General features: G+C 38.8%; 7 protein-coding genes and 2 long non-coding RNA genes across 15 annotated transcripts; 6 read left to right on the top strand and 3 right to left on the bottom strand.

Moving 5' to 3' along the window:
- Positions 1-17,399: 17,399 nt before the first annotated feature.
- On the bottom strand, positions 17,400-23,101 carry LOC133739458 (subtilisin-like protease SBT3.5). Of its 5 annotated transcripts, none has more exons than XM_062167235.1 (12): positions 22,687-23,101; positions 22,483-22,574; positions 21,902-21,999; positions 21,632-21,787; positions 21,434-21,545; positions 20,519-20,712; positions 20,169-20,398; positions 19,768-19,865; positions 19,431-19,673; positions 18,726-18,840; positions 18,432-18,639; positions 17,400-18,099 (listed from the first exon to the last, which is right to left on the bottom strand). In XM_062167235.1, exons 1-12 carry the CDS (start codon positions 22,855-22,857, stop codon positions 17,531-17,533), a joined length of 2,286 nt encoding a protein of 761 aa, XP_062023219.1. In that variant the 5' UTR covers positions 22,858-23,101; the 3' UTR covers positions 17,400-17,530. The 5 variants fall into 5 exon arrangements, with proteins under 5 accessions (XP_062023219.1, XP_062023220.1, XP_062023218.1 ...); XM_062167236.1 differs by having other exon boundaries at positions 20,169-20,389; XM_062167234.1 differs by having other exon boundaries at positions 20,169-20,712.
- A 14,434-nt stretch (positions 23,102-37,535) lies between these two features.
- On the top strand, positions 37,536-38,513 carry LOC133737381 (E3 ubiquitin-protein ligase RSL1-like). The gene has a single exon (XM_062164948.1). It carries the CDS (start codon positions 37,536-37,538, stop codon positions 38,511-38,513), a length of 978 nt encoding a protein of 325 aa, XP_062020932.1.
- A 1,468-nt stretch (positions 38,514-39,981) lies between these two features.
- LOC133737380 (E3 ubiquitin-protein ligase RSL1-like) lies at positions 39,982-41,043 on the top strand. The gene has a single exon (XM_062164947.1). It carries the CDS (start codon positions 39,982-39,984, stop codon positions 41,041-41,043), a length of 1,062 nt encoding a protein of 353 aa, XP_062020931.1.
- Positions 41,044-49,849: 8,806 nt separating this feature from the next.
- On the top strand, positions 49,850-51,113 carry LOC133741264 (uncharacterized). The gene is made up of 4 exons (XR_009861765.1): positions 49,850-50,069; positions 50,154-50,246; positions 50,772-50,862; positions 50,975-51,113. It is a non-coding gene; the product is annotated as an uncharacterized LOC133741264 (long non-coding RNA).
- Positions 51,114-64,943: 13,830 nt separating this feature from the next.
- LOC133741186 (cytochrome c oxidase assembly protein COX15-like) lies at positions 64,944-68,451 on the top strand. The gene is made up of 7 exons (XM_062169122.1): positions 64,944-65,171; positions 65,825-66,123; positions 66,467-66,692; positions 66,773-67,018; positions 67,156-67,266; positions 67,744-67,875; positions 68,038-68,451. The coding sequence occupies exons 1-7, from the start codon at positions 65,013-65,015 to the stop codon at positions 68,206-68,208; spliced, it is 1,344 nt and encodes a 447-aa protein (XP_062025106.1). The 5' UTR covers positions 64,944-65,012; the 3' UTR covers positions 68,209-68,451.
- Positions 68,452-71,018: 2,567 nt separating this feature from the next.
- Positions 71,019-71,589, bottom strand: LOC133737379 (uncharacterized). The gene is made up of 2 exons (XM_062164946.1): positions 71,527-71,589; positions 71,019-71,453 (listed from the first exon to the last, which is right to left on the bottom strand). Exons 1-2 carry the CDS (start codon positions 71,587-71,589, stop codon positions 71,019-71,021), a joined length of 498 nt encoding a protein of 165 aa, XP_062020930.1.
- Positions 71,590-72,278: 689 nt separating this feature from the next.
- LOC133736518 (transcriptional activator DEMETER-like) lies at positions 72,279-97,841 on the bottom strand. Of its 2 annotated transcripts, none has more exons than XM_062164035.1 (20): positions 97,170-97,841; positions 80,799-81,645; positions 78,259-80,193; positions 77,815-78,177; positions 77,353-77,443; positions 75,829-77,254; positions 75,644-75,723; positions 75,448-75,532; positions 75,264-75,355; positions 75,120-75,188; positions 74,950-74,986; positions 74,788-74,870; positions 74,222-74,665; positions 73,907-73,943; positions 73,759-73,816; positions 73,378-73,517; positions 73,228-73,293; positions 72,975-73,089; positions 72,844-72,882; positions 72,279-72,646 (listed from the first exon to the last, which is right to left on the bottom strand). In XM_062164035.1, exons 2-20 carry the CDS (start codon positions 81,511-81,513, stop codon positions 72,537-72,539), a joined length of 5,985 nt encoding a protein of 1,994 aa, XP_062020019.1. In that variant the 5' UTR covers positions 81,514-81,645; positions 97,170-97,841; the 3' UTR covers positions 72,279-72,536. The 2 variants fall into 2 exon arrangements, with proteins under 2 accessions (XP_062020019.1, XP_062020018.1); XM_062164034.1 differs by lacking the exon at positions 97,170-97,841 and adding an exon at positions 82,279-82,434.
- Positions 97,842-101,411: 3,570 nt separating this feature from the next.
- LOC133740840 (uncharacterized) lies at positions 101,412-103,249 on the top strand. Of its 2 annotated transcripts, XR_009861460.1 has the most exons (5): positions 101,412-101,822; positions 102,021-102,102; positions 102,409-102,538; positions 102,642-102,713; positions 102,899-103,249. It is a non-coding gene; the product is annotated as an uncharacterized LOC133740840 (long non-coding RNA). The 2 variants fall into 2 exon arrangements; XR_009861459.1 differs by lacking the exon at positions 102,899-103,249 and having other exon boundaries at positions 102,642-102,889.
- A 114-nt stretch (positions 103,250-103,363) lies between these two features.
- Positions 103,364-104,703, top strand: LOC133737378 (very-long-chain aldehyde decarbonylase CER1-like). Its single transcript, XM_062164945.1, has 5 exons — positions 103,364-103,372; positions 103,607-103,807; positions 103,905-104,000; positions 104,238-104,411; positions 104,527-104,703. The coding sequence occupies exons 1-5, from the start codon at positions 103,364-103,366 to the stop codon at positions 104,701-104,703; spliced, it is 657 nt and encodes a 218-aa protein (XP_062020929.1).
- Positions 104,704-144,179: the final 39,476 nt, after the last annotated feature.

Genomic DNA, 144,179 nt, shown 5'->3' with positions numbered 1-144,179 from the left:
TGGGGAGATAAGAACACATATGTTCAACAGGAACGAGATGAATTGTCGTGGTCTGTCCCCACTATGTCTCATCTCGATCCCCGTACCGCACAATCCGAACTTGAAGTGCGAAGAATAATCGAGCTCCAGAACGTAGCAGACACTCTGCCTGATGCGTTTTCTGATGTTGCCAAAGTGACGAGATCACACATACCTGCTGCAAACGTGCCTGCAAGGATCGATGTCCCAAATACTGGACATCACGCCACTCTTGTGACAACAAGAGATGGCGCCATTGCCCAACATGGCAATGACGTGGCATCTATGGCCGCAGGTCCCGCAAGAAAGCACGGTAGACCGATTGGTTGGAAGGATACTCGCCCTAGAAAGAAAGTGAATGAGGCACAAACAAATCCTTTGATCATCGATACTCAAAATCCGTCCCATGAGAATGTTCCGGATTATGGTTATGTCCAAGAGATATCATTGGGGGACGCCTCAATGTCAGAACCTATCCTTGAGAACATAGAGATCTCTGTTAATTACACTAGTGTACATGGGACGTGGGAAAGAAACTCCATCATCATTGATGATGTATTCGCGTATTCATTGGCGCGTGAGATTATTGAGACTGATGACATCGAACCACGCTCCGTTGATGAATGCCAACGTAGAGCTGATTGGCCAAAATGGAAAGATGCGATCCAGGCAGAACTTGATTCTCTAGCGAAAAGAAAGGTATTCAGACTAGTTGTGTCAATACCGCCCAACACCAAACCAGTTGGTCACAAATGGGTATTCGTTAGAAAGCGTAATGAGAAAAACGAGATTGTAAGGTACAAAGCTCGCATTGTGGCGCAAGGTTTCTCACAACGCTCTGGAATCGACTACGAGGAGACCTATTCTCCCGTAATGGAAGTCATAACGTTCCGCTACCTTGTCAGTTTGGTAGTTTCCGAAAAACTGAACATGTAGCTTATGGATGTGGTTACTGCGTATCTATATGGGGATCTAGATACAGAGATATACATGAAGATTCCAGACGGAATTCAGTTACCCAAATCAAGTGGCTCTAAACCACGGAGCGCGTTTACGATTAGATTGAAACGCTCACTATATGGATTGAAACAATCCGGACGGATGTGGTATAACCGTCTAAGTGACTACTTGATTGGAAATGGATATGTCAACAATGAACTATGCCCATGTGTGTTCATAAAAAGGACAAGTTCCGGATTTGCAATAGTAGCGGTTTATGTCGATGACATGAACATAATTGGCACCCTTAAAGAGTTAAGGGAAACCGCTGAACACTTGAAATCCGAGTTTGAGATGAAAGATCTTGGGAAAACACGGTTTAGAACTTGAGCACCGTAGAGATGGTATCCTGATTCATCAATCAGCTTTTACCCAAAAGATGCTTAGGCGTTTCAACACTGACAAGATTAAGCCTTCAAGCACCCCAATGGTCGTCCGTAGTCTTGATCCAAGGAAGGATCAATTTTGTCCAAAAGATGACGATGAAGAAGTGCTAGAGGCAGAAGTGCCCTACCTAAGTGCAATAGGCGCATTATTGTACTTAGCACAATGCACAAGACCGGATATCTCATTCGCTGTGAACTTGCTAGCTAGATATAGCTCTGCGCCTACACGACGCCATTGGACTGGTGTTAAAGATATCTTTCGATACCTAAGTAGTACGATCGATATGGGCTTGTTCTATCCTTACAGAGAGAAGATGGATTCAGACCCATCAAGTGCCAGGGACGCCACAGATGGTGGACTGCGTTCCCTCTCGCCATCCCAAAACGATATAAGTGTTTTGGAAGGTTTTGCTGATGCTGGGTACCTCTCTGACCCACACAAAGGTCGCTCCCAAACTGGTTATGTTTTCACCATGGGAAAGACCGCAATATCTTGGAGGTCTACAAAGCAGACCTTAGTCGCTACCTCTTCGAATCATGCAGAGATTATTGCTCTTCATGAAGCAGTTCGTGAATGTATATGGCTTCGATCCATAGTTACGCATGTTCGAAGCAATTGTGGTTTGAAGTCTACCACAGATGAGCCAACAAGCATTTATGAGGATAATGCTGCTTGCATTGAACAAATGAAGCAAGGCTACATCAAAGGTGACAACACCAAGCACATATCGCCTAAATTATTCTACAATCAACAACAACAGAAGCTCCTCAAGATCAAAGTGAACCAGGTTCGATCTGAGGACAATGTGGCAGACTTGTTTACTAATTAAGTCATTGCCCAAATCCACGTTCGAGAAACATGTGGCAAGAATTGGCTTGCGGAAACTATCTGAACTCCCATGATCGTAGTCATCAGGGGGAGGCACAGACATCAGGGGGAGATGTCTACATGTTTGTCTCGAAGCGTGAAGGGTGTGTTGTGCTCTTTTTCCCCTTCGACCGAGGTAATTTTTGTCCCACTGGGTTTTTGTTACTCGGCAAGGTTTTTAACGAGGCAACGAGAGAAGCACCGCGTTTGGGCAACACAAGGGGGAGTGTTCAAGTAAACCCTAATTTGTGTTTGGCCCAAACTCTAGGTTACTTGACCTAGTGGTAATAGGGTTAAATTAGAAGGATCTAGATTCCTATTCAATGTACGATTACTTTCCTTGTATGTTTGAGATTCTATGCATTGTAATCCTCTATATAAAGAGGCCCCTATTATCAATGAGAATACACAGCGAATTTCTCTCAATTTCAGTTTCTCTACAACAATGATGACATTTTTTAAGTACTTGAATGTATACAAGGAATACAATATTAATATAAAACTAAGGTAAACCAAATATCATAAATAAATATTTTTGTTTGAAATTATAAAAAATATAGTATAAATATAAAATCTGAGGATAATTTATGACATTCTGAGGTTAGCATGATGGTTTATTTTGTGACTTGTATGTAAGAGGTTGTGGATTCGAGTTATGGCTGGTTATTTGTTGGTAATCTTTAGGATTAAATTCGTGGTGGGTCGTGCTTGTCTGGCCTGGAGACGTTGGGCCACGGCGCCTCGACATGACACATTGGCTGCTCACCGGATGGCTTAGTGGATACTAGGATCGGAATCTGGGATCTGGGTGCGACTTAGATCTAGATATGGTTTTTAGATAGGGCATGGGATCTGGGCCGAAGCTAGATTGGAGCCTGGGGCCTCTTTGGGCTTCGTTTTCTTTCATTTAATATTACTTTTTGTTACTTAGACAAGGTCAATGACGGAAGGTTACCCGCTACTTATCGCATTTTGATGTGAGGAGGTATGGTGCACCATATCACTGGTACCTTTTTTAGTTTTTTTAAACAAGGACGGTGACAGAAGGTTACCCGCTACTCGACGCATATCTCTGTGTGGAGGGATGGTGCACCATATTGTCGGTACCTTTTTACATAGCCCGGGTTCTGTCTGGTGTTTCATCAAATGCTTAATTGCATCTCTTTTTGTTGGTTTTCATTTTTTTTTTGTATTTCTCAATTCGATGTAGTTTGTACATCATCGGTTGTAATATTTTTATTTAATAAAGACATATCAGTTTCCTTAAAAAAAAAAAAAAGTATATGAATATATATTAATTGATCACAAAGTTATAGTAAGTGTAAATTAACAAAGAAATAACTGAAATATAAATAAAGAATATTTTCTAGTTTGAAGTAATTGTTGGCCCAAGATTTGTGGCCTTAATCGAACATGGCATTCCATGTCAAACACGTACACATCATTTACTATCTGCCATCTCGTATCAATCTTAGCCACGTCAGTTTTTGTAAAAGATCATCTTTACAATCCTAAATCCAATAGTTTCAAATCATCTTGATATTTTCTTCCTCTTCTTTATTTTCTTAATTAGTTTATCAGTTTGATCCACCCATTAGAAACAATCATCTCGCTTGTGGCTTTTATTATTTTCTAAGATATTGTTCATAGAAAAGGAAAAAAAATCATATACAATCCAAAGTACAGTCATCATGGAATTAATGTACCTGTTTGTTTCTCAAATTTTTTTTTTTTTTGAAAGGTTGTTTCTCAATTTTTTTAAGGCAAAAGAAAGTGGTATTTTATTTGAAGAGTTAAAAATTTATGAAGAGCATAGTTCTAATTGAGTGAACTAATCGATCAGAAGGTATGTATTGGTAAGTAAGTGTTAATTGGATTTTCGTACATAACATCCTTTAGCCTAAACATCATGCCATATATGTACAGTAGTATAGATGGACTCGTGCACAAAACAGAGAGATTTTTGAAGATTTTGTTAGGGGGTTTAAACCTTCACCGCAACCATTCTTTTACTAATATGGATGATATTCACATGGGTTTTGTCATGTATTACTCCATAAGTCACTCTCAAGTCAAATTTATATTATAGTCTTTTGACATGGAGAAGTTTGACTTTACTCGAGTTGAGTTTGCTCACCTTTCTTTCTCCTATGTGCCATTCTTGTGTTGGAGTTGGATGCACAGTCTTTGCTATTGTTTTGCTACGATATTATCTAGATTGAGCAGAGGAAGACCTTTTAATAAGAAAAGTGAGGACATTTTCCCACTTCTTTAGTTTAGTTATTTGCAGGATGGACCATAATGGTTATCCAAGGTACTAATATCTGACTTTTTCTGTGGCTCACTTTTTGAGAAAACTTCCTTCATGAAAGTTGTAGAGCATGTTAAACCGAGCTTCTTAAAAAATGACACGCTAAAATCGGAGTTCGTATGAAAGAGTTACAATTTGAAAAACGAAAGTTACTATTTCGGGAACTTACTATAAATAGCAAGTTATTAAGCAAACCTTTCCATTTTGGACGTAAATCCTATCAGAAGTTCTCTCTCTTTGACCTGATCGCTGATCCGACCCGAACCCGGAGACTCGACGCATTTTGATGTGTGGAGGTATGGTGCACCAAATCATTGGTACCTATTTTAGTTTCTTAAACAAGGTCGGTGGCGAAAGGTTACCCACTAATCAACGCATATCTCTGCGTGGAGGGATGGTGCACCATATTGTCGGTACCTTTTTACATAGCTCGGGTTCTGTCTGGCGCTTCATCAAATGCTTAATTGCATTCCCTTTTGTTGCTTTTCATATTGTTTTTGGTATTTCTCACTTCGACATAGTTTCTACATCTATCTGTTATAATATTTTTATTTAATAAAGATTTTTTTTTGAATAAAAATTGATATCGTTAAAATCAATAGCCGACAAACTGCCAATGGCTAGAGTTTAGCTACACTTAGAAAAAGATAGCCGGCAAGAAAATCCGGAAACCCTAATCTAAGCAAAGCAAACTCATTACAAGTCGATAATTAGCTCGCTATATTAGCGAACTTATAAACAAAGAAACTTCATGTCTTCTAGCAAAATCATTCACTAGCCTCCCATTAGTCAATCATGCAATTGTGGTACCGACAGAAAACCACTTTCTAGCCAACAAATTGGAGCACCTCCTTATCCATAAGTCGCTTGAAGTACACCAATCACATCCAAGATAATTACCAACTCTTGAAAAAATCATGATCCAAATGGATTGGCACTTCAAGACCATAGTTGGCCCTAACAAGTGCCCAAGTAGGTCTAAAGTTCTTTGGCCGGCCCTGCCCAATTCGCTAAGTAACAAGTGAGGGTGGCAAAGCACCCTTCTTGATAGCCCATAAACGAGGCCCAGCTAGCCTAAATTTAGAATTAGACCCAGGATCCCAGGCCCAATTCCAAGCCCAGGAAACCGCTCTGAGCAACACCACCGCCATTACATGTTCTGGCGGACGTCTTCTCCAAAAGGCCATATCTATGCGGCCTCCATCTTGTATCCACTCAAACCGGTCCACCACTGCAACACGCAACAGATCAGACTGGCAACAACTTATCAGTCCGGGTCTGCAAGTATCCTGACCTGCCTTACCCCTCTGTATGTCGGAAAGAAACTCTCCCTCCCCTTCGACGATAATGCTTGCTCCGACGCCGGTTCAACCAACAAAGCACCGCTGTCAATTTGTTCGCCGCACTGATCTCCTACATGACGTCGATCACCAAGCCACAGATCACACTCGGTCTCGACAAGGTTTCTTGCTGGTACTAACACGCTCGGAAACACTTTGCCGCGGTGCTTTGCTAAGAAACCCTAGAAACGGGCTCTGCTTGAGGATGGGATAAGCAGCTCTATTTTACGGGGTATGTATGATGTTTTATTTAATAAAGACTTGTCAATTTGCTTCAAAAAAAAAGTATATGAATATTGTTTAAGTAAATCCAGAATATGTGTCTGGTCCAAACTCTAGGTTACTTGACCTAGTTGTAATAGGGTTTTGAATTAGAGATATTCTCGGAGATATTAATAGATATCCGATTAATTGTACGATTATCTTTCCTTGTACAACTCTGATTCTATGTCTTGTAATCCTCTATATAAAGAGGCCCCTATTATCAATGAAAGCACGACTCAATTCTCTCCCAATTCAGTTTTTCCTTAAACACGTTATCAGCACGAAGCTTTAACCCTGAAACAAATAGCCAAACCCTGATTCAAGAAGCTAAAACCTTAAATCCGAATACAAAACCTTGAGCCCTTATCTGCCTCCGCCACACAACTTGAAGCCCTCGACCCCAGGAATCCAGAACCGACGGCAGAACCGCTAGAACCAGCGGCAGAATCGACAGAACCGGCCGGAAACCTACTGAACCGGCCACCGGAAGCTCCATACAACCCGCAACAAATATTTCACCGGTTCACCATCTTCCGGACATCCAATTGCTACCAAATTTTTCCAACAGTAGTGCCTCATTCCCAGAATCAAGGAACCGAAATCCTCTTTCCCGGAACTGGCCGTTTATTCCCTGAACTGGCCAAAAGTACAGGTTGCATCTTGAACCGGCAGAGAGAAGAAAAAAGAAAAAAAAAAAAAGGGAGAAGGAAGAAGCAGGCAGCCCAGCCCAGAAGAAGAAAGAAAGAAGCCCAGAAACAGGCCCACTGACGCAGCCCAGAAGCAAGCCCATCATTAGATTCTGCCACGTCAGCATCCATATAATCATATTCTGCCACGTCAGCACAAGGACCCACTACCACGTCAGCACCGGACCCCAGTGCCACATCAGCAGCGGACCCCAGCACCACGTCAGCACCGGTCAACTTTCAGGCGACTTTTCCGGTCAAATTTTCCGGCAACCTATTTCGAGGTAATTTTTACTAAAAGTTCCCGTTTTTGAGTTTTTATTTCAATTTCTCTTCTTTTTCTCTGGGACTTGCAAACTCCCTTCTTCTACCTCCCTTTCTTCATCATAGGGGAGACCAAATTAAGCCGAACTGTGGGGGTTCGTGCTCACTCCAAGCTTGGAGCTTGTAGAGTTCTCCAAACTTAGAGTTTGTTGAGATAAAACAATCGACCACAAACATCATTGTTTCGATCTAATCCAACCCCTCTTGGAATCGAATTTCTTGGAAGCGACTACGCTCAGAAATTCTTAATTTCTTGGAATCGATTACGCTAAGAAATTTTATATGTTTTCGTGGTAGCTTTTCCGCTCCGAAACTAACCCTTTTTCTTGTTCTCTTTCAGGATGAGTAACCTGAACAAATTGGACTTTGCTCCATTGGGAACAACTGGCTCTGGATATCACAGGTGGGTTCGTGATATCTGCCAGCATCTTAAGGCCGATGGAATCTTGGATACGATTCTCGAGCCTAGTCAGGACTTGCTAACTGTTGAGCAAACTCAAGCTTTGGAAGCAAATAGAGCAGCTTTAGAGGCAAATAAGGCGAAATCCATCATCCTAATGACTCGTCATATGGATGATTCGCTCCAGTACGAGTGTATGAATGAAGAAGACCCTAGAAGGCTGTGGGTCTCACTCGAAGAAAGATTTGGCAACGTCCGTGACTCCCTGCTTCCTGACCTAAAAGTGAGATGGTATAGCCTCCGCTTCTGTGATTTCAAGTCAGTTCTTGACTACAACTCGGAAGCACTTCGCATTAAATCCTTAATGGAATTCTGTGGTAAAGAGATCACAAATGCGATGTTGATTGAGAATACTTTCTCTACCTTCCCCGTCTCTGCATTGATGGTTGCTATGAATATCGCTGAAAAGCATGACAACATCCTTGTGAAGAACTATAATTCGAGATCCGTAGAAACAGAACTTATTTCGGAATCCAATTATAGTCGCGCGCCTAAGAGAGGGCGCCAAGAGCGAAACCCTAATCTTAGGGATGCTTCTGGACGTTCTGGTCCATATAATCGCTCTACTTGGGAAGGTAACCGCCAAAATAGGTGAACACGGAACCGAAGAGGTCAACGTGGAAAGAGAGAGGGAGGCAACGCCTCTGGCCATGTTGGTGGCGCCACCAACACTAAGAGCCATCTAAATGACGCTTTCAAAGCGCCTCAATCAATGGAGTCTGAGCACAGAGATGTATGTTCTCGATGTGGAGTATCCGGTCATTGGGCACACATTTGTAGAGCTCGTGAAGAAATTGTCACCGCCTACGAAGCATATTGTGAAGCAAGAGAAGCTCACTATGTGGAACAAGAAGATGATCTAGAGTGAAGGGTTGAAGACTACAAATCTAGCTGGGATCAATAGATCGCCAATTCTGTTTAAGTCTTTATTTTTCCAAGAGATGTAATAGGCAATTGCCATATACTTTGTAGTAAATGCCATTGGTTTAGTTTTTCTTCACATAGGCTCATCCAAAATAAGTATGATGTCTAGGAAGGTTTTGAGATAAGTGGTACTTAAGCGAGCTTTAATTTGCTCCACCGACATCTCTCTACTCACCTGGTCATATTTATTTTGGAGTTACCGAAAGAAGTAAAACAACTACCTTTGTTTTGCATTAGCTAGCATTTGGATTAGATTCTCCTAATGGTTAAGAGACAATGATGTACTCTGTTGGCTCATGAATAAAATTTCGAGTTCTTTTCATTATGACTCCATTTTGATTCTGAGCATATTACTTTGTGACTACGATGGCTGGGCCATCAGTATTAATTCAAGGACATGGAATAGCCCAAGTTCCCTCTGCCAAATGGCACCTTGATTATTGTCACAAAAACTCTCTACGCTCCTAGGGCAAATCGCACCTATGAATAGCCAACGGATTCCATGCGAAAATACTTGTAAAGAACGGAAATGAGTTCCTTTGCAATACCTCTAACGATTGCGAACAAAGGCACAATCTCTCTAGTGGACTCTATGTCACTATTCGAGCTATTAAATCCAATAAAGTCATGAGAGAAGATCTCTTGGATTTAGACACATATTGGCTTTGTCACAACAGGATAGGTCATCTTGGTCATGATATGATGATTGACTTGATACACATTTACGCAAGCGTACGTATCATTGTCAAAATAGGGAAGTATTAAGCCCAAGATTATCGTACCACGGGGATTAGTGGCTAACCCATAATCCTTGGATAGTCGGAACTAAAGTCACTAAGCAAATAAAAGCAAAAAAAAAAAAAAAAATACAAATGCTAATCTAAGGCACCAAGCCCTAGCAATGCTCGGCTTTGGTTTTCACCAAAGCCTAATCAAAACTAAGAGCCTAGTGGTGGCTATTTACAATGAGGTAGAAATTGTTATTCAAAATTATGATTGTAATTTTCTAGTAACTAAATTGCAAGAATTTAAATGAAAGCTTTAGCTAACAACTAAATTAAATAAAGAAAAGAAAAGTAAGAAATGGAAATTAGGTCACTAGGGTATCCTCCTAGCCAAATTCAATGCACAAATATATTCCGACAATGGTCAAACAATGTATAATGGCATCAAGAACCGTACCCAAGGCTTTTCAAGGCTCATGGGTCAATAGATTCCTTAAAGGGTATTCCTACTCCGGATCAATGGTCGTAGAAACTCAATTGGGACAATCTAGAGCCTTGTTAGGGCCTCTAGTTGCACCAAAAGGCGAAGAGTCCTAGAATCAAGGTTCCCAAGCTAGCCAATACGACAATCGAAAATGGTATTGTAACTAACCATGTTCTAAACAAGTGTCCTAGCCATAAATTAGAGAAGTGATTAGGTCCCCTAATTCGTTCTAGACATGCTCATCTACACATTCAAGAGTTAATCAAGCTCCTAATCATGCATCTAAGCCAAATATAATAGATTAGAACATATGCCAAACACGAAATTAAAAACCATTAAATCAAAACATATTTATTTCAATAAATCCATGCTAGGGATCAAACCCTAGTTTCCCAAAGAACTACTCACTATCCATATTTATGAACATCAAAATTACAAAATTCAAATAGCAAAGAGTAGAGAAGTGTAGGAGAAAACAAGGATAGTCACAAATAGCTATGAAGCTAGCATGACTAGCCTTGAATTACAACCCCACAAAATACCCAAATCTTGAATCTTGTATAAATTGAGCTCCTTGATAGATCCTTGAAGCTTTGTGTGAGTAGTTCTTCAAATCTCAAAAGAAAATTATCAAGAAAAGAGGAAAAATGGAGGGGAAGGAGGGAGAGAGAGCAGCCCAAAGGGCTGCCTCTGTTTTGGTACAGAGGTGCGGCTACTGTGAAGAGGATGATCATAATCGGATGAATAGGGTTGGTGCAATATATACATATATGGGGTCGTGGTTACTGCTCTGGAGAGAGAGAGAGAGACACTTCATATGTTGTGCTTGTGGTCGAGAGGAAAAGAGGGAATTGAAGTCAGCGTGGAGAAATTCTGGTCAAGCTAGGTTAATTGGATTATGTGCCACGTGTCAAGCTTGGATTGGTGGCTACCAATTAAACCACTCTGCACGTGCATGGTTTTATTAATTAACCAATAGTTAGGTTAATTAATTTAGGCAATTAAATTAATAACCAATAGTTAGGTTAATTAATTTAGGCAATTAAACCAATTAAGCCACTTGATTAATAAACCAAGCTCCCTTTCCTTCCATATTTGATTGACCATGGTTGACCAATGCTCCACTATTTTGTTCTTTTGTCGGAATACTCCAATTTGCTTCATTTTCTCGTCATTTCCCCTCGATTTCTGCAACTCCGCTTATTACCTACAAAATAAATAAAAGTGGATTAATTACATATTAATTGACTTAAGGATTAGCTTAATTATAATATTTTAGATATAATTACACGTATAAAAATACGTGTGATCAATGATCCGTCTACTAAAGACTTCACATGGACATCCTTTCTTTCGAGCGAAACGAAGCATGAATCAAAAGTTGATTCCTAGACTAAGTGTGACCGCCGCCGCTACCTCCGAAACCACCGCAGTCCACCACCAGCCTAGGGCTAGCACAGTCCCTATCCATGACGCCATGGATGGCGTCCATCATGGTGATGACGCCCCAGGTGATGCTGCAATCACCAACTTTGCTTCCAATAGCATTTCAGACGCTCAGGCCCAACCACAATCCTCATTGGTTGCTTCTAAGGCCTATCGCTCAATTTACAAAGCCCGTTCCTTAGGGAAATTAGGACTGAGACCGTCCTATGAAAAGGAAATGAACATACTCATTCTGTTCTTACATAGAATCCGTGGGGATTCTGTGGACTAGTTCAACCAACTTGCGGACGTTTAAATATCTCATGATGTTGGTTGACACGCAATCACGCTAGTCACGTGTTGTGCCATTGTCCACTTGTAATGCTGCTTATGCTACACTCCTAGCAAATATCATATGACAACGGGCTTACTCCCCGAATCATCCTATTCAGTCAATTTGATTTGACTATGCTAAGAGTTTAAATCGAAGACTTTCGATGGTTATTGCATTGAGACTGATGTTGGACATCATATTCCCATGAGCACACCCAAATGGTCTCGCGGAAATGACTACAATGGTAGTCCGGACATTGGTAATGCTCACCAATCTCCTAATATCCGCTTGGGGTGATGCAATATCACATGCAACTATGCTAATTCGTCTACGACCCACCGCCACTCAATCTACCTCTGCGTTACAGCTAGTGACTGGGTACAAGTATTGAACTTATGCATATTTAAGTGTGCCATTTATGTGCCAATTGTGTCGCCACAGCGCACTATGATGGGTCCTTACAGATTAATGGGCAACTACGTTGGATTTGAAATTTCAACAGTCGTCTGCCACTTAATGCCCTTGCTAAGCGATCTCCTTACCGCTAGATTTGCAGATGTTACTTTGATGAGGCAATCTTCCCATCGTTAGGGGGAGATAAGAACACGAATGTTCAGCAGAAACGACAGGAATTGTCGTGGCCTATCCCCACTATGTCTCATCTCAATCCCCGTTAAAGTGACGAGATCACTTAAATATGCTGCAAACATGCCTGCAAGGATGGACGTCCCTACGAGAGGACGTAGCGCCACCCTACACTGAGGTAGGCATAGCGCCGACGCCAAAGAGAGTGGCACTCTGGCGTTATAGGCCATGGCCCCAGCTAGGATGTGTGGGAGGCCCGTGGGTTCGAAGGATACTTTGGCACATTCCAATCCTTTGATCATCAAGACTCAAAATCCGTCTCATGAGAATCTTCCTGATTATGGTTATTGTTGGGGGACGTCTCAACATCAAAACCAATTCCTGAGAATATAGAGCTCTATGAAGATTACACTAGTGTACATGAGACGTGGGATAGAAACTCCATCATAATTTGATGATGTAGTTGCGCATTTCGTCGTGCATGAGTTTGTTAAGTCCGATGATATCGAACCATGCTCCGTTGATATTTGAATGTCAACGTAGAGAAATTTGGCCTAAATGGAAAGATGCGATCCAGGTTAAGTTGGATTCTCTAACGAAGATGAAGGTTTTTGAGCCAGTGATGCCAAAACCTCCTAACATAAAATCTATTGACTAATGGGTATTCATTAGAAAGCATGATGAGAAAAAGAGATGGCAATCTCGCCTTATGGCGCAAGACTTTTCACAAAACGCTCTGGAATCGACTACGATGAGACATATTCTCTCGTAATGGATGTCATTGCACTCCACTACCCTGTCAGTTTGGTAGTTTCCGAATAACTGAACATGCAGCTTATAAATGTGGTCACTACGTATCTCTATAGGGATCTAGATACGAAATATACATGAAGGTTCATGGTGAACTTCATTTACCTAAGTCATGTGGCTCTAGACCACGGAGCGCGTTTACAATAAGGTTGAAATGCTCACTAAAGTGACTACTTGATTGGGAAGGGATATGCCCACGTGTTTCCCTAACAAGTTTCAAATTCTATCGCGGTTTATGTTGGACATGATCTTCATTGGAAGCCCTTAAAGAGTTAAGGGAAACCGCTGAACACTTGAAATCCAAGTTTGAGATGAAGGATTTTGGGAGAACACGATTATGTCTCGGTTTGGAACTTAAGCATCGTGTCGATAGATGCTTAGGCATTTTGACAAGGTGAAGCCTTCAAGCACCCTTATGATCGTCCGTTGTCTTGATCCTGAACGCCCAAAGGATGATGACGAAGATGTGCTAGAGGCAGAAGTGCCTTACTTAAGTACAATAGGCGCATTATTGTACTTAGCTCAATGCACAAGACCGAACATCTCATTTACAATGAACTTGTTAGCTAGATATAGCTCTGCGCCAACGCGACGCCATTAGATTGGTGTAAAAAATATCTTTTAGTACTTGAGATGTACGATTGATATGGGCTTGTTCTATCCCTACAAAGAGATGATGGATTCAGAACCATTACACACCAAGAACGGTGCCAACACTGGCCTACGTCCACTATCCCCATCCCAAAACGATAAGCGTTTTGAAAGGTTTTGCTGATGTTGAGTATCTCTCTGACCCACACAAAGGTCATTCCCAAAGTGGTTAAGTGTTCACCATGGGTAAAAGACCATGATATCTTGGAGGTCTATAAAACAGACCCTAGTCGCTATACCTTCGAACAATGCAGAGATCATTGCTCTTCATGAAGTGGTTCGTGAATGTATATGGATTGGATCCATAGTTACGCATGTTCGAACAATTGTGGTTTGAAGGCTACATCAAAAGCGACAATACCAAGCATAATCAGCAACAACAGACTCTCCTTAAGATCAAAGTGAACTAGGTTCGATCTGAGGACAGTATGGTAGACTTGCTCACTAAGTCATTGCCTAAATTCCACTTTCGAGAAACATGTTGGTAGCATCGTTTGCGGAAGTTATGCGAACTCCCATGACCATTGTCATCAGGAGGAGATGCAGACATCAGGGGGAGATGTCTACATGTATGGTCTCGAATGTGAAGGGTGTGTTGTGCTCTTTTTCCCCTTCGACCGAGGTTATTTTTGTCCCACTGAGTTTTTGTTACTCGGAAAGGTTTTTAATGAGGCAACGAGAGGAGCACCACGTTTGGGCGACACATGGGGGAGTGTTTAAGTAAATCTAGAATATGTGTCTGGCCCAAACTCTAGGTTACTTGACCTAGTTGTAATAGAGTTCTGAATTAGAGATATTCTCGGAGTTATTCATAGATATTCGATTAATTGTACGATTATCTTTCCTTGTACAACTTTGATGTGGGGGCGCGTGAAGCCACGCGCCGCTGTTGCTGGTGGTGGTGAGGAGGCTTAGTCAGCCCCTCAAAATCCATTATTTTAATTTTAGAGTTATGCTTTAGGCTTTAATTCATTGGCCTTTGTTATGTGTAATGTGAGTTATTGAATACTAGATTAGTATAGCCCAATCTCCAGCATATCCGACCATAGCAGCTTCACTATCAATTGCTCTCTCTCTCTCTCTCTCTCTCGGGAAAGAAAAGAGAAGAACTCGGGAAGCTGCGGCGGCATTGAGATTGGCGCGGCGGCAAGTGGAGTCGAGCCGGGAAAGAGGTAGGTGAATTGGGTTTGGTTGATTTTGATAATGCATGTGGGATTTGGGGTTGGAATTTTGTGGGGTGTTTGATGGGTTTATGCACGTGCTCTGTTTTGGGTTTATTCAGGAGATGAAAATGGTTTGCAGAAGAGAGAGAGGGAGTTGCAGAAGAGAAGAGAGAGAGGGAGGTTTTTTTCTTTTCTTTTTTTTTTGGTTTTTTTTGTCTTGAAATGACCATTTTAGCCCTCAACGTTCGGATTAACGTCCAATTTGGACGGAGCATCAAAGATTGGGCACGGAAGACAAAAATTGGAAAGTTTAGGAGGTAAAAAAGTAAAATTGAGAGTCGCGGGGGGGGGGGGGGGTGAAATGATGACACCCCCAAACCTCAGGGGGGTAAACTGAAATTAATCCATATTTAATTGAGTATGGAATCACCGTCTCTTTTGTCCCTTTTTAACACTTTCGCGCTCACTTTCTAGCTTTTAATTTGTTGTTTATTGATTAACAACGTTAGTGACATTTATGCAATTTGTGAAAGTTTTGCAATGTCATTTTACTGAATTGTTGTAGACGACAATGGCCCATTAGGAAACAATGCCATCATTTGCATATTGTAGACAATCAGTATCTATGTCAATAGCTTTTTATTACTGGTCAAGTAGCTTTGTGCATGTGTCATAGTAGCTTTCTGTACATATGTCAGTAGCTTTTAGATTGCTTGTTTAATATTATCTAGTTGATAAATAGTGTCAAGTTTGCGGTGCAGCGGCACGCTGCTATTTTTTGTTTGCATTTCAAATACTGATGTTTTGTTGTATTTTTGTTCTTGCAGAATTATTCCCCTTTTCATTTGCAGTAGTAGATTACGAAAATAATGTGAATTTGGATAGTGAAGCCTCCATTGACCAAGAGATCATCCGATCAACCAAGAAATGTTGAAATGAAGTCTGGTGTTGAAGGTGGCAAAGTAATGCCTATGGTTAGTGTAGTATGGTAGAGCTTGACAACAAGAAACTTCAACTAAGGTCATCTGAAAAATTGACAGTCGCTTTATACAACCATTGTAATAGATTTTCACAACTATGGTAGTGGCTTTTTACAATTGTGGAAGTAGCTTTTTACATAGTTATATCATTGTTGAACCCTGCATACTTTTTGCTTCATTGAATATGATTTTTTTTTCTCGATTACAGTAGCATTTTTCTTTCTGTTGTATACTTTACATTTTCATAGGTTTGTTAGTCTCTGAGAATAGTTTTCTCAATCTCTATGAGTACTTTTTGTTCTGCGTGGTAGTACTTTTTGTTCTGCTTGGTTATAGTTTTTGGTGTTGATGAGAGTAACTTTTGGTGATGGTGAGAGTAGATTTTGTTATTAGTGAGAGTAGTTTTATGGTGTTGGTGACAGTAGCGTTTGTTGCTGGTGGAAGTAGCTTTTAGTGTTGGTGACAGTAACTTTTGGTTTTGGTTTTGGTTTTGAGAACTTGTTGGTGACAGAAACTTTTGTTGCTGGTGAGAGTAGCTTTTTGTGACATCGCTGGAGGTTGCCGGAAATCTCACCAGAGTAGTTTTTGTTGCTAGTGACAGTAGTTTTTAGTTTTGAGAAGCGTAGCTTTTGTTGCTGGTGAGAGTAGTTTTTCGTGACTTCACTGGAGTTTGCCGGAAATTTCACCAGAGTACCTTTCGTTGCTAGTGACAGTAGCTTTTGGTGTTAGTGACAGTAGCTTTTATGGTCGCCGGAAACCTCATCAGAGTTCGCCGGTAGAGACCTTGCCGGAGTTGGCCGGGTGTCGCCCGGAGACCCGCTGGAGGTCGGCTGGAGACCTTGTCAGCGACGAGAGAGATAATGATTGTTGGCTTTTTACTCTAGTGGTATTTATGTAAATATGTTGGTTTTTATATCCAAAATTTAACACCTAGTGGTCTTATGAGGGAAAAAAATAGGAGGTGGCCCTATGACTACAAAAAATTTCAAAAATGGCCTTATATGTAATTGACCCTTAATGAAACTGCAGAATACATGGGGGGGGGGGGGGGGGGGCATGGTGTCTAAACCCCATATTACAATAAACAATAAGAGAACATCCTGAGATAATAACAAGAGTCTCAACTAAAACAATGTATTCTGGCAAGCACCAACTAGTGAATAGTGCTCTACTGGCTACTCTATTCGCTTTACCATACCAGAAATATAACTCTATTACGAAGAAGTATCATTGCCAATAACATAGTTTTCCTACTGTGTTGCCACCGGATACTTAGTTTCATCCTGCCACTAGGCGGCAGCGACCATTTGACCAAGCAAGGAACTTCCCACCTACCTGATTTTATTTTTTCTGTTGGAGACGGATATGTGACTATCTATATGTAGTTAGAATTATACTCTAAATTAGATATTTATTAATGGCTGAAATTAAAGAAAATTTATTAATTTTGTTCTGAATAAATGTAATATATAATACGAAATTGTATTGATGTATATAATTCGTTACACAGACATATAGGTCTTCAAAAGTACTTGCATCTCCGTCAACATCTCGTGACGGGTGAGGAGTTGGTTAATACGGCCTCGGGGTGCACCTCTACGGGTTTCCCTAAGAGTGTGATATATATATTTTTTTCCAACAACATTATAGTAGTACTAAAAGGATGGAAAGAATTCTGAACTGATTCAACGTTATCGAAAGTTCGAAACTAAAAATTTGACCATAGATAGGTAAGAGGACAACTAGTACCACTTTGTCCAAATTAGATGTCTAAAAGTAGTGGCAAATCATCCTCATGTCTCTGCATAAAAATCATCAAGGACAGTTCTCACTGTTAGAGGTATCCTCACTACATGAAAACCATCTTCCCAGTACAGATTTCCAAAAGAAAATCTTCCTGCAACTTTTAGCAGGGGACGAAAAACAACCTTGAACTCCAGCTTCTTTGCAGTAGAGTTGAACAACAAAGCCGATGGCTTAACTTTAACAGACACAGCGGCAGGTGTTTGAACACGAGCAATGTAGATAGAATTAACTGGACCAACATTTGTGACTGTTCTTGATACTGTCATCCTTTCCTTGAGCTCATGAATGGTGATGGAAGGCAGATTGAGATTAACTTGGACATTGGTCGATTTATGGCATGTGATGCTAGCTCCTGCGATTGCGCTGATGGCTGAATTGTTATACCCCATGGAGCAAAGAAAACGGATGTAATCTGAGGTTTCTATATCATAAATGAGCCCGGGGGCTATGGCTTTGTTAGGATTGACATGTCCACCACCATAGTCGAATGGATCAGCTTTCTTCTGAGGAGCGCCCTCAGCCTCGATACTTTGACCATATTGATCTTCTAAAGAGGCTGTGAAGAGAAGGACAATCAGTTTTCCAAAGATGTGTTTGAATAAGGTGATTATAGAAAAATGAATGTGCATCATAACTAGCATTCTAATCAAGATTAGGCTAAATTTGTTAACAACTTTTAAATACGAGATTCGTAGAAAATTCAAATCTTGAGATAACATTTAAAATGGAATTCAAAACAGCATCCTTCTTTTGTCTTCTAGCTCAAGTCTTGATGGATATCATTTATATTTTATCAAGCAATTTAAACTTACAATGAAAACTAACATGGAATCAATCTTCCAAATGAGCCGGAAGAAGTTTATTAAATGCCATGAATTTATTTTTCACCTGTTGTAATAAGGGCAGACTTTATTGCTGCAGGGCTCCATGTTGGGTGGATGACTTTAAGAAGAGCCACTATACCAGATATATGTGGACAAGCCATGGAAGTTCCTGATTCAATTTTAAAGATGACTGGAGATGGTTGATGTTGTAATAGTGAATAAGCAGGGGACCAAGAGGACAATATATTCACACCAGGAGCAGCAATATCGGGCTGCACCACACATTATTTGAATATGTTAATCCTATATTAAAACTGTAAAACAAAATCATTGAAAAGCTTATATATAAATTCAGTACCTTCAGTACCGAAGGAGAGACAGAATTGGGTCCTCGAGCAGAGAAGAATGCTACTTCTGGGGATATTTGCTGTCCCAATAGTGTTTTTGTAGGGTTTAACTTGACTATTGGATTTCTGTCGCATAGTCATACCGTTAGAGATTTTGTCTCAGTTCTTCTCAAAATAAGTAACAACTTTTAAAATACAGTTGTTAGGATTTTGTTGCAAAGCGGATGATATGAAGAAGGCATCTAATAATACACATGGTGCTTGACAATCGAGTTAACAATGTAAGAAATATAATATCACCAAAGACATTCCATAATTGCAACTATTGTCTCCCTTATAGCTTTATGCTATAGAAAGAAAATTCAACATATGGAGAGTAAAAATGAGTCCATGGATAAATTAATTGGTTAAGGAATCATTGTCAATATCAATATGATATATCTCAGATTTGATTATCTAGATACTTACAAGTTCACCATGTTTAAATGGTCAAAGAGCAAAGCACAACTATGGTTTTCACAGCATCTTATAGTGAGGAGAGCATGCAGACTAAAACAATCAGGGAAATGCTAAAATCAAATACAAAATGGGGAATGAAAATACATCCAGAACAGATGACATTGTCAAGGAGTGCCAGGAATTAAAGCAAGAAAACCACGATGCACTCCAAGAAGTGCAAATTATGCGTGGAGAGAATTTATGCATACTGGAATTACCTGGTTGCTCCAATATATGTGAGAATATATGTGCCGATTGCAAAGTCAATTTGAACACACGGTAGACTACCTGAGGACAAAGAAACATCCTTGCTGGGAAACTGAGCAAAAATGAGACCGGCACCCCCGGCACTCATTACAGTTTTCTGTGCAGCAGTGGATGACCTCTGTGATCGAGATTGGAAACAAAGAACAAACTTTCCATTTGCTAAAGTACCATTTAGAGTTCCCGACTCACAGCTCCTGTTAAAATGCAGATGATTGAAATGTGCAGTCTCTATCGGGGAGTAGGAGACTAAAATCCATTCTCAAATAAGTACAGATAAAGGTATCATACCCAGCACTGTCTTCATCTGCATCAACAGATGCAATGTCTTGTCCATACACAAGAGGGTAGAACTTGTTCACATCCATCCCTGTATACAAACCCTGACCCTGTATGAGAAAATAAATTTCATTTCTAGGTCCATCTACTTTTAGATATAAAGTGATAATAATGAGGACATAATATCAAGATGGAAACTCAGAATCAAGATTACATATTGAGGACATAATATTAATGGCTCAATTTAAAACCCGGATCAAGATAATAAATAATTCAATACATTATTGATCAAAAACTTTGGAAACATGACTCTGTTTGGTAGATGCTTTTGTTCTAGTTCATGCTACATGTTTGTTTGATGTCAATACCAACCAAAAATTTTCCATGGCTGAATGAAATAAGCATAGAATTACCACTACAGTTTGATTGTTTCCCAGGGAGATTGCAGTAGGAAAAGCCCTGTCGATAGTGCTTGCTGCAACAGTGAATATCCAAGGAGCAGAATTTATGATCGTTTGAGAGTATGGGCCAGAGTTTCCAGCAGAACATACAACTGAGATTCCTTTGGCCACAGCATGAAAAGAACCAATGGACACAACATCCTCAACATAAGATGCAAGTGGAGGCGGAGAACCTAGAGATACTGAAAGCACGTCAACACCATCAAAAATTGCGTCATCAAATGCAGCAAGAAGGTCTGCTGAGCTGCAGCCACCAGTAGCCCAACAAACTTTGTAAATAGCTAACCAAGATGATGGAGCACCTCCTCTTGCCAATCCTGAAGCAAGTCCCATAAAGCTTGCATTTTCTATAAAACCACCGGCTGCAGTGGATGATGTATGAGTACCATGTCCTGAAGCATCTCGGGGAGATAGAAATTCAAACCCATCACTTGTATCTATCTTTCCAAATTCAGCTTCATATCCTTTATTATACCAGCGTGCACCAATTATCTTCCTGCCACATGTATCACATCAAACTAGATACTAAACCATCCCATTATGTAACCTTGCAAGGATAACCTTGATTTCATTAATTATTTTCCCTTAGGAACTTCACGTGTTAATCAAACTCTGTTCAAGTTAGCTATCTGTACATGGTTCTAATTCATGCATGAGCATGGTATTTGAGACTATCAACGCCATAAAATGTTTGTGATATTACAACTATTAAGTGTTAACCATAGAACTATTGTTAAACAACTTATATATGGTAGTTATAGTCGAGCAGTAACATAATAAAAAAATAAAAAATATAAAAAATCATGTTGACTACTGAAAGATTCTTGGATTTCTCGATAATGAAAGGAGATTCTTAACAAAGTCTGAAAAAGAGAGTAAAATCTGTCAAATTTTAATAAAAATATTCTTATCCTGATATGCTGATGCCACATAGAAAAAGCTATAGGGACAATTTAGAATTTTAAAAACTAGACTACTGCTAAAGGAGTTTCTGCTGTTGATTGTGACCATTTCCACTGCAAAGTATGCTTATAAATTGTTCAAAACTATCAAGTGATCCAGTGGAATTTGTTACATAAGGTCATAAGCTACTCCTTTCTGAAATTGGTAGGGAGCAATAAAACAGTAGGCACACAACAAATCTCGACTAAACTTATCAAATGAGAAAATGATGAACCACAGAAGAATAAATAAACCAGAAATTAAAAATGACCAACCTGTTGCAATGGGAGTGATTGAACTTTTCTCCTTCTTGACATATGCCTCTCCAACGAGATGGAATGTCTCCCATACCCTCATCTCTAAAGCTTTGAGACTCGGGCCAAATTCCTGAGAAATAAAAAAAAAAAACTTCAGCAAAAATTATACTTAATCGCAAAACTTTACAAGCATGTCAAGAATTTATAAAAGCTGACCAGTGTCCATGACTCCAATAATAGACCCAATGCCTGATTGACTCCTCGAAAGAACTCCAGTTCTAAAGTGAGAGTCTACTTGCAGAAAGTTCCAACTTCTAGTTGTATGCAAATCAAGAAACCTGTGAGGAATGACACGAACAACACCGGGTACATCTGCATAAAATAAGAGGAAGGTGTATATTACTACATGTACTTGTAGCATAGAACCAGTCCCCCTGACTCAAAAGCACAAAAAACACAGTTTACAGGTCACCAACATTGTAACACCTGCAATATGGTTGGCTTGAGATGGAGTTAGAACTGCAGCGAACCCCGAAAATCCATGCTTGTAGGTGTACAGAATTGATTCCCTTGCAGCTTCTTTGCTGTCAATTTCCAATCACAAGCTATTACTTTCTTACTGTTTCTGGAATCTTGTCCAGTTATTCTGTCAAATACGGTTTCTCCATATGATCTTTCATGTACAAGTAGTTGAGTGCATACAAAATGCAGTGTATTATTGTCAGTTTTGATATTGCACAAAAAATTGACCATGCCTAAACAATAAGCATGCCCACACAACAGAATACATGCCTTTTTTTTTTTTCCTCAGTACTAGTTAAAAAATACCAGCAGCATGGACAATGTGAAATGTAAAGAACAATGCTCTGAAAGTTCATACAGCTCATGAGAGTTGTTTGAAAATGCAAACCTCTTCATATATATAAAGCAGAGTCTTCCCTGAGTTCAATACTTACATGCAGAACACTTGGCAGTTTTCACATATTCATGTCTCACAACATTAACATTTCTTCTTTTAATGTAATATACATTATAAACTCAAAAATAGGAGGTTAGAGCTAATTAACCTTCCAAATACATATGACAGAATCTCATGGTGAGACTCAGATACCAGCTCAGGGTTTCCATACTTTCTTTCTCCCATATAAACAATGTAAACCTGGCATAACAAGTCACCAAAAGCCAATGAAAATAAAAGTATATATATATAAAATAGTAAATTTGACCATTCAAAAAGAAACAACATAATCAAATAGTAAGAGTAGACTTACATTTGTGGAAGCAAAAGAAAGAAGGAACCCATAACTCTGCAGAGCAAGAAGAAGCAAAAGGGTGACAACAATCCCTGGAGGAGGAGCCATATGAGTGAGTGAGAGTGTGTCCTTCAGTCGGCCTGAAATTGAAGACAAATACATGCACACACAGCTATCTCTGGGGTTCATTAAATTTTTGGATTGAAGGGTTGCTCTGTGTTGTTGTTGACTTGACTAGACTTGGTGGTGGGACTCAGGTCTGCTCCACTACTAGTTGGACTGGCAAGGCAGTGCAATATATATAGTGGTGGAGATCAAGGTTTGCAAGAATTGGCCTTTTCAGATGAGGGAGAGAATGTGAGAGGTCTGTGGGAAACCATGGAAAGCAGGGTGACTGAACTTTCCACATTGGGATTTGCGACCCAAAAACCTTACTGGGTCTACTTCGTGTGGTCACTTCATCAACCAGTCAACCACTATCAATTGGTGCATGGGTGGCTTGCAGAAAACGCCATTACTATTCCACCAAATCTTATTATTGGATGACATGTCGTTTTGTGTCAAAATAGCAGCTTAGATTTTACCCAAAGAATAAAGCCGCTCTTAAACCCCGAGTTTCCTACGTCAGAGTTACAGAGCGGAATGGTAGCCTGCTTCTTGGTTTTTGAACTAGGTTGGCCTACTCTCTTTGTGCTCTATCTACTCTTTTATTTTGATTCATTGTAAGAATTTTGAATATAAATATGCATATGCATGTAAACTCTAGGTTTAGGAATATCTTGAAAATCAGCTAGCAACAATAACATAATTGGGAAATTCGTCCAAACAGTGTCTGAACTTTTCCAGACTATTAATTTTCATACCTATACTTTGAAAAATTTCATAATGGTACCTGAAGTTTTGGCCCCGACCCAATTTTCGTACCTAGCAACAGTAAAGTCGTCAATGGCGTTAAATTTTGAGGGGTAATTCTGGAACTTCAGGTATTCTTGACAAAAAAAAAAAAAAAAAGAGCTGGCTATGGCTCGAACTGTGCAGCCTAACTCGTGATTTGCAATTGCCATGTCTTTCTTTCTTCTTCTTCTTCTTCTTCTTCGAATTGCTGCTGCATCGAACCAAGGACAAAGCGCTCTCTCTCTCCACTTCGTGCCTCGCGCCACCGGTGAACCCAAACCGGGCCACAACCCTCTCCAGATGCGCCCGCCCACAGAGGTGTCTCTGAACCCCCGAATTTGATTCAACCCTTTCTACGATTTCGATTTCGATTCTGATTTGGTTTTGCAGGAGTTGGCAAATCATGCCTTCTTCTTCAGTTCACCGGAGGCTGAGCTGGGTGAATCGCCAAACAGACGGGAGATCTTCTCGGAAACTTTGTCTTTAAATGTGGACATTTTGATGGATTGAATGAATCTCAGGCCATTATTATTATTTTTTTCTGGGTATTTTGGTTTTGGGAAAAGATTCTTGCTTTCGGTTTGAGCTTTTGGAATTACAAATGGGTACGCGGCAAGTTTCTGAGCGCCGGCCTCGATGAGAAAGATCTTCGATCTGGGGCGGCTGGAGAGACAGCCTCGACGAGAATAATCTCCGATTTTCTGGTCGGCTGGAGCGCTGGCCTCGACGAGCGCCGCTTCGACTCTGCCGCCAGAATCGCCGCCGACGACTCCTCCTCCGACGCCGAAGCAACATTCAATTCCATAGGCACGCCTTCGTCTCCCTCAAGCCCTTCAATTCCAGGCAGAAAATCCAAGTAGTCCAAGAACCCTACTTTGTGAAATGGGCATCATCAGTTCACTTTTCTTTGTTGATCTGATTTGGGATTTCCGTCCATTTCAGTGGGTTTGGTTCACTAGTGTTTGTTCAGACTGCAGGACCAGAAGCTGGGACGAATTGGTGAAGCCCAGAAGGTGTTCGATCAAATGCCTGAGAGAGATGGTTTTGCGTGGACTACAATGATTTCTTCTCATACTCGTGTAGCCGTGTAGGGAATATGATTTCGGCGAGGACATTGTTTGATGAGATGATAGAAAGGTGTACAGCTACTTGGAATACTATGATCGATGGCTATGTGAGACTTGGTAATGTGGAGTCTGCAGATTTGTTGTTTAATCAAATGCCCATCAGAGATTTGATCTCGTGGAATCAATTGTTATTCTCAGAACAAGATATTTGGAGAAGCATTAGCAGTGTTTGATGATACAAGGTGGGTTGAGAGAATTCATGGCTGAGATTTTGAGGATGGGGAGACTGTAGGATAAGAATTTGGTCCAAATGCGAGGGTGGTGTGGAGAAGGAAACCAGAAGAGAGAACAAAGCGTGAAGTTAGAAAGATAGGAGGATGAATACTGAAGTTCCAGATTTACCCCTCAAAATTTAACGCCGTTGACGACTTTACTGTTGCTAGGTACGAAAATTGGGTCGGGGCCAAAACTTCAGGTACCATTATGAAATTTTTCAAAGTATCGGTATGAAAATTAATAGTGTGGAAAAGTTCAGACACTGTTTGGACGAATTTCCCTAACATAATTTTACAAAGTCAGACAAGCGTCAAGCTCAATAGAGTTTTCTTTCCCCGCTAATTCTGCCAAGCCAATTTCCTTAACTGTGGTCTAGCAGGATAGTAGACAGTGATGATGGAAATTTTGTTAATCAATACAAGTGTTGGGTCTATGTTTCCTTAGTCTCCTGGGTTAGGATATTTCAAATGGATGGTTGATCAATGCATGACAGCATTGAGTGTGTGTCTATATATATATAGATTCTATCCAGAACGAAGCTTCACTTTGAAATTAAAGTGCGCATTTAGAGTTTAGAGTCACTTTTCGGTCGCATATCCACATCTCGATCGTTTAGTTTTGTAGGTACTACTGTATAGATCATCTCTGTAAATATTTAGCCAAATTGATGATCATTAAGGTATCTAACTCGCTTAAACCAACCTGAACCGTACTAGCTTTAAGGCAGTTATCAATGCCTTAACGATCATTAATTTGGCTGAAAATTTGCAGAGATGATCTATATATTAGTACCTAAAAACTGAACGGTCCAGATGTGGATATGCGACCAAAAAGTGACCATAAACTCTAAATGCGCACTTTAATTTCAAAGTGAAACTTCGCTCTGGATAAGATCTGTATATATATATATAACTAGCTAGGGTAGTACATTTGTTTACACAATTTTGAATGACCAAATGATTATGGATTTAGTTGATTTTTTGTAAACACAATTCTTGAATAGGAATTTAAAGGATCAACGGTTGAAATCATTGAATTATGTCATATACTAGTGTAAAATAATAAAAATCCTTAAATTCTTAAAATAAAGATGTCCTTTCTAGAATGTGCCTCTATATATACTTATACACACACACACATTATTTATTACAATTAACAGCAAACGAACATAGCTGATATGCCATACGCTATAGTGTGGCTAATTAGACAGTATTGCTTTTGATTTTGTTTGAGTTATGGAAGCGAGTGAATTTGGTGGCATGGTTAAGTATTCTTCAGAGTTTTTCCAACATTCTAACAACTGCTTTCATGGAAGGGCGATTCACTGGGTACCAATGGATGCACCAAAGTGCAACAATCACTAGTTTCTTAGCTATTTGAGCCTCTTCATCGGTGTTTACTTTATAATCCAGCTTTTCTTCTTGAATTAGACGATTATATATCCACTTAGGAAAACAATATTCCCCACTGTTGCTAGATGAAAGAATAGTCTCCTTTCTCAATCCAATCATTTTAAGCACTAGCATCCCAAAACTATATACATCTGATTTGTAAGATATAGTTCCAAAGTTCCTTGAAAAGATTTAGCCAGACCAAAATCCGAGCTCTTAGGATTGAATCTAACAAGAAATTATGAGGTTTTATGTTGAAGTGAAGGATTCTCTGGTGTCACCCTTGATGAAGATATTCAATTCTTTTTGCTATACCAGTAATGATATGATGAAGTCTTTCCCAACCCAATGAAGGGTTTTCATTAGATTATGTTGATAATATAAACTTGTCTAGTAGCTGGGTTTTCGTAGCTGGGTTTTCATAAATAAGAGCACGCTTGCATCCCTCAGCAGAAAACAAAAACCGATGGAGGCGGACCACAATAGCATGGTGAATTCTACCAATTGTTCCCACTTCGTTGACAAAATCTACTACATTTCGTTTGAAATTTTTGAGAACTTTTATGGCGAGTAGAATTCCACTAAGAAGCTTTCCACTAAAAACACTTCCAAGACCTCATCCACCTAACTTCTTGAGCCCGTTTGTCATATTTCTTTACATCTTTTTTTAATCAAAGGAAATGACGCAGACGGAATGATCGGATTGATAAACTAGGTTTACCAGCAATAAACCTAAGCAAAGATTCTGGAGTCCACCAGAGATAAAAGAGAATAATCTCAAATTTATTGATAAAAGATAATAGATGCGTTCTGCAGCCTTAAGGCGGCTTATTTATAAGAAAATAAACCCTAGGGCGACTAACAATGAAACCCTAAAGCCCATGGGTAAAAACAAAAACAACCCGAAAATAACTAGGAAAACCAAAACACCGGAAAATAGAAAAATGCAATTTTGAGGCCCTAAACGACCCCGAAAGCCCGAAAAAGGTCACAGGTCGTGGCAAAGCGACGAGTTTGATTTCTGGCGCGATTCCCTTTCCGGAAAGGTAAGGTGCGTCCCAAACGGACTCCGTGGAGCTGTTTCGCGTCTACTAGTCACTTTTCGTTTTCCTCCTTTAGCACGATCCAATTGTTCTTCAAATTGGGCAGCCATCTGTTCTGCATCAGTCTCCTCCACCTCCGAAGAACTCGACCCCGAGTTCTCTTCAGGATAAAGAGCCTCATCTTCACGAAACTCATGCAGATCAGCAACATTGAAAGTGTGAGAAATGCCCATCGAATCGGGAAGTGCAACAACATAAGCATTATCATTGATCTTCTTCACCACTTTAAAAGGACCATATTTTCTGGGTTTCAGCTTGTTATAGGTACCAACAGGAAACCTCTCCTTCCTCAGGAACACCATCACGTCATCACCTTCTTGGAACACTTTGACTCTGCGATGTTTATCAGCTGCAGCTTTATACTTAGCATTAGTTGCTTCCAGTTTGGCCTTAACTTCGTCTCGAACAGCCTGCACATCTCTAGCCATGCCCTCAGCAGCAACACTAACACCAGGAACCTTAGGAAGCTTCACCAGATCAACCACATGTCGAGGAACAGCAGTATAAACTAAGGAGAATGGTGACTTCCCTGTTGCACTATGCACAGCACTGTTATAAGCAAACTCCACCTGTGGCAAAGCATAATCCCACTGTTTGGGTCGATCTCCACAAACACTTCGTACCATGTTACCCAAAGTTCTGTTAGTAACCTCTGTCTGTCCATCAGTTTGAGGATGAGCTGTGCTGCTACGGTTCAAAGCTGTACCAAACATCCTCCATAAGGTAATCCAAAAGTGGCTAAGGAACTTTGTGTCTCTATCAGAAGTAATGGACTTGGGTACTCCATGCAAACGAACCACCTCCCTGAAGAACAGTTTGGCTATATTGGACGCATCAGCAGTCTTCTTACAAGCTATAAAGTGCGCCATCTTAGAGAACCTGTCAACCACCACAAACACAGAATCCACACCTCTCTGGGTACGGGGTAATCCTAGCACAAAATCCATAGCAAGATCCTGCAAAATATCATCAAGAACAGGTAAAGGAAGATAAAGTCCTGTGTTTTGGGACTGACCCTTAGAAACCTGGCAGGTGTAGCACTTCCTCACGATAGTTCCTGCATCCTTTTTCAACTGTGGCCAGAAATACCTCTCCTCAAGGCTAGCAATAGTTTTGTCTCGGCCCAAGTGTCCACTCAAACCCCCTCCATGCAGATCTCTAATCAGTTTCTCTCTCAACGAAGAACTAGGGATACATAGCCGATTGCCTTTGAATAAATATCCTTCATTCGCATAAAAATCTGCAACTGCATTATTGCTACTGCACTTGGTCCAGATCTCCTTAAAATCAGTATCTTCCTCATACAACTCTTTCAAGAGCTCAAACCCCACAATCTCCTGGGCTAAAGTGACCAGCAAGGAAGCCCTCCTACTCAAAGCATCTGCCACCCTATTAAGAGTACCAGATTTATGTTGAATCACAAAAGGGAATTTCTGCAGAAAACTCACCCACCTCGCATGCATCTTATTCACAGTTTTCTGACTGTTAAGGTACTTCAAGGCTTGATGATCCGTGAACAGTACAAATTCTCTCTGAATTAGGTAGTGTTCCCATTGTCTCAATGCTCGGAACACTGCATAAAATTCTTGATCATAAGTACTCCACTTCTGACGAGCTTCACTCAGCTTTTCACTAAAGAATGCTACTGGTTTCTTCTCTTGTGACAACACAGCACCTACCCCCACGCCACTAGCATCACATTCAACCTCAAATACCTTGTCAAAATTAGGAAGAGCAAGAACTGGTGCAGTACAAAGTTTCTCCTTGATTAGGGCAAAACTCTTCTCTTGTTCCTCTCCCTATTGGAATTTGCCTTTCTTCAAACACTCAGTAATAGGGGCAGTAATGGTACTGAAATTCTTCACAAACCTCCTGTAGAAAGTAGCTAAACCATGAAAGCTCCGCACCTCAGAAACTGTTTTTGGAGCTGGCCATTCTCTTATTGCTCGCACCTTCTCTTCATCAACCTGAATGCCTTCTTCTCCAACCACAAATCCCAAAAATAACAGTTTGTTGGCACAGAAAGTACACTTCTTCAAGTTAATGTACAGTTTATTTTCCTGTAAAGCTCCCAAAACCTGTCTCAAATGTACCAGATGTTCTTCTTTGGTCCTGCTATAGATTAATATATCATCAAAATAGACCACAACAAAGGAACCCATAAAAGGACGAAGAACGTGGTTCATAAGCCTCATAAAAGTGCTGGGTGCATTAGACAACCCGAATGGCATAACCAGCCACTCGAACAAGCCATCCTTGCTCTTAAAAGCTGTCTTCCACTCATCTCCTGGCTTGATTCGAATCTGGTGGTAACCGCTTCGAAGATCTATCTTGGTAAACACTTTGGAACCCTCCAGTTCATCCAGCATGTCTTCCAAACGAGGGATGGGAAACCTGTACTTCACAGTTATCTTATTTATGGCCCTGCTATCAACACACATCTGCCATTGATTGCCCTTCTTAGGAACAAGGAGGACTGGAACTGCACAAGGACTCATACTTTCACGGATGAACCCCTTTTTCAACAAGTCTTCAATCTGCTCCCTCAAAATCTCATTCTCCTTGGGACTCATTCGGTAATGTGGCAGATTTGGCAAACTAGCTCCAGGGACCAAATCAATCTGATGTTGAATGTCCCTCATAGGTGGTAGTTCGTTGGGCAACTCATCTGAAATCAACTCTTTAAACTCTCCCAACATATTCTGCACGTCCCGAGGGATCACCACATCTTCCTTTTCTGCCGCCAACAACCCCTTTATCACCACTGGGCAGAAAACTTCAAATTCTTTAAAAGCCTCCTCCATCTCAAATTCACTGCTAGACAAGGTCAGGAAACTCTCCCCTTTCTTTCCACCAGACTTCTCAAATTGACACACAGTAGCCATAGCAATTTTATGACTATTCCACATAAACATCATCACATTATCATTGCCTTTATAAATCACATCCACATCATATTGCCATGGTCGTCCAAATAAAATATGACAAGCATCCATATCAATAATATCACACAGAACTTCATCTTTATAATGCTTACCAATGGATACCGATACCTTGCAGGAATCGGTAACTCGAACTTGTGGACCTTTCTTGACCCAACCAAGGGAATAAGGTGCTTCATGAGGCTGCGTAGGTAACTGCAAGTATTCCACCAGCTTCTTGGCTACAAAGTTTTCACAGCTCCCATTATCCACAATCAAATTGCACACTTTATTATTAATGGAACAAAATGACCTGAAAATATTGCGTCGCTGCCCATCTTCTTTAGGACATATTAAGACCCGCTGCAACACAATATTAACCTTTTCAGGAGACTCCTCCTCAGCAAACTCAGCCCCATCATAATCGTCACCTCTTCCTCCTTCTTCTTCTTCATCTTCGTCACATTCACCTATAAGAGCAGTTTGTCTCCTCTCAGGACACACATTTGATCTATGCCCAGGCTTGTTGCATCGATAACAGACATCTGTTGTAGGTCTAGCATAAGGATTATTAAACCTCTGGTTCGGGGCCCTGTTTTGAACACCACTAGAACTGTTAGAACTGCCAGCCCCTTTAAAAGGAGGATTGGAAGCCCTAAAAGTGTTTTCTGTTTTCTGCAGTGTGGTTTTACCCTTGTCAGTTGAGGAGTTAACCAAATCTGCGCTCCTTTGGTAGTTATATATCTGGAAAGAAGAAGCTCGTGAAGGTTTCTCTAACAACTCTGCCTTCAATGCTAGGTTTGAAGCTTCGGCCATAGTATGAACAGTTTGTAACCCAATTTTATCCTGAATAGAAGGCTTCAGCCCACTGATATAGCGAGCCACCTTCTGGCCTTCAGATTCTCCTAGTTCGTTACGCTCTGAGTAGCGTAAGAACTCAGCTGTGTAGTCAGCCACTGTCCTAGTTCCCTGGACACATTCGATATACAACCTGTATAGAATCTGCTCATAATCATCTGGCAAGAATCTCTCCATCATTAACTGCTTCATTCTTCGCCACGTTCTAACACCCTGCTTCCTCTGCTTGTGTCGAGTGCTCTGCAACTTATCCCACCATACTGCAGCAGTACTCTTCAATCTCCAGGCAACATGCTTAACCTGCTTGTGTTCAGGCACTTCCATAATCTTAAAGAATCTGTCCACCTGAAGCTGCCAATCCAGATAATCTTCTACACCCAAGTTGCCCGAAAAGAATGGAATTTCGGCCTTGACTTTGTAATCCTGGTCAGCTTGTCCTTGTTGTTCATATTGCAAAATTTCTTCTTCAGGCTCGGATTCTGAAGTATTAACAACAATCTCACCACGTGGAGCCCTAACTCGCTGGCCTCCTTCCCCGCCTCTATTCTGATTATTGTTGTTGTTGTTGTTGTTGTTCCTCTCACCCAACAATCCACGAATTTCTCCGATCTGATTATTCAAGGAATTGATGGCAGCGGTAAACGCTGTGTAAGAGCTTCAATATCTGATTTCGTAACTTCACCCATTGCTACTAAGGCAAATAAAAGAGACAGGGAAGACCTGCTCTGATACCACCTGACGCAGACGGAATGATCGGATTGATAAACTAGGTTTACCAGCAATAAACCTAAGCAAAGATTCTGGAGTCCACCAGAGATAAAAGAGAATAATCTCAAATTTATTGATAAAAGATAATAGATGCGTTCTGCAGCCTTAAGGCGGCTTATTTATAAGAAAATAAACCCTAGGGCGACTAACAATGAAACCCTAAAGCCCATGGGTAAAAACAAAAACAACCCGAAAATAACTAGGAAAACCAAAACACCGGAAAATAGAAAAATGCAGTTTTGAGGCCCCAAACGACCCCGAAAGCCCGAAAAAGGTCACAGGTCGTAGCAAAGCGACGAGTTTGATTTCTGGCGCGATTCCCTTTCCGGAAAGGTAAAGTGCGTCCCAAACGGACTCCGTGGAGCTGTTTCGCGTCTACTAGTCACTTTTCATTTTCCTCCTTTAGCACGATCCAATTGTTCTTCAAATTGGGCAGCCATCTGTTCTGCATCAGGAAATAAATAAACTCATACGGAAGGGCACGTTACAAGTAATATGAAAAATATAAACAAGAACCACTAATGGACCTACTCATAACATAACGTCATACCAACATGCCTCAATCAATACTCCTAAGTCTGTATGAACGGACAATATAGGAGATATGCACTCTCCAATGCACCACGAGGTGAGAAAATTAGTTATATGAGACTCCAAACGACAAAGTGCCAAAGGACGTCGGAATACCAACCGGGTCATGGCTCTAAACCCGTGAAGGATATATATGTGCTCGACTCAACCCCACCTTCTGCTAAGTGAATACACGTGATAGACTTATAATTTCAGCTGAATTCTAATATCACTGGTCAACGGTGTCATGTCATTTCAGCATAACAAAATGGGGAAGGGCCAACTTAATTTACAAAAAAAAAAAAAATGCAAACTCCCAGGCCCAAACCTAAATTGGCCCATATCGAAAATGATTCCAGTCACAGGCCTAAAATTTAGCCCAAATCTAAAACCAATTTTGGACCAGACCCAAGCCTACTCCCGTCTTTGTTGCAGCCAACTCGTCGTCCCAAACCTCTGTCGCTTCAGACAAGCCACACCCCGATCGAATCACGTTCACAAATGTCGAAGACGCAAACCCGACGTGTGGCCTCTCTACTTCAGACTTCACAACACCCATGGGACGATTCGTTGGCCAGAATAGAGATATGATCGAATGGATCTTCGATCTGTCTTGTACACCTTTCTTAACTCTAAAATGACCGTCCATAACTTGAGGGCACACCAAAAAGAATGATTTGATGAAGAGACTGCAAAAATGGGTACAATTGGTGTAGTTAAAAAGCAAACGAAAAAAATATAGTGAATGTCTTAATGAAGAGGTGAACGTACGTACTCGCTTCAATGCTTGCAGCAATTGTCGCTCCTGACATTATTTTTGTCGGCAACTTTAGTTCTTTCTCTCTCTCAAGTAGAAGTTGAACCGTAAATTTAACCTCTAGCACTTTCACCCCATCCTGTAACTCCTTCACTTCATCCTTAAATTCCTTGAAATAAACACTATAATGACGAAGAAAAACAATGATTATTAGGTGAGGATGATGGAGATAATTTGATGGATAAGTAACAACCTTTTTGTTTCATCATGTTGCTGCAGTTGAGCTACATCTTGAGGTTGAGCTTCAACATTAGTGATGTTGGAGACAACGACAATATCTTGTTCCTGATGGTATGTGAAGGTAATGTGTGAATAAGATAAATATTAAACTATATTGAGATGTAAAAGTGTACACACTCACCCTTGAGAAAACATGAAGTTCTGTTATATTTAAGTTTGGAGCATCGTTCACTACCAGTAGACCAAACCTTTAGAAAAAGAAAAAACCAAAATTAGTCAATATATATCGTACTTGCAAACTCAATATGTTAATTGTATAACATACCTTCCATCTGCTCTTATTTTTGCCTTTGCTTCATCATATAACTTCTTTTGTTCCTTATAAATATCTTTAGCAGAAATTTTCGAAATTCTACCATACGTCATATTTTTCAACAAATTATCTCCATGCAAGGGAAAGCTATAGCAACAACGTAAAACCCACCATTAATTAACACCATTAAGTGTATGTACAAATCTTAACCTAAACAAACCACATGTAGCAAAAAAAAATGGCCACATATAGCACCTCTTTGCTATCTCGAGCATTTTATCTGGCCTAAAACTACACGCTCTTGAGAAATCAAGGTACATGACCTTTTGCTTCTCCTTTGCTCCATCTTCCTTTGGGAGCTGCACACAACCAAAACAAATGGAATACGTACAATTGTAAAAGAATATGAATATGAGAGTAATATACCGAAGGTTATGCGGTACACACGTCTATTGCACTAAAAACAAATTTCTAGAGATTACTGTCTCAACCTAAACTCAAGGGCCATAATTGGTGGATATTGAAATAATATATCTCTTTGACTTCTAAAGAATCACAATTAATTGGCTGTTTTTTCTTCATTTGAACTCCCTAAACCGAAATGGAAATAAGCTAGCTTCTTGGCCAAAAAAAATATAGACATAGGGCAGCTAGCTTAGGAAGAAAGAAACCATAGGGAGGGAATATACCAAACCTAGACTAGCTAGAATGCATCATAAGAATCATGAACTAAGTCACTTACTTGGCTAATGACACAGAATCGGTGACACAGATCTGTCCTTGTCCTGGCCGACTTCTCATGGCCAGATATAAGGGTCACAGATTTTTTCTTGATTCCTCCTGCCATAAGGTAATAACAATAATTACAACACTAACTAATAGTTTCAAAACTAAATAGCTCTGATATATCAAATAGATCTGTATACGTTGATTGATTCAAAATGAGCTTTCAATGGTCAATTAAAAATTCTCGAGCATATTTTCAAATAGTTAAGGATGCATCCCGAAACCATAGTCTTAACAGCTTAATTAGTAAGATCATGAGAAAGCAATAGCATCTCATTGTAGGATTATATATACACCATTTCAAGATGAAAGCATAAGCATTCTTAAGATATCGAATGTTGTTCTTACAGCTTATCAATAGATCTAAGTATGCAAACTTGTGTTCTCAGAATGCTCAATCTATCATGCACTTCAGGCTGATATGATTGATATCAATGCAAATTAATCAATCTATTGTTTTTACAATCTTAATTAATAGACGAGCATATTGTCTCTCCCTAGCCTCCTAGGTGACAAAAGTGTCCTGCAACTAATTGAAATAGTTTCATGTAATACATGATCACACAAGTTTATGTTTAATTTTTACTAGTGTCACTTTATTTCTGAGACAGGAGATCGATGGACATGTTTAACTTACCACCTAGCTGAGCATCAACCCTTTCCAAGTAAGTTTTAATTCTTCCTGCAGCCATGGCTCTATCAGCAAAATAACAGAAGAAGAATAATTTGATTACGAAACCCAAGAAACCAAACACAACGAATAGTCATTAACAATATATTGAAACTCTAATCTATTGTTGATACAGTAAAATTACCTAATGCCGAGTTCACATCAGAAGGCCTAGTTTGAATTAAATAGGGAACTCTGTGGACATGGGTTTTGGAGTCCTTAAGGGATCCGAATTCAGATGTTGCTGGGAGAACAACTGATAACCTAGCTACGTACAACTAGAAGATCATGGATTCTAACTTACTCTATTCTAAGTCATCGATTCTATCACATTCTAAGAGTACTCGGGTGTAATGTAGATATGAGGTGTGAGCGATCTTTACTCACTAGTAAAACCCTAAGGGCCTAAACACCAAACTGAACGTAGCCCTAATTCGAACTACTGTAAACTCGTGTTGTATGTGTTATCAATGACAATCTTATCTCTCATCAACATTGGGAGTTTTTCCCATAGGAAGTATTGATTACCAAAGCCAACAGTTTCAGGTTTAGCTAGGCATCTAAGACGCGCCTTCTCAATTTCACCACTCTCTCTCTCTCTCTCTCTCTCTCTCTCTCTGTCTCTCTCTCTCTCTCTCTGTATATATATAGTGCCTTATCAATGAAGTCTTCTATTGCTGGTCAATGACTCAATCAGTCATAATTGTCTACTAGCTAGTTGAGGGCTTGAGAGATTACCACGACCGGCGTGAGAAAGGCTCGTCGGATGGACGTAGTAACTATGGAATCTAGTCAAAATATATATACACCATCAATAACAAAATTAACAATCCTTGGTGCTTTTTGATATTTCTCTTAACACACCCCCTCATTTACGGGTCTCTCTCAATCATGAGAAGCTAACAGGTAGAATTCTAAGTCAACTTATTGCGCGCAATATACTTTCATAAACTTCCTTGATCTGGGATACTTCATAAGTTTGAATACAGTACATTATTTAGGCAAAGAGGTTAATTCACTTCTATGTTTCCTCTAATATATAAATCCAGTCTTCATATCAGAAAGTCGTAACTTCATCATAATTTCAATATGTCTTGGGATGATGACTGAGATGCCTGCTTCACATTCTAGGAATTCTATGTTATCTTAGCTTGTATAATGGAAGTACCATTGTTGGCTCAATTAAAGTGTATTTAAAGATAACATTATCAACATATTTTGTAAATTGGTCTTGTTGGTCATCTCGATTTCTATATGAACTCACAAAAAGGAATAGGCTGAAATTAATTCTCTCTTTATTGCTATTTTCTTTGTATTTTCTGATGCCGAGGGAGAAAATATGGGTCTACCTGCTTCTTTTGGAGATCTCCATGACATTTGATACCCTTTTCACTTGAGAAATGGTTCTGCTGGTTGTCTCAATCATCCAGCTGAACTTCCATGAGAACAGAATCGTGCCATTTTTAATCTTTACAGTGGTACATATTATGTCAGTGGAATCAATTTTGAAAACCATACAATTCAGCTTGTTGATCCTGATCTGCTAAGGGATGCTTGCCCCCCTAGGAATTCTACCTTTTGAAAAGGAGTAACTTTAGCGATGGAGGATCATTCAGCTGGCACAACGTCAGTGATTTTGTAACCTGCTTAAATTGCTTTATACCAGATGAGTTTCCCAGCCATGTCAAAATCAAATGCGTTACTACCTCATCTAGGAATTCCTATTCATATATTCGGTTGGGAGATAGTGTAGAGAACCTTCAACTCTCTTGTAATGTGACCACAATATGTCCTAAGATGCTGGAACAAGCTGGAAATCTTTCCTTCTCTTCCATTCACCATCAGTTGAAAAGGGGGCCTGGTTTTGAGCTTTCGTGGGGGCTATTTCTCTGCCAAAAGCATTGTCGTGCATGGGGTGGTTTTTGTTATGAAACTGATGTTTGATGTAACACCTTTTCCAAGATGGACAAACATTTGTTAAATTGTTAATTCATAGATCGAGTTGGATATATTAGAGCTCTGCGCATGAATAGAAAGGAGTTATCAACCAAAACAAAATAGAAAGGAATCAGAATCCTCTGCTAGGAAGGACTTGAAGTCTCACAAGTCTTGTCTGATCCATCTTTTAATATATCTATGCATTGGTTTAATTTGGCCAAGTTGCAGCATTCTTACTTGGTCAATAGTTGATTGTTGGTCTAGTTATAGCACAAGAGTACCCTAGCTACCCTGGGCAAGCAATCCATCATGACAATGAGTATCCATGATAAGAAGGTGAAAACTAGAGAAGCAGCACTAAAGAGAATGAAGAAACTTGGAGACCAAGTGGTTAAGATCTGCATGTCCATCGTGGCCAAACTCCAAGTACACAATAAGAACAAACCAAGGGGATCTTCCAATAAGACGATGGAGGATCAGAACAAACATGATGATGCCAAGACCAGCAGTACTAGTTCACTGAACAACAGTAAAAATACTAATACAACTAGTACCTTTATATTTAAATGCCTGTTCTGTAATGAGGAAACTCCTCTACTAAACGCATTCCATATAAAGGGTTGCAACCATTTTTTTTGTCCCCCATGCATTGTCAAATTCGTGGTGTCCAAGCTCCAAGATGACATCACGTCCATTATGTGCCCGGTATCATATTGCAGTACTGGAGTGTTAGACCTCGAGTACTGCCGAAGAATCCTCCCGAAGGATGTAACTGATCGATGGGAAAAAGCCTTGTCCGAATATAATAATAATAATGTGACTGCGGGGCTGCCATCTGATGACAAGTACTTGAACTGTCCCTTCAAGGCTTGCGCGGCACGGTTGAACTTCGCTGAAGTACGGGATTATCTGTACATGATGACAAAGAGAAGGCTTCTACCTTCTGGATTTTGGAGCGGGTTTAACACCAAGAACAAGTATATGTGTCCTAGTTGCAACAGAGAATTTTGTATCAAGTGTAGGGTTCCTTACCATTCCGAATTCAATTGTTTTTTGTATCAGAAACTTAAGGTCAATGGAGGCGGTGAAGAAGGGATGGTGATGTACCTTGCAGGGATGAAACAATGGAAGCGGTGTCCATGCTGCAACTACTATGTGATAAAAGAGGACAGCAGCTGCAGCATTAACTACGTCACATGCTGGTGTGGACATACTTTCTGTTACTATTGTCTATTACCATCAGGTAGTCATCACCATGATAAAAGCAAATGTAAACCCATCTTCCCGGCTTAGATATTGACCTGCATTTTGGATTTTTGGCTATAAGGATCAGTATTTTCAGTTGAAAGTTGTCATATATTTAATCCCCCTAGCTAGTAATGATATCCTCAATTTGTCTTACCAAGCATATATGTTAGTAGTTTTTCGAAATAAATAAGATTTCGGGTCTGCCTAATTTAGACGTGCAGATGAAGCACTAATTAATACATCATATACCACTTGATGCGCATATAATTAATTTGGTCGAAGTTGCTGGCTGGGATAGTTAAGCATATGATTAATCCAGAATTGATACAAAATCCCAATTAATGAGGATTGTGAACCTGCTGGCTGCTGCGAAGTGATGAGTTACCATGATGAAATGATAATGTTCAAACAGGATTGGTCAGTAGTGAAATAACTAAGAGGAAAGGCAAAAACATTGTGTAGACTGAGATGCAAACTGATGCTGATATTTGAACAAAAGAAAACAAAAGAAAAAATGATGATCAATAGGAAGAATAGGATTGATTCGTTGGGACTTGTGATGGTAGTCCATTATATATGGAAAAGCTAATTGTATGAATGCACATTGATCTAAAAACCAAAAGTACAACTACTTGCTACCACAGTCGATATTGATATCATCATTTTAGTGCAAACAGAAACCAATTCACAGAACAAAAGTTCATGAAAACAAATCAATGTTGTGTAATGAATTCCCTGGTTGTTTTGTCCCGAAGATTCAGGGGTCTGAACATCGATAAATATGTTAATGTCAATGTGAACCACCATCAAGTCACAGCATCTTGACCTTCATTTTCCACGGTGACATTAACAATTTTAAAGCCTTGGGTATGCACATTGACATCAATATTCCCAGGTACACAACTCTCCCCCTAGCCCCTATCAAAAACAATTCACATAATGTATGAAAAACAACACATAAAGCTGCTTTACCTTACTCTTCACAGGTTACATCATTTGGTTTGGCTTTAGGAGAAGTTCACAGAAGAAAAAGGGAAAAACAAAAACAAAAGATGCTGGAACAATATGTCCTAACATGCTGGAACAAGCTGGAAACCTTTCCTTCTCTTCCATCCACCATCAGTTGAAAAGAGGTTTCGAGCTTTCGTGGGGGCTATTTCTCTGCTAAAAGCATTGTCGTGCATGGGATGGTTTTTGTTATGGAACTGATGTTTGAAGTAACACCTTTTCCAAGATGGACAAACATTTGTTAAATTGTTAATTCATAGATCGAGTTGGATTAGAGCGCATGAATAGAAAGGAGTTATTAACCAAAACAAAATAGAAAGGAATTAGAATATTCCTCTGCTGGGAAGGACTTGAAGTCTCACAAGTCTTCTCTGATCCATCTTATGCTAGATCTATGCATTGGTCTAATTTGGCCAAGTTGCAGCATTCTTACTTGGTCAATAATTGATTGTTGGTCTAGTTATAGCACAAGAGTACCCTAGCTACCCTAGGCAAGAAATCCATCATGACGGTGAGTATCCAGGATAAGAAGGTGAAAAGAAGAGAAGCAGCACTAAAGAGAATGAAGAATCTTGGAGACCAAGTGGTTAAGTTCTGCATGTCCATCGCGGCCAAACTCCAAGGACACAGTAAGAACAAACCAAGGGGATCGTCCAATCAAACAATGGATGATCAGAACAAACCAAGGGGATCGTCCAATCAGACAATGGAGGACAAACCAAGGGGATCTTCCAATAAGACGATGGAGGATCAGAACAAACATGATGATGCCAAGACCAGCAATACTAGTTCACTGAACAATAAAAATACTAGTGCAACTAGTACCTTCATATTTAAATGCCAGTTCTGCCATGAGGAAACTCCTCTACTAAACGCATTCCATATAAAGGGTTGCAACCATTTTTATTGTCCCCCATGCATTGTCAAATTCGTGGTGTCCAAGCTCCATGATGACATCACGTCCATTATGTGCCCGGTATCATACTGCAGTACTGGAGTGTTAGACCTCGAGTACTGCCGGAGAATCCTCCCGAAGGATGTTACTGATCGATGGGAAAAAGCCTTGTCCGAAAATAATAATAATGTTAATAATGTGACTACCGGGCTGCCATCTGACAAGTACTTGAACTGTCCCTTCAAGGCTTGCGCGGCATGGTTGAACTTCGCTGAAGTACGGGATTATCTGCACATGATGAAGAAGGGAAGGCTACTACCTTCTGGATTTCGGAGCGGGTTTAGCATCGAGAACAAGTATTTGTGTCCTAGTTGCAACAGAGAGTTTTGTATCAAGTGTAGGGTTCCTTACCATTCCGAATTCAATTGTTTCTTGTATCAGAAACTGAAGGTCAATGGGGGCGGTGAAGAAGGGATGGTGATGTACCTTGCAGGGATGAAACAATGGAAGCGGTGTCCATGCTGCAACTACTATGTGATAAAAGAGGACAGCAGCTGCAGCATCAACTACGTCACATGCTGGTGTGGATATACTTTCTGTTACTATTGTCTATTACCATCAGGTAGTCATCAGCATGATAAAGGCAAATGTAAACCCATTTTCCCGGCTTAGATATTGACCTGCATTTTGGATTTTTGGCTATGAGGATCAGTATTTGACTATTTTCACTGAAAGTTGTCATATATTTATTGCCTCTAGTAATGATCCTCAATTTGTGTGCGAAACTTTTTTACCAAGCATATATGTTAGTAGTTTTTCGAAATAAATAAGATTTCGGGTCTGCCTAATTTAGAAATGCAAATGAAGCACTAATACATCATATACCACTTTATGCGCATATAATTTGAACGAAGTTGATGGCTGGGATATTTAAGCATATGATTAATCCAGAATTGATACAAAATCCCAATTAATATTGTGAACCTGCTGGTTGCTGCGAAGTTGATGAGTTACCATGATGAAATGATGATGTTCAAACAAGATTGGACAGTAGTGAAATAACTAAGAGGAAAGGCAAAAACATTGTGTAGACTGTAGACTGAGATGAAAACTGATGCTGATGTTTGAACAAAAGAAAAAATGTTAATGAATAGGAAGAACAGGATTGATTCATTGGAACTTGTGATGGTAGCCATCATATATGGAAAAGCTAATTCACAGATCATTGACCTTATGAATGCACATTGATCTAAAAACCAACTATCACAGTCAGTATTGATAGCATCATTTTAGTGCAAACAGAAACCAATTCACAAAACAAAAGTTCATGAAAACAAATCAGTGTTGTGTAATGAATTCCCTGGTTGTTTTGGCCCCGAAGATTCAGGGGTCTGAACATCAATAATTATGTTAATGTCAGTGCGAACCACCATCAGGTCACAGCGTATTGACCTTCATTTTCCACGGTGACATTAACAATTTTGAAGCCTTGAGTATGCACATTGACATCAATATTCCCAGCTACACAACTCTCCCCCTATTAAAAACAATTTACATAATTTATGAAAAACTATACTGTCTACACATAAAGCTGCCTACCCTTCACAGGTTACATCGTCATTCGGTTTGGCTTTAGGAGATGGAGTTCACAGCAGAAAAAGGGGAGGGGAGGGGACAAAAGAACCTAACAGAAAACTATAGCCTAGGAAACAGAAAACACCTTTCAGAAACCAGAACAACAAGCTACAGAAAAACTTGTGAATCAAAGAGTGCTATTTAATAACATCAGCAGCAAAATCTTGGCACAGTCCAAGTCCAAAACTATGAGATTCTAGTGATTCTAAGACTGGCGTTGCAGTTCTGCGTTGGTTCCCATATGTTAGAATATGCTTTTCTCTGTGCACTTTTATTAAGTTAAGCAAACAAACTTAATATAAGCAGAGTCGACTAATTGAGTTGATTACGGCAGAATTGGGGATTCCCATTATTATACTAGTTTCCTTCTATAAGAAGCCATTTAGTTTTCCAACACTGTTTATTGATGACCTTTTGGTCTTAAATAAGTACAAGATTAAAATGCATGAATGACTCTTCAAACATCTAGAATTTCAAAGTTCCTAATTCTATGTCTAGAACCTAGAATGCTTCTCAGGCTGCAGAATCTGGAACTTTGGGGCGAACTTCAAGAAACCTAGATCAGTTTCTAAGATACCTTCAAGAGACTAAATAAACTCACCAGTTATTTGACTTAGTAAAAATTTCCAGCCTAACATAGAGCCAGGTAGAACCTCATATATGTAACATGAAGCTCACTTTACCCCAAAAAATTTAACGTCAACATTTGCCAGGAATTGTATAGCATGCTGATAATAGGATTAATTCTAAAGTTCTTAGTTCCACAGATAATCAATTGTAGAGCTTCTTATTAGTGGATTGCATACAATTGTAGAGCTTCCGTACATGCACTACTCGCATTCACATAAGTAATATATAATATCAAATGGGTCTCGAGTTAACAGAAACTTAAGCTAACTAAACTCAAAAACCCAAAATTCTAATCACCCTGACACAGAATCATGAGTTCCAAGTTTCAAAATTCATGAACAAGTGCCATCACAGACAGCAGCAAAGTTCTGATGATTGATTTATTCCTTGGAGTGGGAGTTTAATAGTAATAGTAAACCAAGAACATTTTCACACGAACAATCCGTTAAGACATTTATTGTTAGTTCTCTACTCGAATCATATTTTGAAAGTCAGTCAAGCCCAGTAACACACCAGCATCCCGAAACAGAAACACAGGAACACTGAAGCCTTTGACCTCAATTCCTTAACTAGGCACGGGATTGCTAAAAATGAGGCATGAGTCTCTTGCTTCAATTATCAGAAAATTCTCTTGACTAGTAGGTTTATATGTCTGCACAGTGGTAAAAGTATATCTGTACTTTTGACAGATTAGTGCGAACCTTGCAAAAACAGTCGCGACGTGTCTACACTCTCCTCTCATTGGACATGCATTGCAATTTGGTTTGCCTTTTTTTTTTTTTTTTTTTTTGTGCAGAAAACCTGCATACAGATCAATTACAACATGTGAGACAATATATACTAAATAATTACAGGTCCTGTTTGGAACAAATGCAACGGCATTCATACCTTTCCAAATGTAATCATCTGGTAGAGTAACTCATACCTGTAGCACAAAAGTAAATCAATTAGTGAAAGCATACGTAAATGAAAAAAAAAATAGCAAATCAATATGAATTCTGGAAGTATCAGTAGTGTTTTCAAATTGAATGAATAGCTTCAGGGAGCTATGAGATTCCAGGATTAGTTGATCAAGTTTGCATAATCTTGGCCAGAGATACTATTAAATTGGCTCCTGCATTGGGTACCTACAGAAGAATATAGTTAGCATTTGCAAATACCGGAAAACCTGAACATTCACTTTATGCAATACTATTTCTTACAGTTCTAGGAGGTGTAACTGAAGTGACTCAGGAAGTGGTTAGAGGGGGACTCATCCCAGTTGTACTGCTGTTCTTCCCACATTTGTATCAACCTTTATGTACAAAATTAGAAATAAAAAATCATTGACTGTAAGATGTTCTACACCTCATTCAAAATCAGTAATTAGACCTGTAAACGTTACCAGGAAAGGAAGATCAATGGTGAAGTGTCAAAAGGTGAACACATTCCACACTTTCAAGCCCAAAACCTCGAATACTTAACCCCTGCAAAGGAATCGTTTGGAAAAATATATGAAATCTATGCCTTTCAGATTAAGGGGCAGTAGGAATATCTTAGAATAAAATGAATTATATGCAATGGCTTGGCTTGGCTGGCTTAATTTGCTTTATCAGGGGGCACATTTCTTAACCATTCCAAATTGATGCTTCCATGGTCTTTAACCATTAGATTTAGGAACTCCTGCAAACATTTTGCAGCCATTAGCATAAATGATGTCTTAACCTATCCACTGGCTCACGATGGTCTAAAAAAGAATGAGGTTGATAAACTAAACAATAAAAGAAGGGAAAACCTGAATTCGCTCTGCTAGCATGATGTTCATCCCTCACTCCCTGATAGTGTTAGAAATCTCTTTGACAGTAGCACTTAAGTGCTTCATAGTCAAGCGAGTCCATTACATCTTTGTTTCTTTCATTTTTCCTACCATCATCCAGCACCTGCTTCCTTAAATTATCCCACTCAACTGCATTCCTTTTCTCACTTCAGCCTTTCCCTTCCTTCCTTTGAAAATATTAGTAATTTTCTCATTCTGTCTCATCTATGGGAAGATTTCTCCTTTGTATTTGAACAAAGCAATCCATTGTTCTCTGTAGAGATACTGTCTCCAGCATTTGAAGATTTCTTTTTCGCTGTAGAGATACTGTCTCCGGCATTTGAAGAATTCTTTTTCAGCTGATTGAAATTTGAGACATGCAGCATGCTATCATTCTTCTTTCCTGGAAGTGGTTTACTGTGTTTTACAGGCTCTTTGAATGAATTTTTCTCTGCTTGGAAGTTCTGGTTTCACATGTTGATAACATTCATATATAGCTGTATCTTAGCTGAGAATAATTTTGTTCCTCAGTTGAAACAACAAATACACCGATAGTTTTCCTGCTTATCATTACCTTCTGAGATGCATTGCTCAGTTGTTGCCCAGGCTACTGCATGTGGTCTATCTTGTCCATAGATTGTATTTTCCTCTCCTACCAAATGTGCAAACTTTCTCATTTCTCGGTGATAACTAGTTTTCTAGTTGATCGAACAAACGATATATGATTTCCCTTGAACAGCATATTTACAACAATAACCAAGTCAAAGAAGTCCAGAACATATGAAAGCAGATGAATCAGGCATGCTTTCTCAATCATAATATTTCAATTTAACTAGCAGCAACACAATGTTGGAGCATGGTGATAACAATGTTAGAGTATGGTGAAAACAGATACAGACTAACTTGATGGGACCAAGTGAATGTGGTGGTCATGCTTTTTCACAACTTTCAGTAGATGAAACAATATTACTACCAAGGAAAATTAAAATATTCAAATGTAATCATGAATTAATGAGACAGGAAAAATGAATCTAGTTTCAGTGACTGTGATATGGGAGGATTGGAAACAACACCAGATCATGGCTAGAGAAACCTATTGTCAACACTCATTCAAGTGGTACTTGAAATGTAAAAGTTTTGATATTAAATTCATTTACAGAAGATACCAGAACTCCAGAAGTGATACAACCTAAATCATGTAAATTAAATTTGTTCTCACAAAATAAGAGCTCTGCAAATATTGATTATCAGTATATAAAAGAAGTCAAGACCAGCCTCTGTGTGAACTACCATAGCCCTAGCTTATTTGATAAGTTGTAGTAATAATAAAATACAACTCAATAATGTCGACTTTGTTGGAAGGAAAAATACATAAATTAGACAAAATAGATAAAATACATTGGTTCGAAGTTACCAAATAACACAATACAAAAAACAGAAGTTCAACATACAATTGAAGTGATCAAATAACACAGAAGTTCAACATACATCGATTTGAAGTTACCAAACAACAAAATACTTCACAAGACTACATCAAACTCTATCTTCATCAAACTTCACCCCCTAACCTCATATTTTTTATATTCTTTCTCTTATCCTTAGCCATGAGCTTAATGATATGAGAAACATGAAAAAGAAGGGCAGAAAAGACCAATCTCGGAGGCTTTCCTGGATGAGCAATGCATGCCACATAGAAGGCCACTTGGTTTACTTCAACAATTAGTCCCACAGTGGCAGGGAAGAATGGCCACATAAACCATTTACGCTCTCTTGATGCCCACTTCTGCTTGATCTCCCATCCCCAAAACAAGGCTCCGAAGGTAGCTACAACAAGCCCAGCAATGCTCAAACTCCTACTCTCTGGCCATTTAAACTCCTTCAATTGCTCTAGGATAAAGGCAGTTGCACACAAAAACATATGAATGAAGGCTGTTATCATCCCATTTTGCCCAATGGTTTTCTTCTTGTACACCTTTCTTAAATCTGTTGCAAGATTCCATAACTCAAGAGCACACCAAAATGGTTCACGTGAGGAGGAAACTGCAAAAATGGTCTAAGATTAGTACAACTAGAAAATCACTCTGATGGTCAAGATTAGTAGAACTAGAAAATCACACTGATGGTCAAGATTAGTACAACTAGAAAATCACACTGAAGGTTAAATCATAGTAAAGGATAAAAATAAATCAGAGTAAAGGATGGACATACTTCTTTCAATAGTTGTGGCAATTATCGCTCCTGTCATTCCTTTTGTTGGGAATTTTAATTCCACATCACTATTAAGGAGGAAGTGAGTCATTTCAAATTCCACATCTTGTACTTCATCCTTGGACACTTTGATGTAAACACTATAATGACAAGAAAGACAATTTTCAGTAGGATCAGGAGGTGAGAATGATGGAGAAAAAATTTGATGAGTATTGTAAAAACCTTTTCATGTCATCATGTTGCCCTGCAGCTTCAACATCATGAGGTGGACCATCATTGTTGTTAACAATGATAACAATCTTTTCTTTCTAAAAGAGAATATGTGAAGGTAAATATTTGAATGTAAATATTCGATTTAATGATGAGGTCTAAAAGTGTTCAATTCATACCATTGCAAGAGCATGAAGTGCTGCTGGAGTAAAGTTTGGAGCATCAGTTGGAAAATCATTCAATATTAGTAGACCAAACCTTTAGAAAAACAAGAGAAAATAAAACCAAAATCAGTCAATAATTTGCAAGGTTGTTAACTTAAGATATTGTGTAACTTACCTTCCATCATTGCTTATTTTTGCAATTGCTTCAGCATATAACTTGTTCTGTTCATTGGAAATTTCTCCACGAGAAATTCTACTATACGTCACATTCTTCAATACATTGTCTCCATGCAAGGGAAAGCTATAGCAACAACAACAAAAACATCATTAAGTATATATGAAAATCTTAACCTAAACAAACCAAAAATCAGAAACAAAGTTAGCCACATATAGCACCTCTTTGCTGTAACAAGCATTTTGTCTGGCCTAAGACTACATGCTCTTGAGAAATCAAGGTACATGACTTTCTCTTTCGCTCCATCTTCCTCTGGGAGCTGCAACACAGCCAAAAAAATGGAAATACAATTGTAAAAGACTGAATATGAGATGTATATATAGTGAAGATTATGCAGTACACATGTCTATTGCAGTACAAACAAATTTCCAAGAGATTACTATGTCAACCTAAAATCAAGGGGAATGAATGGAAACACAATCACATTCATTGACTTCTAACGGATCACACTTAATTGGCTGATTTTCTTCATTTAAACTCTTTCTATGCTAAGCATGCAGATAAGCACTGGAAACAATGGTCTAAAATTTTTCAATTTTTCCTTTTTTTATTATATATTTTTGGTTTATACATAATTAGCTCTAAGAGAAATCATATAAATAAAGACATATTAAATAATAATCACAATTACATATAAGAAGGTAAATTAATTTTCCTTATTTTGAATATTACTAAAGACACGCAAGAAGTCCTGGACAGATAAGGAAAGCTAGCTTCTTGGCCAAAGGAAAGCTAGGTTAGGAACAAAGAAACCAGAAACACAACCAGGGAGGGAACAGACCAACCCTAAATGGTTATCTTGACATCTTAATATAAGAACCATGGACCGAGTCACTTACTTGGCTAATAACACAGAATCGGTGACACAGATCTGTCCTTGTCCTTGCCAACTTCTCATGGCCAGATATAAGGGTTACATCGTTTTTCTTGATTCCCCCTGCCATAAGGTAACAAAACTAATTACAACACAAGCTAATAGTTCTAAAACTAAATAGCTCTAATATATCAAAGAAGATCGGTATAATTTGACTGATTCAAAATGAACTTTCAATGGTCATATATATGGTGATTCTGGAGCAGAGCATATTTATTATTTAGGCTGTAATTATTTTCAAATAGTTAAAGATGCATTCTGAAACCATATTCTTAATTAACAGCGCAAAAGCCTACTTAAGATAACTACATTCTTGTTACTGTTGAATAAAATCTATGGCACTAAGTATGCATATTTGTGTTCTCAGAATGCTCATTATATCATGCACTTCAGGCTGACATGGTTGATATCAATACAAACTAATATATCAATCTGTTGTTTTTACAATCTTAATAGATGAGCATATTGTCTCTCCCTAGCCTCCTAGGTGACCAAGAGTTCTGTAACTTATTGGAATAGTTTCATGTATTGCATGATCACACAAGTATATATGTTTAATTCTTACTAGTGTCGCTTTATTTCTGAGACAGGAGATGGACATGTTTAACTTACCACCAAGCCGAGTATCAACCATTTCCAAGTAAGTCTTAATTTTTCCTGCAGCCATGGCTTTATCTGCAAAATAACAGAAGACGAATAATCTGATGACCGAACTCAATAAACCAAAGACAATAAACCGATAAAGAATAGGCATCAACAATCTAAGAAAACTCTAAACTATATATTCACAAGTTTATGTTTGAAGTTTTTCATTGTCACCACCTAAAATTCCTTCAGTTTCTACAAATAACCGGTATGCTCCCCGAAAAAGAAAACAGGGGGAAGTTGAGAACTTGAAATGCAGCCATACAGAAATGATACAACCAGAGTTTGGAAGCTAGCAAGGCATACACACCAACCCCTAACACCTTTATAGACATTATCAATAAAACACAAAGTTCATGCATTTCACTTTTCATGTATCCATGAGACCAGTGTATTCAAATCGCTCAAGTGAACTTTCTTATCCATACTTTTTGCAATCTTGTATCGCTAGAACAATAGTTTCTATGAAATGCTGATTTGAACTGCTGAGTTGTTGCATGTGTTGAAGCAAAGTGAATTTCACACTGAACATGTTGGTAACAGAGTAACAGTCGATTATATTCATACATGAGCATATCATGTCCCCCCTAGTCTGGCCTCCTGGGTGACTTAAGTGTGCTTCAAAATAGATTCAGAAATCTTGCCTTTTGGGCAGAAGGGAATTCTCTTATGTTGGGCTACCATATTTGATTTCAGGCATTAGGCTTTACATCTTACATGTGCTAGACTGCTGACGTAGGTGTTACTTTTTAAAAAAAATAGGCCTCACAGATCTTAAGAAACTCAAATCTCACTACAAGAAAAGTAGTCTACCACAACATCACAATAACAACATGCTCTAAATGTTCGTTGTTACTTACAGCATTCGACAACGAGCAAATAATGTGCGTTGTAGTAAACCATTTAACACCACACGCGTCATTTGCACGTTGTTAATTTGGTTATCAACAACCTACTTTGCGTGTTGTTATCTGCAAGTTGTCAATTAAGTTATCAACAAGCAGGTGTGCACGTTGTTGAAAATTTCAGAATGAAAACGCTGTCAAAACTTTGAGAGAAAAAAAAAAATTGGTGAGGGGAGCTGTTCGTTTTTTTCTAAATTTTAGGAGAAATTTGAAATTTGGTTGACCTAGCTTTTACAAAGCCACTAAACGCCCTAGTCGAAGCCAAAAGCTCGTCTCCCGCCACCAAAAGCTCTCGCCTCAGTCGACGGTGACCTTCATAATGTTCGACGGAGTCGGAGCCACCTAGTCGTTTCAGACTTCAAGCAGTCCTTCCCTCCCGCCATCAACTCGTCTCCAGGTACCAATCGCTCTTCATTCTCAGTTTTCAATTTCAAATTCTCTCAAAAGCTCAGATCTCTCTCTCTCTCTCTCTCACTCGCAGCGTCTCTCAGCTCAGCTCGGCTTCTCTGTCTTTGGTTCCCAAGAAGATCAGCTCCCTTCGATTCCTGCAATGCTTCTCCGATTCTGATTACAGGTACTTTTTTTGACTTATTGTTCGTTCATGGCAGTGTTTGGTTCGAAAATTTTCGGAAATTCCACATAGCCATATACTCAATTGAATGGGCAATTGAGTATATGGCTATATGGAATTGAATGGGCAATTGAGTATATGGCTATGTGGAATTGAATGGGCTTCTCTTATTGTATCTGCAATTGATTAAGAAAGTTTAGTTAGCTGCAATCTATGACTAGTTTTCTGCATTTTGAGAAAATAGGTAGAGTAGAATAGCATGGAATTTTGACATTTATAGTTCTGCAAATTGTTTAGTTTCGAAAATATATGAGGCAAATTGGAATAGGCTAAGTTTAGTGTGAGAATTTGCCGCATAATGTTGGGCTTGGAGCGACCAGGCAAGTAGATTTTTCAATTTCTTAGCCTAAAATTTCAGAACATACTGCATCATCATGCTACTATTTAGCCAAAATCTGCATCATCTTGTTGGGCTTGGACAATGTGGTTAGTCAAATGTGCTTTATATTTAATAATTTCAGTATACAGGGATCCTGAACTGGTGAAAAGAATTGGTGCTGCAACTGCTCTTGAAGTCCGAGCTACGGGCATTCCTTATGCATTTGCTCCATGCATTGCGGTGAATAATACACTCCTATACATTTTAAGTTTCTTCTTTATATGGCTAAAGATGTCATATGGTTGCTTTATAGTTTTCTTATTTGTTGCTTCACTTGTAACTTCAAATTTAGGTATGTAGAGATCCACGATGGGGTCGCTGTTATGAAAGCTACAGCGAGGATCACAAAATTGTGCAAGCAATGACAGAAATTATTCCAGGTTTACAGGGAGATATTCCTGCTAATTCTCGGAAAGGAGTTCCATATGTTGGCGGAAAGTATGAATTTTATAAAAATAGAATTCTTTCTTTGTGTTTTATGTTTTCATTTTGTTTCTTCATATGTTATTTTTTTTTTGTTGGCATATTGTTGATATAAATTAGCATCGTTCCTGATTCATTAGCTTCGTCTTTTTGATTCTTGAGAAAGATAATCTGGTAGAGATATGTATAGTATATTCATAGTTGTAGATTCAATACAGATTTCTTTGGTGGAGTTGATGCTGTTGTTAAGTATGTCTTGGAAGGCCATGATCGGGGTGTTAATTGGGCCTCATTCTATCCTACTCTCCCTCTGATTGTGTCTGGAGCTGATGATCGACAAGTGAAACTTTGGCGAATGAATGGTATGCCTTTCTAAGTCGCTTTTGTGTTGTTTTAGTTTGGTATCTCCAGAGGAATAAACATTTGTTTTAAGCACACAGTATAATATACACATCCAAAATGGTTCTAACAATAAAAGATGTCGTGCTGCCTGCATGTGGTTCTTGTTTCCTAGTGCAAAAGTAGGTAAGAATACATGAGCAAAGTGTTGATGGTGACAGAGGCTTGCTCAGGTTGAAGCAAAGCTTGAAGCTCTTTTAAAGGCCACTCAGGAGGTACAAATCTGCTCTTGAAACTTGAATGCATTATTACTCTTCGGATTCTGAAACAAAACACAGAAACTGCCAATTATCTTCTTGCTTCCTTCAGGTTTTGTTTCGTGGCGATTTGGTTTTGTGTAGAGTGAGCATGATGATTTGAACTATCTGCGTTTTAGTGAAGTAGTGTAGTCTTTTGGTTACTTGGGGACTGAAAGCTTACTAGAGACGATGTTGATGGTAGTGGGTGGATAACATGAGTGGTGGCTTATGCTTTACTAGAGTCTCGAATGTGAAGATAAAATTTCAGTTTCCTTTCTTTTCAAATTGTTCTCATCAGAAGGACATGGTAGTTGTTTTGGAATAGATCTATTCCAAAACTTGTTATAGAAGAAAAAACATGTTTGAAACAGACAATTGCAAAGAGTTATCGAGGATTCAATCTCGTATAGAATCAAACTCAGAGTCACAGACAATTGCAATTGTTTTGGTACCTCCAAATGATTAGTTACCAAAAGCTAAAAAAAATATTCCATATGAAAAAGCACTTTTCCATAACAAAGAAAAGCACTTTTCACATAATCTGCCCATTCAAAATTCCTGAAATTTTACTCACAGCACATGAGTAAAACTGTAAAAGCACTTTTTTTTTTCTGCTTTGGCCAGAAGCACTTTTGTCTGTCTCAATTATTTTGGCAAATAAGGAATATACAATAAACGAGTGGCCTTGTTTGGTCTGCTGTGTCGTAGGTCTATATATAGCAGTGTTACAGGCCCAGAACTTACACCTCCATCTCTGAGAACCCTTGACCTCACATCTTCTTCTTCTTCTTCATCTTCAACCTCAAAGCACCAAACTTTACGCATTTCAGGTAAAAGCACCAGCTGGGTTCTCTGGGTTTCTCTCACTTTCTTTATAGAAGAAAAAACAAGAATCAAACTCTTATCATGGATGTGAAAAAAGAGTTCTTACGATGTTATATCTGAAAGTTAATAATCAATATAGTTGCCTCGTCTAGCTACTTAGTGTATAAAACTCCCTGAATATTTGGAGTTTGTACCAAGTATGATTTAATAAAAATTAATGAATGTGGAAGAAATCGAAACAAGATGTGAGAAGACAAATATAAACAGCTAGGAGTTAAAGTCTTCGAGAAGTTTTAACATGGATTCCAGTGCCACCATGTAAATCCAATAGTTTTTTCATTGTTGGTCAGAATGCAAATCCAATGTTGTTAGAAAACCCAGTCCTTCAATTCTTCGAATTTGAAATGCCGGCTGTAGCCTGCCTGCTTCTGTAATTGCACATAATTGCAAAGGGTTTGGTGGCCACCGGCCTGTTTTCCGACTTCAAGACAAGGATCTTATGTTGGTCATCGATATGGTATCTCACCAACAGCTTTTCATGATCATTTCAGTAGTGACAATGGACATATTCAAGTTTTTTACTCGTTTTAAGTTTTCCTTCTCGTTTCGGTCTTCCTAGCCTTCGTCTTATCCTCTCTCAATTTGTATGGGCATGGGAAAGAAAATTTTGAAAATGGATGATCAAACATAGTTTGTATGCTGTTCTTTTGTATAAGGTTTCCTTGATTTACAAGGTATAGGATTTGCTTTCTTAATTTCATTAATATATAGAGAAAATGCATTAAAAACCCCCTATTAGACTGTTGTCTCTTTTAGACTTAAACATGCATCATTCATGACGTTGCCATTGCCTATAAGAAGTTGGCTGATCGAGGAGGCTAAGGCCGATCATGCATGCATATGATTCCTTTGACAGACCTTGATCCCCGGTACGATCAAGTTCTGAAGTCGGATTTTGATTGAGGATCATCGATCTACCTGACCAAAGTGCATGTGCTTCTATGCACAGTGAAGGGATCGATAGCATGTAATTTCAGTTTTGGAATAGATCTATTCCAAAACTTGTTTTTCATTGTCAAGTGACTCAAGTCCTTGAAATTCAGTTTCTATAAAATGACTAGTTCCCCAGAAAATGAAAAGGGGGGAAATAGAGAATTTGAAATACAGCCATATAGAAAATGATAGAGCCCCAGAAATTAGGAAGAAAAGAAAAGCCCCTAGCTAACCCCTCTAAATTTCATGCCTTTCACCTTTCCGTCAACTAAATGTCTCTGTTCTTTAGGAAAACCATCGAAATCTGAGATTCTAGCTTGCAAACAAATATATTTTAACCAATGAACAACAGCATACCAAATATATAACTCCATATATGCATATAAGAAGTGTTTAGTTGCAGACAAATGGGGAGAAAGAATAAGATTTTTGGTTTAGCTTCAGGGGAAGCAAGAAATAATTAAAAAGAGGCACCTGGCCTGTTTGTTTACCTATAGCTAGCTATTATTTCTTTTCTTTTCTTTTGTAAGGAAGGAAGGAACTTGATGGAGTTCGTTGAAATTAACAGTATGAACATACAATAAGCTAATCATTCAAAACAATTCATGTTGAAGAAAAGAGTCATTTCAAACCAATTTCATAGAAATATAGCTCATTAACCAAAATATAAACTGGACCAAAACAGAGTAGGAGATGGAATACCAGAGAGAATAGAAACCTTGAGCTGAAAGCCTCAAACACACAGAAACACAATATGGTTCAAGAGAGAGTTTGATGATATTGATATGTATTTGAGTTATTGATGCAGGTACGTACGTCCTTGTGCGCATGCTTATATTTCCCCTGCATATATTCTTGTCTTTAGGGCTTGTACAATTGTCTTCATGTACCACCATGCAGTTTGTCCTACCTAGCAACCTGCAGGAGTCACTGTGCTCCATGTATTTATATTTATATAATAGGTTTGAGTTTGTATATAACATACTAGTCTGTGCAATTTTGTCCTAAACCATTTCAGTGTATTGAAGCACAGAACTGGGCATTGGTCCTGGAGGAGAGAGATGACTGAGCATTTCAGTGTCAGCAGCTTTTGTTGGTGGACTCAGCACAGGATTAGGTTCTTGTCCTTAATTAGTTCTCTGTGTTTTTTCCTCTAAGCTTTCTCTTAATGCATTTAACTTGTAACTTAATTATAAACTTCTAGACCTGAGAAATTGTCTCAATTGTTTCTTCATCAATTTAACCTCTTAAGTCCTCTTGCCAAGGTTAATTAATTGTCATATAAATTACACCTGAGTATTGGCTAAAGTAACTGGAGTTATCATCATCACTTCAATCTCTTTTCTCTTACTGTAATAGCTCAACATATCACCTTCTCTGAACTCCAAGTTTGTCTCTGAACTCCAATTTCGTAAGCCCAAAACGTAGAAAAAAAGTTGTGAAAACCCCTCTTTTCACCCATTTTCTCCCAAACTACAGATCCTTTTATAGCCAAAGTAAATAACACTGCACATCTGAACAAACATCTAGCACAAAGCGGTCATTTGCATAAGAATTCAATATTAGTGTTGCACACCTTAACAAGTGCAATCAAAATTTTGTCCATTCACCTAAGCAAATCAAAAATAAATAGACAAGTAAAACCGCTATATTGTTTCAACCAAAAGAAAAAAAACTGTTATATTGTTTCAGATACAAACTGACGAATGTCTTTGGTTGCCAACTGATCCAAAAAGGACCATAACAAATCAAAATGCCATCTTCAAAAATTGGCAGAATTGTTCAGACCAGAATATGCCAAGAACCAAAGGAGCAAGCCAATCAGGGTTTTTTTTAATATCCCAGCTGATCATGCACTCTAGTCCTCATCAAGATCCTCTACACAAGACTTCACCTCCTCTATAACAATGCTACGCCTTAAACCATGAAACTACCCACGATGGTGGATTTTGAAACTATAATGTTGAGCTGCACCACTAAAGAAAAGTTTTTTTTTTTTTTAAATGTCAATGAATACATTATATGCTTCACTGTGCAATAGGTTATACATAGTAATTGTACCCAGTATCATCATAAGCAAACAATACATTATTTTCCCATGTGGGATGTATATATTCTCAACACGCCCCCGCACGTGTGGCGAATTTTCAAGCCATACACGTGGACAACTTTGGGTGACGTGGAGCTCGTGTGGCCGTTAGGCATGCACACGTGGGTAACCCGCTTTGATACCATGATAAAGTAATCTGGGGTTCACATCCAAAACCAATTGGCAATTGATGGAGTGGCCCAAACCCTTATAAACCCATAGGCAAGGTCCCATTTTTCCCATGTGGGATGTATATATTCTCAACATTACCAACTATAAGTAATTAACCTGGAAATCAACTCGAATTGGAGATTCCTTTTAGGACTAATTTCAGTTTACCCCCCTGAGGTTAGGGGTCGTCATCATGTTAGTCCCTCTAGTTTCAATTTAATCATGTTAGTCCCTGTACTCTCAAATTTAATCAACCGTGTCCAATTTTTGGACTTCCGTCCAAATTGGACGTTAAATCAGTCCAAATTGGTCGTTTTAGAGGCTAAATTACTCTCTAGCCCTTATTCCATTTTCCCTCCAACTTCTCGTTTCCCCAAAATCATCGAGTGCCTCAATCTAATAATACCTATTGACCCTAGCACAGTCTCCCATTTCAGATCTAAAACAAAAAAAATCTGGATTAGTTTCGATGAAACCCATTCTAAACCAACAACCAGTCTCTTAGGCAAAACGAAGAGTGAGGGATCAAAACCCAGAATAGAACCCGATACCCAGAATTTAATCCTAATTCCGGAATTGAGAACTCGAAACGCATTATTGAGGTGGAATGGCAGATGATGAATGGATACCGCGCAATGAAAGCGAAGGAGATGAGCTTCCTATTTATAGTGAGTATTCGTTTTTAAGGCTAATCGTTTGTTTATGAGCCTAATCGATTGGGTTTTGTTATGATAGTTAGGGTTTCGAATCGGGGTTTTGGTTTAGGGTTTCTATATTCTATTTTGGGGTTTCTACCTACAACACAAATTGGGGGTTTCGAATCAGGGTTTTGGTTTAGGGTTTCTATATTCTATTTTGGGGTTTCTACCTACAACACAAATTGGGGGTTTCGAATCGGGGTTTTGGTTTAGGGTTTCTATATTCTATTTTGGGGTTTCTACCTATAGCACAAATTGGGGGTTTCAAATCGGGGTTTTGGTTTAGGGTTTCTAGCTACTGCCAAATTGGGGGTTTCGAAACTTAAGAAGAAGTGATTTTAAACTGAAAACTGTGGTTGGGTTGTGATAATTTATTGTAGGATTTTATATTTTTGTCTGTTTGTGTTTATGGTTTAGAGAAAGTGATGAATATAGTATTGAAGTAGGATGAAGAAAGTTGTTGGGGAGGTGAGTTGGGGCTTTTAATACTGTTCTTGTGGACCTAGCATATAGTAAAGAATGGTGCTGCTGCAGTCCTGCTATTAGTGTTTTCTGCTGTGGACCTAGCATGCTTTGTTTCTTGTGGTATTGACTTGATAAAGCTCTGTTGACTTGATAAAGCTCTGTTTTTGTTTTTTTAATTTGCAGATGACCCAGATTACTTTACTGTTAAAATGTATCATGGAGGATTTATTAGGGATAACCAGTATATAGGGGGAAAGATAGCCTACTACGACCATGTCGACAAGGATAAAATTTCACTTGTGGAAGTTGATTGCATGGTAAGGGGGTTGAATGAAGACTATGGTGGTTCAAGGATAAATTATTGGTACAAGATTGGAAATGGTGATGATGCTTTAACCAAGCTGAGTACTGATTTTGATGCTATTACGATGTGTTGCTGTGTTCCACAAATTAGGCTGGTTATCATATATTTGGATCACTTAGAGCTCAAGGGTGAATATGATGAGGAAGAAGATGATTTTTTCATGTATGGTGAAGATGACTATCATAACTTTGCTTTCAGCCAGGCCGGTTCTAGTGGGGTGATTATTGAAGAGCTACCAGATTCACCTAGAAAGAAACCAAGTGTGGTGATAAAAGAGCTAGCTGATTCACCTAGGAAGGAAATCGCAAATAGACCAACAAAAAAGACCACTGGGATTGTCATCAAGGAGTTGGAATGGCATGATGTAGTCCCTACTCAAGCTAGCTCAGCCCAAGTACATGATCCGAAAGACAAAGGGAAGCAAAAACTTGTGGATGAAGAGCCCGATCTGGTAGAAAAAGAGAAGCACAGATTTCTGGATAATCTTATGGATGTTGAAGTGAGTTGCATGGATTTAAGGAAGACCAGAAGTAGGGTACCTAATGATGCAGACCAAGATGATGAAGCATGTACAGATGATGAGGACTTGTGGTTTGAGAACAGTTCAGAGGATGATGATTATGATCCACAGTTTGACAAGGAAGACTATGATGACTATGGTGTAGATGATGAGGACTGGTTGGCTGGCATGGAGTGTGAGTTTAATAATATGGGGCAGTGGATTGGAGGAGGGAGTAAAGGAAATTGTGCAAGTATGGAGAGTGACATCCTTTTTCAGGTCGAGGATAATGAAGCAATGCATGGAGCTGTTGACAGTGATGAGGAAGTAATTGGGAATGAGGCAAACTCTGATGGAGAGGGAGATGGAGAGGCATTCCCTGAATTCAATCCGAAAACCGATATGCATGACCCTCAGTTTAGTTTAGGAATGAAGTTTGCAACAGCTAAAATTTTGAGAGCAGCCATAAGAGAGAGAGCAATACAAAAAGGGTGGGAAACTGTTTTTGTCAAAAGTGATAGGCTTAGAGTGAGGGTGATTTGCAAAGCAGAGAACTGCCCTTTTGAGCTTTATGCATCTAAGATGCAACATGAGGACACTCTCATGGTGAAGACCTACAATCCAGAGCACACTTGTGCTAGGGTGTATGAAAACAGTATGATTCGGACACCATACTTGACAGAAAAGTTTGCAGAGCAGATTAAGCTTAACCCAAATTGGGCAACAGGTAAACTTCCTTCATTCATCTAATTTATTTTCCAATTATAAGGTTATAATTGAGGAACTAATTTATATTGTTTGCTAACCCTTTTTTTTTTGCATTTCATATTCGACAGATTCACTTGCTCAAAGTATGTCAGCTAGTTTGAAGACACGAGTTTCAGTTCAGCAAGCTTATAGAGCAAAAAAAGGGGCCTTACAGCTTCTAGAAGCATCTATTAGAGAGCAATTTGCACGAATAAGGGATTATGGAGAGGAGCTTAAGAAAGTTGACCCAAACACCACAATTGATCTGAAGTGTGACTTTGACAATCCAGAGCAGTTACCTGTGTTCAAGAGACTTTATATATGTTTAGGAGCATTGAAGATGGGTTTTAGAGCTGGATGTAGGCCAGTCCTTGGGCTTGATGGGTGCCATTTAAAGAGCTGCTACGGTGGACAGTTATTGACAACTGTGGGATTGGATGCAAATAACACAACATGGGTTTTGGCTTATGCTATGGTGGAGATGGAAAGTAAGGACAGTTGGGAGTGGTTTCTGGAACTGTTAGTGAAGGACTTGAACATAAGGGATGAGGGAGCTGGGTGGACCTTTATAAGTGATAAGCAAAAGGGATTGTTACCTGCTTTTGAAGAGATCGTACCTCTTGCAGACCTAAGATTTTGTGTTAGGCACTTGTGGACAAATTTCAATAAGTTATTCCCTGGTAAGGTGATGAAGGACCAACTTTGGGCATGTGCAAAGGCAACCGCAGCGAACTATTTCACCAAGGAAATGATCCTCTTAAAGCAACTTGATCCCGGAGCATATGATTGGCTAACAAATAATCAATCACTGCCCTTTTAACTATTGTTTTTTGGACTTGACAAGCTGAGGACTAATGTGATATATCTGCCTTGTTTGTAGATCCTAGAAGGGCAGCCAAGCATTGGAGCAGGTCACACTTCAACACACACTTGAAGTGTGACATCCTTTTAAACAATTTGTGTGAAAGCTTTAATGGTTTTATCGTACCAGCTAGAGCAAAGCCGATTGTGACATGTTTTGAAGAGATAAGGGTTAACCTGATGAAAAGGATCCATTTGAGGAGGGATAAGATGCTCAGGTATGAAGATACAATCTGCCCCAAACCTAGGGAGATACTAGAGAAAAACAAGGTTAAGGCAGCAACCGATTGCATTCCTAGTGGATCAGGTGGACCAGAAATTGAGGTTGAAAGCTTTGGAGGAAGCAAGCATGTGGTGAACCTGCAAGCAAGAACCTGTGCATGTAGGAGGTGGGATTTAACTGGCATCCCATGTAAACATGCAATTTCAGCAGCAAATTTCATGAGACATGCCCCCGAAGACTATGTGGACCAATGTTACATGAAGAAGACCTACATGGCCATTTATAACAATACAATAAAGCCTATTAATGGTATGGATCTATGGTCAACAAGTGGTGAACCCCCAATCCTTCCCCCACAGTACTCAAGGCAGCCAGGGAGGCCAAGGACAAAGAGGATGAAGGATGCATCTGAGAGGGCAGAAGCTGGTGGTATCAAGCTTGGCAAGGTTCAGAGGTCTCTCAAGTGTGGAAAATGTGGTCAAGTTGGACACAACCAAAAGACTTGTCATAGACACTTGCCAGCCAAGAATAAGACCTCAGGAAACCAAAATAAAAAGAGGAAGTTAGATGCATCAATTTCTGAAACTCAGGTATGAACTTTCAACCTTGTTGCATTGTGTTTTGACTTGTGTTTTACAACTGACTCCGTACTAATTTCATGTATTTATATGTTGCAGTCCAATACTCAGAGAAAGAGACCTAAAACGAAGAATGAGTTGAGGCATAAGGTAAAGATAAGGGCAGAAAAACTGAAGGTAATAAAGTTCAACAGTTTTTGGTTTTGGGTGTTGCATTTATGTCCATTTTGTTTGTGTGTTGGTCTGAAGATGTCCCTTACATGAATAATGAGCGTTTTTGGTTTTTTTTTTTCTTTCAATTTGGTGTCTCGTATTGTAGAAAAAGAGAGATGAACAAAAGGCAGCAGCAGTAAAAGGATCAAATGCTTCAGGCAAGCCAAAATGTAGACCTCCAAAGGCTTCAGCAACTTCTGCCCCAGCTCCAGCAAATGCTAAAGCTCCTCCTGCTACAACAAGGTCTAACCCTCCAGCCAAGCCATCATCATCTTCTAAGCAAGCAGCTCCGACTAGGTCCTCTAGCAGAATCAGAGATAATGCAAAGGATGGGAAAAAGTAGATTATGGTACTCTATTAGGTATAATTAGCATGCCCTAAACTTTATCGTATTAGGTTTATGTTGCAATCTTTTGCGCAACCTTGTTGCTATGTCACTTGGTTGCTAGCTCTAATTTTTTGAAAAGATGATTAGAGCTAAAACCCATTGCAAATTTGTTTTTGTTAGTTTTTATGGATGTAATGTTCTAATATTCATCCATTGGGATGCTAATGCTAAAGACAATGTGTGCTCTTATTCTTCAATGAAATATCTAGTTCCTTGAACCATTTATTTCAATTCACTTTATATATGCCCAGATTTGTTAATGCTAATGCTAAAGACAATGTGTGCCCAGATTTGTGTGATAACCCTTAAAAATGCTCCAAATTAGTTGTTGTTTTTATAGACTTATTTTAACTTTGGTGTACATAGGTTGAAGACACAATTTTCAGATTTTTGGAGCCATATTGTGCGAAAATGACCCTTTTACCCCCAAAAGGGGGCCCACTGGACTGATTTAACGTCCAATTTGGACGGAAGTCCAAAAATTGGACACGGTTGATTAAATTTGAGAGTACAGGGACTAACATGATTAAATTGAAACTAGAGGGACTAACATGATGACGACCCCTAACCTCAGGGGGGTAAACTGAAATTAGTCCTTCCTTTATATACTAGTTTTCTAGTAATTATCTTTACAATTCCTAAGCAGCCAGTTAGTGTTCCTAACAATGTTAGTGAGGACCTTCTGATCTTAATTAAATAAGTACGCAATAACATCCCTATGTCTCAGAGTTTGCATCCTCAACCTAGAACGCTTTCCATGTTGCAGAATCTGAAACTTTAATTAGGATTAACTGCAAGGAACCCACAATGTTTAAGATACGTTTTAGAAACTAATCGAATCCACCATTAACCTAAACCTCCTGCAGCTTTAGGAACACACTTTTGACAGGAGAGGGTCCTAAAATACTAAAGAGTAGTGCTAGGGATCCCAAAACTTTGTACCAAAATTACTTACCAAATGACATGGCACATGCCATATCATCCATTTAAATGTTGACATGCCATATTTTTTTTTTTAAGAATTAAGAAAACTTATATTAAATAAAAGTTACAATTAAACAAAATACCAAATTAATTTAGAAAATGAATAGATGGAGTTGTTATAGCAATCTGGCTCTCTGCAACCTTAATACCCAGATCAAAATATATATTAGAAAAAAAAAAAAAAAAAAAACAATTCCCACATGAAAGATTATAACTGGGTCTTTGATGTTTGAGTTTTGAATCGATCTCTGCGAGCTTTCTTAATGTCTTTCTTTATTTCTTTCTTACCTAAAGCTTTTGCAGGTTAATGAGGCTTTGAAACCATGGTTTATTCCGGTCGTCATTGGATAAATAGAACTGAGCAAGGATGAGATCAACTAGCTTGTCCATAAATTGAGAATGCTGATGGATAATAGACTTCAAATAAAGAATTGGATAAGAATCAATATTGGTCTCTCTATCTGTTTTATTCTTCATCATTTTCCCCATTTAAGCAAGATGAAGCCAATTAACGAATAACATTGGCTGCTCTTCACGAGAAGCAGTGTAATTATATTTGTAATTGCTTTGATTTTTGTAAAACATTAGGGTTTTGATAATATACAAAATATTTTCTCAAAAACATTCTGTTTTTAAATTGAAAATAAATAAATCCATGTCATTGAAATTTATGGAATGATATTGATGAAGTGTTGTATGCCACATCATTTGGTACTCAATTTTGGTATAAATATTTGGTGTCTCAAGCATTTTCCAATGGGGCCGTGACCACTTATCCAATTTCAGCTTAAAAATTGCCCACTTACTCCACTAAGAGTTTTTTAAACCCCATTTACCCAATCTAACATCTACTGATAGTTTTGCTCCTATTAATTAACTCTCTCCTCTCAGACTCTCTCTCTCTCTCTCTCTCTCACGGATCTGGATCGAAAAATTCCGGTTGTTCTCTCTCTCTCTCTCTCACGGATCTGGATAGATAATTTCCGGTTGTTAGAGAGAACTTCAGTTATGTTCTCGGTGTCAATCTGTGCTCGGCGTCGTTCTGTGCTCGGCATTGCGATTCAAGTCCAAGTCAGTTCAGCAACTCGACCAAGAACCTGGAATAGGAGGAAGTCGCCGCTTTCTATTCTCGGCTTCGTTATCGCTGACTCGGTCTGGATAGGAGGAAGGACCTAGAATTAGAGAGGACGACAAGAACGACAAGAGTTAGGACCTGGAATTGGAGGCATGATCATGTTGAGGTTCACGGGGCTCCGATCATGTTGAGGTTCACGGGCTTCCGGTGACAAGTGAGGGGGAGGTTTCACTTGGACGGCGAAGAGAGTAGCATTTTTGGTCTGTAGCCGGAGACTTGTCGCCGGAGTTGATGAAATTACATTCTCCACTGCTTTTTTTTTGTTCTGCGTTTTCGCTTGTTCTGTAGCCCGATTCTGCATTTTTTTTTGTCCGAGTCCCAATTACATTCTCCACTGCCATTCTCTATCTCTCTCTCTCTCTCTCTCTCTTTGAGGCGGAGTTCAATATGGGATGTTGCTAGTAGTGATTGTTTTGTTTATTATGATTTGGTTGGGCAATAATACGATTATTGGGGGGCGAAAAAACAATTATTGGAAGGCAACAATAAGATTATTAGGGGATATTAATAAGATTATTGGGGGGCAAAAAAACGATTATTGGAAGGCAATAATAAAATTATTGGGGGCAAATAAAAGATTATTGAGGGGCAATAATATGGTTACTAGGTATTATTATGGGGCAATAAATTCAGACGCCGGAATCCGGGATTCCGGTGACTGGTCTTCGGAGTCCGGCAAGGTCTCCGATGACTTCTCTCACTAAGTGACAAAGAAGGAGAGGGCAAAATTGTACCAAAAAGAAATAAAAAGAAAAGAAAAAAAAAACTTAATTAGGTATTAGGGAAATGATCTCTTAGAGTGTTTGGGTAAGTGGGCCAATCGAGAAATTTTTGAATGCTCCCGTCACTCCACGTGGCATATGTGACGGACCACTATGATTGGTCCACGTCATTTCTTATTTTTTCTCTGTTAAAACATTCACAACGACATTATCTCTATTCAAAAAACAAATGGAAAGATTACTTTCAAAAAAAAAAAAAACAAATGAAAAGAACGAATAAAGTTTCGAATTGAGATCCAATTGGGAATGATCCATGCAGGCTAGGTGGAAGAGAATTGGGATTTGGCCCTTTTAAAAATGGATGAATACCAAGAACCTTGTCCTTTCAATTGAGAGAGTGAAGAGAATGGTAGACTTGCTTCTCTGGCTTATGTTAGGAGGAATCGGATTGAAAAAACAAAAATGAATTGGAAACATCCAACAGAAGGTGGGAGAGAATTGGGCTTTTGGTCGTTATGAAATTCCCAATGAATAATCCCAGTGGAATACATCCAATATTCAAACTACAGCCAAGCAATAAGCTCGAACTGTATGAGATTAAATGTTTTTCGAAAAGAATTATATGAGCTCAGATCAATGGATGAAACTTAATTTTGGGAAGGAGAAATTCAAGAACAATCCAGCTTTGTATAATTGCTAAAGCTTCTTTGAATCTCCCAATTTCTCTAGCGAAGTTGAAAATTCCAGCTTTGCATATAGTCAGAATGGAAGAACTTTCAGATCTTGTTCTTAATTCCAATAATGTGAAGTGTGTTCTTGGTTGACGGCGTTAGGTTTCAAGTTCCAACAGAAAAAGAAAATACAATCAACAATGATGTGGACCAATTAGAGTGGTCCATCACATATGCCACGTGAAGTGACGGGAGCACTCAAAAATTTCTCCAATATTTTAGAGTGTTTGGGTAAGTGGGGGTTAATTAACCCCAAAACTGAGTAAATGATCATTTTCCTATTTTCCAATACTAAATAGAATCAAATATTTGAATAGTAACAAATTTTTTTTACCTTTTTACTTGAAAATCAAGTGTTTCGGGCCTTTTGGCCCCATCTATCCAAAAAAAAGAAAAAAAGAAAATCAAGTACACACGTGGTTTGAAATGGATACACGTATTGGTTTTCTTGAAAAGTTAAAACTACACCCAACGTCGTCGTTTTTGGAGCTCGAAAAGCCAAATAAACCTCCAGCTTTGCTTCAGAGTAGCCAAAACCGCTGCTAAACCCCACAAGCTTGAGAATTGAGAATTGAGAGGGACCATGTTTCGGAGCCGAGTGATTGCGTTGTTTGTGAAGAACAATAGCAAGGCTCTCTACAATGTGAGGGCATCTAGGGTTTCCAATGAGGAGGCTACCTACCGCCTATTCTCTACTGGGCTCACAAGGAAATGCTTGCAAAGCTCCCCATCTTTCTCCAAGGTTGCTTCTTTATTTTTTGTGTCATCAATTCAAACAAAATTTGAAATCTTTAGTCTCATTTCCATCAGTAGAGTTTAGTTTTCTTCGCAAAATCGAGGATTTTGAGATTGAATGGATTTGGGAGACATAGTCAAGTTTTCTAGTCTTGTTGTGTACATATTGAAAGCTACACAAGTGATTTTGTAGTTGGGATGATGTGATTATTGCCTCAGTGAAGTTAAAACAGACAAATCATAGCATGTAGTGGATATAATTTTGGTGGTTGAGTGAGTATCATGTCTTGGGATTGACAACCCTTGGAGGCCTGGATTGCAGTTTGCTGCTAGCTTAGTGCTGAATTCTACTGACTCAGGCTGCTGCTTTTGTTATATAAAGCATAGGAGCCTCCAATTGCAGAAATGGGTTATATATTAGTGTCTCCAGAAACTATGCTTGTTCACCAATCATATATCATGAAACGAATCTTCTTTGAATTTTTATTTTTTTTTAGAGTTTAACTATCAGTTTCCTATGATGCATGCATTGGACCAAAGACTAGTTCTTGGAGTTTCATTTTTCAGTGAATATTCAAGGACGAAATTTGTGTTGCTCAGTTATTTTATTTATTTATTTTTTTGGTAAAAATAAAGTGGAAATTCTTGTACCATTTTCAGGGTAACTATGTACCATCTATAAGGAATATGTCCACTGTGGCTTCTGTAGGCATCAAAGATACGGAGGGATTGAAGTTTCTTGTAAACGGAGGACCTCGTGCTCAGAAAATGATTGGCATTTGGCTTTTCGGCTCCGCTGCATGGGTGTTTAGCATGGTGATACTTGGAGGTGCTACACGACTAACCCGATCTGGTCTTTCAATGACTGATTGGAAATTTACTGGGGGGCTTCCGCCTCTCTCCGATGAAGACTGGTTGATTGAGTTCCAAAAGTACAAGCAATCCCCTGAATATAAGCGGTTAGAGCAAACAACGCTGTTCCATTATTTTAGCAATAATTTAGCTTTAAAGTCAATGCCCTTTCAGGTTTTGTAGCTCGTAGTGCTACAGTAAACTTGGCTGTAAACTGGAAATTGGGTCAAAACCCTTCTAGAATTTAGCTTAGTTTGCTGGCAGAGAGGCATTTCATTTCTGGTTGGCTTGGGCTTTGAAGGACTATATTAGTGATAATGTTAGTGTTTATGTAGTAGTAGTAGTTTCTGTTATATAGTTTATATGGTTGACCAACTATATAGTGGATGTTACTAAGTTGCCTTTTATAGTAGTTGAAGTGGTTTGAGAACTTTTCTTGATAATTTGCAGTGTAAATAAAGGGATGAGTATTGAAGACTTCAAATTTATCTACTGGATGGAATATGGACATCGTATGTGGGGAAGGGCATTGGGTATTATGTTCGCTTTGCCATTCTCATATTTTCTTCGTAAGGGGTATATTACCTTACAACTTGGACTGAGACTTTCTACTCTTCTTGCCCTTGGTGCTGGGCAGGGTCTAATTGGTTGGTGGATGGTTAAAAGTGGTTTAGAGGTTAGATATCATTTCTTTGTGCTTCGTTCATTGAAATATATTACAGTTTATGGCCCTTTAAAATACTTTTGTTTCCGCAGGAGCCAGCATCTGAGTATGCTCAGCCAAGAGTAAGCCCTTACCGATTAGCAGCTCACCTTACTTCAGCCTTTGCTATATACTGTGGCCTTTTGTGGACTGGTCTTTCTGTTGTCATGCCTGAACCACCTGCTGAATCTGTAGCCTGGGTTCATGGTGCTGCAAAAGTGAAGAGACTTGCTCTTCCTGTAAGCTTACTGGTTGGGATCACTGCTATCTCAGGAGCATTTGTTGCCGGGAATGATGCTGTATGTAATTCTTGTTTGTTTCTTGACTTTCATAGCGTTCTAAATGAGTAATTTGTTTTTTTTTTTTTTGTCCTCCCTTTCTGAGGAATAGATTATAAGTTAAACTTATATAGTTACGCTTATATGTCGAATCCTAGGGACATGCTTATAATACTTTTCCCAAGATGGGGGACAGATGGATCCCAGAGGATGTTTTTGACATGAAGCCACTAATCCGGAACTTCTTTGAGAATACATCTACTGTGCAGGTATGACCAATGATTGTATTTTATTTTAGCAAAAAGGAGATTGACATTGGTTTGTGGTTGCGTCAATGGTTCCTGTTATGATATTGAAACACTAAGATACTATGACTATGACATAAAACATAAAGAAGTGAACAATTGAGAGAAGGTATTGTTGAAGCTTTTCCAAAAGAAAAAACAGAAAACTGTTGATTCATTAGTTTTCCTCAAATTACATTTGCACAGATAATTTGCTAGGTCAAGGTATTATCATATTGAACCCATTGAGGTGTAATTGCAATAACAGCACTTACACTATCTTCTCTGAGCTCATAGTGTAATTTCATTGGAATAAATCTAATACAGTATAGCATTTGTGAAGATAGGGATATCATTGCTCCAAAGTCCACACTATCTTTATTTTCCTGTTTTATAATTGGTTGGAAATTTCAAGTATCAAGTCTGAGTATGATAAATTGTTTTTTTGAATTTTGATTGTAGCTTGACCATCGTATCCTTGCAACTGCAACTTTATTTTCAATTGTCGCTTTGTGGTGGTCAACAAGGAAGTTTGACATACACCCGGCAGTTCGATCGTTGATTGGAACTACTGTTGGCATGGCTGGCCTTCAGGTATAATATAGTTTTCATTATTTGTTCGTTCTCTTCTTGTGGCTAGAATATGGTTCTCCTTTGCATTTTATATCATTGTCAAGATCAGTTGGTTTACATATTCCTTGTATACAGTATACTATAGTAAAGGAATAAGATGTGTACTTTCTATTGTCATTGCAGGTCACACTGGGGATTTCTACACTTCTGTCGTATGTGCCTGTTGAGCTTGGCACCGCACATCAAGCTGGGGCATTGACTCTCTTCACACTTATGATCCTTCTCAATCACATCGTGAGGAAGCCATCACCATCCCTTCTTAAATCTCTACCTCAAGTAGCAAAGACAATATAAATGACAACATTATACAATTTTCAATTTTTGTAACAAGCACTACACATTTTAATTGTAAGAAATAAAATATTTAATTATTAATAAGTTCTTCTATTATAGATAAATTGCCAGATTGAAAGCTGGACATGAGTTTTGGAAATGTGGATAAATATGTAGCTCTGTTGCTTGTACTAGGGCTTCTATGTACCATATCCTATTGTCATATCAATTCCTCTTCTGTTGAATACACGGAAACCTTTCTCATCGTTATTTTCAAGTGGAAACAGTATCGAAATGGAAACAGTAGTAGAAACAGGTCACTTTTCTTGAGCTACAACTCTATTGAAATGCAATGTCTGGCTCATACTGGTAATATAACCATTACAAGGTAGTCGACAGCTCGAACATTTTGGTCTACCTTACGTCATTACTACAACCAGTATGAGGTAATTCCCCAGTGAATGCCGTGTTCTTCATTTCATATATTTCTCATTATAAGGCACTTTCTCTTTTGCAGTTTTCATTGGTAAAGATGATTAGTTTTACTTATAATCTTCTTTTTATGGGGTTCCATGTTAGTCTTTAGTGTTTACGGATGCTTATGGTTCTTGTATTGTCTGGTATGAGTAATTGTATATTGTATGGTATTTTGTTGTTCAAAGCAATCCAGAGGTTAAATGAACTGTTATCAGAAACAAGGGACTCAGGGTTTATGTGCATATATAGATGGTCTGCTGTATTGGCTCCTCTTACTAGTCATTCAGATTTTAGTATCAGAAACACTAGATCTCCATAAACACGGAATGCCTTTCAGTCATTGCAACTTGCAATTGACTTTACTTATACTGTCTTATTGGACTTGCAATTGGCTTTGCAAAAGTAACAGGTACTGATTTGATTTTTCTCGCTTCATTTCTCCAAGTGACATGCCTTCTAAAAAGAAAAAATTTGGTGTCAGCAATATAAATAGAAAAATTCTTGGGAAAATATTCTATTTAATGGCTAGAATCTGGATCTTGGACATTCCTTTTTACAAGGTACTTGCACTTACATGGAAGTTTCTTTCTTGACAGAGGGAAGATTTATTTATAATTTCAGCAATGGGAGGTTTCAGGGGAGCAGTGAAAGGAGTTCTGCCCTACAACATTGCTAACAAATTATGTTCAGCCTTCTGAGAACTCGGAGAAATTCAGGTTTTATTTCTAATCTTCTTCAGGTTCATGTACAATATCTATCTATTTTATCTCAGTCATGTGAAGAACTGTTGATATACTAAAAGATTCTGTTTCCAAACATATAGGTTCACTTATTGGGAAACAATGCTCTGTCTGTGTCTGCATATGTATGTTGAGACTGGATGGGGAGTAGATATAGTATAGCCTCATTAAAATTAAGAAGAAATTCATAATAAGGAAGATGTAGAGTGCCTATCTACCACATTTTAGATTCTAACAACAATGCTGTATATAGGGGTGAAAGAATGATAGGAAATCATTAGGATGAGGCCCAGTATATTTTATGCCTTTTTGTCATAGCATCTGTTTTTTAATGTTTATTGCTATGGTTGACTACCAATTCTTTTAACTTTCAGTAAATATCCAAACAGACACTTTGTTAGGCCCAATGTTGTATACAAGAAGTGAATCAGAGAAAAAAATTGTTAGCCATTTCCAGGGTAACTATAAACCCACCGATAAGGAATTTGTCCAACTGTCGCTTCTGTAGGCAACAAAATAAGGAGGGATTTAAAATTCTTGTAAGTGGAGGAACTCATGCTCAAAAAATGGTCTGGCATTTGGCTTTTTGGCTCACATGGTGATACTTGGTACTGTTGCAGGCTAACACATTATGGGATTTAGATGACTGTCTAAAAATGTACTGGAGGGCTCCTTCCTCTCTTGGATGAGAACTGGTTGCTTGAGAAGTTCAAGCAGTCCCTGAATATAAGCGGTTAATGTAAAATGCAAAGAACTTTGTTTTTTAAGAATTTTGCAGCTCGTAGTGATGCGGCAAGGTTTGTAAATTTGAATTCACATATTTGAAATCACAAAATTCTTGCAGACAATTGGCTTATGTTTTGATTATAGATGCATTCTTTTTTTAGTTGGTTATAATGCTCATTGAATTTGAAGGACTATATAAGGAATGATAATCTTAGTGTTTATGTATCTATGAAGCTTTTCTGTTTTCTGTTACACAGTTTATAAGGTTGACTTGCTCTATAATTGATGCCATACTTTGTGGCTTCTTGTGGGAGTTGAAGTAATTTTAGGTCTTTATGGTGTTTCCTGGTTCTTGGTCTTCCTTGCAGTTCAAATACTAAATACAAGGATGAGTATTGAAGATTTCAGAGTTTATTATGTTTGCTTTGCCATTCTCATATTTTCTTCGCTAGGGTCTATTAACTTACAACTTAGACTGAGACTGTACACTTCTCGCCCATTATGCTTGTTTCACTTTAAATTGAACTTTATTAGAAACTAGCCAACACTTAAAATTCTTATACTAACAAGGATCATTTCACAGCATTAGTTGGGGAAGAAAGAACCCCTTGTTTCTCCATTTCCACATATACCAACAAACAAATATAGACAAAGCATTTCATTGCAATACCATTTCTTCTGATGCTTTTCAGATCAAGGTTAAATGGCAATGTTTTTTTTTTTGAAAGAAGGACGTCAGACTTTATTATAGCACTCAAAGGAGATTAACGAGTACAATGCATGGCCACACATTCCCTAACAGCCAGAGGAATGGTACCTACCCAAGAAACATCTAACCTAGAATATAAAGCTAATTTAGCAAGTTTATCTGCTGCAACATTTGATTCCCTATAAATGTGGGCAAAGTAAGCCCCTGGCAGAGTGCAAGGAGTCTACAATGTCATCCACCAGACGACCAAGAAGTGACAGATTGCCACTCTGATCTTTGGTAGCCTGAACCAAAGTCAAGCAATCGGATTCGAAGATAATCGGAGTCAACTGATGGGTAACAGCCAATTGACATGCCCATCTGCTGGCTCTCATCTCGACCTCCTCAGCAGATGAAACCTCACTCACATACCGACACCCACCAGCCACCACTTCACCTTCCGAATCGCGAAAAATGACTCCCATCCCACCATTCTTGGCACTGCAGTTGAAAGCCCCGTCAATGTTGGCTTTAATCCAACCCACTGATGGAGGCGTCCAAGGCCTCTGAACTCGGAGCCTAGGGGAAGAAGAAGGTTTCTGTAAAGCTTGAAATGTGAGGAACTGAGCTTGAAGCTGAAAAAATAATTGAGAAGAAGACAAAAACTTTCCATTCCAAAGAAGGTTAAATGGCAATGTTTGAAATTACTTCAACCACTAGAGGTAGCAAGCAAGCATTGATCAACGATATTGCCAGTGGGATTAGTACCATGTGCTAGAACAATTAGTTGGGACTTTATAATAGACTACTAAATCACCAGTATCATTTTGAACAATCCTGGTAAACATTACTCTATTCATATCCGCAACCCTCTCAGAAGAGAATTAGATCATCCTCCCATTTAGATCAAATGCCCCCTACTCTGATGGAACTCAAGTACAATCTCATTTTTCATGAGTAAATCATTTATCTTCAAAGTTTCTTTTCATCATCTTGAAGAGAGGATTCTGTAGAAGGGAGAGTAATAGAGGAAGTACTTTTCTGGGGAGAATTCTTGTTCCATCTTTTTCCCCCATCACAAATACTCAAAATAGCATCATTACAACAAGTTTATATAAGCATTTCAAGAAAATTTAGAACATGACGCTCTCTCTTCTACATTATTCTGACAGTAAAGGAGCAACGCCCCCTCTGACTATTTAAAGTTAGAAAATCATAACAGTACTACAGTAATAACTGATCAAACTTATAAATCAAAACATCATAATCGATAAACTTATTCGGGAGAAACTCAAGAGTGCTAATTTGGTTTAGTTCTCCAACAGATTCATCCTTGTGGCTTTTATTAGGATATTTTTTTTTATCTTTTATTGTCACATTCATGTACGTAATTTATGTAATTTTTCTGTTGATTGACCAATGAAGTATATTCTAATTATTATTCTTGACAGGGAGTGAAATTGATAATCGAAGAATTGCTCTCTTTTGAGCATTTATTGAAACAATAATAATGGGGATTATTTCTTTACAACAATTTTTCATGAGATCTCAACTTTTATATCTGAATTTGCTTTCTGCTACCTTCCTACGGTATAATGAATGCCTCTCATGCTAGAGGAAGAATAATTGAATATGCTAGAATTTGTTAGTCATTGTTCTTCTTTTCATAAAGTCAGTGATCTGATATCCTGAAGAAAATCTTCTCTGCACCATGGTCCTCACTCTTCATTTTTGGCCTTCGTCATCTTGCTTTGAGGAAAGTGCAATCTTGTGATTAAGGGTTTTGGCGCTCTTGTACTTCTGTCAAAGCCCCTTACACAAACATATCCTGCAAATCAATCAATCACAAGTAAACAATTGCGCATGTTGAGTAGAAGATTAATTGTAATTGCCAAATACTATTTAGTTTGTGTTGGAAGTTAAATTCATGGTCTTGTGTGATCTTTCTAGTTCTATACTTTGCGCCTAAAGAGTTGTTCTCAAGCAGATAAACTAATATGCAGAATTCAAGTTAGTATCACATACCTCTCCAAAAGCAGTACTGGATCCCCTCTGTTGATAGACCTATTACACACAAGTAATTCATTGTAAGTAACCTTTACATCGTTAACTGAGTTGTTATGTAGTAAATGCTTATAATCTTGATTTTCCGTTACCTCTGAATATTGATGTTACAGAAGTTCCAAAGTACACAGGTCGTCTTGGTAAATCCCATATCCATCCCCTTGGAACATCAATTGGGTTGACACTAGAAGCATGATCTGCAAACATCTGCATGGTGATGAAGTAGTTAATAGCTATGAGTGCACGGTATATGGTAAATCTAGCCTGCAAAATGTACTCTTAATACTGCTATTAGTTAATCAAAAATGTGCAGAGTAGAGAAACATAAGTTTGAAAAAGACTTGCCTCATTAACCTGAAAGTATGTGCCATTGAGTGGAAAGCTCCCTCTCATTGCTGTTCTACAAGGAATCTGCGACAGATTGAGTTAATTTGAGTAAAGAACTGCAAAGCAGTCTATCTTACTGTTACATATCATCAAAATTGATTTCCTCACCAAAATTGTCCCTCTGACTATCTGCGACTTTTCTTCTCTTATACTGTTGCATGAAAAGCATGTCTTCTCATTGCACAAACTGGTTCCATCTTGGGAGCCACACCTGCTTTCTGGTGGTTGAAATGAATTTGCAGTTTCACCTATTATATATTGTGCAGAATAAATCTTATCAGTTACCAATGTGCATAATACCACACTTCATATCTAGTAGGAAATTGCATGATTTCAAATCTGCATGTTAGTTGTCTATGTGCCCTGTGTTTTGCGAGCTCTACAATTAGATGAGCAATTTCATCTGTAATCAGAATGCAAACTTTCTGGGATTATTTGGAATTTTAAAATTAGTTAGACATTTTCAGGAATATTCTCTTCCGAGCTTACCTGGCGTCCATATTGCAAGAAGGTATGGGCTTGGATCATCTGGTTCCCGTCTGTCCATCTGTAAAGTAAAATAGCGCTCAACTCAGCATAATTATGTTTCAAGTAGGTCACTACATATTCATATATAAACTTTAAAATTATGGCTTACCCCTTCCAAAAGTGGATGTGAATCTGGTAGTTCATACCTGCAATATATCAGGAACAGATGGATAAGTGTGTCAGAGAGAATTTATGTCTATGTTCATATGTTTGCATTTCCATATGGATGTCGAAAATGATATTTGTTGGCTCCTTGCCATAGGGTTCAGTGAAATCTCCCAAGGCAAATACAATATTTAGACATCGACTATTCTCTAGATTGGCTTTTGTTCTCACTATAAATTGGCTCTTGTCTAGCTGATTTCATATTAGTTTATTCTCTAAAGCATATGTGGTTTGTAACTAGGGAAAGACATGCACTTACACTTGGTGCTCTGTTCGTAGTCGACTGACATTCTTGAGCTTGGGAATAGGCAGAGAAGCAGCTTCTGGATTCAAGGCAACTAAAGCCTTGGACATGTCACCTTCTTGGAGATCCATGTTTTTTTGCATATAGTTTTGTAATGTGTCTGTGAACTGTTCCATGCTGACATTGATGGTAGGAATCTCATCAGGATCCTCCTCATATTCCTCATTGAACAAGTCTTCAATGTCACTTTGTGATAGATTAGTGAATTCTTGCTCTGGTGTCGCTGGTTCTTCTATGATTGGTTCACTTCTATAAGAACCTACTTTCTGAAGCGAGTAGTTTTCAGGTGGAGGTAGTGACATTATATTGCCAGCTCCAGCAGGATTCTTCTCAGCTACAGCTGCAGTATTTGAACTTACAATACTCTTCTCCTCTGGCCCCGGCAGGGCAAGTCGAGCACTGCACCAGACAGGTTTGGTATTAGTTCTTTAATAATCTCTCTTTTTTTTTTTAAATTATTATTATTATTATTTTAAGTCCTGTTCCATGTATATGTGTACTTTTCAGAGATTAGTGCGAACCTTGCAAAAGCACTTGCGAAGTGTCTGCACTCGCCTCTCATTGGACATGCGTTGCAATTTGGTTTACTTTTTGTGCAGAAAACCTGAGAACAAATCAATGTGAGACAAAATATATATAATAATTACAGGTCATGTTTGTCACAAATGAAACAGCATGCATACCTTTCCAAATGTAATCATCTGGTAGTGTAACTCATACCTGTAGTACAAAAGTATCAATTAGTAAAAGCATATGTAATTGAAATTGAAAAAAAAAAAAAATCAATATGAATTCTGCAAGTAAAAATAGGTTCTCGAATTGCATGAATAGCTTCAGGGAGCTATGAGATTACAGGGTTAATTGATCAAGTTTGCATAATCTTGGCCAGAGATACTTTTGAATTGACTCCAGCATCGGGTACCTGCAGAAGAATATAATTAGCATTTGCAAATACCGGAACATTTAAGCATTCACTTTATCAAACACTATATCTTACAGTTCTAGGAGATGGAGCTGGAGTGATTCAGGTAATGGTTGGAGGGGGACCCATCCAAGTCGTACTGCTATTCTTCCAACATTTGTATCAACCTTTATGTACAAAATGAGAAACAAAAAAAATCATTGACTGTAAGATGTTCTCCACCTCTTTCAAAATCAGTAATTAGACATGTAAACTTTACCGGGAAAGCAAGATGGTGAAGTGTCAAAAGACGAACACATTCCACACTTTTCAAGCCCAAACCTCGAATACTTAATAGATAATCCCTGCAAAAGAATCATTTTAAAAATTACTAAGTCCATGCATTTCAGTTTAAGGGGGCAATAGTAATATCTTAGAAGAAAATGAATTATATGGAATGGCTTGGCTTGGCTTACTTTGATTTATCAGGGGGCACATCTCTCAACCATTCCAAATCGATGCTTCCATGGTCTTTAACCACTCGATTTAGGAAGTCCTGCAAACAATTTGCAGCCGTTAGTGTGAAAGATGTCTTAACCTATCCACTGACTCACGATGGTCAACAAGGCTGTTAAACTAGACAATAAGAGAAGGGGAAAACCTGAATTCGCTCAGCTAGCATGTTGTTCATCCCTCGCTCCCTGATTGCATTAGAAATCTCTTTAACATTAGCATTTATAAGTGCTTCATAGTCAAGCGAGTCCATTGCATCTTTGTTTCTTTCCTTTTTCCTACCATCGGCCAGCACCTGCGTTCTTAAATTATCCCAGTCAACTGCGTTCTTTTTGTCACTTTCTGACTTTTTCTTCCTTCCTTTTGAAATATTAGTAACAATCTCATTCTGTGACCGTTCATGGGAAGATTGCTCCTTTGTATTTGAATTAACCGATCCATTGTTCACTGTAGAGATACTATCTCCGGCATTTGAAGATTTCTTATTCAGCTGATTGACATTTGGGACTTGCTGCATGCCATCATTCTTCTTTCCTGGAAGTTGTTCACTATGTTTTACAGGCTCTATGAATGAATTTTTCTCTAATTGGAAGGTTTGGTTCCCCTCATGTTGATGACTTTCGCAGGAAGGTTGATAATATCCATTGCTGGGTCTTGGCTGACAATAATTTTGCTGGTCACTTGAGTGCTGTCTGAGAGCACCATATGGATCCTTTGTGGCAGGTTCTTGAGAGCTCCACAAAGTATTTTGTTCGACAGATGAACTAACAACAGTTCCTGACAATTCCTTATTTCTGAAGCTCTTGAAATAGTCATCTTTTTGCACATTGACCTTGGAAGCAGTTGAAGGCCAACAAGAAGATATGCTTTCTTCACTGAAACTTTCCAATCCAAATGGCTCTGGTTCTCCAGAACTTAGGTACATCTGTAAATGATTGCTGCTGGAAGGAGCAATTGATGGTCGCATTTTTCGATTGTCAAGATTGATTGGATTTGTGACTGAACAAGTGCCACTGAAATCATCTATTCTGTCTGATCTTGTCTTTAGCTCCTCCCATTGTTTAAGCCTCTGCCTGGATCCATCATCTAATAGTGGACTTCCTTGTACTTCATGGTAAAAGTCTTGAAATACGATATCTTTCTCCATCGGTGGGTAAGCTGAATTAGAGCTAACCTTGTTGGGTTGGCGCCAAGCGGTAGGATCTTCTGCTTCTGAATTGGAGACCAAGTATGATCTAATTCCTGCAGTTCCTTGAGTGACCGAGGAGCCAAAAGAATCTTGAGATGATACAAATTCTTCCTCCAAACATTGACTATGTGCCTCCATTAAGTTCTTTCCTGTCCTGGAAGTCTCACTGTCTCTCTGATGTTCTGGAGATTCATAGGGTGCCATAGAGATTGGGTCATAGATTGGTTGACTTGTTCTTTCTTCAGGCCATTTGGTAGCATCATCTGGGATTGGAATGCATACTTCTGGTTCTTTAACCAGTATGTCTGTCCCAACCTTGTCTTGTGTTTGGTGATTGCTCATTAACTTTGGCGGAAATCTTGCTGCCAAAGACATGAAGGCAGAGCTGCAAAAAGAGAAAGGAACAGAAACATATGGTTCACCTCAGAACCTCACTTAAGAGAAAAATCTGGTAGTAAAATCATGCTAAAGTTATGAATATACCTTGATAGATGGTCTGAAACATTTTGAGTAAGGAAAACTCCAATCACTGAGTCAACAACTGATCCTTTCCACCGTGAAAAACGTCTGTCCCCTGCATGAAGTAATATTGGATTAGTAATTTATTTGCATGTCATTAAATAATAGACTATCCAATAACTGAAGAAAACAAGAACAAATTTAAGTTTTTCCAATACATGAGTAGCAAAGGTAATTGTATTTGATATTTATTCAAGATAATTACAAATCTTGTCTTCAGTTAAGTTACCATCACTAGCAGTACATGACGGGCATCATAACTGTCACTTCCAGTCTAGTGCTTCTTTATTTTATAAGACTTTCCGATTAAAGTATTTAATGAGGTATCAGAAGTGTAGATGGCCATGTTGAAATTACTGTTATAACACATGCAACCTGGTAATTGATGATTATCTAATTTTAAGACAAATATAGAAGGTATTGTACCTTGAACAAGGTGCATGCGTGCAATGAATGAGTCGACTCGACCTTGGAAAACCTTTCTTTCCTCTTCCCAATACTTCTCCTTTTGCTTGTCAGGTCCTTCAGTGCCTTCACTTCCTTCCTTCCCCATCAGAAGGTTCCAAATCCTATTTGTTTCTGAGTCAAGCTCCACTTTAGGCCGTGGCTTACGTTTCTTAATATATTCAGACCCTTCATAGGGAACAACTGCACCATCTCCTTTGTATGGAACAAGTGCATTTTGCTCTTGCTCCTGAAATTCATTGCAGCTCCCATTGATGCTCAGAACACTAAATCGATGTATGATGTCATCCATAATTGAAGGATATATTGTTCTTAGCGGAAGCCCTGCATCAAAATCAAGAGGTATGTTAAATGAATTTAATGAGTTTGAATCCAAATTTATAGGTTTCTTTAGGTGGAAAGTACCTAATGTTTTTGCAGAAGACTGTTGATGATCATACAAGAAATCCTGTTCTGGCTGCATTTTATCTGTACTTGATAAAGCAGATTCCAATACAGTGGATACCACAGCCTGCTTCGTTGCTGACTTAGGTTCCTGAGTTTGCAATTCCTGCCTCTTACCTCGTCGAGAGGATTTTCTGGGAGTTGACGAGACAAGCTGCTTACATGTTTCCATTGTGGAATTGGTAGAGAAGCTAAGAACTTGAGTGATTTCTTTGCAAGAATTCGATTTGAATGGCATCTGCTGCTTTGGCGAATCATGCTCAGAAGCTATAGAATCAATGAACCTGTCACTGGTACACTTGTTGACCCCATTGTTTTCTCTCTCTTTCATTCTGTTACTTCCAATGTAAGAATTCAATATTGTATGGTTTAGTGCTGCTGCAAATCCATTGGAGTTGGCATCATTTGCCCTTTTTCTTTCAACTCTTCCAAGACCCTCCTCAACTGCTGTAACTTTAAACGGCATGTCGTGGATGGACAAGTATCTATTGTCAACTTTCTGCTTTTTATGGCTTGCTTTGCTGATAGTGCAGCTACTTTCCTGATGGCCATCCAATTCAAATGTCTCCTGGCACAACAGTGAACTAGACAGATTATTGGAACAAAGATGTGTCTGCTGAATATTATGACAATATTCCCTCTTGGATCCCCTTCCTTCATTAGCAGGGGACAGAGCTTTTAGTGCTGATTGATAGGCACCCTGATAAACACTTTCTTTAGTCTTCTCATGGTTTTCACCATCAGTCTTTGCTCGCACGGCATGTTTGCCTTCTCCTTCAGCCTGGCCATGTTGCAGCATGGGAGCGTATTCATATCGACTATCTGCATGTCTTTTTGTGACATGCAAATTGTTTATCTGTGTGTCTCCTCTTGAAGCATGAGGCACTGCAGATTCTTGTCCTTCTGGAAGAATTATATAGTTACTTGGCAAATGACTCATTGAAGGGCTAGGGTGACTCATAGTTTCCAGTCTCTGGTTTTCTACCATCACTTCATTTTCTAGGTCAATCAGCTTAGCAGACTTCATTTTAGACTGATTATTTCTAGCAGTTTTGCCCTGCTTTTCAACTGTGGTCATTTCCAAATCAAAGTCTAGAACCCTCCTGCATGATTTTGCAACTATTCCAGCATTATGGTATGTTGCTTCGCTTGTACCATCTACCAGTTGACTTGAGGATTCCTTTTGGATATTCTTTCTAACGTATTTCCTCTTTCCTGTTCGGGACTCCTTAGGCTCTGCATTCTTTGCAGTTGCAGACTTTGGAGTCCTTTTGGGTTTGCCTTCTATGATTACTTTTGGCCTGTGCTTCCTTCTCTTGGGTGTTTTGTGCTGGGCTGTCTGGTTTAGATCAATACCTCTGTCACTTTCATGGTCAGAACCTTTATTTTCCTTGTATGGTGTAGAAATGGTTGCAGAAGCTGACTCCACGATATTCTGCAAGAGTTCTCCACCATGTTTCTGAATTGCTACATCTCCTGTAGACGTGAAAAAGTCCACCTGCTTGTCGTTTTCCTTGCTAGAGCTTTTGTGCTGGGCTGTCTGGTTTAGATCAATACCTCTGTCACTTTCATGGTCAGAATCTTTATTTTCCTTGTATGGTGTAGAAATGGTTGCAGAAGCTGACTCCACGATATTCTGCAAGAGTTCTCCACCATGTTTCTGAATTGCTACATCTCCTGTAGACGTGAAAAAGTCCACCTGCTTGTAGTTTTCCTTGCTAGAGCTTTCACCTGTCAAGGATGTTTGTATTGCCGAAAGATGGTTGTTCTCCATGCGATTGGCCCTATATGGTGTGAATTGGAGTTGGCTGGGAACAAATGTAGTATCGGCTTCTGTTCTCGGTGAGGAGTTTAAGTTTAGATCATAGCTCGGTCGCAAGGGCATGGGGAAAACATCTGTGAATAAAAGCAATTTTTTTGTGTAGTAGTGTTAACAATGAATACAATTGCTGAAATCATATGTTCATATAATGCTCCGCTCTTATGTTTTCTAGATCATTTACAAGTGCAATGTGCCAAACCCAACAGAATGGTCAACTTCATCAATTCTTCATATAAAATGGGAAAAAGCTTTGAACAAATCAATATAAAATTTAAGCAACATTTAGATCTTTTCTTTAACCTATAACATCAAAGACCAAAATGCTCATGATATGAATTATGATTTTGTTAAGAGATTTGGTGAATGTAAGAGTTTCTGCCAACTGCTTCGATATATCAACAGGATATGATAATTGCCAAATGGAAACAATAAATCTCACCTATTTTAGAATGCGAACAGAGTTACTATCATGTTACATATAGATGTGCCGTAAAGTGAAATTGATTAGTGGTACCAGTGTATCAAGTTCCAACCTATTTTGTTTCTCTCCTAACTTATTGTCATTATCATTGGAATTATAACTGCATAAACTGTAATGCATGATTCTTTTTAACAATGGTTCATAGAAAATCTTCCTTCATAAACAAGAGAAATATCAGAATTGATTTAAAATACTTACTCTGGCTTATATGGGGTGAGCTGTGACCATTACTCAACAGGTTTGAACTTGAGCTGTGATTTTCATTGTTAAGCAACCAATTAGCTACATTGGAATGCCCCTGACTGTTATCAAACAGAGAAGGGAAATCCACAACCGCGCGCCTGCTCATCACCGCACTCGAAGGGTATGAACCATTGTTGCAATTTCGGTTGGTCAGCAAGAAACTACTTGAATTGTTTCTTTGGTTGGCCACTTGAGGATGCAACTTAGGAGTTAGAGGTGCATTTGCTGCCATGTCAACATTTCTGCTAAGATTCCTGTCTGCAGAGGCAACGTAAACTGCAGCTGCATTATCCTGAAGTAGTAGTTGTGTGAAGGATTCATTGTTCCAACTTGAGCTGTCACTGCCAAGCAACTGTGAGTATGAACCTGGAATGTGATTTGTCATTCCATTCTGCGGAGCCAGACCTCCATCAACACCATAACACCCAACATTTCTAGGAAACTGGACAATTGGGTTGATAGCTTGGCTCATGCCATTGTAAGTATCACCCAACTGTACATTCCCCAATTCGTGTTGCCAATTTGCTGCTGGTAGGTGATTCCCGTGGGGGTTAAGCAGCATAGGGTGAGGTTTCAATGGAAGAGGCTTCTGGGGCGTTACCGGTACCCAAGGAGGCATGGACCGAAAATCCTCATCCACCGGAACTGAAAAATCCCCTCCAAACTTCATACTTGAGCTCAGCCCCTCGGCAAACTAACCCAACTTTCTGACTTTCCTATTTCATGAATTTGTATCGGAAATGTCCAATACTACTCCGGACCAAAATCCACAAAGGGATCCCTCCAACAAAACAACTTCCACCTGAAATGCAATGCATAAAAATAACCCACATTAATGAAATTAATTTATTTCTAAGAGGAAGAAATTAGGATACCATATGTGATACAAGGCTGAAAAATCATTTGCACCAGACAATTCTCTACAACTATGACCAGTTATATTTTTCTACAGGAAAACATCAATGGCAATAGAAAGCCAAATTAAAGCAGAGATATAAAAAGTAACTGAGGAAATGGTATAACTTATGAATTAACTGATTTCAATATGATCTAAATGGCAGAAATTAAGAGCCAAGAAGATAATATCTTCAGAGAATCTTCATGCTTTGGTCAGGATTGCATGAATTAAATGAAAAATCTTAAGAATAGTAAACTGCATTCGATATAATGCTCAATCAGACATTCCTACACAACAAACACCAGCTATGTTTGTTTCCAGAAATACAAGAAACCCAAAAATTTAAAGCTGAGGTATTACAAGGTAACTCAGAAATGAATTGACTGACTTTTAATGTGGGAATTAAATGGCAAGAACGCAAAAGATAATATCTTGACACAGAAGAATCTTCATTGTTTGGTCAATACTGCAAGAATTAAATGGAAAAGATTGGAACTTTAGTGAAATGTATTCGAGTGGATGGAAAGCTCAGCTCACCGATCTGACTGTGAGTCTCGGAGTCGGAGCCCGGCGACTCATGGGTCAGTCAATGCCGGAAAAGTCAGCTAATTTTCATGGAGGAGAGAGAGAGAGAGAGAGAGAGGAGAGAGAAAGAGAAAGAGACAGAGGCAGTAAATTAAGAAACCAGAAATTATAAATTATAGGCAGCAAAAGTGTCCTTGGCAGCTTCCTGAGTTTTACAAAAGTGTGGACATCCATATTTAATGACTTTCCAAACTGTTGCTCCAGTGGTTTTGTTTCTTCAATTTAGGACCAAAGTCCCATGAATGGAAGTGTGAGTGATTAAAAGTTGCACTGTTCCCGAGATGGCTATATAACTGATGACCGTTGTGATTTTTACCATTATTTTTTTGTTTTTTTTTTAACTCCCATGCATTCATGTGTGACACTAATGAGCATCCTCACCTAGGATTTTGTACACATAGGTATAGGTAGGAGATGCTATAAAAACTGATATTGGTCAATGAAAGATAGAGAGATATAAATATGAGTTATGCAAGACCAACAGCTGTGCCCTCAAGTCTGTTTCATGTTGATGTGACAACTCTATCATAAAAAATAAAAATAAATAAGATATGCAATAAAGTTGTTTACAGAGATTAGAGAATGAAGCAATGTAACGTCCAATTGGTGTCAAAATGTTTCAGTAGTTGTTGTATCTGAGAGAATGGAGAATGACACACTGTTACTTTACACTAGAGTTGAAATGTTTCAGTTGTTGGTTTGAGAGAACTGAGAATGAAGCACTCTCACTTCACACTGGTGTCAAAATGTTTTAATTGTTGTGCTTGAGAGAACTAACGAACTATTTATTCACTTCAACGAGTTCGGTAAAGAGGATTTATTTCTATATAAAAACAAATACTCTTAAATTCGGGATTTGACTATATTCGTAAACATTAAAATACCATAAATCTCGGAATGCAAATCTATGTGTTAAGAAAAAAAGCAGATTTTCATTTATGACGAGAACTAACGTGAGTTTCGTGCCCTTCAACGTCTCAATGTCTTGCCACATACAGCGGCAACCGACAATATTTTTTTCTTGTTCTGCGGCGAAAAGTTAATCACAAATGATTCGTTATATATTAGAAAGAAATATTTCTAAACAAAAAATTGACCGCATCTTTGAAGTTCGAAATGGCCGTAAATCTCAGTATGTAAATCTATGTGTTAAGACAAAAGCAAATTTTCATTTATGTCGAGAAATAAGTGAGTTTCGTGTCCTTCCATGTCTCAATGTCTTGCCATAGCGCCAACCAACAAGATTTTTTTCTTTTCTTTTTTTGCGGTGAAAAGTTAATGACAAAGGATTCGTTATATATTAGAAAGAAAAAATTGACTGCGTCATTGAAGTTTGAAATAGCCATAAATCTCGGTATGTAAATCTATGTGTTTAGAAAAAAGCAGATTTTCATTATGTCGAGAACTTCGTGAGTTTCATGTTCTTTCATGTCTCAATGTCTTGCCATAACGTCAACCAACAATAATTTTTTTATTTTTTTATGGCAAAAAGTTAATGATAAAGAATTCGTTACATATTAGAAAGAAATATTTCTAAACAAAAAATTTACCGTGTCTTTGAAGATTGAAATAGATGTAAATCTCATTATGCGTATCTTATGTTTTACAAAAAAATAAATAAATAAATAATTCACCATATATGACGGATGCAATAGAAATGCTGTAAAATTGACATCACACTGCACTGAAAGTTATTATGTCATCCAAATTAGGAGTCGCATTAGAACATATAAGAATTGTAATTCGCAAATGTTTCCTGTGATTGCCGTTAATAATTTTGTTTTATGTAAAGAATAATGAATAATCAAATGGTACTGGAATAAGTAAATTCCACACAACTTGAGCTATATTCAACCTTTTATGTGTATACTTGTCTTCTTTTCGATCTTGAGAAATTTCATCACCATTCTATTTGGCTGGGAAGTTTGTTCATCATTAAGTGTGGAATCTTCTAAATTTTTATTACCTTGAAGTTGTCGAAAGTGTTTTATTTTTCTTTGATTCATTTAAGTTGTCTAAGTTTCTTTGATTCATTTAAGTTGTCTAAGTTTCTTTGATTCATTTAAGTATTTGGCCTTTCAAAAAAAAAAAGTTATTGCGTATTTGGTGAGAAGAGTTTTTTTTTTTTTTTTTAATTTGAACAAATGCTCCTATCTTAAAACGAAGTGTTTGAATAAACTTGGGGATTGTTATGCTAACAAGTAACATATTTGTCCTTGTCTCCCTAATTATTAAGAAAGTCTGTTTGAGAAATGATCCTTTTAAATAAACCATTATAAACTATTAATATGTAAATGGTGACAGTCAAATTTCAAAGTGAATTTTATTGTATTTTTATTTAATTTAGAATGAGTTAGATAATAGTCCAATTTCATCATCAATGTTCTAACTATTTCAACAAGTTTTTATTTTTCTCATCAAAAAACAAAATTTTCTTTTCGTTTTTCATGATTTTGTTAACTGGTTGTTTTTGTATTCCTAACTACCCACTATGTTGTAATACTCCGGAAATTCATTATTAATTTTTAATGATTTTCTAGAAATTATAAATTTGATTGTTAGGATGGTTTCGTGGTTCGAGGGTAGAGCGAAAGTGTTTCGGACGAATAATTACTCGAAACGTTTCATTTTCGAGGGGTCAAAAGGTTGACTTTTTATTTGTTGAGTTTCTCCTAAAACTTCACAAAAGTTGTAGAGCACGTCGATACGAGTTCGTAGACATGTGGAACGTGAAAATTGGAGTTCGTATGAAAAAGTTATGGCCAACGGAAAAAGTTTCCAATTTTAGATAAATAGAAAAATCGGAAAATAAAATAAAAAAAATCCAAGGTTTCCAAATTTGGAAACCCTGAGCTCTCTCTCTCTCTCTCTCTCTCTCTCTCTCTCTCTCTCTCTCTCTCTCTCTCTCTCTCTCTCTCTCTCTCTCTCTCTCTCTCTCCGTAGCCAACCCGAGTTTTCCGGCGATATCTTTGTCGTCCGACCACTGATTGAGGCATCACCAGTCGCGTTCGAACCATCTCTTCCTCCTCTTCAAGTCTGTGGTGGTTTGGTGGCACGATTTGAGTCGTAGAAGGTGCAGCAAGGCGGAGAAGAGGGTGGCGGGGCGACCTCCGACCCATCATGATTTCTCACATTCCCGGCTATCTCCGGCGCCGATTCTTGGGGGCTTTTGAAGCCCATGATATTCTGACCAATCCTTGAAGCAACTTGAAGTGTGGAGGTCGAATAGAAGTGTCACACCCCTGATTTTCCACACAGTAAAATTGATATATATAATCCCATAATTATACATGCGTGAACGTTCAGTCATCAATACAAAATACCTGGAAACTTTTTCTCCTTTTAACTACACACATATTGATGCCCTGAACCTACTATGTCAATATTGACCCGCTCCGTAGAGTCATATGTTACATAAGCTTACGAATTAAATTGTCAACACAATATAAAACGTAACTGCTCCTCAGAGTTTTCTACACAACGGAAGTCATAAAAATGGCAAAGCCAACCAAATATGCTTCCTACCCGTTCTGCTGCCAACAAGCCACCTCAGCTTCAGCCACGATTACCCTGACCTGCAAGATTAACCCCTACACAATTCCATTGAATAGTGCACCGGGTTGCCACACAACAAACCCGGTAAGCTTATGAAGCTCGTATGAGTAAACTCAAAACCACAAAGCAAAACACATTTCTTAAGTCACCTCAACCTAAACACGATATACACATAGCTCACACCTACGGCCATCAATTCCATAATCTTCCATATCGCGCCTACATAAGTCAACTGGTGACTACAGCCTCATGCTTGGATTCTCAACTAGCGTTCCATTACACAAATTCAATCAAACAAGACTTCCTCAAGAAATGTTTGATGCCATTCTAACGCCCTACGGCGAATCCCAAACCATGCTCATTCCCTCCCCACTAGGAGCTTTTGTCATTAACATGACATCAAAGGTGAAAGCAATAAATCACCTTCCTATCCTCACACAGAGTACAATCGTCATCACTATGACCTTAAAGATCAATCAAAACCATTCATAGTAACCCCTGCGTGCAATTTAGTTCAGGAAGTCACAGCAAAACAAGCAAAACAATTCATAGTAACCCCTGCGTGCAATTTAGTTCAGGAAGTCACAACAAAACAAGCAAAACAATTCAAAGTAACCCCTGCGTGCAATTTAGTTCAGGAAGTCACAGCAAAACAAGCAAAACAATTCATAGTAACCTCTGCGTGCAATTTAGTTCAGGAAGTCACAGCAAAACAAGCAAAACAATTCAAAGTAGTCATCGTAATCCCACACTCTGACGTCTATAGGTAACCCCGACCATCACAGCAGTCTTCTCGATTATTGTTAACTTAATAACAATTCAGCTCCGCTACCGAGTTGTCATCACACTGATCATCACATAGATTTCACCGATCATCACACAGATAGCCATCATCCTACTGATCATCACACAGATATCGCCAGTCATCACACAGATAGCGATCATCCAACTAATCATGACACAGATATCGCCGGTCATCACACAGATAGCGATCATCACGCATATTCATCACACAGATATCGTCGGTCATCACACAGATAGCAATCATCACATAGATTCATTGCTAGTCATCACACAGATAGCAATCATCACACAAATATCCCTACACAAGCTACACAGATATTTCTACACAATCTTTACATGACAATCATCACAAAGATTCATCATACTGATGTCATCAATTCATCACACAGATATTCCTACGCAAGCTACACAAATATTTCTACACAATCTTTACATGACAATTATCACAAAGATTCATCATACTGATGTCATCAATTCATCACACAGATATTCCTACACAAGCTACACAGATATTTCTACACAATCTTTACATGACAATCATCACAAAGATTCATCATACTGATGTCATCAATTCATCACACAGATATTCCTACACAAGCTTCACATGACAATCATCACAAAGATTCATCATACTGATGTCATCAATTCATCACACAGATATTCCTACACAAGCTACACATGACAATCATCACAAATATTCATCACACTGATTTCAACGATTCATTACACAAATATTCCTACACAAGCTTCACATGGCAATCATCACAAAGATTCTTCACGAAGTCACTAATACATGAATACATATGTATATATATATACCCCATAATATATATACACACACACATAGTCATCCACTCAGAAATGCCACTAATACCATCTATAGTCACAGTTAATCCCATAACTCCAAGACAATACGGTAACTAGGCTCATAACACATATCGCGAGATTTACTCACCTCGAAACTCCCGCTGCGTCTTCAATACAGAACAAAGCAGCCAATCACAATAGCCGTCCACAGAATACTTCGTCAAGTACCTAAGGAAACACAACTCTGATTCAATTAACGAATCACAAGGAATAACGTTCGAAACCCTAAATCGAACCAAAATTCCCAAGGTGACGCCAATCGAGGCGAAACCACATCCGAGACCTCCCAAAGTCTCCGGAACACTTCCACGATCGATGTGTCCAAGCCACAAGTCGATCCGATGCGTAAATCCTCAAGGATTTGAATAAATTCACCGATATGAAACGGTGAAAATCATAACAAATCCATACGAACTCCAAAATCTGCATATTATATATCAAAACGCTCGTATCGACGAGTAGAAGACATATAATACCAGAAACCGTTCCATACATGGCCGAAACACTGTCGGAACGCCACCACAGACGGAGCCGCACCGCCGCCAACCAAAACTCATTATTTCACAAAACTCCCAACATCAAAAAGCTTCATCTAAGCATGCTTGTGGATTTTCATAACTAGCTCGAAGTCAGAAAACAAGCATAAAGGGTCGAAAACTACCTCACAAGCCGTGAACAGTAATCCCAACTGAGTTGAACCAATTTCCACGTAAACCGATCAAAAAAAACACCATAGATCGACTCAGACGACCCCCACGAAGCCAAGGAAGGAAACTTGAAGCCGTGCCATCGCCGGAGCTACGATTTCCGGTCGGGTCCGATTTCCACAACCTGTGTCGCCTTATAGCGCCACCGCGAAGGAGAATCGCCGTCAGAGGCCACCACAGAGACGACCGGAGCAAGGAGGCGAGTCGTTCTGGGCTGGTTTCACCGGAAGAGGTCACCGGAGCTGCAAGTTCCGACAGGGTCGGAATACCGGGTTCGGGTCGGGTCAGTCGCGGGCGAGGAGAGAGAACGGAGCATTTCTGATTTTTTTTCGGAAATGGTAAATGTGAAATGTAAATAGTAAGTTTCTGAAAATGGAAACTCCTATTTATAGAACTTTCCCAAAACTTCAAATGCCCATAACTTTCACATACGAACTCCGATTGACGCGTTCCGCATGTCCACGAACTCGTATCGACGCGCTCTACAACTTTCGTGAAGGAAGTTTTCAGAGATACCCAACATATCAAAAGTCAACCTTGAGCCCCCCCTAAAGTCATACTTTCTGAATAAAAATTCGTCCGAAATACTTCCGCTCCATCCACGAGCCACGAAATTGTCCAATAACCACAATTTAAATTCCGGAAAATCCTCGGAAAATAAATACGAATTTCCGGGGCATCACAAGAAGAGTTGAAATTCTAGGGTTTCGATCAGTTCCTTTTCTTTCGAGGTAAATTCAGGCCAAATAGTTTAGATTCTGACTTTGTGCTAGTTGAAGAAGTTGTTGGGCTTGTCGTTGCGAACATTTTGGCATAGGTTTCATAACCAAATTTGAGGGTTGCCGGCGGCGCGTGGAGCTCGCGCTCAGCCACTGTCGGCGGTACGTGGCGGCGCATCCGGCCAGTTTTTGGGGTTCCGTTTTCATAGTTGTCAACTACTAGTCGATACGAGCATGTTGATATATTATGGGGTCATGTTGTGATCATTTGAAGCATGTTAGATTTACGCAGTTTAGATTTTCTCAATTTGCTATCCGTAAGGATCTGATCGTTGGATCGTCTTATAATTTTGTTACATTGATCCTAGAAGTGGTCTGGAGACCTTGGGAGGTCTCGGAGGAAGTTTTGTCTCGATTGACTAAATCTTCGGTTTTTGATTCAAAGGCTCGGTTCGAACCGTAACCGCTTTCGTTTTAATTGTGTACTAAGTTGAGACCTTATTTTATTTAGATGATAGACAGATTGTGTTCTGTGCTTTATTTCAGCTGTAAGAGAAGACGCAGCGGGATTTAGAAGTGAGTAAATCTCACGAGGTTCATTTAATAATGGAGTTACTTTATTATTCGGAATTATTTGATAAATTGTGAAATTGTTTTTGGAAATAAATTTTTTTTTTTAAATTATATGAACTTGATCGTCTACGGTTCATGGGTAAGTTAAAAATGAAGTTTTATTATAAAAATGATTTTTCACGGGTTTTGTATTTGTGAACTATAGTTGGTATTAGTAGCATTCTTGAGCGGATGACTACGTATATATATATTTACGTGAAATATATATATTGGTGCAGTTGCGTGGTGAGGTAGAATTAGTATGTTTTGTGACATCGATCATGCTATAGTTGTGATTTGATGTTCTAAGGAAATAAATGAGTTTTGGGATGTTAATAATTGTTTTATTGACTTGCCATATATGCGAGTTATATGTGTTAACACCTAGCCCAGCCTCTATCCTTGGCCCAGCCTCTCTGAGGATCCAACACCTAGTGAACATAGCGTCACCACAAAGCATTCTCAAACCGCACACAAGATCTGCATAGATACCTCGGAGCCACTTTAAACACATAATAATATGCTGAATAAAATGCTCCACTAATATACCACGCTATAAAACAAGAGAACTATCCCCTGATAAGTACCTTCCACCCAAAACATCTGTCGATCCAACTTAGCAAGGCACAACTCCTATCGGTTAAATACTTGTACCAACATTAGATATAAGCATAGGTCAAACACCATGACCCTAACCAAACAACTACAATCATACAAAAGGACATCGTTTCCATGAAACAATCCTCGACAACTCAACCAGAGTTCAATCAAGAGGTTCCCATTCCTCAAAAGACTACAACTTAAAGAAGCTACACTAAGCTTCAACACTTTACTTATAAAGCCGACCTATGCTCTGACTACTTAACATTCAAGACGATTCCGGATTCCTAACACTCCCACATACCCAATGACTATATCAAAACCGAAGAGTATCTGATGGGGATCCACTGCAAACGAGCCATCACTCGAGTACTACTGATTATCACCAAAAATGTACCTCACGCTCTGATACCAAACTGTCACGCCCCAAATTTCAAATAAAGAAATTCGAATCCGAAACGAGATAACCTAACAAACTCAAAAGCACACTCAGAAATTTTTTAATTTAAACTAATAAGCAACAAAACAAACCGAGCTCACAATGTCAATACCGACTCGTTGTTTAGAGTCAAATATTACATTACAAAAGAGTTTACAAATTAAACTGAATAATAATTCAATGAGTAAACACATCCACCACACTCACTACACAGCGGAAGACTAGAACCAAAAGTACTTCTACATCCAAGCTATGACAGCAACTAAGCCTCAGCTTCGACGACAGTTACTCGTTACTTTGACCTGCACAATAACCCCTACACCATGGAATAGTGCACCAGGTTGAAACAACAAACCTGGTAAGCTTTTGCAAGCTCATCTGAGTAAACCCAAATAACCACAAAACACTTTTCCGACCCAAGGACAACAAATCAACACGATGATTATTTCAAAAAAAATCAAAATCCTTTTCTTTTTAAGGAAAACACACGTCACCACTGTGACAAAACAAATCATTTGAAATCTCAAAAGCAAATCCAAGAAATCACTCTTCCTTTCCTCTGAGCATGAATCATTTATCACCACAATGATGACATGATAAAACATTTCTCAACTCACTACGAGTCTCAACTACAACAGCACTCACAAATTAAACTAAATAAGACCAGTAATCCCTGCATAGAAAACTAGTTCAGGTGACCACCAAAAAGCACAAAATCCAAAAGCATAGTAATCCCTGCATACAGTTTAGTTCAGGAGACTACATTAAAATCAATAAATAGAAATCATAGTAATCCCTGCATATAGTTTAGTTCAGGAAATTACATTAAAACGAAACAATTAAATAAAACAAGAAATCGAATAAGACAACAAAACAACTCACACTAAAACCAAGAAATCACCCTTTCAACTCAAGGAAAACAACTCACACCTTGATTCCTTTCAAAACTCAACCAAGGACAACAACTCACAATTAAATGTGAAACCCATGTCCCTCTTGGACAACAAAAGAAAGAATACACTCGAAACTGTCTTTCAAAAAACGCGTACTCATGAGTCGCAATAACACAAAGTTACCCACAGGATAGTACAATTGCAAATAGACTAGAGCTTTAACTGATCGTAACCACTCACTCGGCCAAAGGCGTGGTTCCCGATTTACTTGCACTGAGGTTGTCACTGTAACCTCCGGACTTCAGGCCTTTTAGCCCTCAGAACAAAACATTTAAATAGGTCACACAAGTCCTAAAAATGTTACACCAATCTCTATAAAAGATTCTCTCCAAAACATTTAAAGACGTCACACAAGACCCAAAATGTTATACCACAACTCAAAGTACTTTTTACGGTAACCGGTTTTACAATCCAAAACCAAAACAAAACAATATAATTGACTGCAACAAAATATTGTTTTCAAAACTCAATTCCAATCTCAAAACAATATAGAAATCAATTTAAAAATATTGTTTTCACACCTTAATGCCCAGCACAAATTGACACATATAATTTTCATATATGGCAAGTGAATAAAACAATTATTAACATCCCAAAACTCATTTATTTCCTTAGAACATCAAATCACAACAATAGCATGATCGATTCATGTAAATATATATATATATATACACGTAGTCCTCCTTCTGGAGTGCTACTAATACCAACTATAGTTCACAAATACAAAACCCGTGAAAAATAATTTTTATAATAAAATTTCATTTTTAACTTACCCATGAACCGTAGACGATCAAGTTCATATAATTTAAAACAAATATTTATTTCCAAAAACGATTTGACAATTTATCAAATAATTCCGAATAATAAAGTAACTCCTTTCATAAATGAACCTCGTGAGATTTACTGACCTCTAAATCTCACTGTGTCTTCTCTTACAGCCGAGATAAAGTACAAAACACACTCCGTCAATCACCTAAGTAAAATAAGGTCTCAATTTAGTGCACGATTAAAACGAAAGTGGTTATAGTTCGAACTGAGCATTTGAACCAAAAACTGAAGATTTCCTCAATCGAGACAAAACTTCCTTTGAGACCTCCCAAGGTCTCCAAAACACTTCTAGGATCAATTTAACAAAATTATACGACGATCCAACGATCGGATCCTTATGGATCGCAAAACGAGAAAACTGAAACTACGTAAATCTAGCTAGCATGGTTCAAATGATCACAACATGACCCCATAGCATGGTTCAAATTATTTTTTGAAATTGAGAGTCGTTGTTTGAGTCCCCATACCGATGACTTATTTCCCATAAATGTCTTATGTTCGATTTTCTTCCTCACAGATGGAACTCGTCCCGCGGTATAATGGTGAGTAGAGATCGCTGCCTCACCCGCAGCACCAAATGATCTTGTCAAAGATCACCAGTGCAACAACAAGGCAGACATACACGTTCTTAACCATCAGAGGAGGGCAATGAAAATGCTGAGAAGGTTGGAGTAACACTCTAAGGTTTGCTCCAGCTTTATCTCGTTTGTTCAAAATCTCATTTAACATGAGAATGAGGATAGACTAACTTGGCATACAACTATAGCTTAAATATATTGGAATATGGAGTATTAATTTAAAAAATATACATGAAGTCATGGAGAAAAAAAATATGTAAAGGGGTCGATAAAAACGTTACAAGTAATAAAAATATATATAAGATTTGTGCAATATAAAAGTCAGTCATGAAGTTATTTTTTAGTCAAATTTTAGCCAAAAGAGCTAAAAAATTATTTTGGCTAGCAAATTTTAAAATACTTCCGCAATGGGTAATTCTACAATGTGTTAACGTATGACATGCATACAATTTCCTTAAAGTGGTAAAATGAGTTCTCAAAATAGTATTATTAGTCCTCAAAGTGGTAACATGAGTCCTTAAAGTGGTAAATTTTCTTAGTTACCACATAAGTCCTCTAGTGGTAAAATGAGTCCTCAAAGTGGTAAAAATAGTTGATGTATGAGAAATGTTAACAAACCATAGCCTTACCTGCAATCTCTATCTTAGGTTTTTCTGAATTTATATTATTTTTGAATAAATAAAAAATAATTTATATATATTTATATATTAAACAAAACAACTTAAAAGGAATGTTTTCAATTAAAAAAATAATAGAGATCCTCATCACGCTCTCTATATTTTAGGAGCCAAATAACTAAAAGTTAAAATTGAGAGTCACTCAGTAGTCTGGTTCAGCTGCTGAAATGGAAAAATAGCTAAGAGCATCTTCAACAATTCTAGCCATTTTTGAGTCAAATTTTAGCCAAAGTAGCTAAAAAGTCATTTTGGCTAGCCATTTTAGAAATATGTCTGCTTGGAAACTATGGAGTCAGGGTTAGTTTTGGAATTTTCCTTCCATGTGGGACCCACTTTTACTGAGTTGGAAATGCTGACATGGCACTTAACGGTTGAATATAACGGAATCACGACGGAATGATCAATTGGACGAGAAATGGTTAGTGTAGGGGTGTTTTTGATGAAATTGAAAGTCGAGGGACTGAATTGATGTTCGACCCAAACCACAGGGTGCTAAACAGTATTTAGCCCTTAGATTAAATTCAGTTTACTCACTCAAACTTTGAGTCGAAAATTAATGTGGTCCCTTTTTTTTTTAATCACATTGGTCCCCTTCCAAATTTCAAATTTTCCTCCAAATGTGACGTCACGTGCTGAGTTGGATATATCCGACATAGGGCCCTACTTTTCAGCATTTGACCATCCCAGAAGACTAAATTTCCAAACTAACCTTTGGACCCAAATTCACAAAAAAAAAAAAAAAAAAAAAAAGAAGGAAGAATACTCTCCTAAATTAGGCTCTCTCTGTGTGTCATCATCCCCGTTTCTCATGCAAATCGCTGGTGATGAAAGCTTCATTCTTTCCATTCCGACGATGAAAACAGAACAACCCTCAGTAAAAATAGGTTAAGTAGATGAATTTCTTGGATTTTGCAGCTTATGAAGAGCTGCACATAAGGAAAAGGAGAGTCCTTTAAGCAAAGCAACTTTGAATTCTTGGATTTTGCAGCTCACTAGTTCTACCCGGCTATTACTGTCTCGGCTGAGTACTTTGAAGAAACAAGTGAAGTTCCACAATGCTTCAACTGTACAATTTACAATCCCCAACTAGGCTAGGCCTATCAAACCTCAATTCACCTGCTTTTAAAAACCCTACCCCTCCAAAACTCCCTTTACAGCAGCAACCTTCTTCTTCTTCACAGCATTCCAATCTCTCCCCATCGCGGGTCTCTCTCCTCTCCCCCTCCCAAGAGCCCAATCCCTTCTAGTTCAAACGACCTCCCTTGCGTCTATATGGTACATCTTCTCAGCCTCCTCAAATTTCTTGTCTTCTCATGGTAAAGAGCATATGCCTGGTAGAAAAGAGTGTGCTTCGTCCCAATCCATTTCGCCTCTATCGTCCTCAAAAGCTCTCTCGGATCCTCCATAAAATCCATCTACTCCACAAAAAATAGCAAACACCCAAATCAAAATCTCACACTACACCCAATTACAATCAACTAATTAATGCTTCCGTGGCGGACTACCTATTGACCCAAACCACGAGCTTGATCCTATTCAAAACTATCCATCTCTGAATTCTTCGCCGTTGTCGTTAAGGATCTGGTTCTCTCTGGGTTTCAACATCTCAATGAGTGTGCACTGTCCGATTCTTGTCACACACAGCCGGGTTTCCTACGTGAAGCTCTCAGATAAGTGGGTATCAGACACTAATTCATCACCTAGATCACTGCTGTATTGGGTTTGGATTTTTGATCTGGGTTTCAATAAAGAGCCTCTGATTTTGATGTGGGTGATTGGAAATTGATGGGAAGTTAGCTAAAGATGAGTTCTTTGGAAAGTGGGGTTCCATTGAAGAGAGACCCTCTTCTTGGTTCTTCTTCTAATGGTGGTAGAAGTAACTGGCACTTGTTTTTACCGAGACCCAGATCGAGGTGGCTTTGCACTGTGGCTGTGTTTCTCTTCTTTTGGTTGCTTTCCAAATGTTCTAGTTTGATGTCATCTACGTTGCCGCCCAATTCAGCACCACCACAACCGACGTCGAGAACAACTTCGATAGTACCCACCACGACTTGAAGAGGAGCTGGAAAGAGAAGATCAAGTGGAATCGGACGGTGAGGATGAAGTGGTCAAGGAGGAGGGGCTTTTGGGTTTCTGTACGAGCAGAGAGAGTTCGAGAGCTCAATTTTATTTATTTATTTATTTTTAATTTATGAATTTAGCCTCAAAGGTTATTTTGAGAATTTAATCTTCTTGCTGCATGGAAGGTCAAAGGTTGAAAAATGGGCCCCCATGTCGGCTCAAACTCAGCATGTGACGCCAACTTTGGATGAGAATTTGGAGTTTGGACTTGGCTGATGCGATTTGGAAGCGCAATGACTAATTTGGTTTAAAAAAAAGTGGGACCAAACTGATTTTAGCCTTCAAGTTCAAGGAACTAAACTAAATTTAATTCTTATAAATTATATAAAATAACTCAAAAGAAATGTTTTAAATTATAGAGAGCCAGATGAGGCTATCTATATTTAGAAGCGAGATAGCTAAAAGTTATAATAAAGAGCCACTTAGAAGTCTGATGCAGCTGCTCAAATAGATAAAAAGCTATATATGTTCTCCAAAATAGCTAAGGAGTCAAAATAGAGTGTTTGCTATATATGTTCTCCAAAATAGCTAAGGAGTCAAAATAGAGTGTCTGCTAAATATGCTCTCTAAAATAGCTAAGGAGTCAAAATAGAGAGTTTGTTAAAGATATTCTTAGCTAGTCTACTACACTACCTAGGTACGCCCATGGTGGTCGAACTATGGAGTTCTAACTGAGTCAGGTAGCAAGCTGCTATAGCTTAATTGGTGGTTAATGGTATTTTTGGTTAGGACAAGTAGCTTTGATATTCGGGTTAGTATTTTTTTTTTGGTTGAGTTTAGTAGTTTTTGGGATGGAAGTCAGTAACCTTGTGAGTTTAGTGTCCATAGCTTTGGGGCAAGTATCTTTTGTATTTTGGGTTAGTAGCTTTCAGGCTACTTTCAGTAGTCTTTAGGGTAAAAGTTGATCAGCAGGTTATAAGTTGATGTAAGGTCCATATATTGCTTTGGAGACACATCGTGGCAGGACAATTTTCTCTTCAAGATTCTGAGATAAAATGGTGACGGCTTTGTGTTTAAGGTTTAGAGTTTTCAAAGTGGGTTTATGTGGATTGAGGGAAGACACAAAAAAAGAAGATTATGATGGAGACGGAAGTGTGGTGATCGATGTAGATGTCTTCAAGATCAAAGCCGTTATCTTCAATGAAAATATCGATGATGATGGTAGGAGGGAAGTGAAGTGAGAAAGTCACAAGTGAGAGAACAGAGAGAGGTAAAATCTGAATATGAGAGGATCGAAAGAGCACATAACGAGTCTTAAATGGATATAGGAAGTGAGATCATCATTGTAAATTGATGAGAGGTGAGACGAGGTAACACAAGAAACTAAAATATGAACTTGGTAAATGCTAAATCAAAATGAAAAGAGATGTTTCCGTTTCTTACAATTATGAGCTTCTTCTACATCTATATGAGCTACCAGGCCCAGCCTTCAACGGTGATGCGGCGGTGGCTACCAGGCCGAAGACCAAGCCGAAGGACAGGGAAGGTGGTGATGGGAAGGACTGAGGGAGACGAGATAGATAGCTGGATAAGATTGAGGGACTGACGATTGAGGTGTTGTTTCATCTGTTTCATTGAATTAGAGGACAACTGTGGAAGGCGAAGCCAAAGCCGAAATAGAGAAAGAATTGAGGCGAATTTAGGAGGAGTTGGATTCGGGCCTTTCGAGTTTTTGATGGGAAGTGGAGGAGAGGTTGAAAGAGAGCACCAAGACAAAGAGGGTGGCCATTTTGCAAAGAGTTGGATTCGGGCCTTTTTGGTTTTTGATGAGAAGTGGAGGCAATGACCATTTATTGGAGGGGTTTGGGGATAAGTTGGATGGAACGGGATCTAGCGCTAGTGACAAGTCTGATAACAGTGAGTGTGAAGAGAAGGTTTTTTCAGTCTGGTGAGTTCAGCTTGTTTTGTTTAGGTTCAAGATTCTCTTAAGCTAATTTGTTTTAGAAGATTGGAAAAGAAGAATAAGGGATTACAAGAATCAGAGGAAGAAGATCGACATGGTCCTTGGGCACAACAAAATCAGAGGAAGAAGAAGATGGGGTTACAAGCGTAATTTAGCTCCGAAGCATGGGCCTAGTGACCAATTTGGACGGAGGATAAGAAGTTAGGACACAACTAATGAAATCATGAAATTAGAAAGCTTAGGGGTGTTTCTGATTAAATTGAAATTATAGGGACTAACATGATGTTGGACGCAATCCTCAACAGTAAACTGAAATTAATCTTTTATTTAATATCTATAAATAAATTTTTATTAATACAAAAACGTAACGACCCAATTTTAAAAAACTTTTATTAAATCAATTAATCGTTACTATGAATTTTTTTTATGAAAAAGGATATAACCAATTATAGATTAACCACTATACAATTTATTTGCATACATAGCTGCCACATGCAGTTCAACTATATTTGACACATACATTGGTGACAAGTCTCTCTTTCAAATAACAGTACAAAGGTAAAATTCGTTCTTTACCAGTATACTTCCAAACAAAATAAGATCAATCTAATGGTCTAATAATCATGTGGTTTTGCCTGAAAACAACGGCTACCAATACATAAGGGAAAATTTTAAGAACTGTACACCACATATGGCCCACTCCGAAGATCAGTATATTATCTTTCAAAGAAATCAAAACGGTACATGAAGTTGCAATCTCGACCTAAAATTGGTAAATGTCGTTACATCCTCCGTTAGTCAGTGTGATTATGGTCAAATTTGTAAGGGCAAATCCGTCTCTTCAATGATTGATAAAAAAGCAAAAGGAAAAAAAAAACAAGAAGAAGAAGAAGAAGGAAGAAGAAGGAGAAGAAGAAGAAGAAGCAGAAGAAGAAGAAGAAGAAGAAGAAGGAAGATGAAGAAGGAGGAGAAGAAAATCAGATTTGGGTGTCCAAATCAAACCTTGATATCGGGGAGGGAGGAAGAAGAAGGAAGAAGAAGGAAGAGGAGGAGAAGCAAATTAGATTTGGGTGTCCAAATCAAACCTTGATATCGGGGAGGGAGGGAGAGGTGTCTAAATATTTTTTTTTTTTTGGGGAGAGAGAGAGAGAGAGAGAGAGGTGAAAATATGAAATTACCCTTTGAAAAATGAATAATTGCATAAGGTTAACGGTGTTATTGACGCCATGTACTAAAAATGTGTCGGGTTTTGAAAGTCATGTACCGCTTTGATTTCTTTGAAAGATAATGTACCGATCTTCGGAGTGGGCCATATGTTGTGTACAGTTCTTAAAATTTTCTTAGTACATAATTATACAACGTAAAAATAATGGGTTGCCATCGCATGCCCGTTAGCTGTGTGATGGCTATCAAATCCTAGGGCTACCTAAGCCTAATGCATTATCATGTTAATAATGGAGTGCCATTGCATGTCCTTTAGCAATATCTTTGGCTACCAAACCTAGGGCAACGTAAGCCATATACATTATCATAATAATAATGGACTGCCATCGCATGTCCTTTAGCTATGTCTTGGCTACTTAAGTCTGATGCATTATCCTGATAATAATGAGCTGTCACTACACACCCGTTAACTATGTCATGGCTATCAAGCCTAAAGCTACCTAAGCCTAATAATTGTGCCATTAATCATGGTCACATTATTTAAATATGCACATTGCCAACACCGTCTTCTTGTTGACCAAATAATCATATATATATATATATATATATATATATATATATATATATATATATATATATATATATATATATATATATATTGTTAAATAAATAAAAGATTAGGCGATATTAGTTTCTCTGTAGCAGCCGATTTGGGGGTCTAGTGCCCACCCACAATTCTTAAGGAAAGAGGGCCACTATAACCGGGAGCCACCGCCCGTCTCTCTATTTATAAATTTCTTGAAAATTAGGAAGATACAATGGGGAGCAAAAACCTAACCCTTATAGAATCAACATACAATATTGAAACCATAAAAAAGACAAAAAGAATCAAAATAAAAGAAGCACACTGATCATCTAAAACAACAATTAGGCATAGAAGCTATGTCTCTATCATAGCCAGAAGCAAGGAAATTTGGTAGATAATTCTACCAAATTGAACCATTATTTGTCCCTCCATAATTAGCAAGCTTGTTTGCCATAGAATTGCCTTCCTGAAATATGTGTGAGAATTGGAAATTAATCTATTGTGACATGTGAATGCGATATAATCATGGGATTCGTTGATACGCTAAAAGCAAGCGCATAATTCAACCCTACAAATGTCATCGTTAGTATATAGTAAATATGGATCGTTCTATTCCGGGGATTGAGGGTACACCTGTCATTGTCAAACAAATAAAGAATTAAAATAAAACAAAGTATATTATTTACAAAAATAAAATAAAGTATATACAAATTTACGAAATAAAGGGGGGTTTTAAGAATTGGTTTCCGAAAATTAAAATAAACAAAACAAAGAAAATACAAAAACACATATACAAGAATGAAACGTAAGAAACAAAGATCAAAACCCATTCCAAGTATCAAATTCGATTCAACCCTACAATTGTTCTTCCAAGTCATGAGAAAGAAGTTGATCATGTAAAACATTTGAAGCAAATGATTTCCCATATTTTACTTTCCTTTACTAATTAACCTAAGTGAAAGCACCTAGATCAATCCTATCAAACATGCAATCAAAGTCTAGAAAGCTAGCTAATCAAGACATGTTCAACGCAATAAACAAGAGAAAGGTTATCAACTTTTGTCCAAAGCCTTTACTACTTTTGATTCAAGTTCACAAAACTATTAGGTGAATCATAAACTTAAATCTAGCATCAATTATACATAAACCCTAAAAGTTGGCCACCAATTAGAATAAACATACAAAAGATATCAATCAAGAAAATTTAATTGACCAATCTCACAAAAGCAACTTAGAATCACAATTATAAGAATCGAAAATTTATTCAATCATAAGAATTCGGATTTAAACTTGTTCAAACATTGTTGTCAACTAGAAACAATTCCAGGAAAATCAAACAAGGTTACAAAGAAAGAGGTTGAATTACACCGTGAGATGGAGATGGGGATGGATGCTTGGCGTTTGGATTCTTGAATCTTGGAAGCAAGTCTTCAAGGTGGAGGATGGATGATGATGCTCACGGCTCCTTCTTCTTCCTTGCTTGAAAACAGTGGATTGCACTAGAGAATGGAGAGAGAGGTTTGACGTTTGAGAGAATTTTCTGAATTCTGAGGTGTGTTGTGGTGTTGAATTGTGTTGGTGTTAGAAGTGGTGTCACTATGCCAAAAAACCCTTCAGACGACAGAGCTGAGACGACAGACATGTTGGTTTCTGTCGTCTGATATATTTTAACGACAGACAGTGTAAAAACTGTCGTCTGAATATGCAACATACCATACAAAGATGGTCTTGAGAATTAAGTTTGTTTTCAAACAACAGTTATCTGTCGTCTAGTCAAAGGAGATAAATTGATTTCGTTTTGGGTCGTAGCTTCTTTTTTTTGTTTGTATTCAGACGACAGATATATGTTGTGTCGTCAAAGGAGTAAATTGGCTTTGGATTTTTTTTTCCTGTTTTTTTTTTTGGCACAACATGAAGGGATTTAGTTTTTCGTTTTTGGCAAATAAGGGATTTAGTTTGGAACACTTTATGACATTCTCTCCCCGACTTTACGAAAACTAAAACCTAAACCGCGGCTCAGCTGAAACCATTCCAACTTCAATTTCTTGCTCCGTCCATTCCAACTGATGAAAATCCAAATCGAAACACCCTAATCAGAACCCAGATCGAAACACCCTAATCAGAACCTCATACTCCGTCCATTCCCCATCTCTCTTCGACAGACGAAGAAATCCTCATTCCACATCTGGGTCTTTGTTTCAAACCTAAATCGCGAAATCATCCAAACCTCTTTGCAAATTTCATGGGTCTCAATCAGTAGCTCTTTATCTATCACTACTACAGTAGGTCGTCATCTTTTCCATAGTCTTCTTCCGCGGCTCTTAAGTGGATTTGCTATTTCCAAGCCTCTGAGTTATTGCCACTTTGAGTACGCAAAGTTCTGGTAAGGTACCGAGTTCCCAATTCTCTATTGTTTAAGTAATTGCTTTGAATCTCTTTCTGGGTTGTTTATCTCTTTATTCATGATTTGGGTTGGGTATTTTGATTTCGTGTTTACTCCATCTTCGTTTTAGGTTTTGTTATATTTCATTACTGTTCTTTTTGTTTGGGAATTGATATTGACTTTACAATTAATATCTAGAGATGACTTGATTGTTGAGAACTGGTGACCAAGCTTGGAAAAATGAAGTAGTTTGTGAGATCAATTTTGAACTTGCATCTTGGTAAGTCTTCTCTTTCGATTTTGCTTATTTGTGGAAGAACTATTATGTTTTTTGGTTTTGGTGGTTGGGTATGTCAATTGGGTTTCGATTTGGAATTGAAAAATCTTGGCAAAATCTCTTGTTTGATGATATATTGTATGTCAATCGATAGCCTTGAATGATTAATTGGTATTGTCTCTCAAATATCTCGATATGAATGGAGCTTACCTTTAATTTGCTCAGATGTTGATTGATTATTTTGATATATAATAAATACAACAACTATTCTTTACGGGCTCTGCTATACTTTGTATTGTGATTTTGCAGTGATCAAGATGATTGTGAGGTTGTGAGGAAAGTAGGGGGAGGAAAATACAACAAGGTCTTTGAAGGTATTAATCTCAATACCAATGAGCGATGCATAATCAAAATCCTCAAGCCTGTGAAGAAGAAGAAGGTAAAAGATTAGGGTTTTGGGGTCTAGTTCTTAATTGATTCAATTGCGAAAGTCGAGTCTTTATGGTCTATGAAGGTTGATCTTTGTGGGGGTGTTTATGCAGATTAAGAGGGAGATTAAGACATTTGAACACAGAGGCATGTTCTTGGAAGACATTTGTTTGGATTCTTGAAATGTGATCCCTTCTTTTGGATTTTTGTATTTAAAACTCTTCATAAGATAATTGCAACAACATTAGTCAACTCTTTTTTGTCTATATTTTAGATAATATACATTTATATTCTAGCTTATCATTGAATGAACCATTCTCGATCTGTAATTTGGATGAAATAAACATCCCGAGTTCTTGTATACTTGTAGGAGTTACCTGTTGCTTTTGTTACATTCAAGTCTCGGTTGGGTGCAGCATTAGTCTCCCAATCTCAGCAGCATACAGATCCACTTCTTTGGATAACTGACATGGCTCCAGAACCGAGGGATGTATCTTGGAGAAATCTGGTGATACCATACAGAGTTTTGCCACTTTGCAGGCTAGGTGTCATTGTTGCAGCCTCTCTTCTTACAATTTTCTTTGCAATCCCAGTCACTGCTGTCCAAGGTATAGCCAAGTTTGAGAAACTGAAAAAATGGTTTCCTCCAGCCATGGCTTTACAGTTGATGTAAGACTTATCTTGATTATAAAACTAGAACTTTGATACATCAAACTGTGACCTATTTAGTTAAGCTCACTTATGTCCTTAAACTTCTTGACCTACTGTGTTGTATATGTCCTTAGACTTCCCTATTTGAATGGAAGTAGATTCAACATCAGTGATGACACAATTAATGGTACCTGTATGTGTGCGTGTGTGTGTGCGCGTCATATGTGAGTAACCATGTACATAGGTGTATATATGTGGGTAAAGTTTTAATAATAAAGACAGAGATCAGCGGGTCCAAAGAACTAATAGTGTCATTAAAATCTTGACGGTGTTAAGTGATCAAATTAGAGCCATCCTAGTATATATATGAATCTCTATGTGATTCATCGATATTGATTGATCTCTTTTTTCGTATATCTCATTGCAGGGTGAGGGGTTCAATAATTATGGTGGTATATATGTCCAGAGGAATCCACGGCTGAAAGTCAAGGTGGTGGATGGGAGTAGCTTGGCTGTGGCCGTCATCCTTAACAGCATTCCGAAAGGGACAACCCAGGTTCTCCTTACAGGCAACCTCACAAAGGTTGCTTATGCCCTTGCCTTTTCTTTGTGCCAAAGAGATATCCAGGTATATGTCAATTACATATTCATGTATATGACTTCATATTTCTATTCCTATATGTTTTCTGACCTGATGAGATCGATATTGGATAAATTTTTTTCAGGTAGTTACATTACAGCAGGCTGAGTATTTGAAGCTCACCAAATCATTAAATGGTACAGAGGGTAAGGTGGTTCATGACAGAAGCTATGCTCAAAAGGTAAGGAAAATTTGGCTCTCTATACCAGCTTTCTTATTGTTTCTATCTATCATATGCTATGGATATTTAACAACCATAACAAATTAATTGAAGAAATATATTTCTGTTTAACAATTTTTTAGGTAGAAAATAGGGATTTCTATTTTTCTAGGGTTTACGGTTTAGAGCTACACAGAAAACTTGTTCTCTTCAAATTACTTTTTTTGATACTTAATTTGCAGTGGAATTTCAATGCAGATTTGGTTGGTGGGAGATGGGTTGAGTAAAAAAGAACAGTTGAGTGCACCAAAAGGAACAAGTTTTGTTCCCTTCTCTCAATTTCCACCAAAACAGTTGCGCAGAGACTGCCTCTACCACTACACACCAGCAATGAAGATCCCCAAGTCTCTTGAGAATGTTTACTCTTGTGAGGTGGGTAATTAGTAACCAAAAAAGAATTTTCTATAATGTTTCTTCATCCATTATTAGTTTGTTATTTACTTAGTAGGTAATTGGTTAACTAAAGCTTATTTATTGTGACAATCAGAACTGGTTGCCAAGGAGGGTGATGAGTGCGTCGCGTATAGCAGGAATAGTGCATGCATTGGAAGGTTGGAATGAGCACGAGTGTGGTCACACCATGTCCAGCATTGACAAAGTTTGGCAAGCAACTCTTCGACATGGCTTTCAGCCTCTAGTCTCCAAAGAGGCAAAGATTGATTAGTCACCTCTTCAAGAAAGCATTACCTAATTATGATTTATGTTCTGACTACGCCTTGTTTTTATTTTGATATTATTTGAGTTTATGTTCAGCTGTACTGTGCTTGGTAGTACATGATTTGCAGTGGATATGTTAGTGATTTCCAGTTATTTGATGAATATATGGTACCATTTTCTAAATGAATGGTATTGGTATATATTGTGGTTTATGTATATTTCCAGGTTCTGGTATGGCACATTGAAGCCAAATTCTGTGGTTTTAAACCAAATCACAAAATATAAAAATGTGGAACAATTGAACGTCCAACAACAGAATTCAAGCAAAATACTGTTGTCTGAAACAAGAAGATTCAACAGACAAAAATAAAATTCTATAGTCTTAGTCTCATTCCCACGACAGAATATTGTGATGTATGATACTTTCTCACAACATACGTAACAATGAAACATCAACTATCTCCATATTCAGACGACATATAAATGTCTTTTTAAACAACATCAAACAATAGAATGTTATTAAAGTCTGTTGCTAAAGTTAAACAACAACAACATTTGACTGTCGTCTGATATCATATTTAACCACATATACTACCATTTTATGCATATCTGAGCAACATTCAGACGACAGATATATTTTTGGTGACTGTCGTCTGAGTCACCTTCTGACGTCGGGCATTGACTGTCGTCTGAACACCAATCAGATATCAGCTTAATAGACGACAGATTTTCTTCATATCAGACGACAGTCAAAGTCTGTCGTCTGAAGGGTTTTTTGGCATAGTGTGTAGAGAATGCTCCTATTTATAGGAGGATGGCAACTTAGTCTCCAAGTCTTCAAGATTGATCCACACAGCGTCAGCCAATCAAATAATGCCACGTCAGCTCTGCTTTGTCATCCAACCAATCAAAAAGCTCCAAAATCAATCCCTAATATATTGTTGCTGATTTTCCCAAGATTTAATCTAATTTTATTCACAATTTTCGGCCAAATTGCTCTTGAGTGAAATTAGGAATGAATCTAGACTTGTTTTGGACCTTTTCTCCCTTTAATCTCTCCATGGCTTTATCCTTAACATCCTCCCCTTGATTTTCTCTTGATTTTCACACTAAAATTGCAGATTTTATTCTCTAATTTCAGCCAACATATCTTGAGGAAATTGAGGGATGAATCTGGACTTGTTTTGAGCATTTTCTTGTTGCAAAATCCCTTGAAACTCTCCCTTGATTTTCTCAACGTAATCTCCTTGATTTTCCATGCAAAAATCAGATTTAATCTCCCATAATATCTTCAAGCCATGTGATCTCCTAATGCCTTCAGGTTTCCTAGCCTCATCAGGATTCCTGCGTTGACTGGGATTCCTAGTCGGACCAGGAAAACTCAATTTCTTCATTTCAGCTCATTTCTGCATCCCTTCTGCCTTAAAGCTAATTTCTTCTCCATTTATTCGATGTACCTAGAAAATAGAAACTAAATTAAAAATGATTAAGTAAAGGAAATAACTAAGCAAAATATGGGGAAATAACTATTAAAACATCGCATTAAAATGCTCCTATCATTCGTAGCCTCTAAGGAACCTGATTTGGATTATTAAAATGGTGGACAACCAAGGAGGAATCAATTTCTAGCCAAACATGTGTCCAATTTCGCACCCAAGAAACCTAAAGGCTTCAATAGCAGCAGGGATCTCTGCATCTATTTCACTACGAATTACAATATTGAAAGACAATGCACCGAAAAAGGCACCATTTGAATCCTTGTAAATGCCTCCATATCCTGGCAAGTCTACACTACGAAAAAACCCATCAATTCTCTAGAGAATTCATATACATGTACATAGTAAACACTTTTATTTATTTATTGAGATTACACGGTATCCTCAAAGGATTTCTAGGCCCAGAGACTAATCCATGTTGGGGGGGGGGGTCATGTCAAAACGCTTCCACCCCCCGGGCCACCAAGAACAAATTGAGATTTGAACTCTAATCAGTGTCGGGATTCGAACCCGGGTATAGGGGTTCTACATAAATTATTGAATCCCTCAAATATCATAAATGTGTAAATCAAATGTTATACATAAAAAAAGAAATCAATAGACTTGAATTAATGAAATATTCTAGTAACCAAAATGAACTAGAATATAGAAGCTTCAACTAACTTTGTAAACAAAAGAGAACACAACAACTCTATCACCTCATATTCAAACACGATTTCATAAAACCCAACTTATTATTAAGCCAATAGATTATTATCATTTCACAATCAAATAAACCTTCATCCAGATTAACTTCTATTTCTAATTACTTTCTCTATTCGATAAAATACCTCAGTCCAACAAAATAAAATCGTTTAGTTCACCATGTTGGCTAATGAACAAGAGTTCAACAATTAATTTCACAATTTTACAACAATTGAAACGACCCTAGTACGAAGAGAGCTCTCTCTCCTTGTTTTGCTTCAGTCGCCGCCAGGGCTCAATTTTTGTTCAATCTGATCGGTCTCCAACACTTGCTTTATTCTTTCAATCCCTCTTTCTCCCAATCTGTCACCTATCACTCATGTCCTTTCCATCTTCTCCACCCAATTCTTCTTTTCTCCCTAATTCCAAATGGCAGGAGGTGTGGAGGTTGTCAGGTCAAAGATTGGCCAAGGCTCTAGCCTTTGCCAGTGGAAGTGAGGATCCTTAGCACGATTTCTCGACGATGGAATCCCTTCTAAACCCAATTTACCACTTCTTGATCGGTCGATCGGTCTCGGCTAATCCAACTATCATTCCGGCAATACATTTCATGTCCCAGATTTCCCAAATCTGGTCGTTTTCTGAGCGTGGATTGGTTGATCCAGGAGGCAATTGTGATGCTTGCGGAGGATAAGCCGGCGATCGTTGCGATGGCAGCGGTACTGGTGGATGCTTTCCTATTACTGGAAACAATTTGCTGGCATGTTGGCTAAGGCTTTCTTGAGCCATAAAGTTTGGTCTCGGGCCTGATCTTGGGCTTGGGAGCCCACTAGGTCTTGATTTTTTAGTTTAGCTTTTTTGGGATCGGGAGTGGGAGCCCGAGCTCATTAGTTTGGTTTATTTTTAGTTTTAATAATGGACTAATGTTAGGAGCATAATATCCGATGTTTATAATGTTTAAACCCTATATTTTGCTAAGCTATTTCCTTTAACTTGATCAATTTAACTTAGTTTGTGTTTTATAGGTAAAATGGAGTCTCAAAGTCCAAAAATGACTAAGGGAAGTGCAAAGTGGCGCATAAATGAAGAAATGGAAGGTCTTCCAGTTTGACTAGGAAAAGGAATCTCAGTTGGAGTAGGAGTCTGAAGCTGACTTGGACTAGGAGTTCTACTTGAACAAGGAAACCTAATGTGACAAGGAGTCCCTGTTGAATAAGGATTACTTAAGAAGGTTCCGGAAGAGTGTAAAAGCATCTTGAGAAAGAAGTTCGTATTAGACTAGGAAACGTGATTGCATATGGAGTTCTACTTGCATTAGGAGTCCTGTGGAAGCTAGGAGACGTCTTGGAACATTCAAGAAGCATCCAGAAGTGACGTGAAGATCATGTACAAGACATGAGCCGTACAATATATATGTAATTCGGAATTTTGAATCAAGATGGAGTTTGGATTTCGGATTTGAGTTGGATTTGGTTATGCCATGAGATTCTTGAAGCTTCTAGGGATTTCTTGACGTCAAGACTTCCAGGAAGGAAGGAGGACATGGATTGGAGATGGTGATGCGTTCTTGATGATGTGGAATTATTTTATTGGTCAAGGGATGTTTCAACCAGTCAGAAAATTAGAAGGAAAACCCGAATCAACACAACTTAGGAGAACTCTAGTAGGATCGAATTGGGAGAAGTATTGAACGTCACATTATAAATACATGATTTTTTTGACATCTCAAGGTTCACCTTTTTCTCCACAATTTCGGTTTCTCACTTGTGTTCTCTCTAGTTTCAGGTTTTTCACAACCTTCAAGGAGTTTTGCCGTGACCATCCACCTTCCTTGCCGTGATCATCACTTGTACACCACCTTGGAGCTGCTTTGGATCTTTGGGACGTGACTAAGGGTTGTTCATACCACCTCTTCCATGTATTTTTCACGGATTAGTCTTTTTTGTAGTTAGAAAATTTGCTTTGGAATTTCTTTTGTGTAAACCGAAACTATGAGTTGACAATCTGATTTTTGGATGCAATTTTGATGTTCTTTTCATTGTTTGATGTGTTTATGTGTTCTTGATCTTTGTTAGTTGCCGAGACTATGGAATGATAATATGATTTTATTTAAATTTGTATGTGACTGTTCTCTTTGTTCGAAACATAAGAATACTTGCATGTAATTGAGCTAGTAATTAGGTTCTATGCTTTGTAAACCCTAATTCGATTAAGTAGTAAAGGCTTGCTTTGAGTCGAAATCAGATTATGCATGTAATGAATTGACTTGCTTTGAGTGCTTGGATTTGCATGTTTATCAACTCTTTCTTGAACTTAATGATTTGAAAACTGATTTTCAATGCAATTGCTTTGATTCTGTGATGCTTCTTTTCAAAATAAACTGTTTTGGTGCTTTGCTAACTCAATTGATTAAAGAAGAAAGTTAAAAGGGACATTGAATAGATTGATCTTGAATTGTTCTTGATGAATTGTTTTCCCTGGTAACTAATAAAGATTAAGGGATGCATGAATGGTTTGATCTTGAATTGTTTTCCAAAGATTCTTCTTCTCCCACCTATGTATATAAAACGTTTTTTCTTTCTGTATTTGTTTTCTAAAAATTTATGTTTTGATCTTTAAAACCCCCTTGTTCTTGCGTTTTGTGTTCTTGTATATGTGTAAACCGATTTAGGATTTTAGGTAGCATGTAAACCGTAAATAACAAGTTAATAATCTGAAAATATAGTTTTAATTTCGTAAATATGTGTTTAGGAATTAATTTTGGCCGAATTTTATGTGTGGTGTTTTGTAGGAATTAGTTTGGTGTATTTTAGGAACTTGTTTTGTGTTTTTTAGGAATTGTGTTTTTTAGGGATTTTTGTTTGTGTTCTTTAGGGATTTTGTTTCCTACTTGTATTTGGTTTCCTAATTAGTGAATGACTAGTAATCTTTGTTGTATGTGGATTCCTAACTTGACTATGACTTGTAAAATGTATTCTAGTAGGAGTAGGATTCCTAAATAAATTCTAATATGTATTCCTCTATAAATTTCGAACCATGTTGTCTATATATACTCCATATTTTCATGTGAACTTGTATTCTATTCTCTCTAATTCGTGTCTTGCATGTAAGTATCCTCAATCCCCGGTTTGAACGATCTCTGCTTATTCTATACTAACAATGTTTCTTTTCAGGGTTTAAATTGGCACTCCTTTCGAGCGTATCAATTTTTGGCGCCGTTGCCGGGGATTGAAAAATTTTCATGTGATGAAAACGCCACTAAGGGTTGATTTTGGTAAGGGATCATGAATTATGATGGAGTAGGTGTAGTTTCTTTTGTTAATATTGGCCTAAACCCCTTATTAATACCTGAATCAGGCCTTTTAAGGTTGAGGGCAGCTTTTATTAACACTTGAAGATTGTCTTGCACTTATAACCTTTCTTATCTAAGTAAGTATAGCCTATGTGGATGGTGTCTAGGAAGGGGACAATGTTCATGATGGGTTTTTGAATCTAGAAGTGCATTCAAATGAGCCTAAATCACAATGTGGGAGTAGCTCATGCCAAAATGGTTTCTACCTCTCGTGCTTGTCCTCCCCCACCTGGCCATTTCAGTAAGGTTGCCCAAAGGATTTGAAAGGAAGTTTGTGTGTAGACAGGACTTGAGCCGCACGTCTAAAGCTTGATTCATGATGTCTTGTTGACAATTTGGGTGTCCAAAGCATTTTTGGTAACCAAGACGTTGGCACGTGGTCCGGTTTTTGACTTCGCCAGAGGACATGCAAGCTAGGCTTGACTTATCAGAAGTTGGTGAGTTCGATGGTGGCAGAGGTGAGCTATTATGGTGCTTGGAGAATAGCTGGTAGAGAGGATAGGGGAACCCAGATCTAGTTTCTCTCTCCTCAAACTCTCTGTATATTGAAAAATCTATAAAGTATTTAGTGTTCTGATTCAATCAAGAGAGAGGGGTCGGTGGTGGAAGAGGAAGATAAGGTTGGGCTGAGATTCTAATTCGATCAAGAAGAGCGACAAAAGTAGAATTTTTTTTTGCGTCTGTGGTGGAAGAGGAAGAAAACTGAGGAAAGTAGAAAAAAGAAAAAGAAAAAAAAGAGAAAGATAAATAAATAAACTGAAAAAAAGAATTGAGAGGCATAATAAAAATTTTAGCCTGGAAGGGATAACCACATCAGTGACTTAACAGAGAAATTGGACGGAATGGACCAATTGGTTTATAATTGAGAGTTCAAGGAGTAAATATGTCAAATTAGAATGTGAGGGACTAAAATGTGTTTTCAGCAAAAGTTTAGGGAGTAAACGCTATTTAGTCCTTTAATTATTTATAATATGGGCCAATAGGTTGGGGGTTGCGTCTATGAGTAATGGCCGTGTCCGGCTTTACTCTACTTATTGTTATGTATATATGGACTCTAGAAGTTAGGGTGTTTGTTATTATTTAGGGGCGTACTTCTAGTCCATGGCTGGCTTCTTGTAACATGTGCTATTTTTTTTTTTTTTTAATCAAACCCAAATCGGGTGCTAATATATTCATCACAAGCCAGAATAGGTTGTTACATACCCTTCCGTTGTCATTTATAGACAGACAAGAAGCTAGTGGTAGTACCCACAAGTGGTACGTACATATAATCCTACTCATTGTACATTCAAATACGTAGAGATAGCGGATATCCTCCTTCGGTACTACTCCAGAGACGCTAAAGAGGCATAGATGCACATCGGTGCTTAGTTTCCTAATACAAGGAATTATTGTAATTTAGACAAACTAAAAAACATATAGATGGGCTTAGGGCTAAAAACCCCAGCCTAAATTAGAGAGCCCAATAAGGCAGTCCCAAAGAGAAGAGCCCAACTTAAGGCCCAGCAAGAGGGTTGACCCAAGCACAGACTACCACGCCACCGCGCCTGCAGCCGCCACCATGAGACCACGCCGGTACAGCGCCACCCACGAGTCTGCCTCGCCACGAACCGCGCCGTTGAGCTCCGTCACAAGCTAGCATCACTGCGAGCCCCCCAAGCCACTGCCGTGCAGCGCCCGGACCTAACGCGAGCCCCACAAGCCGCACCGTCACCAGAAGACTGCAAGGTTGCTGTCACCACCAGATCGCGCCGCCCAGCACAGAAACGACCATAAACGCCCAGAAAGGCCGCCCAAACCTGCACCAAACCCGTCTGCCAAGCCACATGTAATACCCGAAAAATCCAAATTAATTTCCGTGGATTTTTAGAAATGATTTCACGATAGTGGGAGCGAGTACGAGGCTCGGAGAAGTTGTGGAATTAGTTCGAACGATTTAATTTTCGAAAACGAACGTTATTTAGGGGGTCTCAAAAAGTGACTTTTTATACATTCAAAATTTGGGAAAACTTCCTTCATGAAAGTTGTAGAGCTTGTCGATACGATCTCGTGCATATGTGGAACGCAATATTCGGAGTTGGTATGAATAAGTTATGAATATTTGAAAATTGGGAATTTTCTATAAATATGGAAAAATTTCTGATTCTGTCATTAAGGACAGAAAAATCAGAAAAATTGCGTTTTGGCCCCCGGAATCCTCCGTTCTCTCTCCTCCCTACGCGGCCGAACTGCTTGACCCGACCCGGACCCATCTTCGTCCTCCGCCGTCCTCCGGCCACGACCCGGCCATCCCTGGCTTCGCCGTGAGCCGCCCAGTCGCCCTGTGGGAGCGCCTTGCCCTGTCGCCGCCCCCAGACCTGGATCGAAGCCACCTAGCCTCCGATCGGTGACCCGGACGGAAATACACTTTTCCGGCGTCACCTCGGCCGATCCTTTTCATTTTCGTGATCGTCTCTTCCCCCTGATCATCCCCATGTAAGTCTTTCATCACGATTTTGAGTGTAGAACACTAGATCAAGGTTTGACTTTTTCGACGTCCCTGATTTAATCTGAAATCTGATCGGACGCACAGGATTAATCCGACTTCCAAGCTTGATCTAGGACGATCTAGACCGAATCTCGCTTAGCTCCAGGTATGAAAGTCGATCAACCCTTCATTTTGAACCAGTTTGTAGTTGGTCACTTTGCCATCTGAGGTTGTTGACCGGCGTTGACCGCCACGTTGACCGCCGTCTGACCTCCGGGTGTGGCGGCGCGTCGGACCCTTTTTTTGAGTTTTCATTATCTAGGCGATGATCTACGCATCCATACGAGCGTTTTGATATATAACAAGGTTATGTTAGAAAAGTTGATAAATAGTGGATTTACGTTTTTACGTTAGTATTTAACGTTTTTACGTTTTATCTTCAGTTTACGATCTGCGAAGATCTGACCATCGGTTTTACTTCAAATTTAGATATGTTGATCGTATGACTGTCCCGATGACTTTGTGTGGTCACGGGCGAAGATCCGACCGTTGGATCTTCGTATAATTGAGAAATGGTGATTCGGAAGGCGATTCGTGAGAATCCGACCGTCAGATTTTCGTATAATTTTGTGGAGATGTCTGTTAGAGTGATTCAAGAAGATCTGACCGTTGGATCTTCGTGATAATTTTGGAGAATGATCCTAAAGGCGATCCGTGAGGATCCGACCGTTGGATCATCGTATAATTTCGATCTGACCGTTGGATCATCATTAAATTAGAATCCGACCGTTGGATTTCCGTATATGTGTGGTTTATGATTGATTTACTAAGTGAAGATAGTATCTGATTAGGTGATTGACGAATCGAGTTGGTGGACGATTCGGATCGATATTTGGCTTTTAGAAGACGCAGCGGGAATTGGAGGTGAGTAAACCTCACGTGGTTCATATTACGAACCGAATAAATTTAATTACTTTATTTTTATCGCAATTGTGTGAAAATATTTGTGGAATAAATATTTGTTTTAAATCATATGGACTTGATCAACTACGGTCCATAGGTAAGTAAAATGATTTCATTTATACAAATGAATTTCACGGTTTTTATGCTTGAACTATAGTTGATATTAGTGGTCATCCCTGAGCGGATGATTACGTATATATATATTTACGTGGAATATATATATTGGTTGATGTGTGATTGGTGTGATGAAATGATTGAGAATGGATTGGATATTATTCAAGCTATTAATCTCGCATTTTAATTGTTGAATAATGAAATGTTGATCATGTGGTGTGAAAGCTATTTTATATGCCCAAATGTGATTATGTGGAAATTATTTTAAGAAATAAAGATTTATCTTGAAATAATATGTCTCTTTATGTGGGTGTACATATACATATATACGATCTATAAATCATAAAGATTGTATTTTGTGAATTTGATTATGTCTGAGAAGTACAGTTGTGAAGCCGGGTGATTTCTACAACCCCGTGCTTAAATGAATTACTGGTAAATATGTTTTGGTGTTATGAGACGTTAAGCCTGGGCCCTAGTCCCTACAGATAGTGCACTATTATACTCATAGGAAGGAAGTAGCCGACCTTGGGTATACATACTTGGGTATAGTACGTTGGACCCTAGTATGCTGCGGCTTTCCCGTACTTTGGGTATAGTATGTTGGACCCTAGTACGTGGATTTGTGATTTGTTACCAGTCAACCTGGCTTACTCGTGCTTTGGGTATAGTACGTTGGACCCTAGCACTTGTATTTATGATTTGTTACCAGTTAATCCGAAAATTCACTAAAAAGAAAAGTGTACTTATATTATTTTGATCAAATATCTATTTGTGATATATTGTTAATATGTGAAGGTGTTAGTGAAAAGAGAATCAAGCATGCTTTGCTTTAATGTTATTTCACATATTAATGTTGCAATATTTGTTGGTTGTGATCAGTCAAATGTTGAGTTTTAAAAGAAAGCATCGAGAATATACTTATATGTTTCTGTGATTTTTGGAGTTACCTTGTGAGTGTGTTGATTGTCTACTTGAGTTATAATAAATATAATTGAATAAATCAACAGTTCTTTCTTGTTTACTCATACGGGCTGTCAAAAGCTTACTGGGTTTTGTGTTGTTGCAACTCCCGGTACACTATTCAAATTGTGTAGTGGGTAATCGTAAGGTCAGGAGAATCAGGGCAGTGATCGTGCGGTTTAGAGTATTAGTATTGGATTTACATCATTTGTTTTTGTGAGGAGTGTTATGCTCATTTGAGCTTTACACATTGATTTGGTGAGAGTGTGCTGTAATAAGTAACTTGAGGATTTGGTTATGTAATTTTTAAGAGGTGTAAGATGTAGTTGTTTTTGAGAAAAAAATTCTGAGATTATAAACAGGGTATTTTGAGTTTCATGCTTCGAATATGAATTACTTATTCAGAATTCGGGGTGTGACACCACAAGCCAAAACAGCTTCTCTCCCGACCTCAGCCCAGGGCTTCGAAGCGCCCATCCGGCAGCCAGCACAGGGACAACTCGGCAAAGCTAATGCTATCCCGGCTGCCGCCGGACAGGGAACAATTTGGTGATGTTTTTCCTCTCTCGCGGCGCTAGGCTAGAGAGAACTAGGGTTTTTTAATTTTATTTTGTAACATGTGCTATTGATTATACTTGAGTCCGAAGTAATAAAAGTGCTCTCACTTCTTCTTAAATAAAAAAATATAAATAAATAAAATTAACAATAAAAAAAAAACAAAAAATAACCCTATCTCATACTTTAAATCATGCACTCAAAAACCTCACTATTAATATAATGGATTAAATACTGCTTACTCCCTATACTTATAGGGTTTCATCGTTTCAGTCCCTGACATTTGAATTTCACCTAAAAAGTCACTGAACTCACAATTTCCTCCTAATTGGTCACTGCCGTCAAGTATCCGTCAAAAACTCCGTTATCTTCCCCTAAAAAGTCTATTATACCCTCATTTACTTAAAAAAAAATATATATTTCTCTTCCTCTCTTTTTTTATTTTTATTTTCTTTTTACCTCTTCTTCTTCCGGCTCTTTCGCCTCCTTCTGTTCATCTCCTCATCAAGATGGTTCCAATCTATAGACCTTCAAGAGGTGAAATGAAAAAAAAAAGAAATAAAACAGAGAAAAAAATAAATTTTTAAAAAAAAAAAAAAAGTAAGTGAGGGCATAATAGACATTTTCAGAAACTTTAACATAAAATTTTGACGACAGGGACCAATTGGGAGGAAATTGAGAGTTCATGGACTTTTTATGTGAAATTCGAAGGTCAGGGACTGAAACGATGAAACCCTATAAGTATAGGGAGTAAACAGTATTTAATCCTAATATAATCTAGAATTACCAAGAGCTGAGTACAAACCTTTGAAGTATATTGTACCCACTGGCGGATCTACTCACAGACTAGGACGGGCTCAAGCCCGTCCACGATTTTGAAGCACAAAAAAAAATTAGATCTATACTTTTTTTTTTTAATTGGGGTTTGTCCAGACAATAGAAGCCCAATAGGCCGCCCACTAGCCGACCCGAACTAACTCCCCACTCCGTCCCGACTCCACTCATCGTCGTCATTGACTACAGGTCAACTGGAGATCTGGAGAATTGTCTCTCACAGAGTCACAGTCTCACTCAGTCACTCTCTCCCACTTCCTCCTCCTCTCGCCGCCTGCGGCTCAGCCTGCTCTCCCGACTCCACTCATTGACTATGGGTAACGGGTCTATGGCCTATTCGAAGTTTCGAACTGGTCAACTGGAGAATCATCTCTCACAGTCTCACTCTCTCCCTCTTCCTCCTCCTCTCGCCGCTTGTGGCTCAGCCGGTTCTCCCTTCTGGCATTCTGCACTTCTCTCAGAGATCAACTGATCAAGTTCAATTTTGTTTAATTTTGTAAGTTCAATTTTGTTTAATTGAATCAATCCAATTTGGGGCAATTTATAGGGTTAAGGATTGATGTGAAATTCAATTTCGTAGGTTGTATTGGATATTTGGATTGAAGCTTTCGTGGATTGAAGAATGAAGGTTGCAGATTGGAAATCAGGTAGGCTGTAGGCAGCATTCTCTCCGTCTCCTTGTTCTGCAAATATGCAATCTACTGCTGGAAATCAGAGAAGCTTGAGTCCATTATTTGCTTTCTTCTTAAGCTAGCTTCCTACTCATCCCCCTTTCTTTTTTAACTTGTGATTCGTCTTCGGTTTCCATTTCTTGGAATTTGAGTTAGATTTGTGGGCTGATTCGGTGACTGTGGGCTGATTCGGTGACTTGAAGATTTGCACCTTTTCTACTTCAAGATTCGCTGCTTTCTTGGGGTTTCTTTGTTTTAATTTCTTGTTCATGTGTGCATCTATGTATGATCTTATGCAGGATGGAAGTACTTCTGGACTCCATGTGTGCATCTATGTATGATCTATGTTTAAGAAATCCAAGCCCTCCCAAGATTTCAACCCTGGATTCGCCATTGATTGTACCTCCCAAATTTTCTTCTTTTTGATCGAACCCCCAAAACAAAATCAAAGTATCCCTTCTTCTTTTCTAACATTTCTTCTGTAAATCTTCTTCTTGGCCCTTCCCTTTTCTATCTGGTAGCAAAAGGATGATGCGAACTTCAGTCTTTGTAATTGTATTCTTCCTCTCTTCTTGGTCTTGTTTCTCTCATGGCGTTTTCTTTCTTTTTGTTTCCTTTCTCCCCCTTTTTTATTTATTTCCTCTCCCCCGTCTCTATCCCCCTACCCTCTCTGCTTCAAAAATGCACTCTTATCTTTCTCCTCCCCCCAAAATAGATGCATAATTAACCCAATTAAGGTTTGATTTCAAGTGACACGTCTACTTTAAAGAAAATAGCATACAAAACATAATGATACTAATTTAATTAGTTACATGTAAATCAAAGAGAAATAATTAACTAAACAAAATAACATACCAACTAATAAAAATGGCCACTGCTATAACCCTTAACATCGTCAAGTGTCTCTAATAAGAAAAACCATCGAAATCGTATCTGAGATCTCACATGATTCACATCAGAAGTAATCACAAACACATTATAATTTTCTAGGCATTGATCATATTGCCCATATAATGAAAGACTAGGATGCTATATATACCAGAGGGGCAAAACAGTAACACACGTTATAGATTTCTCCATCTTTCAATGATCATGACTTTAATCAACTTCTGCAAAACGATGTTGTCTAAGGCGCTTCAGAAGCTAAAACACATACACGTCGCAGCTACAGATACTTGAAAACCGCTGCTAAACCCAAATTTAGATTTGAGAGGAAGATTTTTCGAAGCCGAGTGGTAGTGAGTAGTGACAGTCACGTACGTTTTTGAAATCTGAACAACAATGACAATCTTCTCTTGTATTTGAACAAGCAGGATTACTACACATATGTGTCTAAGGTTCCTTTCTCTGTCTTTGTTTTTTGTTTTTTGTTTCCCTCTCTCTTTTATTGTTTGATTCAATTAAAGAAAACAGGTTTCTGAAACAAAACAGTCCAGCGGTTTCGAATGATTTGGTATATCATTTATTTAGTTAATATCTTGAAATGAGGGAGTAGTAGTTCTAAAATTCTAATATAATATGGCAGTCCGAAGTCTCTGTTGTCATGCTCGAACCACCTGCTTAATTCGTATCTTCGGTTCATGAGGCAGCATAGACAAATGAGTGTGATGTCGTCCATCCAGTTTCTAAGACAGCATAGACATCACACTCATTTGTCTATGCTGCCTCATCACACTCACTACTATGCTTTCTGAAACTATTGAATTCCTAAATCTTTTACTCTGTAGTATTGATCAAGAACTCAAGATAGAGATATTAATATTGGCATCTTATAATTGGTCTCCACAATCTTTTTTTTTTTGTTCGATCTGATAGCTCCACACTCCACACTCCACAGTCTACATCTATATTTTCTTGTTCTGTCATTCGTGGAAATTTTTAATTTCCAGTTAGTGATATATGGTGGTCAACCAGAAAGTTTGATACACATCCAACAGTTCTGTTGATTGAAGGTTGACCATCGTAATTGTACAACTGCAGTTTTATTTTCAATTGGCGCTTTGTGGTGACCATTGTATTTGTACAACTGCAGTTTTGTTTCCTGTAGTTGGTTAAAAGTTGAAACACTTTTTTGTTAGATTTGTGAGGAGAGGGCAATGATTGAGATAGAGCCAGAGAGGGTTTAGCAGTGAATGCCTATGGGCTAATGATGAAGCTTCAGAAGTGGCAACTGAGGTCTATAATAGGGAATTGAAAGTGGCTCCTCTAAATTGGGATTGAAAGAGGATGGGAAGAATGAGAAAGCAAAAACTGCAACTGGTAGTGGTGCACAAAGAAATGCTTGAATGCCTAGTCACTCTGGAACATGTTTCAAAGGTCTTGTCCTGTTCACTATTTCCCTCTCTTGTATTTATTTTTTCATCTTAGTTATGTTGAAGGATGTCGACATCATGTGTGCCTCTTCAAACTAGGGTTTTAGTCGTAGAGTTGTAATAGGAGAAGGTTCTAGATTTCCTAGTCATGTTCGGATTCTATTACCTTTCATGTACTCTGTAACTCCCTATATAAAGGGCTCCTATTATCATTAATACAACACAATTCTCTCTGCAATTCCAATTCTCTACAACACGTTATCAGCACGAGCTTTAACCATAGCCTAAGAAAAAAAAAAAAAACCCTAAAAACAAAAAACTGCAGCCGCAAGCCCTAGCCGAAAAAAAAAAACCCTACACCTCCCTACCGCAGCTTCCCTGCAGCTTCCTGCCGCAAGCCGCAAGCACTGCAACTCCCTGCCGCAAGTCCCAGCGCGCTGCTGTAGCCCCCTGCACACCTGCGCACCAGCCCGCGCGCACGCTGTTGCCTCCCTGCTGCTTGATGCAAGCCTGCTGCCTGCCGAACCTCCTGCTGCAGCATACTACCGCTGCCGCTGCTGCTGCTGCCAATTGTTGCTGCTGCCCTAACACGCCTGCTCCAACACGCGCGTGTCCTCAAGCCCCAAATCATCACGTAAGTTTTTGTGATTAAAGTTGCTGCTTTCTTGTATTTTAAATTCCTTTTATTTTCTGCAGAATTTTGGAATATATGAACATGGTTTTGAGTATTTAATAAGCGGAATTGTGGGGATTCACGCTTAACGAACTATGAGTGTTCGTATGAACTAAGAGTGTTCATAATAAACGAACTAAGAGCGTTCGTATGAACTAAGAGTGTTCATGATGCTCGGACTAAGAGCATCTGTAAGCATCAAATTGTGACCATATTAAAACATCATTGTTTGGTCTAATCCAATTATTCTTGGAAATTGATTTCTTGGAAATTGATTTCTTGGTAGCATAGCTCGGAAATCTTATTATTATTCCCTATTAGTTTTCGTGGAAGTTTAGATCCGAAACTAATTCGTTCTTGTTTCACCTTTTTTCAGGATGTCAAACTCGAACATACTCGATTTTGTTCCATTGGATTATGCAGGCAAAAGATACCTATTGTGGGCTCAGGACGTTGAGCTCCATCTTATTTCCCGAGATCTATTGCACACAATCCAAGAGCTTTGTTATGAAGGAACTGCTCCAGACCCTTAAACTGAGATTGACAATTCCAGGGCACTTGCCCTAATGATGCGTCATATGGATAGAGACCTCCAGTTTGAGTTCATGAATGAGGATAGCGCCATAAAGCTTTGGCAAGCGCTTCGTGAACGTTATGGCAATGTTCGTGACTCCATCCTTCTGAATTTAGAAGCAGAATGGAATGATCTTCGCTTCTCTGACTTTGATACAGTCATACAATTTTATTCGGAAGCTCTTCGCATCACAGGAATGATGCGCTTCTGTGGCAAGACGATCACAGAAGAACAATTGATTGAGAAAACCCTCAATACCTTCCCTGTCTATGCTATGAGGTCCTGTGATTTATTTCAGACTCATATAAATGCAAGACGGATCACAAGCTTTCAAAAGCTTATTGAAGCTATGAAAATTGCTGAAAGGCAAGACAACGAGCTTGTGAGAAGAGAAATTGATAGGCTTCGAGATAGCTATCCAGAGCATCGTCCCATGGCTAGAGAAAGTCGCCATAGACGTCATGATCCATATGATCGAAATGCTCATGAAGGTAGTCGCCAAAGGCGACAATCACGCCACCGTAGGAGCCGTGATTTTGAGGGACTAAGGGTTGGAAACCATAGAGCCAACGTTGGCCATTGTCATAATCTTCCAACGCCTCAGGTCCTAGGGACCATGCACATTGTGCCAATGCGCCTCAATCAAGGGAGAATCCTCTTCATGGTATCTATTTCTGATATGGAACGTCTGATCAATGGGCCTGAGTTTGCAATGTACCTAAGAAGGTAGCTGCCTCATAGTGATCAAGACATCGAGTTCAAGAAGACTTTAAATCTGGCGATGAAGACAAAATGCCGTAGATTTTTATTTAGAGTAGTCTCTTATTTCCAAGAATTATGTAATGGCAGTTATGCCTTAAATCAATAAATGACATTTTGTTTTAACTATTTCTCACTTGGCTCACCTAATTAAGTATGATGTCTAGGAAAGTAATTGAGATTAGTGGTACTTAAGAGAGCCTCGCTCCACCGACATCTCTTCCTACTTTCCTGGTCATATTTGATTGGAGTCACCGAACGGATTGAGTGACTACAATCTGTCTAAGTTTGACTTTTATTTTTGGATTAGACTTTGGTTAAGAAACTGTGATGTAGTCATTGGCTATTAATAAAGTGTCGATTCTTTTACTTAATGTCTTGGACATACCTTAATTCGAACTTTATTTGAAAGATATAAGAGCCAATGGTTTTCATGTGGAAACACATTGTGAGAATGGACAAGAGTTCCTTTGCATCACCTCTAATGACTACGGACATAAACTAGTAATAAAGTGTCGCTCTAGTGCGTTGTATGCAACCACTATTCGAGTCATTGAATCCAACCATGTCATTAGAGATGATTTATGGGATTCTGACACATATAGGCTTTGGCATGACCATTTGGGACACCCAGGTCGTGCCATGATGATCCGTGTATTCAAGACTTCACATGGACATCCATTTTTCAAAACGAAAAGAAGTAAGAACCAAGAATTGGTTCGAGGAGCTGCACATGCGCCTCATGGCGCCATGATTGTGCAAGACTGACCACACATGGCCAGCACCGCCTACCCCCTGCGGCCAATACATGGCATTGACGCCATGTATGGAGACTTGGCTCCTCTCTCTACTTCTCAAAGTAAATTGTGACATTCTGGCTCAACCAAAACCTTCTTTGGTTGATTATAAGGCCAATCTTTCGTTCTGTAAAGCCTGTTTTTTAAGGATCACGACCATCCTATGCAAAGGACACTAAAGGAATAATTTCATTCTTACAAAGAATCCAAGGGGATTCTATGGATCGACTCAACCAACTTGCGGACTGCTTAGATGTTTTATGCTGTTGGTTGATATGTGGACACGCTGGTCACGTGTTGCACTATCGTCCACTCGTAATGCTGCTTAAGATGAACTCCTAGCCCAAATCATATGGCTACGGGCTCACTACCCGGATCATCCCGTTCAGTCAATTCGACTTGAAAACACTAGAGAGTTTAGATCGAAAATTTTCGATGACTATTGCCTATCATTGGGTATTGATATCAAGTATCATATTCTCATGTACACACCCAATTGGTCTCGCGGAAAAGCCACCATTAAAAGACTACGATGGTAGCCCAGACTTTGGTAATGCGCACCAATATTTCCGCTTCGGTTATGCAATATCGCATACAGCTATGCTAATTCGTCTACGACTCATAGCAGCCACTCAACTTTTATTTGCGTTACAGCTAGTGACTGGGTTCGAGTCTAATATCTCGTACTTATGTATATTATCCTCAGGAATTGTCGTGGTCTATCCCTACTATGTCTCATCTTGATCTCCTAAAAGTGACGAGATCAAATATACCTGCTGCAAATATGTCTGTAAGGATTGATGTCCCCACAAGAGGACATGGTGCCTCCCAGAGGAGATGGGTACGGCACCACTACCATGGATGGTGGTATGGTCATGCCACAAGGTGGCATAATGGCGTCATAGGCCATGGGTTCCGCTAGAGAACGTAGGAGACCAATAGGTTCGATGGATTCTCGCCCTAAGAAGAGAGCAAGTTTGGCACAACTCGATCCATTGATCATTGATACTCAAAATCCGTCTCATGAGAATATTCTGGATTGTGGTTATGTCCAAGAGACATCGTTGGGGGATGCCTCAATGTTAGAACCAATTCCTGAGAATATAGAGATCTCTACGAATTACACTAGTGTACATGAAGACGTGGAATTATTGAGACCAATGACATCGAACCTTACTCCGTTGAAGAATGCCAACGTAGAGAAAATTGGCCTAAATGGAAAGATGCGATCCAGGTTGAATTGGATTCACTAACGAAGAGGAAGGATTTTTGGCCTGAGATGCCAACACCTCCTAACATAAAACTTGTTGACATTAATAGGTCTTCGTTAGATAGCTCGATGAGAAAAAGAGATGATAATCTCGCCTTATGGTGCAAGGCTTCTCACAAAACGCCCTGGAATCGACTACCAGAAGACATATTCTCTCGTAATGGATGTCATTGCACTCCACTACCTTGTCAGTTTGGTAGTTTCCGAATAACTGAACATGCAACTTATGAATGTGGCCACTACGTATCTTTATGGGGATCTAGATACGGAATATAATGAAGGTTCTTGTGAACTTCATTTACCCAAGTCAAGTGGCTCTAGACCACGAAGCGCATTTGCAACGAGGTTGAAACCCTCACTAATGTGACTACTTGATTGGGAAGGGATATGATGAACTATGCCCATGCGTTTCCATGACAAGTTCCGGATTTACAATTGTCACGGTTTATGTTGATAAACATAATTGAAACCCTTGTGAATTAAGGAAAACCGCTGAACACCTGAAATCCTAGTTTGAGAGGAAGGACCTTGGGAGAACACGGTTTTATCTAGTTTTAGAACTTGTATACCATGTCAATAGATACTTAGGCATTTTGATAAAGTAAAAAATGCACTCCCATGGTCGTCCGTAGTCTTGTCCCTAAAAGGGATCCGTTTCGTCCCAGGGATGATGACGAAGACGTGTTAATAGCAGAAGTGCTTACTTATGTACAATAGGCGCATTATTGTACTTCGCACAATACAAGACCGGACACCTCAATTGTTATGAACTTTTTGGTTAGATATAGCCCCGCGCCAACGCAACGCCATTGGACTGGTATAAAGACAATCTTTCGTTACTTAAAATGTACGATAGATATGGGCTTGTTCTATCCCTGCAGAGAGAAAAGAATGACGGAAGAATGAGAACGGATCTCACTAGCCCAAGTGGCACCGTCCAAGACGCCGTGATCGGCAAAGCTGCCGGCCACCCATCCTCCTCCCTTACATCAAAACGATGATGATGTTTTGATGGATTTTGCTGATGTAGGGTATCTCTCTGACCCTCATAAAGGTCGCTCCCAAACGGGTTATGTCTTTACCATGGGAAGCACTGCGATATCTTGGAGGTCTACAAAGCAGACCCTTATTGCTACTTCCTCAAATCATGCAGAGATTATTGCTCTACATGAAGCCATGCGAGAATGCATATGGCTAAGGTCTGTAATTAGACATATTCGAGGAACTTGTGGTTTGAAGTCTACCACAGATGAACCTACATGCATTTATGAAGATAATGCAACTTGTATTGAGCAAATAAAATTAGGTTTCATCAAGGGCGACAACACAAAGCATATATCGCCTAAGTTCTTTTACAATCAGCAACAACAAACACTTCTAAATATTGAAGTGAATCAAATCCGATCTGAGGATAATGTAGTGGACTTATTTACTAAGTCGTTACCTAAATCCACCTTCGAGAAACATGTGAAGAGCATTGGATTGAGAAACTTATCCGAACTCCCATGATTGTAGCAATCAGGGGGAGATATTGACATCAGGGGGAGGTATGATGTCTACATGTTTGATCTCGAAGAGTGAAGGACGTGTTGTGCTCTTTTTGTCCTTCGACTAGAGTTATTTTTATCCCACAGGATTTTTGTTACCTGGTAAGGTTTTTAGTGAGGCAACGATCAAAGCGTCATCACCAAGTTTGAGCGGTACAAGGGGGAGTGTTGAAGGATGTCGACTTCACGTGTGCCTCTTCAAACTAGGGTTTTAGTCGTAGAGTTGTAATAGGAGAAGGTTCTAGATTTCCTAGTTATGTTCGGATTCTATTACCTTTCATGTACTCTGTAACTCCCTATATAAAGGGCTCCTATTATCAATAATACAACACAATCTCTCTCTGCAATTCCAATTCTCTACAACAAGTTAAAGCTTTTCTATTAGGTAGATGGTCTAGTAAAGATAACACTATAGAGTTATTTAACAACTACTTTCCACAGCAGCAAGGCTTATGCCTAACCGCTTAATGTCCTGCTTCCCCTGTTCAATACTTACCATTCAAAAATTTGCCCTCTCCTGTCAAAAGTGTGTAACTGTGTATGCCTAAAGCTGCAGAAGGTTTAGGTCTCAGGAATCTTATCAACTTAGCGTCTTCAGCAAAATTAGGCTGCTAATATATTGACCCACCTAAATAACTGGTGGCTTCAACAGGTACTTAAACATCGTAGGTTCCTTGCCGTTAATCCTAAAGTTTCAGATTCTGCAATCTGGAAAGCATTCTAGGTTGAGGATGCAAACTTTGAATTTCCTAGGGACATAGCTAGAGATGTTTGGAGACTCATTCATGAATTTCCAAGGGACATAGAGATGTTTGCCGTTAATCCTAAAGTTTCAGATTCTGCTACCTGGAAAGCATTCTAGGTTGAGGATGCAAACTTTGAATTTCCTAGGGACATAGAGATGTTTGGAGACTCATTCATGTATTTTCATTGTGATACGCCCAAAATAAACGCTCAACTTAACCCTGCAATAATGTAGTTGTCAGTAGTAAAGGATAAGCAAGGATCGTTCGATGCCAGAGATTGAGGGTAACTATATTAATCACACAAAAGAAAACAACACAAAACAAAACTAACACTAAAGAAAACGTCACACAACATGAAGAAAATAGAAAGAAAGATGGAGGGACAGAGAGGAGGATTGAAGAGGGCATTGCAATCCTGAAACGAACTGAACTGGGGTTTTTTGTTTTTAACGAAAATAAACAGAAAACAAAGAAAAGAAAACGATTTTGAATTTAGGGTTTTGAAAGATATGTGGATGAAGATGTTAGAAACTCGGAAATCCACCACCAAAACATGCTTGAGACAAATTTATCATCCTAGTTTCAATTACTAAGTCGTGAAAAAGGTTTCAATCAAGAACAAACCATGAACGCATGCATAAGTTCTTATTACTTCCCTAAATTACTTAAGAAAGATGAACGCACCATTACTAAGCCTTTAGAATAAAAAATCAAGGTATAGAACGCTATCCTATCAACAATTAATTTATTCTAAGCATTAATCACATGTGGAAGTTTGATTGAAACAAGTATGCAAAACTAGTGTGAAACGCCTACCTAGCATGCAGTCCTTTTTCTTTGGTTTCACCTATTGTCCTATAGGTTTTACTACCATTGAAATAAGCATTATTAACCGTTTCGGAGATTAAAATACCTATTTCTAGCCCCACTCACATGATCATAATATTTTATGTGCGTATTCATAAAACATAAACATGCAAGAGTTATCTGTAAACCAAAACCAAATAAACAATTAATTTCACAACAAAGCAATCACGAAACTAGGAATCAAAATATTGTCAAAAACATATCTTAGGGGCTTCAAACCTCGCCCCTAACAAAAGTAAATTAGCCACACATTGTCTTAAAATTCACAACTAAAAACATATGAGTTTGATTTACAAGAAAGTAAAATCTGTAAAGGGAAGAAGATGAGAGCCACGAATTCACTTTTAGGCAGCCTTGGACCCAAGAACTCCTTCAAGATGGTACACGGCAGAGCTTGATGAAGGTGGATGATGGTGTGCACGGCTTTTTGCTTCTTGAAGTTGAGGAATTTAGGACTTTGTGAACTAGGGTTTTTAGGGCAGAAGATGGAGCTGTAGATGGGTGGTTTGAAATGTGTTCAGAGCCTCTATATGTATGGAATACACAGCCCAAGTTTCCTTTTCTAATTCTGCTTTGAAAGCCTCCCCTAGTTGCTTGAGGATTCCTTTAATTGGTGCACAATTAAATGATTTTTAAGCCTTAGTAATCTTCCCAAAATCTTGAGAAATCATTCTAGGACTCTCCTTGATATTTGTAGCATCAATAACCTTCCAAAAATGCCCAAGAAATCAGTCCAAAGAAGAGTCTCGGCCAAAATGCCCTGTTTTGACTAGGATTCAATTTCTGTCTCTGAAGCTTCCTTCTTGGACAAGGAACGACTTCCTCTTGCTATGTTTCTGTATTTTTCTTGACTCCTACGTGTTCTATGACATCGTATATTCTAGAATGATCAATAACCTTCTGGAAAAACGCCAAGTAAGTTGCCGGAAAAGATCTCCCAAAAAGCTTCGTGAAAAGCTGACAGTTTCTGCCTTATCGGGAAGCCTTATTCGAGCTTGATTTCCTGCTACCTCGTTGACGATTTTTACAATTTATTTGGCTCCTTTTGAAGTATAACATTATTAATTCAAGGATAGCTGGCCATTTATGAAAAGGTACAGCTGGAAGAATGCAAGAATTGCTCCTCAAAACTGTTCCCAGAAAGCTCATTCTAAAACTGCAGTTTTCTGCTTTGCAGCAACTGTTTTGCACAATGATTCCCGAGGACTTTCCTTGTATTTTCTGGCCAAATAGTTGATCAACCTTAGTCCTTTGAATCAGTACTTCATGACCCATGGCTTCATTGCTCCCTTTAAGCTCCTATTTCTCTTGAACTACTTCATGAACTACCTAAAAAGAAAACAAAGTTAAAACTGACTTTTTAAAGGAAATAACTAAGAAAAGTGTAAAGGATTGCACATTATATTTGTCACATTTATGCTCCTATCACATTGCTTACTTATTTAAGATCAGAAGGTCCTCAGTTAACATAGTTAGAAAAACTAAATTGCTGTTTAGGAATTGTAAAGATAGTTATAAGAAAACAAGTATAAAAAGGGAATCCCCATTTCGAGTTGATTTCCAAAATCAAATATGGTCTAGTAGTCAGGTTTTTTTTTTTTTTTTGAATAGGAATTGATTTCATTAGTAATCAACCCATAGAAACAGGCCAGAGTCTAACAGAACTTATATAAGAAGATCCGGGAACCCAGATAACCTATCTAAGCCAAACTAAACTCATTAAAGTCTAATGGGACGCTCGCATGAAGCAAGCCTAACTAAGCAAGCTGATGAGCTCATATTATCCTATATTTCTATGTCTCTTAATCTTGGTTTTTATGTTTAGTTCTCCTTATTTATGATTCATTTACATGTTTTAGTGTTTTTGTAGGTTTGTTCCATAGAAAGAAGAAAAGAAGCTAAAATGATCCAAGTAGGATTGAAAGGCAATGTCTGAGACTGGGAATCTGTCTGTGAAGAACATCCAACTTCGCCGAATTACTGGGAGTTACCCAGATCGAATCAGACAATGAGCCTTATATTCATGGATAGCTACGGATGTCTACTTTCTGTAGAATTTTACGGATCTCAATTTCAATACTTCTGTAGGTCGGACAGGAAATCTGCTCGGGAATTTACAACCATTTGTGGAGAACTCAAGTTCCGTGGCACAAGATCGTCAATCCTAATGTTTCAAGAAAGTTAATTCAGATGAGGATTAAATGATGAACTTATTCCTACTTCTACAAGAGATATTTCAAGGTTTTCCCATTCCAAATGAAGAAAGGAATCTAAACCCAAGTTTTACAAGGAAACATGAAGCCAAAGATGAGCAGAAATCTTCCCTATAGAAGGGAGCACAAATTTACATGAGAAGGAGAGTCTCGGAGCACAATGTAGACGCCTAAGGAGCAGAGACAACTCATCCATCTTCCCTTTCTTTTCCTTTCCATTCTTTTTATGTTTTTTTCTATGTTTTATTTAGTTATATTTTGCTAACCTTTTCTAGGGTTAGGATGATGCCCTAGCATGATTGTTTACGTACTTTGATGATTTTTTGATGGATTTATAGTTTGTTTATGATGAATTCTTAGTCACTATTTGAATTGATGCTTTATGTTTAAGTTCTTTGATTGATCACCTTAGGGCTTTGCATCTAGTAATTAGAAGATGAATTTGAGGCGTACTTGCAATATAATTCAAATTAGCTTCTTGTAATTAAGAGTTATGAATTACATTATTGTCGTACCTGAAGTAATGGTTTGCATGATTCTCTTGTTTTCTAGTATGTAATGAGTCCTAAATGTTAAATTTATGCCGTACCTGGATAAACTGCATGTTAGGATATACGACCTCTGCCGTACCTGGAGAGAATCATACACTTAAGGAAAGCTATGGTCTAAGTGCCGTACGTGGACTTAGATACGGGATTGTCATCAAAAGGAACAAAAGAATCTGTTAATTACATTGAAACATAAATAGGATTGTTAGTGGTTGATTTTGAAACCCTAGGTTTTATCATTAGTTGTTTGATTCTTTAATTCTCAAATTATTTGTTTATTAAAAAACCCAAAAAAATCAATATCTCCTTTCTCTTGATTTTTCATTGTGTTTCTGTGATTTTGTGTTTGGATTAATTAGGTTAGGATTTAAATTGATTATCAATCCTCAGTTGGAACGACCTCGTACTTCCACACTATACTAACGACGATTCGTGCGCTTGCGAGTTTTAATTAAAATTTCACAACACAAGCACAACCTCGCTTCCTAAGGAAAAATCATTCATCTAGTCCTATTTGTCAACACGCGATTGTGGTACAAATAACAACTAGAAACATCTTAGAAAAGCTCATAGAGATTACCCCTACCTAAACAAGACTTGCATCAAATGTCTAATAGCAAACACTAAAATATAGCAGATAACAACCTCGGCAACATGTTGGTCTTCTTGCTCTTTGAAATCTGCTGACTCGAATTGAGCCCTGGCCTAACAGGCGAAGCCCAAATCCGAGCTAAATAAAAAGAAGTCCAATCAAGTTGCCTGGCCCTCACCGCCGCCGCCGGCAATAGATCCTCCGGCGGCTTGCCTTTCCGCCACACCATTTTTCCTCTAACAATGAACACCAAAATCAGATGAATCTGATTGGGAGCAAGTATCTCCGCTACCTCTCTCCGGCAAGCCTTAATCACCTGCACAGAAGATTGATTGGAAAAGCCTGAAACCAAAACTAAAGTAGAACCCCCGGCGGCCTGAGACACCTGATGCACCGCTCGGCCAAAGCCTGAAACCAGGAAACCCAAGCCGGTACGAAACCTCCTCAACAGGTTAATTACCTGTAGTTGGTGATATCACCACTTATTTAGACTTCTCTCTTATCTGAAACAAGTATTTTAATATCAATTAGTCACTTATGTTTCTTTTATGTTTGTCTGCTTCACTTTATAAAACTGTTTTGGAAAAACTTATTCTAAATATAAAAAAATCTCTTGAAATATAGTAACCGGCCCTTTTTCTTCCCCTTCTGGAACTGGCAAAATTTCAATGCCAGTCTTGGAGTCACTAGAATCGCACAGTTTTGGAATATGACCGTGCCTAGTTTAAACATCCTGGCAACTATAGTTGAAAGTTGCAATGTAAGGTGTTTGTGTTTCCTAGGATAGTCTGGCTGATATTTTCTTGTTCCTTCTTTTTTATTTATTTATATTTTCTTTTTTTCTGCTTGAACTTCTTGTCCACAGATCTTGTATCCTTTCTTTCTTTATCAATGGGAGGTGTTTCTTTTCAGAAAGAACATCTTGGCTGCACACTATGCCAAAAAATGCTTTAGACCATACCCCTCAGACGACAGAAGAGGTTTTTTCTGTTGTCTGATTTTTTTGAACGTCTTCAGACGACAGTTTTAACTATTTCTGTTGTCTAAATAGTATCAAAATCAATACTAGATCAATTTTTTCAAGTTTGTTGTAATTTAGAAAACTCAGACAACAGAATTCTGTTGTCTGATTAAATGAAGAAATTATTTCTTCTTGTGTGGACAAAAACCTATTTTTGGCTGAACTAAAACTTATCTATTTTTTTTTTTTTTGGTTAACAAAACTTATCTATCTTTTAATAGACCTAGACCCGGCCCCGTGCTTTCCCACACTTGGTGAAAAAAAATCAGAAAACTCATTTTCCATCTCCCAAACCTAGCAGCACACTCATTTTCCACTTTGGCCTCTATTTTTTCAATTGACCCGCCTCTCTCTCTCTCTCTCTGTATCTCTTCTTCGTTGAATTCAATCACCACAGATGGGTATTCTCTCTCCTTCTCGATCTGTCTATAGGGTTTTCTTCTTTCCAGAATTGTGTGCTTTAGTTGTGGGTAACAATCGTTTTCTTCATGATTCCCCGTTGGTTTGCTTTCACCGAGCTTTCACCCTCTCATCCTCTTCGCAATGTTGTCGTCATCGTCTCTCCCCAAACCTCCGACCTCGTCACCTCGTTGTGTGTTTTTCGTCAAATAGCAAAGAGAAAAACTCTCTCTCTTTCTTTTCCTCCCGACCCCTTCTCTCTCCTCACTCAGTTCCAATCTCAGATCTCTCCATCTCTATTGCACCACGATCTGTAGCAGCTCAGATCTCTCCATCTCTATTGCACCACGATCTGTAGCAGCTCTCTCAATCCTTAGTATCTCAGTTAGCCATAGCTCGCTCTCTCTCTCTCTCTCTCAAAAACCCAGACCCAAGGCACACCGAACACTCAAATCGGAAATCCTCATCTATAGCAGATATCTCCTTACTACTCCTTTTGTCTCACAGCTTCAATTACCCGCTCCAACTTTTCTTCAACATATGCCCAGAAACCCTAATCCCAAAACTCGCCCTATTCGCTGTAGCAAATTGAGAATTCGTTTCAAAGCCGAAGGATATAAATGGGTAAGTTTCTGTACAAAAATAGGTAAGTCGCTCTCCGAATCGATGTGCTCTGATTCTCAATCACCCATCGCGCATCACTGACTTCGATCTATAGCTTTTCTTCCTTGAATAGCCTTCTTCTGTTGTTCTCAAGTGCTTATGAAAATTAGTTGCAATCTCTGTATTTGAGAAAGTCCTTTGAGAATAAAATTGGTCCACAAAGCCAAAAAAAAAAGAAAAAAAAAAGGGTATGTAATTAGTATTACTACAATGTTAGGCATGTTATATTGTTTGTTGATAGCTTCTATGTATAGATTTAATGGACTTAATCCTTTCTGAAAATTTTACATCTTTTTCTATAGTGCTCATTGGATGTTGTCGGTGGTGAACCCGAATGAAGAAGTCGTGCATTTCATGGATCTGCTAAAAAGGCGACTTTGTGCTGGTGAATGGAAAGCTATTGTCGACAAGTGAGTCTACTTCCCAGATTCTCTGCCTAGCTACTCTTTCTTTACCTTATAGGTTTTTGACTTAGTGCAATATTAGGTAAATGTTCGAGATAAGATGGTTTTTTGGTTCTTGATCTCGATCATTATGTAACTGTTGGCTTGGTTTAGAGTTGGAACTATGAATTGTATTTTGGATGATGTTGATGCAATGAAACGTAGGCATCATTTTGAATGCTGATTTTAGTCCAATTTTATGGTTTTGATGATTGTAAATGAATGATGTTGAAATGGTTGAAAGGCAACAGATGTATATATATGCAGGTTTCACAATTTATGTTGTTTCAAGAAAATAGAAACAATATAAACAAATGATCATTTGTTGTTTCTACCACGTTCAAACAACAGAAAAGTAGAGTTCAAAGAGCTCTCAGACAACAGAACTAGGTGGTTGATATGTTGTTTTTACCTACTTAAAACAACAGAAAAGTGGAGCTCGAAGAGCCCTTAGACAACAGAAGTAGGTGGTTCATATGTTGTTTCTACCTACTTCAAACAACAGAAAAGTGGAGTTTAAAGAGCTCTCAGACAACAGAAGTAGGCGGCTGATATGTTGATATGTTGTTTCTACCTACTTCAAACAACAGAAAAGTGGAGTTCAAAGTGCTCTAAGACAACAGAAGTAGGTGGTTGATATGTTGTTTCTACCAACTTCAAACAACATAAAAGTATATTTCTAATCATTCTCAAACAACAGAATATAACTAAAACAATGGTTTAAAGTCCAAACAAACAACAGAAAAATGAGATTGAATACTAGTTCAGACAACAGAAATTTGAGTAAGACTATACTCCAAGTGACATTCAAACAACATAAAAAAACTAAAACTGTAGTTGGAAATCCAATCTAACCATAAGAATCACAATTATCCGTAGTCCAAAGAAATCTCAAACAACATAACTCACGATATAAATGTTGTTACATACGAAATCAGTCAACATATAACTGTCATTGTTCTTCAAATCAGACGACAGAAACAACATAAATATGTAGTGGTATGGTGTTTAAGACGACAGATAGACTCCGATTCTTCAATATTAGGTACTTCAGACGACAGAACTTAAACTGAATCTGTCGTCTGAGTAGCTTATAAACGACGGAGAATATCTGTCGTCTGAATGGCTTAGAGACGGCAGCCACTTAGACAACAGATTTTTACTTCATCAGACGACAGATATGGTCTGTCGTCTGAAGCATTTTTTGGCATAGTGGCACAACTTTCATTCCACCTATGAACCATGATTTGTATTCTCTATTGACTTGCAGATAAATTTGGCTTGACCTATAACCCATCCTTTATGCTTAACTAGATTCTGAAGATCATTGAGCCACATCCATCAAAGCTCTTGGGCAGTTCAATGCCAAATAAATGAATGATAATGTTAAAAATGTTCAAGTAAATCCAGAATATGTGTCTGGCCCAAACTCGAGATTACTTGCTCTAATTGAAATTAAATAGGGTTTATATTAGAGATATTTTCGGAGAATCTTAGGAGATACCCAATCAATGTACGATTATGTTTCCATGTACAACTCTATCTCTATGCTTGTAATCCTCTATATAAAAAGGCCCCTATTATCAATGAAAGCACGACTCAATTCTCTCCCAATTTCAGTTTTCCATAAACACGTTATCAGCACGAAGCCCTAACCCTGAAACAAATAGTCAAACCCTGATTCAAGAAGCAAAACCCTAAGAACCGCCGCACATCTTGAAGCCCTCCTTCCCAGGAGTCCAGAACCGGCCGCGCCACCTCAAGAACCGGCCGGAAACCTACTGAACCGGCCACCGGAAGCTCCAAACCACCCGCAGCAAATATTCCACCGGTTCACCACCTTCAATACCTCCAATTGCTACCAAATTTTTCCACAAGTAGTGTCTCGATCCCAGAATCCGGGAACCGAAAAAACTTTCCCCGGAACCAGCCTAAAAAGTTCTGAACTGGCCACCTGAGCGTCAGCAATCTTGAACCGGCAGAAGCAGAAAAGAAAAGAAAAAGAAAAGAAGAAGAAAGAAGCAGCCCAGCCCAAAAGAAAGAAGTCAAAGCCCAGCCCACTGACATCAGCCTGCCAAGTCAGCATCAGGACCCACTGGCACGTCATCTGCCGGACCCACTACCACGTCAGCAACGGACCCCACTACCACGTCAGCAACTGACATCAGCCTGCCATGTCAGCACCAGGCCACGTTAGCCTCCGGTCAACGCCGGTCAACCACTTTTCCGGCGACTTTTTCCTACCACATTTTCATGCCAAATTTTCCGGCGACCTATTTCGAGGTATTTTTTTTTTAAAGTTCCCGTTTTTTAGAGTTTTTACATTTAATTTCTCTTCTTTTTCGGGGACTTGCAACCTCCCTTCTTCTACCTCCCTTTCTTTATCATAGGGGAGACCAAATTAAGCCGAACTGTGGGGGTTCGTGCTCACTCCAAGCTTGGAGCTTGTAGAGTCCTCCAAACTTAGAGTTTGTTGAGATAAAACGATCGACCGCAAACATCATTGTTTCGATCTTATCCAACCCCTCTTGGAATCGAATTTCTTGGAAGAGACTACGCTCGGAAATTCCTAATTTCTTGAAAGCGACTACGCTCAGAAATTTTATTTGTTTTCGTGGTAGCCTTTTTCGCTCCGAAACTAACCCTAACTTCTTGTTCTCTTTTAGGATGAGTAACCTGAACAAATTGGACTTTGCTCCATTAGGAACAACTGACTCTGAATATCACAGGTGGGTTCGTGATGTCCGCCAGCATCTCAAGGTCGATGGAATCCTGGATAAGATTCTCGAGCCTAGCCAGGACGTGCTAACTGTTGAGCAAGCTCGAGCTTTAGAAGCAAATAGAGCAGCCTTAGAGGCAAATAAGGCGACAGCCACCATCCTAATGACTCGTCATATGGATGATTCGCTCCAGTACGAGTGTATGAATGAAGAAGACCCCAGAAGGCTGTGGGTCTCACTCGAAGAAAGATTTGGCAACGTCCGTGACTCCCTGCTTCCTGACCTAGAAGTGAGATGGCATAGCCTCCGCTTCTGTGATTTCAAGTCAGTTCTTGACTACAACTTGGAAGCACTTCGCATTAAATCCTTAATGGAATTCTGTGGTAAAGAGATCACATATGTGATGTTGATTGAGAAGACTCTCTCTATCTTCCCCGTCTCTGCATTGATGGTAACTAAGAACTATCAAATTGATGTTACTGCAGGATGGATCACAAGGTTTCATGAGCTTATTGGAGCTATGAATGTCGCTGAAAAGCATGACAACATTCTTGTGAAGAACTATAATTCGAGATCCATGGAAACAAAGCATATTTCGGAATCCAATTATAGTCGCGCCTCTAAGAGAGGGCGCCAAGATCGAAACCCTAATCTTAGGGATACTTCTGGACGTTCTAGTCCATATAATCCCTCTACTTGGGAAGGTAACCGCCAAAATAGGCGAACACGGAACCGAAGAGGTAAACGTGGAAAGAGAGAGGGAGGCAACGCCTCTGGCCATGTTGGTGGCACCACCAACACTAAGAGCCATCTAAATGACGCTTTCAAAGCGCCTCAATCAATGGAGTTTGAGCAAAGAGATGTATGTTCTCGATGTGGAGTATCTGGTCATTAGGCACACATTTGTAGAGCTCGTGAAGAAATTGTCACTGCCTACAAAGCATATTGTGAGGCAAGAGAAGCTCACGATGTGGAACAAGAAGATCAAGAAGATGATCTAGAGTGAAGGGTTGAAGACTACAAATCTGGCTGGGATCAATAGATCGCCAATTCTGTTTAAGTCTTTATTTTTCCAAGAGATGCATGTAATAGGCAATTGCCAGATATTTTTGTAGTAAATGCCAATGGTTTAGTCTTTCTTCAAAGTAGGCTCACCCAAAGTAAGTGTGATGTCTAGGAAGGTTCTGAGATTAGTGGTACTTAAGCGAGCCTTACTCCACCGACATCTCTCTACTCACCTGGTCACATTTATTTTGGAATTACCAAAAGAAGTTAGACGACTACCATTGTTTTGCATTAGCTAGCATTTTGGATTAGATTTTCTTTGGTCAAAGAGACAATGATGTAACTCCGTTGGCTTATGAATAAAATTTCGAGTTCTTTTCATTATGACTCCATTTTGATTCTGAGCATATTACTTTGTGACTACGATGGCTGGGCCATCGGTATTAATTCAAGGACATGAAATAGCCCAAGTTCCACTTGCCAAATGGCACCTTGATTACTGTCACAGAAACTCTCTACGCTCTTAGGGAAAATCGTACCCTATGAATAGCCAACGGATTCCATGCGAAAATGCATGTCGAGAACGAAAATGAGTTCCTTTGCAATACCTCTAATGATTGCGAACAAAGGCGCATCTTAGAGAAGTTGCCAGGATACTTGGACTAAGTGTGACCGTCGTCGCTGCCTCTGGCACCGCCGCCGTCTACCACCAGCCTAGGGCTGGCACAGTCCCTATCCATGACACCATGGATGGCGTCCATCATGGTGATGGTGCCCCAGGTGATGCTGCAATCACCAACTTGCTTCAAATAGCGTTTCAGACGCTCAGGACCAACCAAAATCCTCATTGGTTGCTTCTAAAGCCTCTCGCTCGTTTTACAAAGCCCGTTCCTTAGGGAAATTAGGACTGAGACCGTCCTATGCAAAGGATATGAAAATACTTATTCTATTCTTATGATGATTGGTTGACACGCAAACACGCTGGTCACGTGTTGTGCCATTGTCCACTTGTAATGCTGCTTATCCTACACTCCTAGCAAATATCATATGACAACGAGCTCACTCCCCGGATCATCCTATTCCGTCAATTGGACTTGACGATGCTAGAGAGTTTACATCGAAGACTTTCGATGGATATTGCAATGGGACTGATGTTGGACGTCATATTCTCATGAACACACCCAAATGGTCTCGCGAAAACGACTACGATGGTAGTCAGGACATTGGTAATGCGCACCGATCTCCTTATATCTGCTTGGGGTGATGCAATATCGCATGCAGCTATGCTAATTCGTCTACGACCTACCGCCACTCAATCTACCTCGGCATTACAACTAGTGACTGGGTACAAGTATCGTACTTACGCACATTTGAGTGAGCCATTTATGTGCCAATTGCGTCGCCACAGCGCTCTATGATGGGTCTTTACAGACGAATGGGCAACTACGTTGGATTTGAGACTCCAACAATTGTCCGCCACTTAATACCCTTGCAAGGCGATCTCCTTACCGCTAGATTTGCGGGTTGTCACTTTGATGAGACAGTCTTCCCGTCGTTAGGGGGAGATAAGAACACGGATGTTCAGCAGGAACGATAGGAATTGTCGTGGTCTGTCCCCACTATGTCTCATCTCGATCCCCGTTAAAGTGACAAGATCACACAAATATGCTGCAAACATGCCTGCAAGGATGGACATCCCTACGAGAGGACGTAGTGCCACCCTACACGGAGGTAGGCATGGCGCCAACGCCAAAGAGAGTGGCACTCTGGCGTTATAGGCCCTGGCCCCAGCTAGGATGCGTGGGAGGCCCGTGGGTTCGAATGATACTTTGGCATATTCCAATCCTTTGATCATCAAGACTCAAAATCCTTCTCATGATAATCTTCCGGATTATGGTTATCGTTGGGGGACGCCTCAACGTCAGAACCTATTCCTAAAAATATAGAGCTCTATGAAAATTACACTAGTGTACATGAGACGTGGGATAGAAACTCCATCATAATTGATGATGTAGTTGCGCATTTCGTTGCGCATGAGTTTGTTGAGTCCGATGATATCGAACCACGCTCCGTTGAAAGGTTCATGGTGAACTTCATTTACCCAAGTCAAGTGGCTCTAGACCATGGAGAACGTTTACAATAAGGTTGAAACGCTCAGTAAAGTGACTACTTGATTGAGAAGGGATATGCCCGCGCGTTTCCATAACAAGTTTCGGATTCTATCGCGGTTCATGTTGGACATGATCTTCATTAGAAGCCCTTAAAGAGTTAAGGGAAACCGCTGAACACTTGAAATCCGATTTTGAGATGAAGGATTTTGGGAGAACATGATTATGTCTCGGTTTGGAACTTGAGCATCGTGTTGATAGATGCTTAGGCATTTTGACAAGGACAAGCCTTCAAGCACCCTCATGATCGTCTGTAGTCTTGATCCTGAAAAGGATCCTCTTCGTTCGAAGGATGATGACGAAGATGCGCTAGGGGCAGAAATGCCCTAGTTAAGTACAATAGGCGCATTATTATACTTAGCTCAATGCACAAGACCGGACATCTCATTTGCCATGAATTTGTTAGCTAAGGTATAGCTCTGCGCCAACGCGATACCATTGGATTGGTGTAAAGGATATTTTTCGGTACTTGAGATGTACGATTGATATGGGCTTATTCTATCTCTACAGAGAGATGATGGATTCGAACCCATCACACACCAGGAGCGCCGCCAACATTGGCCTACGTCCTTTATCCCCATCCCAAAACGACATGTGTTTTGGTAGGTTTTGCTGATATTGGGTATCTCTCTGACCCACACAAAGGTCGTTCCCAAACTGGTTAAGTGTTCACCATGGGTAAAGACCGTGATATCTTGGAAGTCTACAGAACAGACCCTAGTCGCTATATCTTCAAACAATGCAGAGATTATTGCTCTTCACGAAGTGATTCGTGAATGTATATGGATTGGATCCATAGTTACGCATGTTTAAACAATTGTGGTTTGAAGTCTACCACATATGAACCTACGAGCATATAGGATAATGCTGCTTGTTTTGAAGCAAGGCTACATCAAAAGCGACCACACCAAGTATAGTCAGCAACAACAGACTCTCCTCAAGATTAAAGTGAACTAGGTTCAATTTGAGGATAGTGCGGCAGGCTTGCTCACTAAGTCATTGCCTAAATTCCACTTTCGAGAAACATGTTGGTAGCATCGTTTGCGGAAGTTATCCGAACTCCCATGACCATTGTCATCAGGGGAAGATGCAGACATCAGGGGGAGGTGTCTACATGTATGGTCTCGAAACGTGAATGGTGTGTCGTGCTCTTTTTCCCCTTCGACTGAGGTTATTTTTGTCCTACAGGGTTTTTGTTACTCGGCAAGGTTTTTAATGAGGCAACGAGAGGAGCACCACGTTTAGGCGACACAAGCGGGAGTGTTCAAGTAAATCCAGAATATGTGTTTGGCTCAAACTCGAGATTACTTGCTCTAGTTGAAATAGGGTTTATATTAGAGATATTTTCGGAGAATCTTATGAGATATCCAATCAATGTACGATTATGTTTCCATGTACAACTCTATCTCTATGCTTGTAATCCTCTATATAAAGAGGGCCCTATGATCAATGAAAACACGACTCAATTCTCTCCCAATTTCAATTTTCCTTAAACAAAAAAAATTATAAAGGCATTGTACGTGAAGTGACAAAATGTTAAATGACAATAAGCTTCCAAATTGAACCTTGTGTTGGAACTTGGGAGTTCGAGCTGTCACTTTGTAAAAAAAATTAAAATAAAGGAAAGTCTGAGTTCAAATCATAAATAGCTTATTGGAATGATTCTAGCGCTATAGATCTGTTAAATTCAATGTATGCACAATTGGATATGACAATAGCGCTATATATATAGCAATAATAGGATTAATAAAATGGTTATGAGCAGTTTGGATTAGGCACATTCTAAGCATTTTCAATATGTATCAGCCTTCAAAATTAAAGAACAAAGGAAAGCATTGATCACAACCACTTGTAAAGGAAAGCAGTAGACATGTGTTCTTTCATGAACTCATAATTTGAGCCCTTTTTTTCTTTTTTCTTTTATTTCTTTTCATGATTAGCTATAACCTTTAGGGCTAAATACTGTTTAGTACCCTGTGGTATGTGCCCAACATCGATTCAGTCCCTGGACTTTCAATTTCATCAAAAACACCTCCACAATATCATCTTCTCGTCCAATAGGTCCCTCCATCGGGATTCCGTCAATTTCAGACGTTAAGCTGCTGACATGGTGTTCCAACTTACCAAAAGTGGGGCACACATGGTAGTCTAATTCCCAAAATGACCCTTACCATATTCTAACGAAATTGTTGAATTGGGGCTGTGATCTGAGACTCTTGCTCGGAGTCTTGCTGAATTGAGCCCAACTGGAGGTCTGATCTGAGACTCTTGCTCGGAGTCATGGGAGCTCCGCTCACCCCCCTCCAAGTCAACACCTCCGACCCTCTCCCTCACCTCTAGGGGTGGGCTAAAACCGAACCGGGCGAGCAAAACCGGCCGAACCGGGCCGGAAAAACAGTGGCGGTTACCGAACCGGAAAAAACAGTGGGAAATGTTCAGTTTTCCAAACCGGACCGGATCAGACCGGGTCGGAAGCGGGTTTGTTCTTTGGACCGACCGGAAATAACCGAACCGGCCGATTTATTATATTTTTATTTTTATTAATTTTATTAGGTGTTAATTTCTTAGTGGTCTAGATAAGGTTCCACATACTTTCACTCGCACCCGATCACAAATTAACCCTAGGTCTATGCGAGAGTACTCGACCTCTCATTCTATCACTCAGCCTCTCACTCGAAGACCTCTCTCTCACTCAGCCGTTCTCATTCGAAGAACTACTGGAGTTCGATCTGCACAACCCGAGCCTTCAGCCTTCCGCCTTCAACAACGCCGACCTTCAGCCTTCGATCTGCACAACGCTGACCTTCAAGCCTCCTTCAATCTGCAGTTCTGCACAACGCCGCCGTCGCCGTTTTGTCTCGTCACTGATATGGACTCGGTAAGGCCTCAGTTCTTTTTGACTCCCTCTCGCCACTCTCTCTTGGCAAGTTTCTACCTTTTTAGTATAAATTATGTTATAGATCTAGCCGTCTGGGGTTCGCTCTCTCTTGAACTTTGATTGAATGATTATGGTTTTTTTTTTTTTCTAAAGATTTGGGTTTGATTTGTATGCTATTGAATGAATGAATCATGGATTTAGTGTTCTGATTTTGGTATTGCATGTCTTCGATTTTGGGTTTGAATATCAGGCTATTGCATGTGTTTGATTTAGTGTTCGATTAAGGATTTGATTATTAGACTATTGAGATATTGTGAAATTTGATGTTCTAATACTTCTGTATCTTTGTAAACTAGGATCGGTGGCTTTCAGAGGTATCTGCAATGGTGTTCATCTACTGGAGCCAAGAGAAATGAAGCTGGGAATTGAAACACTATCATCGAACCTTTAATCTTTTGTTGTTTGTTTGAATTAACTATGGCATTTTGATTTATTTGGTCTGTAATAAGTTATCATTTTCTTTAGTTCTTGTTAGTTTTTCCCAGGTTGATTATTGTTCATATCAATTAGGTTGAAGAATTGGTGTTAATCTATCGTTGAAGTCTGAAGCTGTTAAATATGTTGCTAAATTGGAAATGGACTTAAATCTGTTAACTAAATATGAGACTGGACTTGTAACCAAAAAAAATAAAAAAAAATAAACTGGGCTTGGATATTTGGACAACTAGTTTAAAAAAATATGTTAATTAGGCCCATTAAAAAAACCCGAAACCAAACTGGCCCGAACCGTTATTTCGGCCCAACCGAACATGTCGGCCCACCTCAAAATGAATCGGGCTGCGGTTTAAGATTTGGCCCAACCGAAATGGGCGGTACGAAAACGGTTTGGGCCCAAAACCGAGCCGGCCCGAACTGTGCCCACCCCTACTCACCTCAGCATCAAAGACACTCCCATTGTAAGTTTTCACAGCTCCTCTGTTTTTTTTTTTTCCCTTTCAAATTCTGTGGGTAAGGTTCTCAGGAAACTTCGTCTGCCCAGTACATATTACAACAGTACACAGCGGCATCTGGTGGGCAGAAGCTGCAGAACTCGATTAAAAATGCTTACGCAATGGGAAAGGTTAAGATGGTAGCTTCTGAGTTTGAAACTGCCACCAAGGTGATGAAGACCAGAAACGCATCTAGATGTGCAGAGTCGGGTGGGTTTATGCTCTGGCAGATGAATCCGGACATGTGGTATGTGGAGCTTGCAGTTGGGGGCAACAAAGTTCATGTTGGCTGCAATATAGGAAGCTCGTTTGGAGACACACGCCGTGGCAGGGTGCACATATATACTGCGAAAGGGCCTATGACACCCTTGGGTCATGTTCTTCAGGTGAAGTTTTGTTTGGTAATTTATGATTATTTCCTTCGGCTATGCAAATAATTATTCGGGTTAGTAACGGATTTCCTCGGATTCAGTCCCAAAAAAAATTGCATATTTGAGCAAAGTTGATAAGGTTGCAGGTAGTTGTTTGTTATAGTAGTGTTATGGGAAAAAAAATTTCAGAATTGCTGAATTGGGGCCACTATGTCAAAAAATGCTTCATACCATATCCCTTAGACGACAGAAGACGTTTTTTCTGTTGTCTGATTTTTTTGAACGTCTTCAGACAACAGATCTAACTATTTATGTCGTCTAAATGGTATCAAAATCAACACCAATTCAACTTTTTCAAGTTTGTTATAATTTAGAAAATTCAGACAACAGATTCTGTTGTCTGAGTAAATGGAAAAGTTTTTTCTCCTTGTGTGGACAAAAACAGTTTTTTGGCCTAACTACAAGTCCCTCTTCTTCTGACCTAGACCCCGCGTTCCACCACTTGGTGGAAAAATGAAAAAGCTCACCGTCTTCGTTCATTCTTAGTTTTCCCTCGCCCGACCTAGCAGCTCCTCTTCTTCGCTGCTCTTCCTCCATCACTGCTCTCTTGTATCGGTCTACAAAGTACAAACTGCCCTCTCACCCCGTGCTTTCCCATACCCAGTGAAAAAATCAAAACATCTCTTTTTTACCTCGCGCTCTCCTGACCTAGAGCAACTAGAGCTAGCTATCAGATCGATTCATTCCTCTCATCTCAAAACCATGAGAGGTTCTTCTTCCCCAGAAGAGACGGAAGCTAGAGACGCACCGCCCAAGCTAGGTTTTGGACACAAAAGATTCTTCTTCAACCTCTCCTCCATCTAACTTGGGTTTTGGTTGAGTTCTTCAATTTCACGAACGATTCCGAAGTATTGATTCACTACTGTTGGATGGTAAGCCTCTTTCTTTGATCATTTTAGGGTTTCAAATTTGATTTGTTTTGGGTTTTAGGGTTCTCTTGGGATATTGATATGGGTGTTTTTGCTAATGTCCTTTGCAATTAGGTTTGGGTGTTTGGGCTTCTATCGATTTAGAGATGTGGGTGACTGAAATAGAGTTGGGTCTTACTCTAATTTAGGAGTTGGGTCTCACACCGGACATCGTATCTCTCCGTCTCCGTGAATTGAACATCCAGAGTTGTCAGGGATTATCAAGCCTAGAATTGGGCTCGATAACTGCACCTCTCTTCAGCACTTGTGCATAAGGGATTGCCCTAATCTGATATCAATTCCAATCACACAGTGCATGCCGTCTCTCTGGAGATTGGATATCATCAGATCGTGTGAGAGATTATCAAGCCTAGTTGGGCTCGACTACTGCAACTCTCTTCAGCAATTGCAGGTAATGATATGTAATAATCTAATATCAATTATTGGTGTTCAGAGATTATTAAGCCTACCGAGTGGGCTCCAATTATGCACCTCTCTTCAGAAAGTATAATGTGTGTTTGTTCTTGTTCCCTCTATCACTTTCATCTTGTTATTTAAATTATCGGTTATCCTCATGTTTTGTGTCCCATTATTTCTCTTCCTGTATAAGTACTAGTTTTTGTGATGGGGAAGTTCATCCTCTAGTATAACCAAAATAGACATTGATTATGTTGATATGTTAGATTCTCATCTAGAACGTAGATATTTAAATTTGATTTATCAGCACTTCTGGTATGGACTCAATTTCCAGGATACCAGTCTAAAACTCCATTATTAACCAGAGGAATATTTATGTGGAAGCAAGAGGATAGAGACCAGACGGTAAAAATGGAAATTGCCAAAAGTCTTCTCCTACCTTCC

Source organism: Rosa rugosa, chromosome 3 (assembly GCF_958449725.1).
Source record: "Rosa rugosa chromosome 3, drRosRugo1.1, whole genome shotgun sequence".
Lineage (NCBI taxonomy): Eukaryota > Viridiplantae > Streptophyta > Magnoliopsida > Rosales > Rosaceae > Rosa > Rosa rugosa.
Note: the sequence above shows the minus strand (reverse complement) of the source record. Positions and strands in the feature narration are given on the sequence as shown.

Bases quoted from the DNA above. Each gene is read 5' to 3' on its own strand.
- LOC133739458 (XM_062167234.1), bottom strand. From the start codon at position 22,857: ATGAACCCCAGAGATAGCTGTGTGTGCATGTATTTGTCTTCAATTTCA. The intron at 22,575-22,686 runs GTAAGTCTACTC...TTGTTATGCCAG, and splicing joins TTTCTTTTGCTTCCACAAAT to GTTTACATTGTTTATATGGG. The intron at 19,866-20,168 runs GTAATTCTATGC...TTTCTCATACAG, and splicing joins GAAACAATCAAACTGTAGTG to GGTCAGGGTTTGTATACAGG.
- LOC133737381 (XM_062164948.1), top strand. From the start codon at position 37,536: ATGAGTATCCATGATAAGAAGGTGAAAACTAGAGAAGCAGCACTAAAG.
- LOC133737380 (XM_062164947.1), top strand. From the start codon at position 39,982: ATGACGGTGAGTATCCAGGATAAGAAGGTGAAAAGAAGAGAAGCAGCA.
- LOC133741186 (XM_062169122.1), top strand. From the start codon at position 65,013: ATGTTTCGGAGCCGAGTGATTGCGTTGTTTGTGAAGAACAATAGCAAG. The intron at 65,172-65,824 runs GTTGCTTCTTTA...TACCATTTTCAG, and splicing joins GCTCCCCATCTTTCTCCAAG to GGTAACTATGTACCATCTAT. The intron at 66,124-66,466 runs GTTAGAGCAAAC...GATAATTTGCAG, and splicing joins CAATCCCCTGAATATAAGCG to TGTAAATAAAGGGATGAGTA.
- LOC133737379 (XM_062164946.1), bottom strand. From the start codon at position 71,589: ATGGTACTAATCCCACTGGCAATATCGTTGATCAATGCTTGCTTGCTA. The intron at 71,454-71,526 runs GTAATTTCAAAC...TTATTTTTTCAG, and splicing joins TGCTACCTCTAGTGGTTGAA to CTTCAAGCTCAGTTCCTCAC.
- LOC133736518 (XM_062164035.1), bottom strand. From the start codon at position 81,513: ATGAAGTTTGGAGGGGATTTTTCAGTTCCGGTGGATGAGGATTTTCGG. The intron at 80,194-80,798 runs GTAAGTATTTTA...TTTTATTCACAG, and splicing joins CTCACCCCATATAAGCCAGA to ATGTTTTCCCCATGCCCTTG. The intron at 75,356-75,447 runs GTAAAGTTTACA...TTGTACATAAAG, and splicing joins TTCACCATCTTGCTTTCCCG to GTTGATACAAATGTTGGAAG.
- LOC133737378 (XM_062164945.1), top strand. The intron at 103,808-103,904 runs GTATATGTCAAT...AATTTTTTTCAG, and splicing joins TGTGCCAAAGAGATATCCAG to GTAGTTACATTACAGCAGGC. The intron at 104,001-104,237 runs GTAAGGAAAATT...ATTTCAATGCAG, and splicing joins ACAGAAGCTATGCTCAAAAG to ATTTGGTTGGTGGGAGATGG.